This window comes from Homo sapiens, chromosome 2, assembly GCF_000001405.40.
Source record: "Homo sapiens chromosome 2, GRCh38.p14 Primary Assembly".
Classification (NCBI taxonomy): domain Eukaryota; kingdom Metazoa; phylum Chordata; class Mammalia; order Primates; family Hominidae; genus Homo; species Homo sapiens.
In genome coordinates, this window is record NC_000002.12 from 186,690,596 (window position 1) to 186,834,774 (window position 144,179).

The window sequence follows — 144,179 nt, forward strand, 5'->3', positions numbered from 1 at the left end:
GGTCAGGAGTTCAAGACCAGTCTGGCCAACATGGCGAAACCCTGTCTCTACTAAAAATACAAAAATTAGCCAGGCGTGGTGGCATGCACCAGTAATCCCAGCTACTCAGGAGGCTGAGGCAGGAGAATCGCTTGAACCCAGGAGGTGGAGGTTGCAGTGAGCCAAGATTTTTCCATTGCACTCTAGCCTGGAAGACAAGAGCGAGACTCTGTTTCAAAAAATAAAATAAAATAAAATATAAGTTTAATACTAAGTATATGAGAAAATTCTACAAGCTTGGGAAAAAAATTGAACATAGAATGACTTGGCACTCTAATTGTGTGGCAAGGGTCTTTGAGAACTTCCACTTAAACTAAACCTGCAAATCATAGTGGTATATCATAACTGTGGTTTATGACTTCAAACTCTAGGATGTGGTTGAAATTCTTGGCCCTACATCAAAAGATTTGTGAACAAATATATATTTATTTATTCTAGGGTAAAATATGTGGCTTAAGATATATTTAGGATGTATTGACTTTGGTCTTTTGATGAACTTTTTTCATTTGCCAAGTACTATCCCCAATTGAATCGGATAATATGGCTTTTTTATATTGCACAGAAATTAAGCATGAACTACACGAATAATGAAGCACTTAAAAACTATTTAAATACTCTTGATTGACAACACTTACCTCTTAAAACAGTCCATAGTATTGAAAGATTTGAGGTCCACCCTCTACCAGGGTCCATGACCCAGTGGCTTTGCCTCCAGAAGGTCTGCTTCTACTATATTAAAAATAACTTGGCTACCCCAAGGCAGGATGACAGAAATCCTGGCTGCATTCCTTTCCTTCTGATCCACCAGTCAGGTTTTTGGAGCCATTTCCATTTTCTCCTTTCTTCTCTCCAGGAGCAGAGGTAACTTGGAAGAGATTGCCATAAAAACAGCTTGATGAAACTAATGGAAACTTGCTGCCTTCAGCTCTGGAGCCCCCTCCCCCAATGGCTCCTGCCTCACACAGACCAGGGAAAGAAAGTCCTGATGGAAGAATGATGTTTAGTGTGAGGGGCCTCACTTTAGTATCTATTTTCCCCAAAATTATGTGGTCCACATACCTTATTTTTGTTTTAAAATCACTAAAAAAGCAATACAAACTCATAGCAGAAGTCTCAAACGGTGCAGAAAGGTAAAGTCACACACTGTAAATGTAGCCTCTGGCAAGACATGGAGCCTCTCTGATCTCCAGTGTTTCCATTTGCTAAATAGGATAATGAGAGCTAATTTGTAGAGATGCTCTGAAGATATAATGAGATAATAGATGCAAAATACCTACTGTTATTTTATTTATGGTTATTGTGTCAGTCCATTTGCATTGCAGTAAACTTCGGGTGACATAAAGAAAAGCGGTTTACTTTAGGTCAGTTCTGCTGGCTGTACAACGCAAGTGTGGTGCTGGCATCTGCTCTGGTGAGACCTTAGAAAGCTTACAATCATGGTGGATGGTGAAAGGGAGACAGCGTGTCACATGACAGGAGAGGGAGCAAGCGAGAGAGAGAAGGGAGTTGCCACACTTTTAAACAACCAGATCTCTTGTGAGCTCAGAGCAAGAATTCAGTCATTACCATGAAGAGGGCACCAAGCCATTCATGAGGGATTCTCCTCTATGAACCAAAGACCTTCCACTAGGCCCCACCTCCAACATTGGAGGTCACATTTCAATATGAGATTTGGAAAGGACAAAACATCTAAACCATTAGTTATATATACACTATTTTCATTTGCTTAACCAAAAAATACTTTTCCAGTACTGAGAAGTTTGTTGTTTTCCAGCATATTGAAAACACTGGGAGGGACAAGGTAAGAATGATAAGGGTGGAAAAGGACAATGAACTACAATGGTAAATGGGGTGATGTCACAGCAGGTGACATTTATATTGCACTATGAGATGTCCCACAGTTACTCCAAATACAAAGAGACCACAACTGAACAAGGCAGGGCTCATTACTCTAGGCCAGTTAATGTTGATAAGGTCATAAGCAGCCACCTAAGATCTCAATTTGTCAATTTAGGTGTCACACTAGGCATATCTCCTCCTCTTCCAATTAACCGTATCTGTTTATTGTAGTCTTATATACTGTGTCTCCTACTCTTTTCTTCTCCTTTTCAGTTTCAATGACCTTTGGCATCTCCTATGGGTTTTGGCAAACACCTCTAAACTGGCATCTTCTCTTCCAATTTATCCCCCTTTAATCCATCTGCCATACTGAGAGCAAAGTGATCCTCCTAAAATGCACAACTGGTAGCAAGTTTCTTCCCTGATTAATTTCTTTCATTATCATCTACTGTGTGAATTTCAATTTCTGTATACAGCATCTAAGTTTATTACAGAAGTTAACAAATGTGAAGTACTTGAGCACACAGTAAGTACTATAGAAATGCTTGTTATTATTATTTTTTTAATGACCTGGTCTCCACTCTCCTTTTCAATCTAAAACACTGTCATTCCTCCATTAGAATAATTGCTCACACTTTTGCAAGCCCACTGTGCTTACACACATCTGGGCTTCACACACACACACACACACACACACACACACACACACACACTCTTCCACGTTCCTGATTTCTCCTGTGTGGAAGTCTTACTCTTTTTTATATTCTACCTCTCCTGGTGTTTCATAGCCCCTACATACACAAGATATTTTCTTCCAATTCTGAGACCTCTGGACTTGTATTGCTTTTCTGTTTGTAGCCACCACATTGGGTTCTAATTTGTTCCTGTGTTCCTCTCCCCTAATAGATGTTGAGCTCCTGGAATGCAGGGATTGTATTTTACTTATTCCAAGCACCTGAAGAAATGCTGGCACATGGTAAGCAACTAGTATTTAGTAAGATTTTTTTGAACAAATGAAAAGGATAGGCTAGAATTAGATAAAATGTAATTAAGAATATTTAATGATATGGAAAGAAATTCCCACTAGGGCAGAGAAAAGAAGTTTAGTCAAAATCTGGCGCGCTGCAGTTTAACTTCTAGCTAAGCAATGATGGCGGTGATGCAGCAAAGCCTATTTGTTTGAGATCCTGGCTTTTTGATCCGTTGGTGCCACCCACGCTATGTGCTGGATGGGGGTAATCAATATACCACCTTCTCTGCTACTTTGGGCTCAGGTGGAAGGAATTTTATTCCACTCTCTGCAAATCTTCCCGGTGCCTCAGTGGGAAGTGGACGCTGTGAGGGTCTACCAGCTCCCAGAAGGCCTCCCCTTTCTGTTTCCCCTAGGGCCCTCCACCCGGGCTGCAGCCCCAGCATCGCGTCCTCTCGGAGCAGCCTGGCCCCAGGTGGCTGCGGGGCGCGGGACCGCGGGCCCCGGCTCGCCCCTCCCCGCGCGTCACATGCGCGAGGATGCGAACTCCCCTTCCCTCCTCCTCCGCCCCCTCCGCCTCCCGGGCCTCTTCCTCCTGCCGGTGAGGGAGTGCTTGGCAGATTGCGCGAGGGGGAGCGAGCGAGCGGGCGCTGCCAGGAGCCCGCAGCCCTGGCGCCCGCCGCCGCCCGGAGCCCCGCAATATGCCGCCGCGGCCCTCTGGCTCTAGGCCATGGCGAGGCTCTGCCGGCGTGTCCCCTGCACCCTGCTTCTCGGCCTGGCCGTGGTGCTGCTGAAAGCGCGGCTGGTCCCCGCGGCCGCCAGAGCGGAACTCAGCCGCTCCGACCTCAGCCTCATCCAACAGCAGCAGCAGCAGCAGCAACAACAACAACAACAGCAAAAGCAGCTGGAGGAGGCTGAGGAGGAGAGGACAGAGGTGCCTGGGGCAACCTCCACCTTGACGGTTCCAGGTAGGTCCTGGCTGCCCAGCCCGGTCTTTCAGTCTCGGCCGGCGATCTCTTAGGGCCTCGCCGGCTTCCTCGCCCCTTCCCTATCCATTCCTATCCTCGTTCGTTCCTGTCACCATCCCTCCCGATCTCTCTCCCCAGACTGGCTGCCCAGCCTTTGGTCCCTTGATCTGGTGTCGGGAATCTGCCCTCCGGGTAATGAGCTTTCTGAGCAGCTCAGAGCACTGCGGTGGGTTGGAGAGGGGTCGGGAAGGCTGGGGGTGGGTGACTGCCTGGATTGATCTTTTTCTTTTCCCTCCCTTCTTCCTGAATTCTACCCTCTGCCCTGGGAATGACTGTAACACACACACACACACACACACACACACACACACACACACACACACCGTTCTTAAATCCCTTAAACATTTTGTTCTCTATCCTTTTCTCTCCTAGAGACTGAGAAATCTTGCCATGGACACCCACACACCCCTTTTCACCATTTCTCCATGCCTGCTATATTTAAATTTAGCCATGAAGAGAGAAATCTTTATATATTTTATTATTTATTTCTCTTTCTCTTTACCCCAGGAAGGGTTTAAGGGTTCATCTTATTGCAAAGAACTCTTTTAGTACAATAAGATGAAGCAAAACAAAACAGGAGTTTGTAATTGAAGGAAAGGGAAAAGGAGAGGGGGACACATAAGGTGAAGTCTGGAGTGGTGTTAGAACAGCAAAAGCCTATCCCTAGAGAGAGAAATCTCCTTACTTGTTAGTAGAACTTAAATGAGGCAGATTCTTGACACTGTTCAGTGAAGGTGTAGAAATACGGCTGTAGTATAGGTGGCTGTAACAGTTCCGCAGTTCCTCCCTCTTTCCCCCCATTAAAGCTCCATCGGTAAGCAAATAGCTAGATTATCCATGTATATTGCATCTCCCTACCCCGCAACCCACTTCGCTTCATGGCTGTAGATTCTTGTCTGCTATTTGGAAAGAAAAAAAGCCTCCAATTTTCTGGCACGAGGGCTTAGGTTTTGTGAAACCAAAGTGAATTTTATTATGACGTTTGTTTTTGTTTTAAAATCCTGCCTGGTAACACTATATGAGTGCTGAAAATGAGATTTGAAAGAGTGGAATCAGCATCACATTTTGTATTGCTTGCTCATCGTCAAAAAGCAGTACACAGGCATGCCAGCTGCGATTCATGACACAGCCAGGATGATTTAATTTATCAGAGTGCTCTGAGCATAGGATGAAATCACCAAAGTGTGCAGGAAAGCATGTGTTTCTGACACCCTCTTAAACCAATTAATAACACTCAAGTGTGGCTAAAAGTCTTGAAAGGTATACAGTGTATGGTGGTTTTCCTACCCAGCTTTTAATAACTGAAAGTGATAATATGGTTTGGGTGAGGCTGCTGTTAGACATACTGTTCGCTAAAGTTAAGGAAATTGGATATATCAGATTGATTGGCCTCATTAATAGAGATATTTCATAAATTCACTATGAAGCCGAAGTCTGGGAGAGTGTTGGTGGGTTTTATGGTTTGCAGTATATTTTTATTTCAATGGACCTTTCAGGAATATTAAATGAATTTTGACTACTGTAATATATATATATATGTTGTGATTAGGGTTATGAACTACTGCAATAATATGAAACCTGAATCCAGCATGCAAATTAAAATGTTTGCTTTCTGATATTTGTGAGGGAATATTCTGAAAAAGCTGATTGTCTGGGAAATTAGCAGTTTTTGTTTTATTTACCTATTAGATTGAGATAAAGGAACCACACTCTTCGATAGATCAAACTAGAACCTGAGAAGTAACCTATGATGATTCTTCTTCCTCAAAAACTCTAATTACCCAAGCCAGTGGCAAACAAGGGAGTAATTCAATTGATTGCTGTTTTAGTTATTGGAATATTGAGTCTTATAATGCAACACAGCTTATAGACAAATGAAGTTAAAATATTCCTTTGAATGCATTGTGATCTCTCCATTGAACTGGTCTTCCTGTTTCAACCTTTGTTTCCCTACTGTCTGTTCTCCTCACACAGCTAGCGATCTTTAAAAAAAAAAAAAACATTAAATAGGATCATTTCTGCCCACACTCCTCCAATGGCTTCCCGTCTCTCTCATACTAGATGCCCAGATCGTGAAAATGGCCTACCAAGGTCTAGATCCTTTGTATCCTCCTTTTCCTCCCGTCTCCTTTAGCCCTTACCCTAACTCTCTCCACTGTAGCCACACTAGCTCTATTTTCTTTAGCTTGCAAGTGGACCCAAGTGTTTGGCCTTTGCACTTGCCATTTTCTCTGCCTGGAATTCTGGAACTTCACATTTTTCAGGTTTGCTCAAGTGTCTCAGTAACTGACAGACCTTTTCCTGACCAGGTGTTTAAAATAGTAATCTGCACATCCTTTTTGCTCTTACCCAGATTCATTCTCCTCCATGGTACTCATTATTCTCAGCTGTTCTAATAAGCCTGTTTTTCCCTTGATAGAACATAAGCTCTGTGAAAACATGGACTTTGTTTTGTTCACTGCTATATTTCTAGTATCTCGAAGAGCACCTGGTTGGTACCCATAGACATTCAACCATTTGTTGAATGGATGGACGGATGGATGGATGGATGGATGGATGGATGGATGGATGAATGAATGAATGAATTCACTTTCTCAGCATTTGTTCGTCTTCATTGGATAAATTCTCCATTGGAGTTTAGCAGGGGATTTATAAAGATAAACGTTATGTAGGAAAGTTTGTAAGTAGAAGTTATAAAGTATGTAAATTTTGGATCTTTAATTTTAGTTAATTTCAGTGTTTATCTTATGCTGACTACAGAAAACTGATTGATACCTATACTTGGGCCTACTTATTGGGTTTTGTGAAGAATTTGGGGTTTTTTTTGAGACAGGGTTGAGTGCAGTGGCGTGATCATGGCTCAAGTCAGTCTCAACCTCCTGGGCACAGCCTCCTGAATAGCTGAACTACAGATGCGTGCCGCTGGGCCCAGCTAATTTTTAATTTTTTTCTTTTTGTAGAGATAGGGTCCTGCTTTGTTGCTCAGGCTAGCCTCAAACTCTGGAACTCTGGGCTCAAGCAATCCTCCCATCTCAGCCTCCCAAAATGTTGGTTTACAAGCATGAACCATAATTCTTTACCTGAGTATACTTAATCTTCTTATGACCTAGGAGGATTTTAACATATATACCTTTAAATAGCTGTGATTGAGCTTGCATTCATTCTTTACCGCTGTATGATGCTTCTGATTCTTTGGACATGCCACATGAAAAACTGTAGGACTTTTCTCAGGCAAAATTTAGAAAACAAATATGACACATTCAATGACTGATATATGACTAAGCCTTATCAGTCCATAGTAGAGAAACTCACCATTGCCTTTGCTTAGTATTCTCTGGATTTTATTATTCTAAAAATTTATGTCTCTTTGTATTGCTGAGAAACAAGAAAGCAAGATTAAAAAAAAACTTGAATGTGAACATTTTTTAAAAATCAGGATTTAAAAAAGTACATTTCCATTTTCTCATTAACTTATAAAAACTCCATCTTCAGAGAGCAGTGAAAATAAAGACTAAGGTTGGTATCCATCAAATCAATTGTTTTCTCCAGTGTATACAACAGCTCTTATTTCTCCATCTGTACCAGTATTTGTTAGAAATATTTGAGGGTCCTGAGAAGAATTAATCTGGGAGCTAGTGGTAGTTGGGACAACCATATTATATTAATTCTGATGGCCCATTAGATGGGAGGCATGCTGGGGTTGGGGGAGAGAGGAGCTGGAGAAAAATAATGAGCTCCATTTAAAATTCTCCATGTGAAGCAGAGACACAGGGGATCTCCAGGGATCATAGAAATGTCTTTTCAGTACAGAGAAAGCTTCTTGAGAGGTATATTTTCATGGTGTGAAAATTTTTGATTGCATATTTCAGTGATATCTATTTTTAAACTTTTTATTTCGCAAGATGTTAAATATATAGAAAGTAAACAGGATAGTGTAATAAAAGCCTATACCTGTCACCTAGCTTTAACAATGGTCAAAATTCTGCCATTGTTTTTTCACCCATACTTCTACCTGTTTCCACTACGTGGGATTTGTTTTTAATTTTTAATTTTTATGGGAACACAGTAGGTGTATATATTTATGGGCTACATGAGATATTTTGATACAGGCATAAAATGTATAATTATCACATCAGGGTAAACATTTATCATTTGTGTTACAAACATTCCAGTTATACTTTCAGTTATGTTAAAATGTACAATAAGTTATTGTTTACTATATTTACCCTGTTGTGCTATCAAGTAGTAGATCTTATTCGTTCTACCTGACTATATTTTTATACTCATTGACCATCCCCACTTCTTCCCCACTCCCAATACCCTTCCCAGACTCTGGTAACCATCATTCTAATCTCTATCTCCGTGAGTTTAATGGTTTTACATTTTAGTTCCCACAAATGAGTGAGAATATGCAAAGTTTGTCTGTGCCTGGCTTATTTTACTTAATGTCCTCCTGTTCCATTCATGTTGTTGCAAATGAGAGGATCTGATCCTTGTTAATGGTTGAATAGTACTCCATTGTGTATATGTATCACATTTGCTTTATCCACTATCTGTTAATGGACACTTAGGTTGCTTCCAAATATTGGCGATTGTGAATAGTGCTGCAATAAACATGGCAGTACAGATATCCCTTCAATATACTGATTTACTTTCTTTTGGGTATATACCTAACAGCTGTATTGCTGGATCATATGGTACCTCTATTTTTAGTTTTTTGAGGAACCTCCTACTGTTCTCCATAGTGGTTGTACTAATTTACATTCCCACCAGTGGTGTACAAGGGTTTCTTTTTCTCCACATCCTCATCAGCATTTCTTATTGCCTGTCTTTGGATAAAAGCCATTTTAACTGGGATGAGATGAGATCTCATTGTAGTTTTGATTTGCATTTCTCTGATGATCAGTGATGTTGAGACCTTTTCATATACCTGTTTGCCATTTGTGTGTTTTCTTTTGAGAAATATCTATGCAGATCTTTTGCCTACTTTTAAATAGGATTATTGGGTTTTTTTGCCTATTGAATTGTTTGAGTTCCTTATATATTCTGGTTATTAATCCCTTGTCAGATGGATAGTTGGCAGATACTTTCTCCCATTCTATGGGTTATCTCTTCACTTTGTTGATTGTTTCCTTTGCTCTGCAGATGCTTTTGATGTGATCCCATTTAACCATTTTTGCTTTGGTTGCCTGTGCTTGTAGGGTATTACTCAATAAATCTTTGTGCAGACCAATGTCCTGGAAAATTTCCCCAGTGTTTTTTTGTGGTAGTTTCATAGTTTGAGGTCTTAGATTTAAATCTTTAATCCATTTTGATTTGATTTTTGTATATGGTGAGGGATAGGGGTCTAGTTTTATTCTTCTGCATAAGGATATCCAGTTTTCCCAGCACTATTTATTGAATAGACTGTCCTTCCCCTAATGTATGTTCTTGGCAACTTGGTTGAAAATGAGTTCACTGTAGATGAATAGATTTATTTTTGGGTTCTCTATTCTGTTCCATTGGTCTCTTTGTCTGTTTTTATGCCAGTTACAATGCTGTTTTGGTTACTATGGCTCTGCAGTATAATGTCAAGTCAGGTAATTTGATTTCTCCAATTTTGTTGTTTTTTTTTTAGCTCAGGGTGGCTTTGGCTATTTGGAGCCTTTTGTGGTTCCATGTAAATTTTAGGTTATTTTTTTCTATTTCTGTGAAGTATGCCATTGGTATTTTGATAGAGATTCCATTGAATCTGTAAACTGCTTCGGGTAGTATGGACTGAGTTTTGTTTTTTTTTTCTTAATAGGTCCTTTTAGAGGTAAAATGTACATATGTGAAATGTACATATTTTAGTGTACACTCTTGACAAAAAGATATACCCATATAAACATCACCCTATTGAGATATAGATGTTTATATCACCTTAGAAAGTTTCTTCATAGCCCCTTCCCAGGCAATTCCTGTCCCTCACCTGGAGACATCTGATGTGTTGATTTCATTTTCATCATAGATTAATTTTGCATTTTATAGAACTTCACAAAATGGAATCCATGGCGTGTGTCCAGCTTCTTCAGCTTAGTATAATTTCCACAGATTTTATTCATTTTGTAGCACATTTAGTAGTTTATTCCTTTTTATTGCTGAATAAATTGTATGAATTACCACAGATCAGTTTATTGATTCTTCTGTTGAGGGGTATTTGGGTTGTTTCCAGTTTTAGCTATTCTGAATGAAGCTGCTATATTCTTATACAAATCTTTGTGTGAATATGTTTTCATATCTGTTGGATAAATGCCTAGGAGTGGAATTGCTTGGCCAACTGATACACTTTTGCGGTGAAAAATGTTTTTGTTCCCCAATATTCTATGTAGCAGGAACTTACCTCTCTTAAGATGATTACTTTAAAAATAATGAAATTTAATGTGTAGTATTACTGTATACTTTTTCTTAAAATAATTTAAACTTCTCTTTAACTTTTTTTTTTCATACGGACTCTTGCTCTGTTGCCCAGACTGGAGTGTAGTGGCACAATCTCAGCACTCTGCAACCTCTGCGTCCCAGGCTCAAGTGATTCTCCTGCCTTAATCTCCTAAGTAGCTGGGATTACAAGTGCCTGCCACCATGCCTGGCTAAGTTTTGTATTTTTTTTTAGTAGAGACGGGGTTTCACCATGTTGACCAAGCTGTTCTCAAACTCCTGACCTCAGGTGATCTGCCCACCTCAGCCTCCCAAAATGCTAGGATTACAGATGTGAGCTACTGCACCTGGCTAACTTTATTTTTAAATTGTACATATTATATTATAACAACATGATATTTTAATAGGCTTATACATAGTGAAATAGTTAACTATAGTCAAACAAATTAACATATCCATCCTCTTATGTAGTTACCTTTTTTGGTGTGGTAACAACACCAAAACCTACTCTCACCAAATTTCCAGTATACAGTACAATATTCTAACTATAGTCCTCATGCTGTACCTTAGGTCTTTAGACTTACTCATCTTACATATCTGCTACTTTGTACTTTTTGTCCTACATCTCACCATTTTCTCTTGCCCTTTGTAGCCACTTAAATCTCCCATCCATGAAAGCACTTATTTACTTACTTTTTTCTGTTCAAGGAATTTGAAAAATCAATAGGAAAAGTGGGATTTGAAATTAACCAAGTAATCATGCCTCAAAGGCCATATTCCCAGATGGGGTAATTATGATTTCTTTCCAGGATTTTAATAACCAAAAGGAGTTATTTCTTGGTATTGATAACAGGTTGAAAAACATATGCCATTGTGTTGAATTTGAGTCCAGTTTGTTTTAGTAGCAGTTTTATAGTGTTCTTAATGTGAGTAAGTAGAAACTGTACCAATTATTTTTCTGAAACAAAGCTCTTCCCCCAAGTATATAAATATTGAACTTGATTCTCTTTCAATGTTCTGTCTGACTAGGTTAGCTCTGGTATTGTTGTCATTCATTTACTTGGCTTAGTGTAATGTTTCTTAATTTCCTTTTGTCCAAGTTGCCTTAGCTAGGAAATGGATACACTATTTTGTATGTGCTATTGGTAAAGTTTGCTTTGAAATACTTACCTGGAAGAGTCTAAAACCATGAAAGCTATGTGTGGTCATGAAATGCAGTCCTGCATTATTGAACAACAAGGACATTTTCTGAGAAATGCGTCATTAGGTGATTTTGTCATTCTGTGAACATCATAGAGTGTACTTACACAAGCCTAAATGGTACAGCTGACTACACGCCTATTCTGTATAGCATAGCCTATCACTCCTAGGCAACAAATCTGTACAGCATGTGACTATACTGAATACTGTAGGCACTTGTAACACAATTTTAAGTACTTGTGTATCTAAACATAGAAAAGGCAAAGTAAAAATGGTATTATACTCTTATGAGACCACCATTGTCATATATGTGGTCTGTTGACCAAAACATTAATTGCTATATAACTGTGTGAGCGTAAGAAAACAGCTCTGTTTGCTTTGAAGATTCTGTTTGGAGATGCCTCTTTAATTGGCGTTTTGCATCAGCACAATTCACATGTCCAAGACATATCAGATTCTGTGCCATTTAATTTTTTTTCTTTTATGATTGTTCGTGTCACAATGACTAGGCTGTATTTTTACATACTTGTTAATAATGTCTGTGAATATAAGGCCAGTTTATTTGGGCCTAAAATGAGTGAGTGATTCAGAGTGCCATTTCAGGTAGGGCAGCGAGTGTCAGGGAAATGGTAATCACTTTCCATCATTATTAATGTGTCAAATATGCCTCAGGGACCTAGTGAACCAGAACTGTAACATGCCTCAGTAATGTATTACTCTTCAAACCTTGAGTTAATAATGCCAAAGTTCTCCATATTAAGGTTCTATATCTTACACCAAAAGTAAGATTTAAAATTAATTTCATTTATATGTGACATTTCAACTTCTATTTAATATGCTTTTTCTTCCTCAAGCAGATTTCTATATCATCATAATTTAGGGAATAATTTAAAATTTAAGTAAATATTTCATTTGCCAGTATAATCACTTCTTGTTCAGTTTTGTTCCTGTTCAGTAAAGAAATATCATTTATAAATTATATAATATGTGTGTGTGTATATATATATATACACACACACACACACACACACACAAAAGATCTCACTCTGTCCCCCAGGCTGGAGTGCAGTGGTGCAGTCTCAGCTCACTGCAACCTCTGCCTCCTGGGTTCAAGCGATTCTCATGCCTCAGCCTCCCAAGTAGCTGGGATTACAGGCGTGAGCCACTGTGCCTGGACAAATTATGTATTTTTAATTCACTTGTTAGCTCTGCTGAGATGTAGAACGTTTACTTGGCTGAACCAACAGCAATTCGTATGTGTGGATCCAAATGCTAGCTGGGCTTTATGTGAGCAGTTGACCAGTCAACCAGTAGAAATGTTCACTTTCAACTCATAGCTCATGCTGTGAGGACCCTGAGCTCCGAACACATTATAAAATTCCATATCCTTTGTCCTTTCTGAAATAAAATAAAACCAGTGTTCATGCTTTTATTCCCACTGACCGATTCCTCTGCTTTTTAATAATAGGAACATGACACAAACAGAAACAGGATGGGTAGGTAGGTGATTTGTTTTTCCTAATGGATTAGCTATAACCAGGAGTTAGCGACAGCAGATGTCCTGGAGTTTGTGACCCATTCCACTCTTGCCTCCTTTCCTGTGTTTTGGGAAAGGGTAAAAATTAAGATGTCAAATTATGGCTCAGTATAATTAAATGAATTATGTTTCTTTAAAACTTGAAACATGCTGCTAATGTTCTTTGACATTTGCATGAGTAGGGTTTTTTTTTTAATAAATGTCTGGGTGACTGAAACAAGATTACCAGAAAAATATCCATTTACTGTAAGAATGAAATAGATGAAGAACATGCTTTTGTGTAAGGGGAAAAAATATCACCAAAATAATGGGCATAGTAGAATTTATTTAACTATTTAAGTAAAACGAACCATTCATGGAGCAATGATAAGGGTGTGTCATGCAAGGGATTATGGTTAATTCGGTTTGTATACCTGAAGTTAAAAAACCCATTTACTTATTTATATTTAAATGAACTGGTACTTTCAAAGTATTTGTATTTAAAGACAAATAACTTCTCTTCATAAAATAAGTACTTCCTGAAGTATATTTTTCAATATATTTGTGCTGTTTGATTCTGGAGGTTTAGCAGAAAACCTATGACTTAATACTTCTAAAAATTTCACTTTCTTTATATTAATCAGATTTTGACTATAAACATTATTTTTATAGTATTGTATGAAACAACTAATCTGATCTAATGCTATTTACAATAAAGCAATGCCTAATGTTGATTAAAATATGTAATAATTTTTTTAAAAAAACAGAAGTATTCCCTTCCCGGGTTATACTAATATCTATGCTTTATAATAAACTTTCTTGGAATCATAGGCTCTTAGAACTAGAAGGAGGTAAAAATGACCTTCTCTTATGTTCTTTGCACTGGCAGTGTTTGAAAAGTGTAAGACACGAGCTAGAAACTCTTAAAAGACATTCTTTTAAGGTAGACACCCTTAAAAGAAATTTTTCATTTTTCATTCCAGTGTGGTAACACTGGAAATTACAAAGTCTCATAAAACTGTTAGTTAAAGATAATTTGCTGATTTCCTTCATAGCAAGTTTGATAAGGGTTGAGCTTGTTCATAATCTAAAACTTTCACTACCAACTGCTTCAAGTTTGTGAATCAGAGGAGTCAAAAGAATGTGTATTTTAAAATTGCTTCTGTACCATAGTATAATATTTCAAATAGGAGAGAAGTCTATGCATCGATAAAGCTTGGCAAATGTAGGATGTAAAGATGTTGGAAGTGAAGATTTGGAGGCTCAAGAGAAGAGAGAGGGAGTCAGGTAAGTCAACAGTCTGTGGAGGAGGAAGGACCTCCCAAGTAGTGAATCTTTTTGCCCCCATGTATATGTAAGGGACTCTCATTCCTTTATACTTTATTGATGCAGAACAGGCGAGCCCCAAAGTGGGGCTTAGCCTGTGAAGGTTCTTGGCTTCGCCCAGGAAGGAATTCAATGGTGAGTCAGTGGTAGAGTAGAAGACAGCAGCTTGATTAAACCATCAGTGTTACAGCTCCTATGGTGTTATAACTTCGTGACTGCTCCTGCAGCACAGGGCTACCCCATAGGCAGAGAGTAGCAGCTCTGGGCAGTTTTGCAGTCATATTTATACTTACTTTTAACTACATATACATTAAAGGATGGTTTATGCAGATATTTCTAGGGAAGAGGTAGTAGCTTTTGGGTTGTTGGGTCTTTGCCATGGAAAGGGGTGGTAACTCCAGGCTGTTGCCATGGCACACTGGTGGACATGTCTTATGGAAAGCTGCTTCTGCCCTGTCCCTGTTTTAGCTAGTCCTCTGTTTGGTCTGTTGTCTGAGTCCTGCCTCCTACCTCATGGCAACGCAGAGGTTCAAGGGAGCCAATAGAAGGGTGTAGGGGGTTCCTGGGAACCCTGAAACTAATTAGACAATCTGCAATTATCTAACGTTCAATGTGCTTTGAGATTTTCAAAGGCATCTCTGACCCCTGAAAGGGGTCAGAAAACCTACCATGGTTAATTAAGCCTTTGTAAGTGGACTCAGTAAGAGAACAAAGATAACATTCAGACTCAAATAACATTTAGACTCAAAAAACATTGTGTTTTCTTAACCTGTGAAGGTTTTTTGTTGTTGTTATTGTGCAGATATGATGGGTAAAATTAGCAAGCATGACAGCCATATAACCAATCCAACCAGAAGGCTCTAAACCCTTAAAAGATGTGATTGCTTAGAACGCATGTATCTCCGTCACTTCTTTCAGCATTAGTTTCTCCATTCTGTTGGTGGAATGGTTGCCAATATGTAATAAATATCTTCTGATAAATCGCATGACTTGAAATTGATTCATATCTAGGTTTTGTTATGTAATAAACGGGTGGGATACCTTATACCTGAAAAAACCCTTTGTTCAGAATTCATTGGCAGTCAATCCAGAAACTCTCTGCATTTTGGCTCATGGCTGTTCCACTGAAAGATAGTCACTGAGATTGAGTTAATCTTAATATGGGCTCTGATGATTTTCCAGTCATCTAATCCCTCCAGGCCTGATTATAAACCTCAATCAGTTTTAGCAGATGAGGGCTTACTCTGGTTGTTAGTAATTCCCAAAGAAGGCATTTATAAAAACCTAAACCTTTTCCTCTCTCCTGAGATAAGTATTAATCTTTGGTCTCTAAGCTGTTTTGGGGTCAAAATAGTAATTTCAGTCTACAGTGATTTAAATCTGTAATTTAACTTGCTATTTTTATCACCAATGCTGTTCCAGGCTTTTGGAATTAATATCATCTCTAAACTCAGTGAAACCCATATTTTTCTTTTTTTGATTCACACTTCTCATGATATCATTAATAACTGATTACACTGGAAATGCAAGAGACTATGAAGAGTGAATGGCAGGGAGAATTTCTGTACTTTGAGCACTAGCTCTATCTTAACAGAATTTATCTTTCACTTGGAAATCCAAAAGGAGAAATTTGTATCTCGGCACATTCTGGTGTTCCAAAGATAAATAATAGCATGTGTTGAGTTTGGAAAGCTGCAGCTTTAGAGAACAAGCTAGGGCATAGAAATAAAGGTGAAAAAGATATAGACACCCCTGACAAATCCCAGTCCTGTTGTGGTGATTGTGCTTTCTGTTTATAAGGAGTGGCTTAAAGATCAGGATGCTATGCAGCGACTGTACATGTTCCTATCATGGCTCTAACAACCTTGGCCCAATTTACTCCCCTTTCTTCTTTATCAATACTCCTTATCAATAGTACAGTAGAAAGTCTATAACTCAAATAATTTGTTCTCTAATAATTACATTATATTGAAAATTATATATTAATATTATAATCATAACATTTGAAACTAATATACAGATCATTAAAATATCCTTACATTCTAAAACATGAAAGTGGAAACAAAATTTATTTTTCTGTTTAACATTCTGTGACTGTCTTCTCAGCCTCCTCTCCCCGAGGTGGTCATATCCACTCCAGTTGCTTTAAATATCATCTATATTCTAAGACTCCCCAGAGCTCACTTCTGAATATATCTACCAATTATTTTGATATCTTTATGTGGATATATCACAGGTATCACAGTTTAATAATAAAACTAGACTTTTGATTTCCTAGCATGCCAGCCAAAATAAATATTTCCTTCCTAATTGTTACTAAAAACCAATAAAGTGCTCCAGCAGCCAGTGAGTGAGTGTAGTTGATGCTGTGCTTGCTACTAGCTCTACACTCCTCTTCATCTATCAGCAAACTCCGTTTAGGAGTCTACTTTCTAAATATATTCCTCATCTGTTAATTTTTCCCCATCTTTACTGCCTCTGCTCTGGCTCAGGTTACTCTTAGCACTAGCTCATATTAGCACATCAACCGGCCTCCTTATGTCCATTCTTGATGCTCTGAAATCCAAATTTCCTATTGAAGCCTTGGGGATCGTTCCCAACCCTGCCCTTCTATGCTGATTACTATGCTGATTATTTTTAAGTACACATTAGTTACATTGAGAACCAAGTCAAAAATCGTAATGTGACCTGTAAGGCTTTGCATGATTCATTACTGCAGTCTCAACTCCAGCTTCTTTCCTACTTCATCATTGCTTCAGTTCTCTGTACCTCGGGAGTGACAGGTTTTGTGCCTCAGTGCCTTAACACAGGTTGCTTCTCTGTTTTTAACACTACCCACATCCAACACAGGCAGTGCCCATCCTCCACCCCAATCACCTGGATAATTACATTCAAACTTCAGATATTAGCTTAAATACCACTTTTTTTTTTTAAAAAAAAAAAAAGGTTTTTCATTGACTTTCCTGTCTGAGCTAGGTTCCTCTGTTATGCACTCTCAGAGGCATCTCCTACTTGTGAAAGGTCTGTAATTAATTGGTGGCTAGGCATCTGTTCCATATTTCCATATTTATCTTTTCCTTTAGTTTGGAAGCCAGATCAGGCCAGGTACAATAATTGCTTTGCTTGGGGCTATATCCCTGTATAAATATTTATTGAATGAATAAATGAAGGTCTCGGTATAGATAATTATTTGGGTAATTGAATATGTTCTTTCATTCACATGCTTGAGCTGGCTTCTCCAGAGTATATAACAAAAGGATCTTATGTAGGGAAAAGGCTGTAGGACCTTGGGACTGAAGTGGTCAAAGTATACAGGTTTTGGATGAAGAGCAATACCTGCTTCGAAAAGCAAAATTTGGCATTTATGCAAATTTAACACATCATATGCCAGTTTATCCATAGGGTTGGTGAGAATATACAAGATTCCTACAAGACTGATTTCACTATTTTTTTTTCTTTTTAAACAAAACTCATTGAATGTCTATGTGCCAGATACCATGCATGGTGCCAAATATATAGAAATAAAATACATCATCATTGCTTGCAGAGAACACTCAGTTGAGACATAGATAAAAAGACCACACATAATAATAGTGTGATAAGTATATTTGAGGTGTGTATAGCTACTGTGGAAACAGGTATGGGGGAAAGTAATTTGGCCTGAGTTTCCCAGAAGAAAGCACACTTAAAGTGAGTCTAGAAATTATGTAGAAAGGAAGAAAAAGGAAATTATTTTAATTTTTGACTGAGATCTATTTTATCTTTCTGTGGCAATAATAAAGTGGCAGACTTAAGCTCTGACATATTAACAATTATATTAAGTATGAGTGATCCAAATGCAGCACTTAAATTACAGATTGGAAGAATGGACAAAAACCAACCAACCAAAAGAAATGTAACCCAGCAATACGTTGTCTAAAGGAAACTACTTCAAATATCACGATATACTTAGGTTGAAAGTAAAAGGATGGAAAAAGATACACCATGTATATTAAGCCATTCTTGCACTGCTATAAATACCTGAGACTTGGTAATTTTTAAGAAAGGAGGTTTAATTGGCTTATGGTTCTACAGGCTGTACAGGAAATATAGCAGCATCTGCTTCTGAGGAGGCCTCAGGGAGCTTCCAGTCATAGTAGAAGGCAAAGAGGGAGCAGGCTCATCACACAGAGAAAGAAGGACCGAGAGAGAGAGAGTGGGAGGTGCCGCTTTTAAACGACCAGATCTTGTGAGTACTGACTATTGCAAGGACAGCACCCAGGGCATGGTGCTACATGAGAAATCTGCCCCCATGATCCAGTCACCTCCCACCAGGCCCCATCTCCGACACTGAGGATTACATTTCAACAAGAGATTTGGGCAGGGACATACATCCAAACTTCATCCAGTAGTCTCTAGAATTTTACATTTTATTTCCTATTTTTAGGGCTTATCATTCCCTATTAGAAAAGAAAAATAAATATAGCTTCTTCCATAGTGCCCACATTTCTTGAAGAAACCAGACTGGTAATGCATCTTCCTTTCTTAAATAAGGAAACTGAATTCAGAATTCAAACATAAGCCCCATTTCTATCAATTTATTGGGATCTACTATGAGCTAGCAATTGGTACTTTTTGCCTTTACACTGATATATAATAGAAATACTTTCCCCTGCCACAAAAACAGTGGGAGTGTCACCATCTTGACCAGATTGTGCTGTTTTCTGAACATGTCAATCCTCCACACGAATACAACACAGACCAGTTGTGTGTTGATGTCTCCTATAACCTCTCTTTCCCACCTGCACCAGCCTCCTGGCCATTTCCCCTAATGTATCATGAAACGACTTCTCTTCTTTCCCCTTCAGTGACCTCAAATTTCATTTCCACACCCCACCACAAGGCAGTGAGTGATTTAAAATATATTCTGTTAATTATTGTGGTTGCAGTATCTAAATTGAGACTTTTAAAAAATGTAATTGCACATAGCAGTTGCCTGGGCTTCTGTTAAATTGGAAAGTTCATGAAAACTAATAAATATCAAGAATTTTAAATATTCATGAAATTTTCTTTTTTTCGGGTTAGCCTAGAGATTCACTCATAGCAAGAGGCCACTTAGCTGGAAATTACTGAAGCAGAAGAAAGGGCATCACATTTATTTTAAGCTATATGCATTGATGTATTTTGTGGATACAACTGAAGTTTGTTCTTATCACATAAAGCACCTGTCATGCAGTTTTTGCATTTTTAAAAATCCCTGAAATTCTGTAACTGTTCCAGGCTGGGGGAACTGAGACACTGAGACAGGTGGCTTAAGAGGAGAAGCATATGGGCTGACTATGGCTGTTCTCCCTCGGGCTCTAGCCCAGTGTTCTCAGGGTACTTGTGTGGTGTGTTGTCTTTTTGGGCTTTTAGAGACTAAGCGGGAGATTATGCCACTTGCACCACCATTCAGAGGGTGAATTGTGAAGAGGCAATGTATAAATCTGTTTAACGAAAGATACTGTCTTAACCCAACAGATTTGCTTCCTCTTTAGACCTTATTTATTTCCACCACTTCTATACTCATCCAACTTGGAGGGCATGGAATCTTCATTGATTCTGTCTTCTCCCTCTTTTTTAAGTGTCCAATGACAGTGTTTTTAGTATCTGTTCCTGCTGTTTGATTTTTATGGCCACTTTCCCTGTCTAGGCCCCAACACCGTCTGTTTGGATGATTACACTGTTAGGGCTCCTCATTTTTTCTTCCCTGTAACTCAAACCATACCCTTGCTGCATCATCTTGCTGAAACATTGTTGTCTTTCCTAAATTTTCATTTTATTGTCATTTAAATTTGAAGTTTCCATGAGGCTTCTATCTGCCTCCAATTGTTTATAATGAATACTTGGAAATACACTGAAACATTGGAATTGGGTAATGAATATCCATACACCCTCCACCAAGATAAAACAGTTGTTAAAATTTCATATTTGCTTTATCTCTATTACTGTCTTTACACACACACACACACATACACACAATATTGCAGAACCAACTGAAGCTTACTTATATACACAGGGAGTTTTCATCTCTAAAAGCTTCAGGATGCCTTCCTTAAGATCTGGATAATTTTCAGTGTACAAGTCATACTTTTTAAAAAAAATGGTAATGGTAAAACAATTACTAAAAACTTTTAAATAAGTGATGTAAAAATGAGGAAAAAGTATAGAATTTCAAGTAATGAATAAATGAATCTTATAGACTGGTCTGTGGCAAAAAGGTTTACTTTGGCCTGTTTTTATTTGTGCAAATAGCATACTTTACTTATATTAATATTATATGTAAGTCCAAGTGTTGTATGAAGGTAACAATTTAGCTACATACTCTCTTCCAGGCTTTCCATTTATTTTGTTGTTTGGTCATTTCCTACCAACCTGGGGTCATTTTCCACTGGTCAACTCTGCTCTTTGGCTGTAACTTTTATGGTGAATCTATACAGCATTGGCTGTCTGCTACTTCTTCCCAACTTTATTCTGGTTATACCACCATCATCCTTCCATATTTGATGATGGAAATGGCAAGATGTAAAAACTGGGAGTTGTCATCTGCCACAGTCCCCACCCTGAGGAGAAAACCAGCCAGGCTATTAATGGAAAGGATGAAGCCAGTACACAGAAATGGAGTTCCTGGTTCCAGTCATTCCCAAGATCTGGATGGATAGTTAACTTCCCCTGGCCTGCTTATATAACCCTTCCTTGTATTCCATGACTTAATAAATTATTATTTTTTTTTGCCTCAGCAAATTCTGGTTGGATTTCCATAACTTTAAACCAAAAGTCTTAACTAACTCTATATGTTATTTCTTACACTAAGCCCTAACTTCAAGCAAATTTTAAATCTGTTGACACTTTTTTCTCATTGACACTGCCCTGCCTCTTTTATAGTCCAAACTCCAGCAGAAACCAACTTAGCTGTACTTTCTCCATGAGGCTTTTTTGGTCCGTGATTATCTTTATCTAATTGTATCACTTATAATCTCTGTTTGGTGAGTCAATATTTGATAATAGGTCATTTTTAAATTAGTTTCTAATTGTTTCTGGTGTGTTTATCTTGTCTTTCTCTTGAGCTTATGAATTTCTTTAAGGCATAGGTACTGTATTCACCCATTTTATGTCGCAGAATGCCTTGTGCTCAGTAAGTGCTCTATAAAAGCATGTTGGTTCATAATATGTTATGAATATATATATTAAGGGAAGTATCCGAGGAATTAAGTATCTTTTGTTATTTATGTATTTGCTCCCAAAATGTTCAGGATAATTTAAACAATATTTACTTGACTTGTTATTATCTTCTTTTTTTTGCTAATTTTCCTAGAGTTTTATAATGTTTAATTATCTAAGTGCATTGCTATGAAACATAATCTCTCATTCTGCCTTTTTCTTTGTGCCCATAGTATGTCCCAACATATGTTTAAATGGGACTAATGGATAGTTGTCTGTCTCCTTGTGAGAGTAAGCTCCATGGACTGTATCTCTTTGTTCTTCTGCTGTGTCCTCATGCCTCTCACAGTGCTAGACACATAATAGGTATTCCAACATTCTTTTTCATTAAAAAATATTTAAGATATATGAGTTTGGGGTAAATGCTGATGGTGTTCAAATGAATAGGAAGATGATGACTTGAGTAATACCATAAGATGCTTTGAGTTGGAGAACTGTCAGTCGATCATATTAATATACTGAAGTACAATTCTTAAACCTGGGGCACTTTTCAGAGTCACTTTCTTTCCCTGTTCTGTACTTTTGTTTCTTTCCATTTCTGCCTTTATTTTTGTCTCTTATTAGCACTGAGTTTTGTCACTTTTTGGTCCATGATGATAATCTTATGCCTTCTCACTCCTGCTCACATTCTTTTTCTCACTTTCGTTTATTTGTTCACTTCGCAGTACTAATTTAAATGTCCTTGGATTCTGTCTTCCCAACATGAATCCTTCTTTTTCCTCCTCAAAATACTGCCCAAGGGCCTCTGACTTATAAAAACACATTTCTAAATCTATATTGCAAACAAGTACATTTAATTATTCAGTCTTCAATAATTATCAAATGAAAGTTCTATTTTTCACAAATAGCATAACAAATGAGGGCAATCAATCAACTGCTTTTTGGTACTTAAAAAAACTGGGTGACCATCTAAACCTCAGTTCATGGTTGTGATGTTGGACAAGAAAGACCTTGGTGAGTCTGAGACTTGAAGGAAGGCCTGTGCGGCTGCCCTGGAGAGCATGAAGTGAGAGGGTGGTGGTCTGAGGGGTGGTTAAGGGAGGCGGGACTCAGGGATGGTCAGGGTTCTGTGTACTCACACGGGCATCTGCCTTTCATGTAACCAGTAAGACTCATTCTAGGGCTGCATGGTTTGGTGGCTAGAGCATGGACTTTAGTGTGATGGCAACTGTAATTTAAAATCTATTCTTCCCCTTCTGGGGGGTGATCTTGGGGAAACTCATTAAACTTCCTCTGGGATAGAATTACACCCTTTAGAGTTATTGTAAGTATTAGAGATAATATGTGTAAAATACCTAATTCAACAGATACTTATCAATAATTATTAGAGATTACTTTTAGTAAATTAAATCAGAAGTACAAACCTTTTATTTCATTGATTTATATACTATGAGTAAGGGTTGAATAGGTAGGGCGAGAGAAAAAGTATATACCCATTTTATAACTTTCTAATAAATGAGGCCAGATTTGTTTTTTAATGAAAACAAATTGTGCTTCCTGTAAATTCACTTTAAAAAGTACATATGTTTCTGTAGTAAGAAGTATTAAAGCATATTGTGCAATAAAATTACTGTTTTTCTTTTAAAACAACCTAGAAACAATATTGTCTTTGGAACATTACCTAAAGCAAGAAAGCAAGAAAAATATATTTGAAAGCCAAAAATCAGTGAGGTATTCATCTGAGCTTTGACTTTTCACTATCTTTGATGCTTTTTGTTTTGAATTCAAACAACAGTTTTTATTCTTCTGTTCAGAAAATCTTAACATGAGCTAGAATATTCCCAGCATACTAATAAGCCAACAAATACTGGCTGTGGTCCTGTGGAAAACTTTTTATTGAAAAGATAATGTTCTTCTTTATGCGAAAAACAAGAATATTTTACAGCTCTCTTTTTCCTTTGCTAGCCTTGGCATTGTGTTGGACAGTGTGACTTTGAACAGTCTTTTTAGAATTCTGCTGTCAGCAGATGAAATTTTTTTTTTTTTAATACTTACCTCAAAGGAGTAGTAAATTATGTTTGTCTCTAGTATTGCAGTTACCACTCCACAACAGAGAAGGGCATTAACATTATAATGGAGGCAGCGGATTGATTAATATATTGATTAGATCTGGAAGATTGTGTTCTGTGAAATTTGAGGCTGGTTGAGTTCTCAAATTGGTAGGGCATTTCCATCTAAATAGCTAAAAAATTTTCTGATGTTAACAATATTCACAAGTAAAACAACACTTTACGTGACTTTTGTTAAAAGATGAGATGAAAGAAACTACACATTAAGAGAAAAGTGTCTGGAAATTATTTACTATTTATTCTCTGTCTACAAGCAGGAAGCAGAAGAAAGTCATGAATTATAAAGGCCAAACAGGATCCATCAGGAGTTTACTAAAAATTCCTAGTCATGATATAAATTGTGTCCAAATTAAAGTAATACATCAAATGAAAGTTTAGAATTGGTGGGACAAAAATAAATCAGAGTGTTATATAGGAATTATTTTTAGTCCACTTTGGTTGTAACTGAAAATAAAAGATTCAGTCACATTAAAATGATCTTTTTTCTCTGTGCTTTCCGAGCCTAGCTAATGGCAGGAAGGCATCACCCCTGGACTTGTATTGAGTTCACAGTAATTGCTTCCTGAATAGTTAGGCCAATGGATAAATGTTTGCTTCTTGATCAGTTAGGTGGAACTGATTGACAAGTGTGGCAAAGGCTAATAAGGCAGCCGTGTCTAGATAGCCAGCTAAATAAAAGATTTGAAGATTGCTCAGTTCTTAACCCAAAGCAGTTTGTGTTATTCTCTCAGGCTTTGTCAGAAGAGCAAGAATTAGAAAAATTTACTTCAGAGGTGGTAATTCCTTAAAGTCTATAACATCCAATAATTTAAAAAATATGATATGCTGAACTGCAAAATGGAAAATTATTCAATAGTCAAATAGAGAGATGGGCATAGAATACAACTCTCACATTCAGTACAACAAGGGCAGGTAAACATTTACTACGCCCAGAATCTCTTTGGCTTGCTTTTTGAAGGAACTGAGGGGTTTTGTGTGTGTGTGTGTGTTTTGTTTGTTTTGAGACTTGAGTTTTGCTCTGTCAACCAGGTTGAAGTGTAAGTGGCACAATCACAGCTCACTGCAGCCTCGACCTCCTGCACTCAAGCCATCCTCTCACCTCAGCTTCCCAGGTAGCTGGGACTACAGGCACACGCCACCATGCCTGGCTAATTTTTAAATTTTTTGTAGAGACAGGGACTCATTATGTTGCCTAGGCTGGTCTTGAACTCCTGGGCTCAAGCAATCCTCAGGCCTCCCCCTCACAGAATGCTAGGATTACAAGCATGAGCCACCACACCTAGCTGGGACTAATTTGGTTTCAAGGTACTGTTTATAGGCAGAGAGGACATAAACATAAAAATATAAGGCAGGATGTCATAATATGCTCTGTTAACATTTAAAAGTGCTGTGGGAACTCAGGGAAGGAGAGACAAACTTTCAATTATAAAGGGACTGATTTCCCAACAATTTACTATGTAATTACCTGCTTTTTGATTACCGTATTTTGATTGCCTACATAACAGAGGGTGGCTGGAAAGTAATAGAAATTTTCTTTGCTATTTGTCTCTAGATAGAGGTGTAGCTAGTAGAGTTTAAGCAGGAAATAGGAACTAAGATTGGGTTTGTATTTTTATATTTACATGTTCAGCATAGTAATGAATTCTTCCACTTCTATTTTGTTTTTATTTTTAAATCTTTAAGATTTCAAACATAGAAACAAAGTCGATATGTAATGGGTACCCATGTGCTCACCACTGAGATTAATCAAATATTAGCTTTTTGCTCTGTTTGCTTCACATTTGTCTCTCCCTCTTTTTAAAATCAGAAGTTTATATTTAAATTGTTTTTTAGAGATAGTCTCGATCTGTCTCTCAGGTTGGAGGGCTCACTGCAGCCTCAAACTCCTGGGATCAAGGGATCTTCCCACCTCAGCATCCTCAGTAGCTGGGACTATAGGTGTGCACCACCACACCCAGCTGATTTTTAAATTGTTTTGTAGAGATAGGGTCTCACTGTATTGCCCAGGCTGGTCTTGAACTCCTGGCTTTAAGTGATCATCCTGCCTCAGCCTCCCAAAGCACTGGGATTACAGGTGTAAGCCACCTTGCCTGGCCTCTCTCTCTTTTAAGAAATAAAAATCAGAGATAGAATCAAGCCTCATTTTCATCCCTTTTCCTTCCTTACCCAGAATTAATCACTGTCTTGAATTGGTGTCAGTCATTTTCTGTTTAAAATACTGTAATAGATGTATATACATATTATACATATCCTATTGCAGTTTTCTTCACTTAACATCATGTTTGAAGGACTTTCCTTATTGATATATTTGCATCTCATTAACTTACTATGATTACTGCATAATATTGCATTGTATATATAAGCCACACTGATTGTCAGGTAGGCTTTATCTTTGGCTTTGTAGTATGCTGGGTGCAATGATCTGTTTAGTAGGTATGTCGTTTTAGAGGCATATAACAATTTATATAGGGTTCAGACAAAGAAATGGAATTGCTGAATTATATGGTATGTACATTTTCAACATTTCTAGGTCTGTTTAAGTTCCCCTCAAAAGCAGTTGTACAGTTTGCATTTTCATAGTTAATAGTGCAATATTTTTCATGTTTTTCCTCTTCTATTTTTCTTTTCTGGGAGTTTGTGGTTGTTGTTGTACTTACTGTAGTAATACTTCAGGACCAGTTACTGTTCTAAGCACATTGAGTATATTATTTTATGCAATCCTCTGATAACCCTGTGAGGTATATCTGTTAGGCAGGTGCTGTCATTGTCCTCATTTCATAGAATGAAATTCAGGCAGACAGGTAGTGTAACTTGCCACGATGATGTGGGTAGTGAGAAATGGAGCCGGGATTAGAACCCTGTCTGTTTGGCTCTTAAAATAGACTATACAGCCTCTCTGGGAAAAGGGCCCATCCTTACTCATGAAGTCAGAGCACATTTTTGAAAATAGCAGTGGTAACTGAAACAATTACTCTTCTTTTAAAAAATGTGAAGAAGAGAGCATGATTAAAAATAAATAAAATAAAAGTAAATATTTAAAACCTTAGTTTATGGGAATCTCTGAGCCCAAAGAAATTGCATGAAGAATTTTTGTGTATTTATGAGTGCATGCTTTTCTTTGTTGGGGGCGCAGTTGAGATGGGAGTGAGGAGAGATCCATACATAAATAAGATTCTCAAAGGGATTAAAGAATTACTGTTCTGGTATTAAGAGGAGAGATCTTTTACATGGAGTTGCATCACTGAATCACCAAGATGGACTGACTTTAAAAGTTCATTTATGTTTCCTTCCAGGAGGACGGTAGATGAGTCTACTGTAATGGATGCTTCTGATCAGATGCCCCTCCCACTTCTCTGTCTCCTTCTCTCTTGTATTCCATGCTCTAGTCAGGCTTTCCTCTCTGCAGTTTCTGCCAGCTGCTACCTTAGGCCTCAGTATTTTTTCTCTCTCTGCCTGGAAGTCTCTTCTCTCTGGACAGCTTCTGCTTGCTAAGGTGAAGAGAGACTTTCTGGTGTCACCTTTCACTTCTATCAGGAATCTTTCTGGACTTTCCCAGTCTGGGCTTTGTGTCTTGCTGTGTGTTTCCAAAGCACATGACTTATTAATGCAAGCTTTCTTCATGCTTAGTTGTAATGACATACGGATTTGTCTGCAACCTCCTGCTAGACTTTCCAGTCCTATGGAGTATGGTCCATTGCTATTTTGCTGTTTGGCTGATGGTCAGTGCCTATCACCTTGATTGACAATTATTAGGTGCTCAATAAATGTTATTATAAATAAATGAATATTATTTATGTTTACCTGGTTATTGAAACTCAAAAATCTCAGTATCATTTAAAAATTTCCCCATCTCAATATTGTGTCATTTGCCAGATCCGAAATGCTTTTGCTTCTGATCCTCCTTTGTCATTGCCTCTGCTCTAATTTTGGTTTTCTTTTCTTGCTCCTAAACTATTTCAATAGCTAATCCAGTTTCTGACTGTCTAAGGCCATTTTACAAATTGCTCCCAGAGAGGTCTTTCTGTACCAAAAAGGTCTTGTCACACACGGCTCAACCTTCCTTACATCAGCAGCGGAATGAAATCCAGTCATTTCCATTGTTCCCAGGCTTTTTTCTTGCTACAGCTGACTGTCATTCCCTTAACATGGCATTTATTTTTCTAAAACTTTTGTGCTTTTTCTCACGCTATTCCTTCTTTCTGATGTACCCTTGACTCAACTCTAGGTTTTCAAATCTACTCTTTCAAATTCAGTCTCAATTATTTCCTACTTGAAAATATCCCATATTCCCTCATTTAGAATTCATATTTCCCTCTTCTCTATCCCTGTAATACTTTGTTTGTATAATTTTGTATGCCTTTCCCATTAGATTTTGAATTAATTCAGGTTGAAATTGGGGAATATTAAATATACTTACATACACATCTAACATAGCTAGCTACTAACTCAAAGAAGGTGTTGAATAAATAGAAGCTGTTATGCCGTATACTCCTACTGGACCTGGCATTTTACTTAATTCCTGGTCAGTATTCATGTTTACTGAGGCAAATTTAATTGATATCTTAATTTTTAAAAAATATTGAGATGCTACCTACGGACTTTTCTTTTGTACGAAATGTGTATTGCACATGTGTTGTGTCATATCTGCTTTTTCCTTTAAGATATTTCAATTTAATATTTTTCTTATTTTGCTTAAAACTTCCAGGCCTTCCTGGCAATATAGTTGCTGTCTGCTAATGCTGTAGACTGTGTCTCATTCATGCTCTGCTATTCATGCTGTGCTATTCGTGCTGTGCTATTCTTTAAGGCACTCAATGTTCTCATAGCACCTGAATTTGTATTTACCGGTCAGTATTCCTTTCAGATGTTAAATTACAGGGAAAACCGTACAATTTACTAAGGTGTCAGAGAAACATTGGAGAAAATGCTCCATCTAATTCTGTTTAAATCTAACCACTTTCCCCACTCTCCCAGCATGGTGTGTCTCATCTACTTAAATGAAATGCTGACAGAAGGTTTCAAACCCTTTCTAAAAGACATGCCGAAGCTTGTATCTTGCAGTTTCTGAGTTCCATTTTTTTCTTCATTGATCTAAACATACTTTGCGCATTGATAGAACAAGGAGAGAAAGGCTTCTGTAAAAGGGAAAAATGGATATTTCATTAAGTTTTCCCCACTTTATTTCACTGTAAATAAATTATGTGAGTTTACCAATGGAATCCCAAAACAACAAAATAGTATATGGACTGTTGTTGCTCTCTATCAGGCTATTGTTTGTGTGTTTAGTTTTCTTTATAAGAAGCTCTCTTAATCTATCAAGAGACTGTTGTGAGAAAAAAACAAATAAAACAACAATCTTGGGAATGAAAGCTAAGTTAACGGAAAATATAATTATTTCAAAGCATACTGAGCATTAATTTCCCTGTTAACTCCCTGCGGAGACAGGAGCAGTCACATTGATATATTGACTACAGTAAAATAACATAGGAATACTCTCCTGTTTACATTATAAATTGGCATCACATTCTGGAAAGCATTTTAGCAATGCACATCAAGAAGCTATGAACAGTTCACAGCTTTGACCTATTATTTCTCCTCCCCAGGAAACAATTGTAAATTTAGACAAAGGTATATGAAAATATATTTTGATTAAAGCATTGTTTCCAAATGTGAAAAATTAGGTCTAAACATACAGTAATAAGAAAATAGTTAATAATAACCCATAGAATTTTCTTAAATAAGAAACAAGATAATTTTAGAAATATTTAGTACCATGGTTGTGTGTTTGCAGTATAATCTTAACTGAAAAACACAGCATATAATATTCTTTTTTCTGTTGAGACGGAGTCTCGCTCTGTCGCCCAGGCTGGAATGCAATGGCGCTATCTCAGCTCACTGTAACCTCCACCTCCTGGGTTCGAGTGATTCTCCTGCCTCAGCCTCCTGAGTAGCTGGGATTACAGGCACCCACCACTATACCTGGCTAATCTTTGTATTTTTAGAAGAGATGGGGTTTCACCATGTTGGCCAGGCTGATCTCGAACTTCTGACCTCAGGTGATCTGCCCACCTTGGCCTCCCAAAGTGCTGGGATTACAGACGTGAGCCACCACACCTGGCCATAATATTATTTATTGGCTAATTTTCTTTTTCCCCTCCTACTTAATACATGCTCACTGTAGTTGTCATGTCATACATTTTGGTGAGTCACATAGTATCCCCTCTCCAGAATGGCTCCTACTGATACAGTCAATATTAACAATTTGGTGAGTTTCTTGAATACATTACCGTGCTTATACAAATGTAGACACAAGTAATCACAGGGACACAATATGATCTGAATTTTGTAGGTCTGCTTTTTTCAGTGTGCTTTTAAAAGTGCTGGATGGAAATCAAGTTAACTCTGAAAAATGGGATTAGGAAATATTTTTATTTTTCTCTATAGTTTTTTGTATTTTCCAAATTTTCTGTGTAGATCATGTACAAAAAAAAAAAAAAAAGAAAAGAAAACAAAACAAAACAAAAACTCTCTAATTAAACGTATTAAATGTACCCAAACCCTGAGTTAACCAGACATTTCTAATACGGGAAGGACACAGAAATAAATGAGCAGAAAATTGAAGATAACAGTAATTTGTTTAAAATAATAATAGTAACTATCAGCAGATCTGGTAGCCATCAAAGGTCAGCTTTCATTTTTGTCAGTATCTTACCTCTCTGATTCTCTGGGGTGCTTGTGCCTCTAGGGGTATGCATCAGGATTTGGGAGTAAGCCATAAAATATCAATGATATTGAAGATAAGCAATTTCAATTCTTACTGTTTTAGTAAGAGAAACAGAACAATTAAATATGAACCGAAGAAGATGGCTTTAGGTCATATCCCTATCCCTTCAGGATATTACCTATTTATCATTTTAGGTCAGTGGTTCTCAATCTTGGCTGTGCACTAGAATCATCTGGAACCTTTCAAAAATATGCTTCTCTGGACTCCATCCATCTGCAGTGATTTTGACTTAATTGGGGCTGGGGTGGGGCCTGGGAATGTGGCAAAAGGTTAGTCTCCTAGGTAAGTCTAATGTGTAGCCAGGGTTGAGAATTGCTGTTCTGAGCCAAGAGAGTTAAGCATTCTAGAGAAGGTTAACAATAGTAACACATTATGAAAATTGATAATCTTGAGGTTATATAAGATTCTCATTCAACATTTCATTTATTCAAGCAATCAGTCATGCATTCAGAAAATAAACGTGTATTTAGAATACTAAATGTTTTTTTCAAAGAAAACACGTTTTCTAGAATGTTCTTACTAAGACAATAAAGTGAACAAGCACCTTTTAGATATACACTAAGAGTTCATAAATGACTGATTTCTTGCTTAACATTGTTAGCCAGAATAATTTAATTATACAATTCTCTAAACTCTCACTTTACCTGTAATTTTCTTGGTACTATCACTCTCTCCTTCTGACTTGTAAACATATTAAAGGCTACTAATTTATTTGTGTCTCTCTCAGTGCCTAGTACAGATCTTGCATATAGTAGGTGCTTAATAAAGTATGTAGCATTAAGACTGCACAAAACAAAGGCTCTAAAACTTTCTTGGTTCACAGTCCCCTCAGTGTCTCAGTAGTATTTTGGTAACAAGACAACTTGATGTCTAACTTAGTAGTCATTTGAAAAAAAAAAAAACCATATTTGCTAATTGCTTAATGGGGTATGTGTGCACAACTTTGCCAACGTTGGAATAAGATTGAACATTTCCACCTTCATTTTCTGCTCAAATTTATTTTCATGAAGTATTTACTTTCTATCAGAGCAGTTACTGAAAACACAGCTTTACAAAGAACAATGTCATTTAATTGAACATAGTATGATCTAATGCTGAAATTGTAAACTCCCTGGAGTTTATGATGTCTAACAGATGTTAGTATTATTGTGCTTGCATGGAAAATTTAAAATGTCTTCTGGCACCCCTGTGAGTTTGTTATATCACCTTTGGTAGCTTTGAGCATAGTTTGGGACCTGCCCCAAATCTCAGGCTTTTGATGATTTTCTGTTCTAGGTATGACACAGAGTTTATTTACTAAGTTTTTGTCCATTATGTTGTTCATTTTAGATGTTCAACTGACAAGCCTGTATACATTCTAAGAAAAGATTGATCACACTGTTTCTTTTCGGCATTAAAGATATGGAACCACTAAAAATAGGTACTTAAAAAAAAGGGACTTAACTAGATTCAAGGCACTGTGCTCATATGTGCTTTACAGTACCATTTTTTTATTCTGTGATCAACTGTTTCACATTTTAATGTTTTTGAAACTTGAATGCATGATACAGTGATCAAGTTTTGAATGCATGAAACACCATGCATTCATGTAGTAAATGAATGTTTATCATGCAGTAAAGAAAACTTCTCTGCTGCAGGATAGAGAGGACTGGGTTGTCCGGTGGCATAGGGCATAGATAGAGATGATGGCCTTTGGGCTGTACTAAACAGTTCTCTTGGCAGGAGGTGGAGGTCACTGGCCATCCCAGTTGGTACAGACAGTTAACCCTATCTTAAAGCTCATTCTATTGAAAAGTGTTAACATGGACTCCAATCATGAGTTCAGTCTTACCCCATTTCCCCTGGCTTGGAGTTGTGCAGCTCAAAATAGTAATCACACTTTACAATTATTTGGTGTTGAGGATATTGCATCCTTTTTAGGAACTTTGGGGGAATATTTTTTTGTGGGCATTTTCAGTTTTGGACGATAAATCCTTTTCAGGGTATTAATTATATAAATAGTAATAGCTTGATTCTCCTTTTGGCCTGGAGATGATATAGTCGTCTCCAGACTTCATTCATCAATTATACTAAATTGGGAATACTTAGGGGCATTGAGTCATTAAGTTGCAAAGGAGGCTAGGGTACTCTGTATCCAATTCAAGTAATTCACACTTAATTCATCCCCAAGGGGGTATTGTACCCTAGCAAATGGATCTAACCAGATTTCCACTGTTACATTCATGAGAGGGAACATTCAGTAATTGTTGATTCCCCAAAGGTCCTTTTGTCTCTCTCATATAGTTTTATCAATAATTTGAAACACCTGGAGGATGAACAATACTGTTAAAAGATTCCCAACAAATGACTCTTTTAAATAGTAATTTATTAGAAATAGTCTGTGTGAAATAGATTTGGTAATTCTATATTCAAAAATTTGTTTTCTCAAATGAGACTTTCCCCCTTATGTCTTTTTTTTATTATTATTTTCAACTGTATTATTTATTCTCATTTTTATTGCCAACTTCAAATTTGGTTCTAGTATTTTTCCAATTAATTACTTAAAATTGGGTAACAGATAAATGATGAATTTAATCTTCATATGTTTGTTTTTCTAAGGCAAAGCAACAATGTTGGTCCTAATCTTGCATTTTAAATCCTTTTTTAACCTCAAAAGAATTAGTATATTTACTGAAGAAGTTGCTGAAGGAAGAAATGTTAAAGAATTAAAGAATTTGTACTTTGCTTAAAGTATAAAACTTACAAATGTTCTGTGCCAGAAATGATTGCTTACCCATCTTCTTGTCCCACCCTCTACTTCAAGGCCGTCTACCTCATTTCACACATTTGCATCTCTCCTTGCAATTATTAAGTGGTTTTGAGCCAGTAGTCCCATCTATTGGTATAAAAGTAAGGATTAATTCTTTCATTAATTCAAATATTCGTTCATTCAGAAATAAGTATTGGTATTTGAGGATACAGTAAATAAAATGAGAATGTCCATGACCTTATAGAGTTAACATTCTAGTTGGGGAAACAGAAAATGAACCTAATGAGTAAGTTATATATGTGTTAAGAAGGTAGTATGGAAAAATATTATGGAAAAAATAGATCAAAGTTGAGAAGTGGGTTAGCACAGCAAGTTTGGTTGCTCTATCCTTGCTTGTCATGAAGCCTGGAGCTATGATTGTCCTTGGCCGGCTTCTGGGAATGTGGCCCTCAGAGTGTTCTTTATTTTACTGATTGATGATGATATTTTATATATCTGGAGCAACGGGGTATGCTGTTCCAGCTTGTCAAGACTTCTTAGGATCATTTAGCAGGATCATGATATACACACGATTTATGCTGGGGGTCCTGTGTTTTTGCTGCCCTGGCTAGTTATGTTACAGGAATGTGTCCACATGACCAATGCCTTGACAGCTTTGGACCCTAAGACTCAATTGGCCTTCCCTATGTAGAGACACTTTGCCTGTGTCCCTGCAGCTCACAGCTAGAAGAAATATGTTTTTCGTGTTGTTTTACTCTTCATCCTTTACTATAATAAAGCATAATTGTGAGTATAACCTATCAAAGGACATTTGATTCCTTTTGGTGAATCACCAGGCTTAAGGTGGTCTTGGGACCCCTGAAACACGGGAAAGTCAGATTGGGAGGACAGGAGTCATGAGAAGTGTCATTTTGACAAAGACTTTTAGAAAGTGAGGGAGTATGCCATTTGGATTTCAGAGAGAAGACAATTCTAGGAGGAAGGAATTACCTATGCAAAGACCTGGAGGTGAGAGCGTGCCTGGAGTGTTCAAGGAAGTGTAAGAAGGCCATTGTGGATCAGAATGGATGAAGATGAAGGAGGGGAAATGAGCTCAGAGATGCAGTGGGCTCAGAAAAGGACATTGAGTGCAGAGGATGATGTCAGTTAGCACATGCTTGCTGAATGAATTGCTAAATTCTCGTCTTTCCTCTAAGGAGGAATATCTTCTTATGTTTCATCAGCTTATGTATTTCTATTTTTGGCAGAGCCTTTACATATTCTTCTTAACCTCTTTGTTCTTTCCTCAGTTTTTAAGAATTTTTGCTGAGTAGGCCAGGCGCGATGGCTCACGCCTGTAATCCCATCACTTTGGGAGGCCGAGGCAGGCAGATCACGAGGTCAGGAGATTGAGACCATCTTGGCTAACACGGTGAAACCCTGTCTCTACTAAAAATACAAAAAATTAGCCGGGCGTGGTGGCAGGCACCTGTAGTCCCAGCTACTTGGGAGGCTGAAGCAGGAGAATGGTGTTAACCCGGGAGGCGGAGCTTGCAGTGAGCCGAGACCACGCCACTGCACTCCAACCTGGGCGACAGAGCGAGACTCTGTCTCAAAAAAAAAAAAAAAGAATTTTACTTTCTCTGTCTTCTTTTCATCTGTTACGCCAAACATGACCCTGATCTTAGGTGATAACTCAGTTTGTGCTGTTTCGATTCAAAGGACGGGGAAATCAGTCATACCATGCCTCAGCGCAGAGGGGATATCTGAGCTGAGTCTCAAGGATAAGTATCTGTGATTGAATTCCCAGGTTCAGGGAGCTGTGCTATTCACTCCTTCCCCTCACACCCCATTTTCAAAACTCAATTCTGATTTTGTCTTCACAGAGGAGCGCTCTCACATTAGTCTGAGTTAGGTGCTCAGTACTTACATGGCAGTGGTGACCAGTGTTTTTTCAAACACTTAAAATTATCTTGAGCTTTCCTCACTGGGCTGAAGGCTCTTCTGTCTCTCTCTACCTAGTGCCATCACATGAAGTATCCTTAATAAATGTTGAATAAGTGTCTGAGTGAGTGAATAAATGCTTGTGATTCTAAGGAAGGATGAAAAATTGGGAAGAAAAAACAAGTCAGGATGACAAATGCCTGTGGAGTGAGCTTGGACAATCTGTTTTAGGAGCTTGGGACAGTTGATTGATTTCCATTGAGGAAAATGGTCCTTTAGGTAGGCAAGAAGGACCGGAGTCCAAATAGTAATGGCTCAGCTCTCTCATTTGTTCTCTGTTGAGTTGTCTATTGTGTGCTAGTTCTTAAGTTGTAAAGGCTCTTTTTATGTTATCCATTTCATTAGCTTTGGTGAATCACACTTATTTAAGCCTTCAGTCCTAATGGATAAAAAGTATATTTTATTTGCTCCATAACATTTTATACCTTTGGAGATCATGTCTTTATTCTCTCTCATTAATTTCTTCTTAGAATTGACATTTTCTCTGTAATAAATATTAGTTTACTGCAAGTAAATTTGTTTTTTATTCAAACACGCACATATTTTTTTCTTTTTCTTTTAAACCTCAAAGCCAATAAGAGTTTGGATCCAATCTGGGGCTTAAGCAATGAAAAGGAGGCTTTTCTATTTTACTGATTTTTTTTAATTCAGCACCCTTTTGTTTCTTTAAAAGAAGGAGGCTTGTGTGTCCATATTTGAAATGCTGCAGAGAGTAAACTGATTAAACCCTTTCCACCCCACTTTTCAGAATGCATAATAATATGGTCCTTTTTCTTTATAACCTCCTTCGTTGTCCTCTACTCTTTTCTGAACTTTCAGCCCTCATTCCAATTAAATAGGGAAATCGTGCTAGTACCCTGGGAGAAAGACTCGTAAAACTACTTTGATGATTTTTTTATAGTAGTAAAAATAAAATTTTTAATTTACTCTTTGCCAGGATACATTTGCCTTATATTTATTTAGGAAGTTTTTCTACTCCCTAGTATCATTCTTTAGTCAAAACTGTTTTTTCTAGTCAAAATTTCCAGGTTAAATATTCTTATGAAAAAAATTAGTATTAATTTGTGAAAGGAAGAGGAATCTTATTATTTACTTCTTGCTGTAATTATTATAGTAATGTAAAATATTTTTCAATGTCAACTGTGGGATTAAGCTTAAAATTTTTTACCCAATACTGGGGCTGGAGAGCTGGCTGTAATTTCTGGTGGCCCCTGCCGAAATCCTGCAATTATCATTCCTTTTATCAGGTGCTTGGCCACTTCTGATCTCTTTCTCCTTTTTCTACCTCTCTCCCTTTATTCCTTCTCTCTCTGCAACGCCTCCTCTTCCCTCTCTCCCCCCACCCCCTTCATTTAGTAAGTATCCACATGCTAACTCTTATTTAGCTCAAGCTTTAGCATGACTCATGGCTGAGTTGGAAATAATAGGGGCTGTCAAGAACCTGACTTTTGCAGAGAGAAGATGCACAGAAAAGGAAAACATACCGGAATATATCATGTATCATTAATCTGGTCAGTACAGAAGAGGAGATCCCATTTGGTTGGGCTAAGGGGACATTTATTTGAAAAGGGGGCATTTGACCATACTTTGAAGGATAGGTTAGGATTTTGACAGGTAGAGATTTTTAAAAGGGCATTTCAGATGGAAGAAAGAGATGAATAATTATGTTGTAGCAGGCAAATGGGTTGTCTTGGTTAGTGACCAATGACCCATTTATGAGACAGTGTAGAACAGGGTTCTGCAAACTTTTTCTGTAGAGTGCCAGATAGCATTGTAGCAAACTTTGCCATTGTAGCAAGTGTAGCCATAGGTAATGTATAAATGAATTAGCATGACTGCGTTCCAGTAAAAGTTTATTTACAAAATCAGAGTGGGTCAGAGTTGGCAGGCAGACTATAATTTGCCCATATCTGATATGAGTATGATGAGTGGGGAAAAACGACTGGAAAGGGAGGTGACGGTCAGATCTCAGAGGATTTTGAATGCTAGCCTAAAACGTTAGAAAACAATTGATATTATGTTTAGTGAAACCATGATGGTTATGTTTCTACTAATGGTTTAAATACATGGACATTTAAATTTGGAATTAAATTTGGAACCAGATTTCTTCAGATATTTATATATGTAGTTATATGTATCTATATTATATTTATATAGATATAGTTTACAGGTATACCTACCTCTAAACTAAGATTTCTTGGTAGCTGAATATTTTGTGTGAAAATGGTGGGTAGAGAGCAAACTAGGCCTCTGAATAGACCCCAAAGAAGCCTGATTTGGGAGATAAGCAGAAGCCTGGTATCTTTTGGGTTCCTACCACAACATCTCCACAGAAAAGTCAGATCATGAAAAATAGGTGAGAATTCATGGGCAGGCCCTCAGATGATCTGGACTCAAAATGTTGACATTCTTTCTGTTAAAAAAATGATAGTGTAAACTGATAGCAAAGTAGATATTAGTGTCATTTTTTGATACTTAGAGGAATTTTTATACATATTCTAAATTAATTTCTACATAATTTCTAGAAAATTGTGTTAGATACTATAGGAAGTTCTCTTGTCTGTTTCAATATTGCTTTTCTACCTCCTTTATTGTAATATCAGAAATTCTGTATTTTTCTTCACGTGTTGTTTCCTCTCAGAATTATACATCAAGGAAAGTCTGTTTTCTATTGCTGTCTGTATCCCCAATCCCCATCTCGTGCAGATCTGAGGAAAAGTAGGTAATCAGTAAACATTTGTTGAATGGATTCATGTAAATGAACATTTCTATTGTTTCCAACCAACTATTTTATTCCACTATATTTTTGTGTTCTTCATTTTTCCTAGTTCTCAGGATACATAAAACTCAATAAAAATTTTGAATTTATCCCATTAAAATATTGTTTTAAAAATTTGACCTATAGTCTGTTTATAAAATCTTTTTATTTTAGCAATGTATTCCTATAGGAGATTAAGTTGTAGCATATGAAATGAAATTATTATAGATACTTGCTTTTGAAACATAATGGAAACGAAGTAGGTGAGTTTTTGTACTGGATAAATCTGAAAATGAGGTGGCTTCTCCATGTGTATAGTTGTAACCTACATAATGGTGACAACATAATAGGATGATGTCAGAGTCTCTTGAAAAGAAGTGGGATTGTGATATTTTCAGCCCACCTACATAAAGACGTAAATGTCACCCAAATATATATAGTTAGCAGTATTTTTAAAGCCCTTTTGGACTTTTAGTTACCTATTTGTATTCCATAGGAAAACCATAATATAGTATTGGTTTTAATATTTTTTTCTAGAATATTCCTTTATACCTATTTATTATTATTTGAATTTTAGTGATTCTCACTACTTAACGATGCTTGTAACCATCTGCTAAATAGTTAAATCTTCTCCAGCAACCTCAGGACCTAGCTCACTGATACGTATTTTATTTTTACTTGGTTTTTCTCAACATTTAGATTATATGTTTTCTAAGGGTGCAGTTGAATCATTTAATACTGAACCATTTTAAAACGAATAGTGATATGTTGAAAAGATGATTATGTGGGCAAGACATAATGATTATAATTAAGTGACAGAGAAAATAAATATGCTCATTGAAAGCTAAAAAAATACACTGGAGAAGGGTAGGTAGACAAAAGCACCTCCGGCTGAAAATCAGATATTTAATCATGGAATCTGCCCTGTCTAAATGCCAAAGTATTTTTTTTTTTCTGGAGGAGAGAACTGGTAGAGGATTATTAGGGATATATATTGCTTCTGGCTGACTGTGCTGCTTGCTTGATCAAGCTGTTGACACCATGGAAATCAGAAGCATCCCGTTTAAGTCATAAGCAGCTAATTCTTTATAACTTTTCCTTTTACTTGAAATAGAAAAGAGTTGTTCATACCTCATTAATTACTTTGACCAGGCTTTCAGCTGAGGTTTTTTTTGTTTTGTTTTGTTTTGTTTTTTAAATGCTGCTTTTGCTGTGGCTTGTGCTAGGGTGAGAGACAAACCAAGTTTGAGGATGGGGAGAAGAGGCTCAGAGAGTCAGTGAATGAGAATTTCCTTCTGAGCATTGGTTGTGAGAAAATAAGTTAGTAAATATGATGAAAACCAAATCCCTAATGCTTTTCAATAAGAGTTAATGTGGTACATGGGACTTGGTGTCAGAGGGACTTGCCTGTGAATCCTGGCTATAACCTTATTAGCTGTGCAGTTTTTCGTTTTTTGTTTTTTGTTTTGTCTTGTTTGTTTTTGAGACAGAGTCTCTCTCTCTCACTCTAGCCAGGCTGGAGTACAGTGGCACGATCTCACCTCACTGCAACCTCCGCCTCTGGGTTCAAGCAATTCCCCCGCCTCAGCCTCCTGAGTAGCTGGGACTACAGGCACGTGCCACCACACCTAGCTAATTTTTGTATTTTTAATAGAGACAGGGTTTTACCATGTTGGCCAGGATGGTCTCAATCTCTTGACCTCGTGATCCACCTGCCTTGGCCTCCCAGAGTGCTGGGATTACAGGCGTGAGCCACCACACCTGGCCAGCTGTGCAGTTTTAATCTCAATTTCCTTGCCTTAAAATTGGGAAATGTCTTACAGGTGTGTATTAGGATGAAATTGGACAATATGTGTAAAGTTTCCAGCACTGGGCTGTATATGTGTGTGTGTCACACAAGTAAACATGTATGTATGTATGTATAAAACCTGTAATTTATTATGTCAGCTCTAACTGAGTGGCATTAAGGAGGAAACAACTGCAAGTCAGTTGTTTCCATTTTGAGCTAGAGAGGACCCTGTTAGTCAGGCCTGTATTATGCACTAAGTCTACTAAGCACTTTAAGATATAGATATAGGTGATCTCATCAGAGAGGGAGATTATGATTTGGATCATCAAGACTTGACCTTTGCAAATCTATTTTTTTCTAAATATGATATTTTCTTATCAGATTTATATTAACATTATTGCATGTGAAAAAAATAAAATCATCCATTCTGGATTAGAAAACGTTTTAGAAAACATTTTATAAATCAAATCCAGCTTCAGAATGTCAGGAGGGTTTTTAGTGTGTCTTATTTTGGCAACTGTACTTTTACAAGGATGAAACAGATGGAATATGCAGTTTTTTTTTTCTTTTGCGAATTTAGCTTAAGATCTTACCACACATTGAGATTTATCTGTAAATCCAAAGGCTCTGAGAATCTCTGAAATTGAACTTTGAAACAAATGAATTAATAAAAATTCCCTATTGAATATGCTGTTGAAGGAGCCATTGTAGGTACATTTGGTTTGAATAAGATCTGTTATTGAATTGGAATAGAGATCCTAATTCCCTTATGAGTTAGTTATGTTCAGTTTGTCTCTCATGCGGTTTATCATGTTTTTGGTACTCAACATTATCCTTAATTCCTTCACATTCTGTAACAGGTATCAATGTCTATAAAATAGTGGCCTAGTAAATAGTATCCTTTATTTACAGTTGTACATATTTAATGTGCTTACTTAAGGAGCAAGCAACAGAAACAAACTCTGGCTACAAGAAATGAAAGGGCTTTCTAGGAAAGATTATTATGTAGTTCACAGATCAGCTGGAAGGGCTGCACAACCCAGCTTCTGGAAGGAGAGGGACTAGGGAAGCACTAGAAAGCACAATGGTAAGGCCTCATAGACTTTCCAAGGTAATTCAGTTCCAGCAACCATTAGCATCTCTGTAACTGTATTCACATTTTGAGGTCCTGATAGAATCTATCTGGCTTATATTAGTTGGGTGCTTTATGCTAGTGGCTCGGTAAATTTTGACTGAAGGATTAGGGGCTGGGTGGCTGAGAGAATTATTTCAAATTGAGCAGCAGCTACTTTTTCTCTACACTTATAGTTTTTTATACTATCCAACTACTTATCCAAGAAAGCCCATCATGTCATATATATCGGGTCTGAAACCCCTGGGACACAGACAGATACAGATACTGAGACCTATCGGGAACTGGGCCTCACAGCAGAATGTGAGCGGCGGGTGAGTCAGTGAAGCTTCATCTATGTTTACAGCCATTCCCCATCACTCACATTATGGCCTGGGCTCCACCTCTTGTCAGATCAGTGGCAGCATTAGTTTCTCATAGGAGCATGAACCCTATTTTGAACTGAGCATGTGAGGGATCTAGGTTGCATGCTCCTTATGAAAATCTAATTCCTGATGATCTGTCACTCTCTCCCATCACCCTGAGATGGGACCATCTAGATGCAAGAAAACAAGCTCAGGGCTCCCGCTGAGGGGAGTTGTATAATTATTGCATTATATATTACAATGTAATAATAATAAAGTACACAATAAATGTAATGCATTTGAATCATCCTGAAACTATCCCCTAATGTGGTCCATGAAAAAATTGTCTTCTCTGAAACCAGAGTCTGGTGCCAAAAAGGTTGGGAGGCACTGATATATCTTACTATTATAACTTTTTTTTGTTGTTTTTTAAACCCAAGTGTTATATTTTCCATTTGAGTTTGAGGACATGGTTTGGCATGAGTATGTGTGTATATGGCCAGGGGGTGCTTTTTCTTTTTAATTGATGTTTTATAAGAATTTAAGTTCTCAATGATGATTGCAATCATATATTACTTGAGTTAATTTAGTAGTGTCACCCCAAGCCCCACTGTTCCATAGTTCCAAGATGGCTTTGGAGTCCTTCGTGGTGTTGGCAGTGGTGAATCCACATGGGTCTGCAGCCACCTCAGTTCTTGCCTTCCTAGAAGAAAGAATTCAACTGACGGGTGTAAGGCAGAGAGACACCAAGGCAAGTTTTAGAGCAGGCATGAAAGTTTATTAAAAGGTTTTAGAGCAGGAACAAAAGTAAAGTGCATGTGGAAGAGGGTCAAGCAGGCAACTTGAGATTCAAATGCACGGTTTGATTTTTGACTTGGGGTCTTATGTGTTGGCAGCTTCCAGGGTTGCTTTACTTCTGTGATTCTTCCTGCGGAGTGGGCTGTCTGCATGTGCAGTGGCCTGCTAGCACTTGGGAGCGGCTGCATGTGCAGTGTGTTTATTGAAGTTGTACACATGCTCACTTGAGGCATTTTCCCTTACCAGTTAAGTGTTCCTAGAGGAAGGTCATATTTCAGTTAAACTCTGCTATTTTACCTTTTAGTGCACATGCTTGGGCCCACTCACCCAACTCCTGAGATCTCATCAGGAAGCTGCTGATCACCAGTTTCAGATTTTCTATCTATTGAGAGACAGCCCTTCCCTGGTGCTGGTTGTGACCAATTATTATTATAGAGAGACAGTTTAACAACTGCCTGAACATTGCCTGATGTTTGCCTGACATTCCTGGTGAGGGTGGGTCCTCTCCTGCCTTGCTCATATCTGATTACCGACTGTAACAGTGCGTGTATTTGAAGGCTGACATGGCCTCTTACCATCTGTGAGACTTTGGTCAATTTTCATGACCTATCTGAATCTTCGTTTTTTGAAATCAATAAAATGGATTTGATGTTACAAATTTTACAAAGGTATATTGAGATTTTTGTGATCTATACATAGAATACTTGGGATATAACTGACCAATGGGTTCTTCTTGCCTACTTCCCAGTTAGAGCCAATTTATCAAGGCAGGGGAATTGCAATGAAGAAAGAGTTTAGTTCACACAGAGCCAGCTGAACAGAAGATCAGTTTATTTATTACTCAAATCAGTCTCCCCCAAGAATTTGGAGGTTTTTCAAAGATCATTTTGTCACAGGAGCCTTGGGGTGTCACTTTGCCAGCCAGAAACCTTTGTGGCTGGTGGCTCCTTTGCCCAAGTTTTGCTCAGGCCCACTGGGCTTGTTCTTCCCACTTGGCCCAGGAGGCTGCATTCAGCTCACACTACTGGCCTGGATCCCATGCCTGCCAAGGGTGAGCCAGGCACAGAACATTGAGGGGTGCATGAGTGAGTGAGTGTGGGTGAGTGGGGGGTGTGTGAATGAGTGAACAGCCACTGCACACAGCCAGACATACCAACTGTGACAGGGCAGGCAGCTCCAGGCACTGGCATGGGTGCTAACTCCCTGCAAGGCTGTGGCTGGAACAGGTGTACCTCAAGTGGCTTCCGCTACAGGCACTGGGGAACGCAGTGGCACCCGGGAGCTTGGAGATTCCAGGAACCACAGAACCTCAAAGAGGGTATCTCAGTCTTGGCTCAGGGAGCTCCTAGGTCTGGGCTCCCTGAAGGACTGCAGCTCTTCTCTTTCCTTCTTGTCACCAGCAATGTGGTGAGTAGAGGGGCATATTTCAGCCCTGTATGTGTTACAGCTCTTTCAGTCCCACCATTCAATGGGGACTGAGCTTTTATCCCACATCCAGGAAAAATGAAATACACAGACAACTGGAGGGTGAGCAAGGTGAAGAGTGCATTATTGAGTGAAAGTAGAGCTCTCAGGAGACTGTAGGATGGGTGTTATCAGTGTAGGTATAAATGATACCCCGAAGTGGGTAGCTCCTTCCCACAAGCAGGTCATCCCAATGAGTACAGCCCTCAGCAGAGAGGAGACCTAGAGTGGGTAGCTCCTATCCAGAGGCAGGTTGTCTCAATGTCTGTAGCCCTCAGCAGAGAGGAGACCCAGAGCGGGTAGGTAGCTCTTATCCACAGGCAGGTCATCCCGATGAGTACAGCTCTCAGCCTAGAGGAGGACTGGGGTGGGTAGCTTCTATCTGCTGGTAGGTCGTCTCAAAGAGCGTGCAGCCCTCAATGGAGAGAGGATACCTGGAGTGGGTAGCTCCTATCCATAAGCAGGTCATCACAACATCTCTGTGGCCCTCAGGTGAGAGGCGATCCAGAGTGGGTAGCTCCTATCCGCAGGCAGGTCATCCTGTCCTCTGCCTGAGTCTGGCTGAGTCCAGGGTTTTTATGGGCTTCAGATGGGCGGAAGTACATGCTGATTGGTCCATGAGTGGGCCAGGAAGATGCACCAGAAGTTCTCATTCTGGTCTGTGGAACTGGCAACCTGGCCCCCGTGCTTCAGGCCATACCTGAGGGGTGCTGAGGGGTACCCGCAATCCTGTGTGGAGCCACCCTCAGCCTCTGCTGTTTCCCACCTGTGGCCATGAGTGCCCAAAGTCCGGAAGGGGCCTAGGCGACAGGGGGCTGGCCTATCATTGCTGCCCCCAAGTGTGTGCACATCCAGCTGGGTTGCAAAAGTGCCTGTTCTTGACCACAACTTTGCTTTGCCCCAGGGCTGGCACCGGGAGCAGGGAAAGGCCAGACAGTGGAAGCAGGCACTTTCAAGCCTGTGAGGGAAGGGAGCTTCCTGGGCCCCTGAGAGCAGAGGGATGCTGGGGTCTGCAGCTGCAGCTGACAGGCTGCAGCTGTGCCCAGGAGTGTGGGCTCCTGCCCCACCAACTCGGTAGGGGCAGGGCTCCCTCTGGCCTTGTGGATTGTGCAGCCCCAGCTGTGCCTCCCCTGCTGCAGCTGGCATCCTCACAGTGGCTGCTCCACACGGGCTGTCACTGCCATCAGTTTGGGGGAAGCAGGGGACAGGGTGGCAGTGGCTAGGCAATGGGTGCTTTCTGCTGATTGGTTGGGTTGGAGATGAAATCATAGGGAGTCAAAGCTGTCCTCTTGAGCTGAGTTGCTTCTGGGTGCTGCCACTGGAGTGGTGGAGCCATCAATTCAGACATTAAAAAACCTGAAAAGACATCTCAAATGGCCAATCCTTAGGTTCTACAATAGTGATGTTATTTGCAGGAGTAATTGGGGAAATTGCATATCTTGTGACCTCCAGAAGAATGGCTGGCAATCTACACCTTAGAATTCAGGCTCCTCACATCCTCCTAACCCGATGATCTCATTAGCTTTATAAAGGCAGTTACATTTTGAGGAAGGGCTATTATTATTTAAACTATAAACTAAATGTCTCTCAATGCTAGCCCAGCCTTAGCCCAGGAATAATTAAGGCAGCTTGAAGGCAACAGGCAAGAGGAAGGGGGTTGGCCAGATCAGATCTCACTAACTGTTATAATTGTGTTATAATTTTCATAAAGGCAATCTCAGGCACATTTATTTATTCTTTACCTTCATCTTTTGATTTTAAATTGTTACAACCATATTTATTTTATAACAAAATACTATTAATGGGCTGAATTTATGATACGATGGAAAAATAGTTTGAGGAACAGCTTAAGACTCAAAGCTTATTTGGCCTTTTATTACTGAATGTTCTTCAATTTATCTCTTAAAAGTAGTGATACTAATGACTACTCAAAGTAATTTGACCTCTCACAAGGTTTTCTATTATCATTAAAGATGCAAAGCAGATGTGTGGATAAACTTTACTTATCTCTGTATCACCTTGGAATCTCTTCCTCATATTTACATTTGAATATATATGAGATTGTTGTTCAGGAAATTCAGTGTTTCAGACAGACTAATGGAACCTCATTTTAAGGTATGATTTGATATAATCTTCTCTTTGCTTTTCTCAATCAATTCTTCCCATCTTCACACTCTAAACTGAGATGATAATTGCTTTTAAGAGAGTAACCAGGCAGATGTAGGGCAATGGTTTACAAGCATAAACATTGATGAGAGATGTCCTGAGTTTATGTCCTGTTTCCTCCATTTACTGAGGGTTAGCCATGGTTCACTTTCAAACCTCTGCAACTCTCAGTTACCAATATGTATAAAATAAAGAAAACAACATTATCTCTTCCATGAGGTTTTTTTTGAAGAGTAAGTAGAATAACGCACTTAAAAACTAACACAACGCATGGCTTATTACCCTCAGCACATTTTAGTTCTTATTATGGTTAAAATTTTTATAAGAGGAGGTATACTGAAATATGTTTGTGGCTGTGTGTGTGTGTGTGTGTGTGTGTGTGGGAGAGAGAGAGAGAGAGAGAGAATGAGAATAGTGTTTGGATAACATTTAACGTTTTAGACTCTGGAAGGGATCAGAGCTTTTTTTTTTTTTTTTTTTTTTTTTTAGTTTGGTGGATTGAACCTTCCCTAGGACTGGGTGATTATTACAAAGGTTATATTTGTATTTGAAATGTCTTTGTTATGATCCAGAAGCAATTTAAGGTCCAGTTTAACAAAGAACGGACAAGGTATAACAATATTTTGATAGCAATATTGAGGCTCAGTCAACATTGACAAGAATTTTTTATCTGATTTGCTGTTCTTGATACAAATTTTGGGTAAAAATAGGTTTATGCAAATGTATTGCAGCATAATCTTTATATTTCTTATCAGTGTACTCTAATTTTTGTGAAGTGCTCTCTTATAGTGGAATAATAATTTTTATTACCAATCACATTAAGTGATACACAAGCTCTGTACTGGACACATTATTTCATTTTATTATCTCAAAGTAGCTAACTATTTTCCTGATTTTACATATGACCAAATGGACTTTGAGAGCTAACTTGCCCAAGGTCACATGTCTAGGGAATGGCAGAGGTGGATGGTGACTGACTCCAGAACCCGTTTACAGGGGAAGAGAAAGCATCTTTCACAGAGATGTGATACATGCTTACAAAGGCACTTTCATGGTGGTACAAGCTCTTTCTTAGGCAGACGTTATCAAGATCTGTACTTAAGGAGTAAGACCAGAGGTTAAAGTAAAAACAGGCTTTAGTTTTCATTTTCCTCAACATATGTTAGTTTCTTTTCTTTCTCTTTTTTTAGGAGACAGGGTCATGCTGTGTTGCCCAGGCTGGAGTGCAGTGGTGTGATCATGGCTCACTGCAGCCTTGACCTCCTGGGCTAAATCATCCTTCCTTCTCACCCTCCCAAGCAGCTGGCATGTGCCAGTACACCCAGCTAATTTCAAGTTTTTTGTAGAGACAGGGTCTATGTTGCCTAGGCTGGTCTTGAACTCCTGGCCTCAAGCAATCCTCCTGCCTCAGCCTTTTAAAGTGCTGGGATTACAGGCATGAGCCATCAAGCTCAGCCTTGTTTTCTTATATACCTAATGGATAAGGCTTTTTGATATTTTAGAGAAGGATTTTTGATATTTTGTATATTTGGCACTGAAAAACATCTTCTGCTTTCCAGACAACAGAAAAAAATAAAAGAGCTAGCCATGCAGTAGTGGCATTTTATTCTAAGAACTTTGACTACATTTGGAATGTGTTAAATCTATGTAACTTGAAAGTGTTACAAGATTTCCTACAGTGCTGCTTTGACAACCAGAAATCTCTGCAGCTGCCTCCGTCTGGGTGTTGCACAGCCCAGCAGGCTGTGCTCGGCTCGCGCCTGCTCAGATCCCACACCCGCTGTGGCTCCACGCTCAGCCTGTGGCTGGACTGGGCATGCCACAAGCGGCTTCTGTGTTGGGTGCTGGCATCTAGACTAGGGGAACATGGTGATCCATGTTTAGAGATGCCAGTGATCACGGAGCCCCAAGGGATGTTACAGCTCTTGCTTGGGGAGTCCTGAGGTCTGAGCTTCCAGAAATTTTGCAGCTTTCCACTCCCATAGCTTGGAGAGTGGGAGCATATTGCAGCTATTTTATTCCCACCGTCCACAGCCCACGGGGCAGAAGTTAGGGTTACAGCTTGTTTGTTTCTGCTGCCCGCAGTTTGGTGAGTTCCAGGTTCTTGTCCCATGCCCAAGAAGAATAAGGTACACAGACACTGGAGAATATGTAGGGCAGAGAAGAATTTTATTGAGCAACAAAAGGAAGGCTCTCGGTGGAGAGGGGACCCTGAAAGCAGGGTAGCCATCTGTGAGGCTGAGTCTGGAGTTTTTGTGGGCTTAGAATGGGGGAGTGCATGCAGAATAGTCCATGGGTCTTCTTGGAAAAAGAACCGTTCAGTTGGTTAAAAGGCATCATCCAAAAGGAACCAATCAAGAGACAGAGGGTAAGACAAAGATAGAAGTTCTCACTCTGGTCGTGGACTCTGTCCAGAACTGGCAGTTCAGTTTTTAGGTTTCAGGCTTTCTTTGGCTTGAAGGTTGGCACTGAAAGGGAACCCATTTTTGACTGTCTAGGAATTTGTCTGTCTCCTGTTGCTATTGATAGCATTAGAGTTAGTGAAACACAATAAAAATGTATTTTCCTTAAGAGAGAACCTCAGTCTTCACATTATTCACTGCTGTCCTTTCTTCTTTTTTAATTGATAGGAAAAAATGGAGTAATATTGTGCCTTAATAACAAATACAGCCATGTGTAACTTAACAATGACAATACACTATGAGAAATGCATTGTTAGGTGATTTTATTGTTTTGTGAACATCATAATGTACCTATACAAACCTAGATGGTATAGCCTACTGCACACCTAGGTTATATGGTATAGGCTATTGCTCCTAAGCTGCAAGTCTGTACAGCATATTACTGTACTGGATACTGCAGGCAATTGTAACACAATTTTAAGTGTCAGTGCATCTAAACTGACACTTATCTAAGCGTACAAAAGGCACAACAGAAAGACCATACAAAAGATTTTTTTTTAAAATAGTACACTTGTAAAGGGCACTTACCATGCATACAGCTTGCAGGACTGGAAGTTGCTATGGGTGTGTGAATGTGAAGCCCTAGGACATTACCGTATACTACTGTAGACTCTGCAAACACTCCATGGTGGTATACTTAGGTTATATTAAATTTAGAAAAAAATATTTTTCTTTCTTCAATAAGTTAACCTTAGCTTACTATAAGTTCATAAACTTACTGAAACTTAAACTTTTTGATTCTTTTGTAATAACACTTAGCTTAAAAGAAACACATTGTACAACTGTACAAATTTTTTTCTATCCTTATTTGATAAGCTTTTTTCTATTTTAAAAATTTTTTACTTTTTACTTTTTAAACTTTTTTTGTTAAAAACTAAGACACAAATATAAACATTAGCCCAGGCCTACACAGGGCAGGATCATCAATATTATTGTCTTCCACCTCCACATCTTGTCCTACTGGAAGGTCTTCAGGGGCAGCAGCATGCATGGAAGTGTCATCTCCCAAGATAACAATGCCTTTATTTTTTTTGGAATACCTCCTGAAGGACCTGCCTGAGTCTTTTTTACAATTAACTTTTATTTTTGTATGTAGAAGGACTGCATTGTAAAATAATGATTAAAAAGTATAGTAAATTCATAAACCAGTAACGTAATCTATTATCAAGTTTTATATGCTGTACCTAATTATATATGCTATACTTTCATACAACTGGCAGCACAGGTTTGTTTACACCAGTATTACCATTAACACGTGAGTAACACATTGCACTGCAACACTATGATGGCCATGACGTCACTAGGCAATGGGAATTTTTTAGTGCCATCATAATCTTCTGGAAGATTATATATGTGGTCCATCATTGACTGAAATGTTGCTATGGAGCACTTAACTGTATTGAAATTTATTTCGTTTTACAAAGAATAATGAATTCTTCATTATTATATGTATTTATGTGTAGTTCCTAAGTTTAACAACAGTTTTGTACTGTTATTTAGATATGTTGAATGACATTTAAAGACTATGACATATGCATTCTAGGATACGACATGCTGCAATTTCTACCTTTTTCTCTCCAGTGTCTGTATTTATGTTGAAAGTCCAGGTGAATGACATCATCAGTCGTCAGTACCTGAGCCAAGCAGTTGTAGAAGTGTTTGTAAACTACACGAAGACAAATTCCACAGTAACTAAAAGCAATGGAGCAGTGCTGATAAAAGTACCCTACAAATTAGGACTTAGTTTAACTATTATTGCTTACAAAGATGGCTACGTGTTGACCCCTCTGCCTTGGAAAACCAGAAGAATGCCAAGTAAGCACTTAAACAGTTTTTTTTTGTTTGTTTTTGCTAAATGTAAATGAATTATTTTCTCTGTTTGGGGGATATCTTGTTCTGGTAAGCTGAAAATGAAAATGCTTAAGTCAACATAAGGAGGTTACAAGGGAGTGCTACTTTGAAGAAAACATTGTCTTAGTCTTTTCAGGCTGCTATAATGAAATACCCTGAGCCGGGTAGCTTGTAAACAAGAGAAATTTATTTCTTGCAGTTCTGGAGTCTGGGAAGTCTAAGATCAAGGTGCCAGCAGATTCTGTGTCTGGTGAGGGCATTTTTGTTTATAGATGACATCTTCTGTGTCCTCACATGGTAGAATGGGCAAACAAGTTCTCTTGGGCCTGTTTTAGTTCTGAGAAGCTGCTTGCAAGCAAGGGTCTTGTGTCCCAACAGGTAAACTATCTGAAACCTCCCTAACATATTATTATAGATTTATTTTTAAGAATTGGCAAAAATAATCTTTAAAGAATAAATGTGTAAAGATACATGGGAATCTTTTAAAAATACATCTCCTAGGGGCAATTTGCCATTACAGACAACTAACATATTATATATCTACAAAATTAAGAGTGAGTGATATTATGCTATAAGTTGTATTATGGTACAAATTGGACACTTAGTATTTATAAAATGTTATCTATGATAAGATGCCATTAGAAATCATTGAGAAAAGGTTGAATAGTCATTAAATGATAGATATATTTTGGTTAACTATTTGGAATAAATTAATTGGATCCATATGTGAAAATATATTGCTTAGAGAGATCAAATGTGGAAAATAATTATATTAAATATAAGAAAATAAACTATCTGACCTTTCAGTTAGGATGGTCTGTTTAAACTTAAAAGCAATAAAAGATGCCATAAGCTATATATGAACATATTATTTTAATAAAGTCCTGTATGTCATAAACATAAAAAGCAACTGAGGTTGGAAAAATATTTGAAACAGTAAGGCATAAAGTCCTTAATATGTAAAGAATTCATACAAATCAATAAGAAAATGCCAAGACCCTAACTAAATAAGGTAAATGGACAAAATCATGGCCTATCAATTTTCAAAACAGGAAATACAAATGGTTAGTACATATGACAACATGCTTTAATAATCTAAGATTAGTACACCAAAGAAATACACACTTAGATTTTTTTACCTTAAAAAAGTTGTTAAATGATTATCTTTAATATTGTCAAACAAGATAGGATCAGATTCTCAAACATTCTTGGTAGAAGTACAAACTGGCAAAATTACCTCGGTAACAATTTTTGAAATGTATGTGTCAAAGTCTTCAAAATCTTCATAAACTTTGACCCAGTATTCACTTTATGAATCTGCACAAATAAACGTATGTTAAAATATTAAATACAGTGGACAGGCGTTCATGCACCAGGAAGCTGATGCAATATTTTTGTAATAATAGTGAAATGGAAGCATTCCAAATCTATTGGATTAATGCAGTAAATAAGTAAATCTTGATACCTTAATAAATGAAATATGTGGGTTAAAAATGTTATGAAAAGTATCTTTTGAGAGAAATACTTATGTTATTAAATGAAAAAGGCAGGGTAACAGTATTCTGTAACAATATCATAATTCACTATTTTAAAAAATCACAGGAATACCCAACAAAGAGCTATAATAAAATATTATTAATGATTGTTCCTATGGTGGTGTTGCAGTGATCATCACTTTCATCTTATTTTCTGTGTTCAAGTTTTTCACCATGGGTATTACATCCCATTTATAATAGGAAACAATTTTCACGTGAAAAGAAATCTGAATGTGTTTGAAGTTCAGAAAGATTCTCCTCATGTTTAACAGAGGTGTGACTGAGAAAGTATCCAAATATGGAATAATGCCTTACTTATAATCACCTTGAGGTTCAAACTGTGACCCTCCCACCTCTCCAATTTAATCCATTAATCAGTCTAAATGTTAATATATTCTGAAATTGAAATTACATTTTTATTTGGTAGTTCTCTTTTCCTATGGAAGGAGAAAAGTATATTTCCTTTTACTTCCACCCATCATTGTATACTTTTTGTATTTTACTTTTTTCCATATTTTCTTTAAATTCTTTGAAATATCTCAAAATAATAAAAGTATTTCCATGCAACTGTGTTTTCTCTTAAGAGATTTGAGGATGCCATGCTATTTCTATTAATTTTAAATACACAGCATAGAGGAAAGATATCAAACGAGAACTCGTGCTTTGGGAGCTCCTCAAAACTGATTTTTCTTTTGGAGGATTGAGAACTCCTCAAAACTGATTTTTCTTTTGAAGGATTGATAAGTTTGATTTGATCTTGCTTATAAAATGGTCTTTTGTCCCAGCTTCTTGCTCCAATCTTGAAATAATATCTTTCAGGTAATCTGCATTTAACTCATCCCAACAGGTAGTTCAGCTGCCTATGCTTGTAGGCAGGTTCATCTCCATCCTGCATTACTACTAAAGGTTGCCTTTGAATCATTTTGTGCATTAAATTGTTTCCTTCTCTGCCAACTCAGGATCCTTTTGGCAAACCACACTGTTTGCAGAAGAGCATTGTGCTCTTATGTGGGAAGGTAAAAGTGAAAAGTGGATATAGTTTATATCTAGAGAAGCTTGAATCATGGAGCCAAGAAAAAAAATTTTTAAATCTTAATAAGTAAAAATTAGAGAAAATATATCAGGGAGTTATTCAAGCATTTAACTTGATCATTTATATCTGGGGTTACAGAACATCATTCATCACCTTGGTATAGACTACTACCATCAAATAGAAAAGATTAGTAAAATAAATAGTGATAACCAATGTTTTCTTCTCACTTTATTGTGACCTTTTTTCCTCCATCATATTTTACATTCATTCTTCCTTTGTTTTGAATTGCTCTTCCCATCAAGCATTTGTTCCCCCCCACAACACACTTTTTGAGACTTGCTGTTACAGAACTATATTTGTCCTAGTTTTTTTCCCCTCACATTAAGTAAAATATTCTAATTGTGCTATATTTCACAGTATATTCATCAGTTACACTTTCACTGTTCCCGCAAAGCCAAGCAAATATATGGCTATTTGAAGACACTGTTTTAATTACTGGAAAATTAGCTGGTAAGTACCATACTTCTTACTAAGTAAACACTTAAAGTTATTGTCGTATAACTGTACTTCTTCACTAAGAATCAGTGTGAATTATAACTTGAGAAAAATCTAAATTGATCAGTATGATTAGCACTGACTATAAGTTGATCTGAACTGATATTTTACTGTCAAATGAATGGTGTGGGCTTTTTTGTATAGCAGGAGTCATTTTTTCCTTTACTATTTTAGCCCCTCAAACAGGCACACTGTAGAGAACTTCTGTTCTTCTTTCCAAATCACATTTCTTACTGGGGCTTCCATGGTGGGAGAAATTGAGGAAAGGGCAGGACACATATTGCTCAGGCCTTTGGGGCTAATTTACAGATTGCCTCCTTCCTGCCTCCAGCATTAAATTTGTCGCTTTTTGGGAGATGCCTAAGACTTGGTAGTTAAGTATCTGCTCTGTAGACGTGATTTGCCTCACTTGTGTATCCCAAGGAGAAGAGTGCAGAAATCATGTTTTGGGTACTGATTCAAACTGTGTCCTCCAATTCTGCTTTACCAACCATGAAGATGATTGTTTCATCCTAACTCCCCGCACGCCTTAGAAACCTCAGAATTCTGTGACTCTTTTATTGCATATTTTAGGAAACCTCTATAAATGACAACAATTTGCTTGTTTGTTTTGTATTGGTAAATTCATATTTAGGTCTAAAGTATAACAGGAATGACTGATAAAGTGAGAAAGCCCTCAAGGTGGAGTCCAGTAAGAGCGTCATGGTAAAAAGAACTCTCTGTGAAAGTTCTTTTCATTTTTAGATGCTGCCTTATCTATTCCTAAAATATTCAACCAGAAAATTTACTATTATTTGGGAAAAAAATAAACTAGGGCTTGATGAATCTTGAAGCAATTTACTGAGTGAGGCTGTAGAATCTCTTACTTATGAAATACCAAGACATTTGAAATACCAAGATATTTGCCAGATTTTTTTTATCTTTGAGACAGAGTTTCGCTCTTGTTGCCCAGGCTGGAGTACAATGGCACAATCTCAGCTCACTGCAACCTCTGCCTCCCGGGTTCAAGTGATTTTCTTGCCTCAGCCTCCCAAGTAGCTGGGATTAAAGGCATGTGCCACCACACCCAGCTAGTTTTGTATTTTTAGTAGAGATGGGGTTTCTCCATATTGGTCAGGGTGGTCTTGAACTCCTGACCTCTGGTGATCCACTCGCCTCAGCCTCCCAAAGTGCTAGGATTACAGGCATGAGCCACCGTGCCTGACCAGCATTTTTTTTTTTTTTTTTTGAGACAGTGTCTGGCTCTGTCACCCAGGTTGGAGTGCAGTGGTGCAATCTCGGCTCACTGCAACTTCTACCTCCTGGACTCAAGTGATCCTTCCACCTCAGCCTCCCAAGTAGCTGAGACCACAGGCGTGTACCACCACGCCTGGCTAATTTCTTATTTTTCGTAGAGATGGGGTTTCACCATGTTGGCCAGGCTGGTCTCAAACTCCTGACCTCAAGCGATCCGCCCATCTCAGCCTCCCAAAGTGCTGGGAGCTGCCATGACTGGCCTTGCCAGAATTTTGAGCTAGTGATTTTTGCTGTGTATGGCAGAATGGTGGATGTGGAGCTGTGTGTGAAAGAATGGAAAGTAAATAAGAATTACAAGTATACAGAGAGGCTCTGTTTAATGCTATTGGGGCCTTAATGAAATTAGCTTCTTCACAGTCCCTCTTCAGTGTTTGTTTTGATGCATCTCTGCCCCTCACTGGCATCTTCAAACCCCATTAACAATCATAGTTTCTGCTGGAATACATGAAATGGATCTGTGTGACCATGTCCCGTACCAATCCTTTGCCACTGTACCAAGCAGTGGTAAGCACTCATTTGTCTGGAAAGTACTGGCCATGCCTTGGCAGGTTTCCGTGAGAACACTGTGAGTCCTCTTGAATTCTCAGATCACTTCCTTTTACTGTCTCATTTTCCTAAAAGGTGACCCATTTGTAAGGCCAGGCAGGAAAGTATGAATGTTTCATAATGATGTTAAATCTTTCTGTAAAAAATACATATCCTTACTGCTGAACTTCCATAACATGTTTCATTAGGTTTGTACAGTGGAAATTAAGCCTGTGTGTTTATGTATTTATGGCAAAAGGAGAAACTAGAAAATTTAGGAATGTACAAAACCTTACAGAAGCTCAGCTAGACATTTTGTTTAGTGTGCATGTGTTCAGTTGTAAGAAATGTGGTCTTCAAAATAATTAAGCCACGTATTTTAAAAGAGCAAGTCATAGGTAGTACCTGTGAGTGATCAGAAGGCTTTAGATTGTATCCTCAACAACCAAACAGCATATAATTATGTTACTTTTCTTAACTGTTTTCCAGGTATTATTTTTCTAGCTTCACACACACAAAAACTATAAACTGAGAAGTCTTACATTGTTTCATTTATCATTTATTGTCATGTAGCTCTTTAAAAACTGATGTCTTTTCTATTCTAATAATTTAATTGATTGCTTCTGTCTTCATCAGTGACCTTACTAAAGTTCAAAGCAAAAGCTGATGTTTCTGATAATTTTCAGGTGTAAGAGTTGATCTTTGAATTATTAAATTCAAAATCTGTTGATTACAGAAATATCAATATTGTCACTGAATTATCACTTGATAAATAATGTTAGAAGATACTGAGATATTTATACTTAGGAAAAATTCAGTTACTGAGATATTTATAAATTGAGTACCTGGCATTTGAAAGGCTTTTAATGCATGGTTAGTTAACTGATAGAGAAACTTACCCACTTAAGTATGTGGCTGAATATCATCAGAGACACTTTTCTGTTGCAAGTTACTGAAAACCCAGTCCTAATCTGGCTTAAGCCCAAAATAAGCATTTATTTATTTCTCTTATAGATGTTAAGTGTAGGAATAGGACGAACTTTAGACATGGCTCGATCACGACTTCAGTAGAAATAATTGAAAACTGGTTCTCTATTACTCAACTCTCCACTATTTGAATGCTGCCTCGATTTTTAAACAAGCTTTCATTTTTGATTGCAAGATGGCTGTTACAACTCCTGGATGTATACCTGCTCACATTAAATCCAGTCCAAGCAAAACACACATTGTATCTCATTAACTGTGCTTGGGACAGGGCCCATCATTGAACAAATCACTGTGGCCAAGAGAATGAGATGCTTTTAATTGGTTTCAGCCCATTCTGGCATGCACCATCAACTCCACTACCGTTACAGAAATGAGACCCCAAATGAAACACATGGGCTAAAAATGGTCAGTTTGGGGTTCCCCAGAGTGGAAAGAAAAGGGTGAGGAAATTCTGGGCAGCAGAATCAATCAGTACAAAGGTGCCTTGTGTCATCTAAAGAAATGAAAATTTCTTAGTTCTGCATTTAAAATAATTACATGAGAAGATGCTAATGATGTTTAGCAATAATTATAATTGCTTCTTTTAAAGTAAGACATCCTGACCAATGCTGCTATGCTTAACATGCCTTTATCTCTTTGTTAATGAGGTTTCCTTTTTTCCAGATGCCAAGTCTCAACCAAGTGTTCAGTTTTCAAAAGCCTTAATTAAACTTCCTGACAACCATCATATTAGCAACGTTACTGGCTATCTTACAGTTCTACAACAGTTTTTGAAAGTGGACAATTTTCTGCATACAACTGGAATTACTCTCAATAAACCAGGTATTATCTACTTTTTGTATAATATAGTTATAAGAAACATTAGTACACAAATCTTTCATCAAATATTTAGCTATCTATAATAGCTTATAATATATAAGCTATGGATAATACACATCATTTGAGACATAAATCTAGTTATTAAAATGTATATAATAAAAAATTCCCTTTAATGAAATATATCTTATTCAATGAAAGAAAAATTCAGCATACATTATTTCAAATGCATGGAAATTTTGATTTCTTTTAAATTTATTAAATTTTATTTGATCCAAAGCAGGTAAGGTATAGAAAATAGTTATGATTATTGTATAGCTTTGAAAATTTAATACATTCAAAAATTAAAATTCAGTTTGTATTTTTTTCATAATTTGATGTATTCATTTTTATCCAACTGATGAGAAGTGTCAATAATTGAGATAGAAAAAAGTTTATAGATTGGAGTAAGCTATTGTAAATATTTGCTATTCTCTGTGTAAAATATAAATATTGAAAATATATGTATTCTAGAGTCAACAGCACTCATATATTTCTATAAGGCTGTCATAATATAATTTCTATAAGGCTGTCATAATATAAAAGTTAGTGGAACAATGGAATTTTACATTTAAAAATACATTCATAAATAAACCCTTTACAAACATCATTTCCCTCTGTACATCCACACTTGTTCCACCATTTTTTTTTTCTTTTGAGACAGGGTCTTGCTCTGTTTCCCAAGCTGGAGTGCAGTGGCATGATTTTGGTTCACTGCAGCCTTAACCACCAAGGTTCGAGTGATCTTCCTACCTAAGCCTCCCAAGTAGCTGGGACTACAGGCATGCACCACCACACCCAGCTAATCTTTTTTATTTTTTGTAGGGATGGGGTTTCGCCATGTTGCCTAGGCTGGTCTTTAACTCCTGTGCTCAACAATCCGCCCACCTCAGCCTCCCAAGGTGCTGGGATTACAGGCATGAGCCACCTCGCCAGGCCTGTTCTACCATTTTTACCACTCATTGTAACCTAACTGAAAATCCACTGTTTAAAATCACCTCAAACAGTCTATAATTCTGATAGTTTCTTTTTTTTTTTTTTCAGATATTTTGTTCATTTCATTTGAGGAACAGCCAGCAATGAGTGATAACAGGAAATAAGTATTTTGGTTAGATAGAGTTTTGTTTTGCCTGTTGGAGTTGATGCTATCAGTGCCCCAGCCAGATGACACTTATTATTCTGTTACAAACCTGCTTTTCCTACTGCACACATCTGTGACTGCCTGAGGGCATTCCTTGGTTCCAAGAAGCAGACTTGGCCATCACATGGGGCAAGCTGTCAACCAATGACAGACAAAAGTTGGTGTGGCTAGGACAACTCTGAGCCAGTGTATGTCCCCAGTGGAACTGAGCTGGAGTTACCACAGTGATAACCTGCTTGTTAACACATCCTGTACTGGCTCCCTTCCTTCCTGCTGAATTACGCTTCTGTTAGTGATAGGTGCTTCCTGGGATTACTTACCAAATAAACTATTTGCCCTCAAATTATTATCTCAGGGTCTGCTGCTTGAGGAAGCCAAACTAAGACATCAGCCAAGATTTTCCAGATGTAACCTACAGGATGGTGTAAATAAAAGCATTTACTAGAATGGTATCTGTACACACTATCACAAATGAAGCTCATGGCGCTGGAGGATGTTCATGGACAAGACTCACTAGATTCAGTGGGAAAGGGTCAGAATGAACTGTTTCCCAACACTCTATTACCTGCTTTTGAGAGTATTCATTAATAGTTTTGATTATCCTGAGAATGCTGCTATCATTTAAAAAGTTCTAGAGCAGTGCTGCCAAATGGAAATATTCTTCTCTGTCCAACATGTGGCTGTTGTGCTCTTGAAACATGACCAGTGCACTGAGGAAGTTAAATAGCCACATGCAGTTAGTGGTCACTTTATTAGATTACACAGTTCTAGAGTTCCATGAGGATAAAAATGTCCTTTCATAAAAGTTCTGTTCTCCTTCTCATTGTTTTTTTCAGTCTTTTTTCCCTTGCACCATTCTTTTCTCCTCTGACTTGACTTTATCTTAAATGCTGGTGTGTCAGTTTCAACAGTTTGTAAAGCCACTGACTGCACGGAGCTGAGGGGTGAGGTTGAAGCAGGTACTTCAGAAAGCCAGCCAACTGGTTTTACTGAGTAGTTTGATGTAGTTACTTAACAATTTATATAACATTTGATTTGTGCTTGCAGTGGATGGCTTACAAGCATGCCAGCCTATAAAATATGTATGGCACTGCTTTGCTCATTTAATATTTGTCTTTCAGGTAATTTAGTACAGTTAATTCTTATATTTAATTGAAAATTTTCAGTAAGCCACTACTTGGCCTGTTTGACGGCTGAAGCCATTCCAGATGATAAGCAGTCATGATAATGAGGACTCTTTCTGTGGCTGCCAAGACCCTCCACTCTTGCCTGTCTCCCCTGCTGCCCTCTAGCCCTGTGGCCACCTTTCTTTCCTGCACCTGCCAAGATCACTTCTAATTTGGAGGCTTTGGACTTGTTTATTCTGCCTGGAAAGTTCTTGAAGGTTCTTCCCATTTGGCTGCAGCTCAGATGTGCCCTCCTCAGAGAGGAGGCCTTTCTTGACCGCCTAATTATGTGCCTTTTCTAGATTATCATGCACTTACATTTGGGTGGGGGAAAAAACTGATGAGGAGTAAATACATGGGGGCAAAAAAGGATATTTGATAGGAATTATTATGAAAAAATATTGCAGACAATATCAGAAATATATTTACTGTGTCTTTGGGGCCCATATGAGTACATGGTGCTGGTAGGGACTTTGTAAATATTTGTTAAATGAATGAACAAATTTCTAGTTTTGAAGCCAAAGATTCAAAAGTGTAGACCAAAAGCAAATAGATAAAAAGTATACTTTCTCCCATCTATTTGTAGAAATACTGTAATTTTAACATCTGTAATAGTTTTATTCTTCATAAATATTCTGGTATATATTATAACTTTGTTTGGCATTGCTAATATTTCAAAAGCAAAAGAAAGGCACTTTCTGCTCCCTCTCTCCGCCCAGAGTAACAGACATCTATAGATAGTTCCTGATATTTAAGAAAGCGTACTGTAAATTGTATTAGTAAATCTTTAAAACCTTAGGCAAAACAATATAACCAATTCTGTTATCTCCCTTTCTCCTGCTTTTCAAGCTTTGAAGTCTAGTATTATATTTAAAATCTAAGTTTATATTCTTTCAGTTGTATGAATAATCAAGTATATTAACACAATTTTTATCAAGTAATATTACAGTGATTTTGTTTCATGTTTAATTGCCAAACCTATCCATTAAAAATTGTACTTTTAATCTGAATGCTTTTTATGTAAGAAGTGCAACTTTTAATCTGAATGCTTTTTATGTAAGAAGTGCAACTTTTAATCTGAATGCTTTTTATGTAAGAAGTGCAGCTAGATCTGTGGGTTCTAGCACTCCTTGAAACAGATGGTCTTGGAAAAGAGAGGGTGAGATATTTCAAATCTACATCTGCATTGATGGTGTATGATAGAGCCTTTATGGAATATGGTACTATAGTGAGATGGGGTTTTTTTGGTTGTTGCTTTTTAGATTTATAAAAAATATTGAATTGGATTCTAGTGCCCCTTACATCAGATGACTTAGATAACTTAGGCTCATATTGATTTGTCAGTGTTACATTGCATAGCCTATATTTAGACAATATTTTAAAATTACATTTAAAAAATCCTTAATGTGTATTCAGTATCTATTTGATATTAAAATAGATAACCCTTGGTGAAATAGAGGAACTATTTATTTTAGACCTATAATAATTAGGTAACTACCACCTCTGTTTACATATGATTTTAATAAACTGTCTTCTTTTATAGGTTTTGAAAACATTGAATTGACTCCTCTTGCTGCAATATGTGTGAAAATATATTCTGGAGGAAAAGAACTAAAGGTCAATGGCTCTATTCAAGTTTCTCTTCCTCTTCTACGTCTGAATGATATAAGTGCAGGGGATCGCATACCTGCTTGGACATTTGATATGAACACAGGTATGTGAGCTAGGTTAAAATAGTCTGAATATTTTACATATTTGTCAATTGACTAGCTGGATGTTTTATCTTAGAACTTGATACAGCTCTAGTTTTTTAGTAACATCACAAATGTATTTGTTAGTGACCAAAATTGACTTCACTTTGATTAATATAATACAACCATTGGGCAAATGATGGGAATACACATGTCAAAAAAATAGCATTATTTATTCATTCCCTTACCTTTTTGTAGCACCACCATTTTGAGGTAGAAATAATTTTTTAAAATTATCTCTCTTCTTAGAAGTTTGTTTTTGTTTTGATAAGCTCATAATACCTATCTAAAAGCGTGGTTTAAGGCCATAGGGAAATGTATGCTAGTTTCATGAAAATAAGTAACATTATGTTATTAAGAGATAGAAAAAGTAATTGTTTTTCCAAAGAAACCCCTTAGATACTAGTTTTGTTTTCTGGGTTTCGCCTCCTAAATAGCAGCTGGAAATATATGTATATTTTCATCCTCAGCTTCCCTTTGTTTTTGTTCATGGGTTCCCATGTAAATAAGGTAGGAGTGTAAGTTACCAAAAAAAGACAGAAAAAGGAAAATGATCAGCCCACAACTGAAAAGTTTACAGGTAGGACTTCCTTGGGTGAGTCATGCTACAGTCTAGATAGTTTCACAGGGCTTGGGCTTGGTTTCTCTCCTCCTTCACTCTCATCTGTTTGCTCTGTATTAGCACCTTTCTAGGATGGGATTTCCCTTCAGACTGACAAGAAGGCTGTAGGTGCTCTAACGTTATACTTTGCCAGGTTGAAGGCCAGTAGAGATTTTCTTAGGAGCTATATATAGCAGAAGCCCTTGGACTCACTGTAGTTGTAGAGTGGAGTTTGCATGCCCATCTTAGAACCTGTCTTTGTGACCTGCAAATTGAATGCACAGATTTATTTAGACTTTAGGTCACATGTTGAAGCTGGATGGGACCCTAAACTGATCATGTTGGCTGAGAATAGGGCGCAATAGATCCTCAAAACTTGAAATGGGATTTCCTGTTAGGTAATAAGGCCCCCAAAACACATACGTTTTCACTATAGAGAATATAAGCAGTAATATATCTATGTTTTAAAGAAAGAGTGGAAACTATATAACCACGGTAGTATGCTACTGAAATCATTAGATTAAGAACTCTAAGATTTGGAATCTAGTCTGTTTACCAGCAGTACTACTTGGAATAAGTCATTTAACTTATTTGGGCCTCAATTTCCTGATTTGTTGAATGAGGAAGTCGTGTTAAGGCACTTAAAAAAAGAATATCTGCTGTTTGAGTCCTAGTTGCTGATTGTTCTTTCTGGCCAAGGCATCTATCTCTAATGTACCTTTCAGTGACAACATTTTTTGAATTGATTTATCACTGATGTAACACTTGTGGACTATTTAAAAGCAATAGATTAAATTATTCTCATTTTCCAGTTTCTCTACCTTATTAAAATACTTTTTTACATGTTATAGATAATTCACTATAATAAATCAATAAACCATAATACAAATATACACCAAACTCAAATAGCTTTGTTATGCTATTTATAAATAAAACTTCATAAAAGGTACAGGTTTTACTGAATTCTTTTTTCTTTTGACAGCAAATTTTACTGGATGAGGTAACATTTATTGAAAGTTTAGAAGATCTAGTTCTATAAGAACAATACCAACAGTACTAGACCGAGACAATATTTAGTAAAAAATTAAGGCCATAAAACAGTATATTTAATCAGAATATCAGATAAGAGCTATCTTAATATCCACAGTTTAAATAGAATCTGGAGAGTCATGATTTTTCTAAGTATGTCTGTGTCCTTAGTTTATTTTATTATTATTTTTTTTCAAGACAGAGTCTTGCCCTGTCACCCAGGCTGGAGTGCAGTGGCGCACTCTCAGCTCACTGCAACCTCCACCTCCCAGGCTCAAGCGATTCTCCTGCCTCAGCCTCCTGAGTATGTGGGATTACAGGCATGTGCTACCACGCCTGGCTAATTTTTGTGTTTTTAATAACTATTTTGTTTTAATATAAAATGACAACTTTTTTGGAATGACAATTCTTAATTAGTATGCCAAAAACATGTATTAATATCAAGAAATGTGAAAATTTAGTACTTTTTAATTTTAAAACTCACAAAATTAATAGATAAGTTTTTCATGAATTCCATGATTAAGGCTTTGTGATCCACTTATTTGAAGGTCTGATTCTAAGGTGAGTTTATTTCAGTACCTATTACAATAATAGGTGTCATAATTGATAATTTTTGTGTTTTTAATAGAGACGGGGTTTCACCATGTTGGCCAGACTGGTCTTGAACACCTGATCTTGTGATCCGCCTGCCTTGGCCTCCCAAAGTGCTGGGATTACCAGCTTGAGCCACCGCACCTGGCCATCCTTAGTTTATTTACAGTGTTTTTTGGTCACAACAAATCATTCTAATTATTCTATTACAGTATATACTATATTATAATATGATGTGATATATATTAGCCTATGATTATATATTGCCACAGTTTTCATAATCTTTGAAAAAGTCCCATAATGTATTCTGTGCATGACCATCAGTTCTTAAGATATAACTGTAACAAGTATTTTTTACATACCTTTTTAGGTGCTTGGGTAAATCATGGTCGGGGAATGGTCAAGGAACATAACAATCATTTAATCTGGACATATGATGCACCACATTTGGGGTACTGGATAGCAGCTCCACTTCCAGGAACTAGAGGTATTGTAAAAAATGAAAGTAATTAAAACATGTAATTCAAATAGTCTTGCTGGAACGGATAGCAGCAGACCTCAGTTTTATTCTAAGCACTGCCACTTACCAGCTATATGACAATGGGAAAGGAACTTGATCTCAGCTTATTTTTTTTTCATGTGTATCAGATTAAGCGCCATGAACTCTAAGGTCTCTTATAGTTATATCTGATGAATCTGTGAAGAATGAAGTTTGTTCAAATCAAGTATTTTCTTAGTTTACTTCTTTTTATGAATAAATTCTGCCCAAATCAGTTAGAGCTTTTGGTTGCAAGCAACAGAAAAAGATTTTGACTAATTTAAAAATATGCTATATTAGAAGGATGTAGGGAGTTCATAGGATCCTAGGAAAGGCTGAAGAACCAGATGCTGAAAGGCAGGACTCCTTGCCGTGCCAGATGGCCTAGTTAGCAGGCCTGCTTGACTACCTTTGCCAGGTTGCTGCTGTGTGGTGGCTGACTCTAACCCTTTCCAGTATTTTCCTTGTACTGTTCCTGATCATTCTAGAGCTGAAGAATGATCATCCTATTGGCCCACTTTTGGGTCTCAAGCACACATGTTACTTGGTGGGGATTGAGGAGGAGAGGAAGGGCTCTTGGAAGTCTGCAGACACTATCATTCAAGAAAAGACTGAGGATGTATTAAATCAAGCTTGTCCAACCCCCAGTCCACAGGCTGTATGCAACCTAAGACAGCTTTGAATGAGACCCAACACAAATTTGTAAATTTCCTAAAAACATTGAGTTTTTTAAATGATTTTTTTTAAGTTCATGAGCTATCAATGTATTTTATGTGTGGCCCAAGGCAGCCAAAAGATTGGACACCCCTGTACTAAATGAAAATTGGTCTGACATTTTGAACAGAAGGAAGATGGAGGCTGGGGAGCAAAACCATGAATTGTCCACTAGGGAAGATCTGTTCATAGTCTAGGAAAAATGAGCATTTTATTTCCTTATATTTAACATGTTGTCAAATTATCTAGATAATTTGTACCTCAGGAAACCCTACATTGATCTCAAGTTGTGTACATTCCTCAAAATATTCAAACATTGCATATTTTAGCCATTAAATTTTGAAAAAAGAAAAATTCTCTAACCTGCGGTAGTCTAGACCGGTTGCACTGTCAGCCTGCTACCACTTCCTGGGCCTTTTCAGTATGTGTTGGCATAAAATCAAATTGCTTCTTGGCTTTCCCTACCACCAGCCTTGGTGAGTCAATTATGATAGCTTATTTTCCTTTATTCTTGTAGGTTTGTGTTTTTACAGAATAAAAACAAAGCAAAACATTTAGTGTTATTTTAGTGAAGATTTTAGAGTAAAAGTTGAATGCATGTATATCATCATCTTCAGTCATTTTTCAGAGATAATTCTTTTGGTTTATCAAGTGTTTTGGCTCACAGCTGAGGGGTAGTTGCTACCTGGGTATTTCATACTGATTAGGAATAGTCCTAGTACTTACCCTGATCCAGAACATGGATGACATTTTACATATGTTTATCTGCAGCATTTTGTCATCTAACATTATTATGACTGTCTGTTATTTTGAAGGCTATCAGTTTTCTCTAGTTTTTAAAATCAAGTTTGATTTTTATTTTCATTCTGTGTTGGCAAGTTTCAATTTTCTTTTTTGATTGGGTCTTGCTATGTTGCCTGCTCAGGCTGGGCTCAAACTCTGGATCCTCCCACCTCAGCCTCTTAAGAAGCTGGGACTAATTAGCCATATATGATCAAGAGAAATGTTATTTTTATTTCTATTTGAACTTAGTGCTTACAGGATTATTTATTCAGAAATCAGAGGGTGGTTACTTTTGCTTTTCATGATGCAAAATATCATACAATCTTGCCAGCTGTCTGGCTTTATCCCATTCTATATTTGCAACTATAATGAAATATTGATGAAAAACAATATTTAATTTCATACAACTCACTTCATTTTTAATAAAAATAACCTAAGGAGCATTTGAGTTTTATAGAGAAATGTACTTACACTAAAAATATATCTAAAATAACTGAATTATATAAGATAGCTTTATGAATTACAAAAGCCAAAATTATTTTCTAAAACCACATGGAAGTTCTGTTCCAGATTATTTGTTGGAAAAGATGTTGTTTGGATGAGTACTAAAATAAAAGTATGGGATTCTTGTTTAGTTTGAATTAGAGACCTTCTATAGTGATGCTTTTGAAGAATTTATTCTGCAAGCCTATCAGTCAAAGCAATACTACATTAGAAGTATGGATAACTTGATGATAGCCCTTACTTTGTAATTAACTGAGTAAGCTTGAAATAGGTACTTACCCAACTGAACATTAGTTTTCTTGTTTTTAAATTGGGAGAGTTGGATATTGTGTTAGTCTGCTCAGGCAGCCATAACAAAATAACTGCAGAGTAGTAACTGGCTATTAACAGAAATTTACGTTTTCACAGTCTGGAGGCTACTGTCCAAGGTCAAGGTGCTGTCAGGGTTGGTGAGGCCTCTTCCTGGCTTCTAGATGGCCACTTTCTCAAGATGTCTCCACATGGCCTTTCCAGACACCAACCAGTTCTCCAATTTTCAGTGGACGTTGATTATATCCTATAATTCAATTCAATCCTGACATTATCTACCTACAGTTTGCGTCAGACCCCTCAGGTTAAGGGTTTAATCCCATAGGACTGCCCCCATTTCAGGTGCCCATTGCAAGCAGCAGGTTCTCAGTTTACCCATACCATCTGATTTGGCTTCAAATGGGGGGTTTGCACAATTCTCTCCTCAGGTTTGATAATTTGCTATGATGGCTCACAGAAATCAGGGGAACACTTACTTACACTTACCAGCTTGTAATAAAGGATACAGATAAAGAGCAGATGAAGAGGTACATAGGGCAAGGTCTGTAAAGGTCCTGTGTACAGGAGCTTTTTCCCCCATAGAGTTGGGGTATATCACCCTTCTGGCCCATGGATGTGTTCATCAACCTGGAGGCTTTACAAACCCTATACTTGAGGAATGTTGATGGAGGCTTCCTCGTGCAGGCATGATCAATTATTAACTTAATCTCCAGCCATTCTCCTTCCTGGAGTATGAGGGGTGGTGCTGAAAGCTACAGGCTTCTAAGCATGGCTTGTTGGTCACCAGCCCCCAAGCATGAGCCTGCCCAGAGTCAAGTTAGAACAAAAGATAATCCCAACACCCAGAAAATTCCAAGGGATTTAGGAGCTCTATGTTAGGAAACAGGATCAAAGACCACATAATAGAACAAAAGACACTCCTAGACTCCCTGTTGCTCAGGAAATTCCAAGTGTTTTAGAAGCTCTGTGCCAGTAACTAGGGACAGAGACCAAATATATATATATATATGTTGATTATGACACAATCCCTAATGTCCCTAAATATTTTAGGATGTATTACTATAAAATCAAAATTGTTCCTATGATCAGCTAGTGTTTGCAGAGCTGCTTTAGTTACAAATATGGTTAATTTGTTTTTTAAAGTTTAAATAGAATTCTAGAATTCCTTGGAAAAAATATTAAGTGCAAGAGATTAATTTTTCAGATTGCTGTAGGAGAGTAGGTGGTTGAGTACAGAGTTTAATAAACAAGTGTTTTAAATGTGCATTTTAAATATACTTCAATGAAAAGAATGCTTTTCTACCTAACTCCTTCTAGACATGCATGCACACACATGCACACGGATACAGATACACTCTCTTGCTACTGCCATACATATAGGATTTGGGGCAAACTCAATATGTCAACATCCTGTTTCCAAATGTGAGTTTTGTTGGATTCCTGTGGAGTGAACATTGTTAGCATTACTCCATTCTGGAAGCAAACTCATTTATGCCTAGTTATAATCAAACCAATCCTCCATACAGATCTACAGCTAGCAGAAAGTTACTCTCATTTCTTTTTTGTTTGACAAAACTTCATATTGTACAGTGCTGTGCTTGTTTGTCTATTAAATAAGAGAACAGTCACCATCTGTGAAATCATGGCCAATATTAGAGTGCCCATTTTAATATAACCTTAAAGCTTCATTCAACAATAGTGTGGTATAGCGAAAACTGAGTGCTTATCGTGAGCCAAGGACTGGTGTCAGTGTTTCACAAGTATTTACTCATTTAATCGTCAGCAGCTCACATGGGTTAGATATAACTGTTACTGCTCTGCAGATAAGGGAACTAGATACAAAAGAAATGAAACTTTCCCAAGACTACATAAAAATAAATGGTGAGGTGAGAGTTCCAATTCAGGCACTTTGGCTGTAAAGTCTACATGCATAACTGCAATACTGTTTCTCCAAATCTTTTATCAAATTAGTGCAAAATTTGAAAGATAAAATTAAAGAACTGGTGGTCCCTCAATTTCTTCAGTGTCCTCAGTGCAGGTGGGAGCCTTATGCTGGATGTTTTCTCATGGTAAAGATGACCAGAAACCAGCTGCCCCACCACTCACTCTTCTTACCCTATCTCCCTGAATACATATTAGAATGTAATTGATACTGATAAGTAGATTTATTATATAGCTTTTTGAGCACAATGAAGTCTTTGTGATATTGAAACAGATTACCTCAAGATTAGCTGCCCAATAGCATTCACTTTTATCATGTTTTTAAATTTTTTATCTTTATGGGTACATGATTGATAGGTGTTTATATTTCTGGGGTACATGAGCTATTTTGATACAGGCATACAGTGCATAATAATCATGCATAATAATCACATCAACATAAATGGGGTATTACCTCAAGCATTGTTATAAATGTTTTAATCATACTCTTTATTTTTAAATGTACAATTAGTACATTGTCTGTGTTCACTCTGTTGTACTATGAAAATACTAGATCTTATTCATTCTAACTAACTAACCATGCCTACTCTCCCCCAACCCCACACTACCCTTCCCAGCCTCTGGTAAACCATCATTCTACCCTCAATTTCCAGCTGTTTCAATGTTTAGCTCCCACAAAGGAATGAGAACATGCAAAGTCTGTTTTTCTATGCCTGGCTTATTTCATTTAACACAATGTCCTCAACTCCCATTCATGTTGTTGCAGATGACGGGATCACATCCTTTTTTATGGTTGAATAGTACTCCATTATGTACATATATCACATTTTGTTTATCCATTCATCTGTTGATAGACACTTAGATCACTTTCAAATCTTGGCTATTGTGAACCGTGCTGCAATGAACATGGGCATGCAGATATCTCTTTGATATTCCTCTAGCGCTGCTGGGTTAGGGTCTTCCCGACTGAGCTGGTCTCAGCAACTGAGTTCCTTTCTTTTGGGTATATATCTAGCAGTGGGGTTGATGGGTCATATGGTAGCTCTGTTCTTTTGAGGAACATCCTAATTGTTCTCCATAGTGACTATGTTAATTTACATTCTCACCAACAGTGTATGAGGGTTCCCTTTTCTCTACATCCTCACCAGCATTCATTATTGACTGTCTTTTGGATAAAAGTCATGTGAACGGGGATAAGATGATCTTATAGTAGTTTTGACTTGCAGTTCTCTGATCAAATATGTTGAGCCTCTTTTCATATTCCTGTTTGCCATTTGTTTGTCTTTTTTTGAGAAATGTTCTATTCAAGTCTTTTGCTCATTTTTTAATGGGATTATTAGAATTTTTCCTCTGGAGTTGAGTTCCTTATATATTCTGGTTATTTTCTCCCATTCTGTGGGTTGTCTCTTCCCTTTGTTGATTGTTTGCTTTGCTCTACAGAAGCTTTTGATGTTATCCCATTTTTGCTTTGGTTGCCTGTGCTTGCAGGGTATTACTCAATAAATCTTTGCCAAGATTTATTGGAGAGTTTCCTCAATGTTTTCTTTCAGTGATTTCATAGTTTGAGGTCTTAGATTTAAGTCTTTAATCTATTTTGATTTGATTTTTGTATATGGTGAGAGATAAGAGTGTAGTTTCATTCTTCTGCATAAGGATATCCAGTTTTCCCAGCACTATGTATTGAAGAGACTGTCCTTTCCCCAATATATGTTCTTGGCACCTTTGTTGAAAATGAATTCACTGTAGATGTATGGATTTATTTATAGGTTCTCTGTTCTGTTCCATTGGTCTATATGTATGTTTTTACCAGTAGCATTCATTTTTATGTTGAAATCATCCTAGTCAGCTTTTACTGCAGTAAAGCTTATCACAATGGCATTCGTATACGTATGTTCTCATAGCAGGAGGATAGTTGGTCAGTTGTGCTCTGTTCACTCTAGAGCCCAGGTAGAAGGAGCTGCAACTCTTAATGCTTCAAGTTTTAGAATTTTTGTATTCTATTTCTTTAGACCCCTGCTTAATTTGGTAAATCCTTTTTTTGAATTTGTCTTTAAAATATTTAAAGATTAAATATCTAGATAAAAAATAAATGCAGCTGATAATCAACATTCTATCTTAAAATCTCTTTGCACAAAGCTCAAGTTAGTTAAAAATATTTTCGCCCAGTTTATTTTACCAATTTTTTTGTTACTTGGGTCACCAGTTTTACGGCCTCTTGAAACAGTTTTCTCACTGCCTGGCCTAGAAGCCAATGTCATATGTTTTAAGCTTTCTATAGCAGCATCTCAGCATCTTCTGTCATATCCATTGCTGCAGTAACAAACAACCCTGCTGTCTCGGTGGCTAACAGTATCAAACGCTTATTTGCTACTTAACATTTCATGAGTGTTTCAGGATTGTCTGCTGCGCTGTTGGACTTGGCTTCATTCAGTTCAACAGATATTCTCATTCTAGACCCCAGGTTGAAGGAATAACAACTCTCTGGGCTATGCTATTCACATATTAGAAGTCTTGAGCAAGAGGGCAGAGCCACACCATGCAAACTCATTTAATATGCTCACATTTCATTGGTTAAAGCGAGTCAGTCAATTAAGCCAAAGGATAGGGAAGGTTTACTTCACCCATAGGGAAATCTGTCATAGGAGGGGGGCAAACAAATAAAAGTATGTACACTTATTCAATTTGCCTCACCCAGGATGTGACATAGTTGAGAATTTGATCTAAAATAACATTTTCTCTTTGTTTATATTGAACCATGTAGGTTCAGGTATAAATGAAGATTCCAAGGACATAACTGCCTACCACACAGTGTTTCTTACAGCCATATTAGGAGGAACAATAGTCATTGTCATTGGATTTTTTGCTGTACTACTTTGTTATTGCAGGTAAGAAAATGGCTATAAACACAGAAAACTATCAAGTTATGGTATCATTTCAGTATATTCTGTACATTGAAAAGTTTATTTGTAGAAATAAATTTAATCTTATAATATATCCTTTTTTATTTTTAATCTACATATCTCACAATAGCATTGCATGTATGATATGTAGATTGGGAGTGATTTTTAATAAATGAACCATTTGTGTCATAACTTTTAAATATTTTTTGCCTTCTCTTCTACTCTAGGGACAAGTGTGGTACTCCACAGAAAAGAGAAAGAAATATCACTAAACTTGAGGTCCTCAAGAGAGACCAGACAACTTCAACAACACACATAAATCATATCAGTACAGTTAAAGTTGCATTAAAAGCTGAGGACAAGTCGCAGTTATTCAATGCCAAAAACTCCTCATATAGTCCTCAGAAAAAGGAACCATCAAAGGCAGAAACAGAAGAAAGAGTTTCCATGGTAAAAACTCGGGACGATTTTAAAATCTACAATGAAGATGTTTCATTTCTATCAGTCAATCAAAATAATTACTCAAGAAACCCAACACAGTCTTTGGAGCCCAATGTAGGGTCCAAACAACCTAAACATATTAACAACAATCTATCTTCATCTCTAGGTGATGCTCAAGATGAAAAGAGGTATCTCACAGGTAATGAGGAGGCGTATGGGCGTTCCCATATTCCTGAACAGCTTATGCATATTTACAGCCAACCCATTGCCATCCTTCAAACATCTGACCTTTTCTCCACACCGGAACAATTACATACTGCTAAGTCAGCTACTTTGCCAAGAAAGGGACAGTTAGTCTATGGCCAATTGATGGAACCAGTAAATCGAGAGAACTTTACGCAGACCTTGCCCAAAATGCCAATTCATTCTCATGCACAGCCCCCAGATGCCAGGGAAGAGGATATCATACTTGAAGGTCAACAGAGCCTGCCATCCCAGGCTTCAGATTGGAGCCGATACTCAAGCAGCTTACTGGAATCCGTCTCTGTTCCTGGAACACTAAATGAGGCTGTTGTAATGACTCCATTTTCATCGGAACTTCAAGGAATTTCAGAACAGACCCTCCTGGAGCTGTCCAAAGGAAAGCCCTCCCCGCATCCCAGAGCCTGGTTTGTGTCTCTTGATGGAAAGCCAGTTGCACAAGTGAGGCACTCCTTTATAGACCTGAAAAAGGGCAAGAGAACCCAGAGCAATGACACCAGTCTGGACTCTGGGGTGGACATGAATGAGCTTCACTCAAGTAGAAAGCTCGAGAGGGAGAAAACATTCATCAAAAGCATGCATCAGCCCAAGATCCTTTACTTAGAAGATTTAGACCTAAGCAGCAGTGAGAGTGGAACCACCGTCTGTTCCCCTGAGGACCCAGCTTTAAGGCACATCCTAGATGGAGGGAGTGGAGTGATCATGGAGCACCCTGGAGAAGAGTCGCCAGGAAGGAAAAGCACTGTTGAAGATTTTGAAGCTAATACATCCCCCACTAAAAGAAGGGGCAGACCACCACTAGCCAAAAGAGATAGCAAGACTAACATCTGGAAGAAGCGAGAGGAACGCCCACTGATTCCCATAAATTAACTCCAATGGGGATTGTGTGTCTGCTGTCTCGTGCTGTTTATTCTTGCTTCTTGTTGTAAATTGCAGTACGAACTTAAGAAAATGAGACTGAGCAATCTCATGGTTCTTGGACATGTCTCAAGCAGAGTAAATGGTAATTCAGTAATCAGAGAGAAAGATACCAAGGAATGCTTTTTCTGGCCTATTCATTTATTTTTGGGTGATGAATTTACAGTATCTAAGTTTTCAAAATGTAAAATAGCTTCAAGATGTTAGTTATCTGAAAATGTTGCTCAGCCAGCCAGTTTGGCCTTGACTCTCTTAAGAATAACAGTGAAATATATACTCCTCAAGTTGCCTCCAAAAATGTTGCCTCTACCATGGTGACTACCCCATGGAACATTTAGAAACAAAACTGACTTCAGGCATCATATTATTTTAAATGTTACTATTACGTCTTCTTCTGCCTATACTTAAAAATAACTTGATAAATGACTTGGACTGATGTTACTCTGGAGTTATCACAAAGAAAATGTTGTTTGGTCTTTAAAGAGCATGTGTATTGTATCATCCCAAACGTAAATCCTACATTTATATAAGATGGGCAAGAAGCTACTTGGTCATTAGAGAGGGAGACACCAGCTCTTTGGTTGTTTTTGGATATAACTTTACAAAATAAGTAAGATGTTAATTTAGAAATTTGAGAAATTAATGCTCTAATACTGAGTTTTTATTTAAAAATTATTTTTTCTTCCCCTCAACAATGAAGCAAGCTTAGCTGTCAAGGGAAACTTTTTACAAATCTGAAAAAAACAATCTATGACTTTGGTTTAAGGCTCACTGATACTTTTAGGCTAAATTGGTTTTAATATATTTCTTCTATTCTAAAAACCTGAACTCAGTCACTTAAAGGCTATGAAATTTAAAAAAAAAGTCGATGTGAAAGTTTCTTTTGAACACTAAAATAAAATATGTGCAGATAAAATATACATTGATTTGTTTTTCTTAAATGTTGATGAGAAGAAAAAGAGATGCCATTTTCCTGAGGCTCAAAAATACCTTCAGGATAGTTGTATATCCAGTTATTGATTTTCTTAAAAGATGTGTAAGGAAAACAGTTTCAATTTCAGGGGAAAAGTAAAAGTTTTTCCCTAAGTCACTTAAAGCCTTTGCAACTTCTTTTTTCAGTTTTGTAAGTAATATATCTATGTTCTTTTCATTATAGCAAGCATTCAATGTGAACAACTTTTTAATTAACTCTGAATTACCATTCATACATCCTAAAAATAAAAGCTCGTTATTCATTAAAATCAACTGATCCCATTTTTCTTAAAATTTCCCTGAAGGCAAATGTCTGAAGCACCTTTCCCTTGTGGGGGTAAAAATCCTAAATTGCTTTATTTTTCATTCCCTCCTATTCAACATGGGAGCAGCATAGAGACCCAAACCATGTAAACAAGTTCAGTGAACCAAAACAGCCACATTAGCTTCAGTAAAATTATAGCTAGATGTGCAATTTTTTCCTCCAACTTCTAACGTGTCAAATAACCTTCCTACTGTTCTGTGTTAACTGAAAGAACATAAAGACCCTAGGCAAATATTTGCTATATATTACCCCAATCCATAGAAGAAATAATGTTTTGGGTAATACCTAGGCTTCCTTTTTTTTTTTTTTTTTTTTTTTTTAGTGATAAGGCTCATAACAATTAATTAGAGAAGGCTTCTTATTGGTCTTACACAGAAAGATACATCAAAAGCAGCATGACTCAAAATGATTTGGAAAAGGTTAAAGTTAGTGCTCTGCTGAAGTGCCTTTGATATAGACTTGCATTATTAGAAGGATATAACATCTTTTTTAAGTGTGCATTTTCTTTCAGTTAACCAAATTAAACAGATGTGCAGTTTTATTAAAAATATAGACCTAGTGTTTCATGTTGGAACAATAAATATTGCATGTGAGTAGTATTTCTTGTTTTTTGAATACAGTATATATTGATAAATTGTTTATGTTGGAATGAAGTTAGAAACTATATAGCAAAACATTATATTTTAAGTGTTTATTTTTCCCACCTTTAAATAAAAATGTTTCATCTCAGCTTGGTAATGAAATACACATATTGGTATAAGGGTATACCATTCAGGTATGCCACTTATTTTATTCATTTTTGTGTAAGGGAAATGAGATGATGTATCCCAAGGGCTTTTCTAGAACTACTTGTTTGCTTTCAGAATAAAACCTTATTATTTTTTACACTGCACATGCTGTTCTCAATTGGTAATTATAGGCAATTTATCTTTTCTAATGATCAAAAGAGTGTGACTTCTCATTTGTGAGTAGTTCACAAATTTCCTGTTAAAAAGCTGAAACCATCTACTTTTTCTTAACCCAAGTGATAATAAACAATATTCACAACTTTCTTAAATTTTTAAATTGAAAACCAAGGTTTTTTCAAATATAAACCTAGATGATTTTGGTCACAAATTGTTAACATTTGTCGATCCTTTGTATATACTTTGGATATATATTAAAGGCAAAACTATCTCTTGACTAACTGATGGATTCATTTACTAAAGCACAGCTGTATGTATTTTTGAATACATATTATGATCTTGAGACTTTATAAATCAATTTTTATGACTTTATGCAGTTGTATAGGGATTATGCCCTTTCAGTTCTATAGGGATTATGCCCTTTTATAATACATAATATACCACAGAGATTACAAATGTTGAGGAATGAAAGCACTTCTTTGCTTTGGCAATCATTTTCAGACCACTATGTGTTTGAATCCTCTGGTATCAATACGTATTATAGGGTTTTAGAGATCTGTGGGTCAAATGATGTCCCTCAAAACTTCCTAAAAAGGTGAAGCTCAAAGTCACACATTCTTATAAGGCGCATGAGTTTCTCATTTTCCCATGTACGAGCATTGTAAAGGAATTCAGCTGTATTAATTTCTATTTCAGATCTAGAATTGACATTTTGCCTTCTTGTTTCCAGGTGTTTCTATTTTTTGTATTCTTTCAGAGAAATCTCATATTTCGGTGTATTTATTGCTGTTACTACTATATTTACTGCTGAAAACTGTAACAACCTGAAGATTTGTAAAATGTTAAACATAGTTCATTAAAAATAATAAAATAAATCTAAAATGTACTTGGAGCATTGTTTAATTTTTGGTGAACTAGAAAACATTCCTCCCTACATTGCCATTTAATCTAGTAAATATTCAATTATTACTTTTTACTTATTACATCTCCTACAGTAAAATAAACCCTTTTATTTATATAATGAACTCGATATTTCTTTATATTTCATGTCTACAAAGTCCCAATTTTTACTATTAGAGCTGAGTGTGGACAAATTGTTTTCCATCCACTGAGGAGATTTAAGACAATCTGATTGAATCTAAAATAAATTACAAATCCCAAAACACCTAAGTGAGAAAATGATACAGTAAACCCTCAACCCCCTTTTAAAATATTCTTTGAACTCTAAACCTGAGTCTAAATGATAACACAAAGGCTATTTATACTTAAAAGAGTTAGCTCTTCAATAACCTTTCTGCTTAATCAATTGAACAATATTTAAGTTCATGCAGTTTGTATTAGGGGACTTTAGAATACTTTCTAGAATTATCTTGACTGCCATGTTTTTAGACATGTAACTTTTATACATTAATAAGGTACTAAAAATAGCTTTGGTCAGTTCTAATAGGAATTGGACTCTGAATCCACTCACCAGTAGACATTGTAATTCCCAGCACTGGCTGTATGATAAATACTTCCACTTGGATCCCTGCATGTGCCAGCCAAGCTATGGCTACCTTTGTTAGGGAGCCTGGTCTCCATCCAAGAGAGTCTTAGTCTTACCAGAAATTATATGGCCCCTGGAGGAGCCATAGGGGACGCTAACTCACATGGTACTGGTTTGTAACAAAACTATTCATCAATCAGAAACAGCTGGCAAACATGATGGTCATGAACTGATCATCACATTCTCATCTCAGAAGAGAAACTAATATGGGAAGACTGAGATGTAAGAACTGTAAGAAAAGTAGTTGGATATAATTAAGAGACATTTTAATCAGTTTATCAAAAGTGATTCACCTTTTGGTACTTAATAACTGGCAGATAATCAGGGATCCTTTCCTTGAAGTAAATGTTGGAAAAATATTTAAACTACACCACAGTGTTTGTTTACCTAGACCCCATGAAATCACCCTGTGGACCTCTTTTTATAGGTGGATTTCTTGACAGATGGATACACAGTGAGACAGCTTACTTATATCGGTAAGCTCTCTCTAAATCAACTAGAGGGCTAATTTCTTCTAGGAAAAATTGCCTTATTTTCTTAGTTTTGAATTTGTTTGCTCCATCAAAATAAATATTCTTTCTTTGACTTGTCTTTATCTTTTCATTTTGAGCTTCAGTTTATTTGGGGACTAGATTTCTGCCTATTAAGATTTTTAAAACATAACATCTTCAGAGTTTGACTAGAAGAAAATAGTCTAGAAGTCAACCATAATTTGCCATATTAAATGCTGAAAGCTAATAATCTCAATGACAAATGATGGAAAAACATTTTCATCAAGTATATAATGGTACGTGCCTTAGAAAAAAATAACTATTTTCTTTCCAAAATAGCTAAGCTTAAAGATTACATTTTAAAACTACCTGTGATGTTTGTTAAAATATTGCAATAACACGTTCCTGCACTTTGTTAGCTATAGTAGATGAATAGCTTCCTATTTCTTTTGGGAAAGTTTACATGATGATGTAAACCCACAGATTATTTTTAAAAAAGAAAGTTCACATCTTTAGAAGCATATGCTATTTTATCCCCCTAGGTAACAAAACCTTTCTTAGTTGAAACCTATTATTTCCTGGTTTTCAAGCCTACCTCTGCTATGGTTCTGAATGGTATTCCACAGTCTTGCAAGAGTACCAGATTTTCCCCATGGATTGATTTTTTTTCTGTTCTTCAGGTTGACTGGGGGTTTCATAATTCATATGTTGACTAGTTCTAATCCTTGTAGACCTTATTAAAACACTAGACTAACTGCAGACAGTCTGATTCAAAACAAATAAGACAATTACATTCCCAAGAGTCTCTGGACTTATTACACTTGAACAGCTTAGTTAGAAACTTTTTCTAAATGGGGGCTATCCGGAAAGGGTAATAGTGGCTATTAAGCAATGTAGAGTAAATATCTCAGAATTTTTATTTTACATATTTCCATATTTCAATCCAATAATGTAGATTCTTTTGTTTTTCATAGAAAAATACTTTAAAAAATTCAGCTTAAAAAATTAGCTTATCAGTATCCAAAATTTTATAATAAAGACTATTTCAAAACCCTGATTTCTGATTTAGATAATTTCTGAAAGGTTTGTGTCCATAAAATACAAAAAAGGATAATTATTAACATACTTTTGCAGATATTTTCTCATTGTTACTTTTAAAAATTTAGTATTTCTGATTTTTAAAAGAGTTGCTTGTCATTATTCCATGTATTATTTAACAAAACACTATTGATGTGAATATTGACCATTGAAGAGGTTGTTAATGACAAGTAGATGAGATCTATAATTAAGGAGTTTACCAATTATTTCTAAGGAGTGCTTATACTTATAAAAGGAAGGGAAAAATTATTTCTCTGAATAAGTTTTTTTCCTTAATGTTTAAATAAAATGACAAGAAAAGAATCTTGAAAGTGAATTTCATGCTAACAATCTTTAACACATACCTGTTTTCTGAAACTCTGGTTTCTCAAAAAGTAATGCTTGCCACTGTTCTATTATTTTCTTTTTTCACAATGAGACATAAGAGCAAGCTGTAATGAATCAGTGATAAGAGAATTGTACTTACTCTTCTTGAAATTGGGACCTGTCTTTCCTGCCTTTTTTTTTTTTAAGTGAAGATGAGATTTGATACTATTAAAATTAGCCTTAGTAAGAAATTAATCTGAATCAGGAAATTTTGAAAATTCCATCTGCCCCAAGATGAGCTCATTTCACTTCTAAAGAAAATACTGCCTGATTGCATGTACAAAATTGTTATGTTGATATCTTATGTTTGTCTTCTTAGACCATAAGATCCTTATGGACAGAAACCATGCTTTACAATTCCTCCAATTCTTAACAGTACAGTATGTATTCAATAAATATTGATTAATGGAGTTATGAATTAGATGAATGATAATGGATTTTGTTCAATGGAATAATTGGAAATGTTTTGAGAAGAGGAGAGAGTGACATCAGCAAGATGGTAAAATAGGAGCTCCCCTGCTTGTATCCTCTCAAGCAACAAAGGCAAAAGTGGCTTTGTGGGAGCTCTGGAATTCAGATAGGAGTTTGTGAAAACCTCCTGGAGCTCAAGACCTAGTAAGGCCATTCTAGAGGGTAGAACTATGCCCATGTAGAAAGCTCACAGGCTATGGTCCCAGTTCCAGACCTGGAAATGGCCCTGTCATCCTGAGGACTCAGTTGCAGCCATGTTTGGCCTTGATCCTGCTACCACAATCACCCACCAAGGAACCCAGGTAGAGTCACACCATTTATGCCTTCAGTGACAGGCCTGCTGACTTTGTTTCTTCCTGTGGACCCTGAAATGGCTAAGAGACTTGTCTTCAGCTCTGTCAGCTGCAGACTGCAAGCAGTCCTGCCCCATGAGGTCCCCAGGGGGAGACATACTTGTCTCTCAGTTCCTAGAGGCAGGCCTGTCAACCTTAGTCTCAGCTGTGGAACCTGAAGCAGCCCTGCAACTGTTTAAGTCCCTCACATCTGTGGGCTGGGGACAACACTGCCTGTCCAGAGAACTACTCAGTGACCCAGGGGGAGCCTTCCCAGAAACCCACATGAAGCCACACCAGTCTGTGCAGCTGGTGATAGGCTAGTTGTCTGAGCGAACTTGAAGACAGGTAAGTTGAAATTACCCAATTATAGAAAGAAAAAGAATGAAGGAAGCATAAGGGACTTATGGGACACCATCAAATACAAATATATTATTAATTATGGGAGTTTCTGAAACAAGAGAGAGAGAGAAAGCTAAAGAAAGCTTATTTCAAGAAATAGTAGCTGAAAATTTCTCAAATATTGAGAGGATCCAGATTCATGGAGCTCAGAAAACCCTAAGCAAGACTGACCCTGTATTAGGCTGTTCATACATTGCTATAAATACTTGAGACTGTGTAATTTATAAAGAAGAGACTTAATTGGCCAATGGTTCTGCAGGCTTTACAGGAAGCATGGCGCTGGCATCTGCTCAGCTTCCAGTGAAGCTCCTCAAGGAACTTTCAATCACGCCAGAAGGTGAAGGGGGAACAGGCCTGTCACATGGTGAAAGTAGGAGAAAGAAAGAAAGAGAGAGAAAATGGAGGCGATGCGGGGAGGGTGCGGGCGTGGGTGCCATATACTTTTAAGTGACCAGACCTTGTGAGAACACACTCACTCTCATAAAAACAGCACCAAGCCACAAGGGATTCACCTCCATGATCCAAACACCTCCCACCAGGCTAAGAATTACAATTCGACATGAGATTTAGGCAGGGACAAATATCCAAACTCTATCAGACCCAAAGAAGAATATTCTGAGACATATTATGATCAAATTGTCAAAAATCAAAGATAGAATCTTGACAGCACCAAGAGAAAAGTGCCTTATTACACACAAGGGAACCTTCATAAGACTATCAGCAGACTTTTCAACAAAACCCTTGCAAGCCAGGAGGAAGTAAGATAACATATTCAAAGTGCAAAACAAAAAAAACAAACTGTCAATAAGTAATACTATAACTGGCAAAGCTGTCCTTCACATATGAAGGACAGAGAGACATTCCCTGACAAAGAAAACCTGAGAGACATCATCACCAGTAGACCTGCCTTACAAGAAATAATGAAGTTCTTAGAGTTGAAACAAAAGGATGCTAAATAGCAACATGAAAACATATGAAAGTACAAATGTTTCTCAACTTATAATGGGGAAACATCCTGATAAACCCATCATAAAGTCACAAAATTATAAGTCAAACCAATGTAAGTTGGGGACCATCTGTACAAAATTCACTGGTAAAGGTAAATATTTAGTGAAATCCAGTATACTCTAATACTGTAATAATGGTGTGTAAATGACTTTTAATTCTAGTACAAAAGTTAAAAGACCAAAGTATTAAAAATAACTGTAACTACAATTTGCTGATAAATAAACAAAATAGAAAGATGTAAAATATAACATCAATAGCCTAAAATGTGGTGAGGAGCGAAATAGAAGTGTGGGTTTTGTATGCTATTGAACTTAAGCTTTTAGTTCAAAATAGAATGTTATAACAATAAGATGTTTCGTAAAAGTCCTGTGGTGAACACAAAGAAAAAATAAACCTCTAGTGAATACACAAAGATAACAACAAAAAAAAACCAAAGCATGCACTTCAAAAATCTAACAAATTACAAAGGAGGAAGAAAAGAATGGTATAATGGAAAAAAGGAATGATGAAACAATTAGTAAACAACAAAATGGCAAAAGTTCTTACATATTGATTATTACTTTACATGCAAATGAATATATTTTCCAATCAAAAGACACAGTGTTTAAATGGATTAAAAAATATGATCTCAGTTGGAAAAAAAATGGCAGATAGGAGACAGGACTAACTTCAGCTCCCACTCAGAGCAGTGTGTGGAGGCTCACACTGTGAACTTTTGCTCCAAGGATTAGTGCAGTAACATACCAAGAAAGCCAGAGACTCCACAAGCCCTTTGAAGGAAGCGGCTTGCTGTTGCAGGTTCTGTGAGACAGCCAAAAGAATGTGAGTATTCAAAGTGTAAAAGAGGGAACATCCACCCCCAAACACACATCCTCACTGGGAAACCTAAAGGTTCAGATCACAGGAGAAGAATTTGACCTTACCTGGCGCTGAGACAAATTTAGAGAGCTGAGAAAAATATGGGGGTAGAAGAAGCACAGGGAAGAGTCCTGTGGGCACTCTCAGTCCCCAGGGAAGCCATTTCTGACTTTATTTCATAGGGGTCCTTGGGGAGGGCTGGCAGTGGAACTGGGGAAAGATGAAAGATTCAGGAAACATTCAGCTGAACTTTGTAACAATTTCAACTCAAGGTGAAGGTTCCTGGACAGAAACTGGGGGAGGGAGTGACCTGGAGTACAAATATGAACACAGAAGCTGCAGAAGGTAGGGAGGCATGAAACCTGAAAGCCCTGTTTACTTTCTCAGCAGGGAGGCTTGTAGCCTGGGGCAAGTTCTCAGCCCTGCTCACTGGCTGCCTGGAAATAAACTCAGTGTGGTTAGGGGGACACAGTGGGAGTGAGACTAGCCTTTCCAGCTGCATGGGAGCTGTGTGAGTCCTGTCACTGCTGGCTTTCCTGCACTTCTCTGGTGACCTGTATGATATGACAGAGGCAGCCATAATCTCCCTGGGAATGTAACTTCATCAGCCTGAGAACCACACTCCAATCCTCCACAACAGCCTAAGCATGCCCTGCCCAAGGAGAGTCTGAGCTCAGACACACCAGACCCTGCTCCCACCTGATGGTCTTTCTCTACCCGCTCTGGTAGCTGAAGACAAAGGACATAATTTCTTGGAAGCTCTGTGGCCCCACCCACCACCTGAGACACCCAAATACTTACCCAGGTGACCTTAGGGCAAGCTTGTATACTCCCTGTAATACTGCAGCTGATACTCTCTTGAAAGCACCACCTCCTTGCTGGAGGCCAACCAACACAAAACCAGTGCACTAAGCAAAAATACAACCAAGGACTCTCACAGAGTCCACTTCACTCCCCTGCTACATGCGCTGGAACAGGTTCTGGTATCCACGACTGAGAGACCTGAAGATGGATCACATCACATGACTCTTTGCAGACACTCCACAGAACCAGCCCAGAGCCCACTAGCTCTGCTGTGTGGCTGGATCCAGAAGAGAAACAACAATCACTATAGTTGAGCTCTCAGAAACCCCCATCCCCAGGGGAATGGGGAGAGTACCACATCCCCATAAGACAAAAGAATTCAAACAGCAGCTCTTGAGCACCGTATCTTCCTTCTGACATAGTCTACCCAAATGAGAAGAAACCAGAAAAACAATTCTGGTAATATGAAAAAACAAGGTTATTTAACACCCCCAAAAGATCACAATAACTCAGTAGCAATGGATCCAAACTGAAAAGAAATCTCTGAATTGCTAGAAGAATTCAGAAGGTTGATTTTTAAGCTACTCAAGAAGGCACCAGAGAAAGGTGAATACAAACTTAAAGAAATTTTAAAAATGTCACAGGATATGAATAGAAAAATAGATAAACAGCATAAATAAAAAATAATCACAACTTCTGGAAATGAAGGACATACTTAGAGAAATGCAAAATCCACTGGAAAGTCTCAGCAATAGAATTGAACAAGCAGAAAAAAGAACATCAGAGCTTGAAGACAAGGCTTTTGAATTAACCCAACCCAATAAAGACAAAGAAAAAAATTAAAACGGAGCAAAACCTTCAGGAAGTTTGGGATTATGTTAAAAGACCAAACCTAAGAATAATTGGTGTTCTTGAGGAGGAGAAATCTAAACATATTTGAGGGAATAATCATTCCACTATGGAAAACAGTGTGGAGATTGCTTAAAGAACTAAAAGTAGAACTACCATTTGATCCAGCAATCCCACTCCTGGGTGTCTACCCAGAGGAAAAGAAGGTATTATACAAAACATATACTTGCATATGCATGTGTATAGCAGCACAATTCACAATTGCAAAAATATGAAACTAGCCTAAATGCTCATCAATGAGTGGATAAATTGTGGTGTATATATGCATTAGTCCCTTTTCACGCTGCTGATAAAAACACACTGAGACTGGACGATTCACAAAAGAAAGAGATTTAATGGACTTACAGTTCCACATGGCTGGGGAGGCCTCACAATCATGGTGGAAGGCAAAGAGGAGCAAGTCATATCTTACATGGATGGCAGCAGGCAAAGAAAGAGAGCTTGTGCAGGAAACCTCTCATTTTTTAAAATCATCAGATCTTGTGAAACTTATTCACTATCACAAGAATGGCATGGGAAAACCTGCTCTCCATGATTCAATTACCTTCCACCGGGTCCCTCCCACAACACGTGGGAATTCAAGATAAGATTTGGGTGGAGACACAGCCAAATCATATCAATATATACCATGGAATGCTACTCAGCCATAAAAAGGAATGAAATAATGGCATTTGCAGAAATCTAGATGGAACTGGAGACCATTATTCTAAGTGAAGCAACTCAGGAATGGAAAAGGAAACATTTTATGTTCTCAATCATAAGTGGGAACTAAGCTATGAGGATGCAAAGGTGTGGAAATGGGACTTTCGGGACCTAAGGAAAGGATGGGAGCAGGGAGAGGGGTAAAAGACTACACATTGGTACAGTGTACATTGCTTGGATGTTTTGGTTTACCAAAATCTCAGAAATCATCACTGAAGAAGTTATTCATATAACCAAACACCACCTGCTCTCCAAAAACCTATTGAAATAAAAAAATTAATAAGTCAAAAAATATGATCCAATAATATTCTATGTACAAAATACTCACTTTAGGCTTGAGGACACATAGAAAGTACATGAATGAAAAAAGATATTCTATGCAAGTTATAACCAAAGAGAGCAGGGGTGCCTATACTTATAAAAGAAAAAAACAGACTAAGTCAAAAACTGTAAAGCTGTAAAATTCTAGTGTAGTAGTAAATGCCTGCATTAGACAAAAGTGTTAATATATAATAAAGATGTCAATTTATCAAGAGGTTATAACAATTGTAAATATATAGGCACCCACCATCAGATCATCTGAATATAACAGGCAGATATTAACACAAAGGAGAAATACACAGCAATGTAACAGTGGCGGACTTTAATATTCCACTTTCAACAATGGATATATTATCCATACCAAAAAGGAAAAAAGTCAATAAGGATGAAGTGGACTTGAATGATAAACCAAAGGAACCTAGCAGACATATAGAGAGAGCATTCCATCTAACAGCAGCAGAATACATATCCTTCTCAAATACACATGAAACATTCTCCAGGATTGATCATATGTTGTGTCATAAAACAAAACAAATTTAAGAAGATTGAAATCATCTCAAATATCTCTTCTGACCACAATAATATGAAACTAAAAAGCAATGATAGGAAGATTGAAAAATTCATAAATATGTGGAAATTAAGCAATAGGTTTCTGATCAACTAATGGATCAAAAAAGAAATTAAGGCCGGACGCGGTGGCTCATGCCTGTAATCCCAGAACTTTGGGAGGCTGAGGTGGGCAGATCATGAGATCAGGAGATCGAGACCTTCCTGGCTAACATGGGGAAACCCCGTCTCTGCTAAAAATACAAAAAATTAGCTGGACGTGGTGGCAGGCACCTGTAGTCCCAGCTACTCGGGAGGCTGAGGCAGGAGAATGACATTAACCTGGAAGGCGGAGCTTGCAGTGAGCCAAGATTGTGCCACTGCACTCCAGCCTGGGTGACAGAGCGAGACTCCATCTCAAAAAAAAAAAATAAATAAATAAAATAAAAAAGAAATTAAACTAGAAATTAAAAAATATATTAATACAAAAGAAAATGGAAACAAAACATATGAAAGCTTGTGGAATGCAGCGAAAGCAGTAAATGCCTACATTATAAAGGAAAAAAATCCAAATATGCAAGCTAACATTACACCAAAAGGGTCTGAAAAAAGAAGAACAAACCAAGAAAAAGTTTGTATAAGGAAGCTAATAAAGATCAGGCCAGGAAAAAATAGAAATTAGGAAAACAATGGAAGAGATTAATAAACCTAAGAGTTGTTATATTTTAAAAGATAAGTTGATATACCTTTCACTAGAAAAAAACAGAAGACTCAAAATCAGAAATAAAAGAGGAGCTATTACAACTAAAGACACAGAAATAAAAAGGTTAATAAAAAGACTATTACCAATTATACACCAACAAATTGGATAACCTAGAAGGAATGGATAAATTTCTAGATACACATAACCTACTAAGACTGAATTATGAAGTAGAAAATCTGAGCAGATCAATAACAAGCAAGGAGATTGAATTAATAATTTTAAAAAAATCACTCACCAAAAAAAGCCCAGGATCCGATGGCTTCACTGCTGAATTCTATGAAACATTTAAAGAAGAACTAATACCAATCCTTCTGAAAGTCCTCCAAAAATCAAAGAAAAAGAAATAACTTTCAAGTGAATTATATGAGGCCCTGATACCAAAGCCAGACAATACCATTACAAGAAAATTACAATCCAATATCTCTGATGCACACAGATGCAAAAATCCTCATCAAAACACTAGTGAACCAAACTTAACAGCACATTAAAATGATTATTCACTGTGATAAAGTGGGATTTATTAATGGGATGTAAGGATGGTTCAATATATGCAAATCAATAAATTGATATGCCACATTAACAGAATATAGGACAAAAATCATATTATCAATGCATCAAGAAAAATTATCTAACAAAATTCAACATCCTTTCATGATAAAAACTACCAATAAATTAGTTACAGAAGGAATGCACCTCAACATCATAAAAGCCGTATGTGACAAGCCCACAGCTTACATCATACTCAATGATGAAAAGTTGAAAGCGTTTCCTTTAAGATCTGGAACAATATTCACTCTCACAACTTCTATTCAAGTAGTACTGGAAGCCCTAACTAGAGCAATTACGCAAGAGAAAAAAAAAAGTATTAAAATCACAAAGGAAGTAAATTGTCTCTGCAGATGACATAATCTTATATATTAAAAGCTTTAAAGGCTTCAAAGAACTTTTAGAACTAATAAATGAATTCAATAAAGTTGCAGGATACAAAATCAATGTACAAAAATGAGTTGCCTTTCTAAACACTAACAATGAATTATCTGAAAAAGAAATCAAGAAAACAATCCCAATTACAGTAGCTACAAAGAAAATAAAATGCTTAGAATTAAATTTAACCAAGGAGGTAAAAGATCTGTACACTGAAAACTATGTAAGATAATGAAAAAAGAAGACACAAATGGAAAGATATCTATGTACAGGGATTCGGAAAATATTGTTATAATGTCTATATCACCCAAAGAAATCTACAAATTCAATACAATCCTTATCAAAATTCCAATAACATTTTTTACCAAAATTTTAAAAATTCTAAAATTTGTAAAGAAGCACAAAAGACCCTGAATAGCCAAAGCAATTCTGAGCAAAAACAAAGCTGAAGCCACATACTACCCAACTTCAAAATATACTGCAAAGCTGTGGTAATCAATAGAGCATGGTGCCAGCATAAATACACAGACAAATGGAAAAAAAATGAAAAGTTCAGAGATAAATCCAATATTTACAGTCAACTGATTTTTTACAAAGGCACCAAGAATAAACAGTGAGGAAAGACAGTTTCTTCAGTAAGTGGTGTTGGGACTACTGGATAGAAACATGCAGAAGAATAAAATTAGATGCTATTTTATATCAGAAAAAATTAACTCAAGATTAATTAAAGACTTAAATGTAAGATCTGCAACTGTAAAATTACTAGAGGAAAATATAGGAGAAAAACTCTATGACATTGGTCTTGGCAATGATTTTTTGGATGACTCCAAAAGCACAGGCATCAATAGCAAAAATAGACAAATGGGATTGCATCAAACTAAAAGGCTTCTAACAGTAAGCAATCAACACAGTAAAGAAATAACTTATGTTAATGGGGAAAATATTTGCAAACCACACATCTTACAAGGGGTTAATATCTAAATACATAAGGGATACAAAGAACTCAATAGTGAGTAAACAAATAACCAGATTTGAAAACTGGGCAAATGACCTGAAGAGAAGTTTTTCTCAAGAAGACATACAATTGCCAAAAGGTATATAAAAATACTCAGCATAAATAATCATCAGAGAAATGCAAATTGAAATTACATTGAGATATTACCTCAAACCTGTTAGAATGGCTGTTATCAAAAAGATGAAAGATAAATGTTAGAGAGGATGTGGGGAAAAGAGAAGCCTTGCACATTGTTGGAAGGAACGTAAATTGGTAAGCTATTATGTAAACCAGTATGGAGTTTCCTCAAATTAATAATAGAACTATCATATAATCCACCAAGTATTATTCTGAGTTTATAATCAAAAGAAATGAGTACATTGAAGAGATATCTGCACTCCCATGCTCATTGCAGCATTATGCACAGTAGCCAAATTATAAAGTCATCCTAAGTGTTCATCGGTGGATGAATGGATTAAAAAATATGGTATATATACAAAATAAACACTATTCATCCTTAAAAAAAAAAAAGGAAATCCTGCCATTTGTGACAACATAGATGAATCTGGAGGACATTTTGCTAAGTGAAAAAAGTCTGGCACAGAAAGACAAATACTGTGAGACCTCACTTATACATGGACTCTAAAATGAAACTCATAGAAATAAAGAGTAGATGGTGGTTATTAAGGGCTGGAGAGTGGGAGTGGGGATTGGGACATGTTGGTCAAGGTACAAAATGGGAGTGACATCAGCAAGATGGCTGACTGGAGATGGTTGGTGCTCATTCCCCCTGCAAGAAAAGATCAAGACAATAGAAATACAGCTAAGAATTGACTTGGGTGTTGAAGGGAGAACACTGGAGTGCAGCAGGGGAGTGGAGATGTATCTATGGTGATTGAAGCTCAGGAAGGCGGTATGGAGGCACCCGGCCTCCGAAGTCCTGTCTCCCCCACCCAGATCAGACTGGTCCAGACAAGAGGGACTTCCCCTTGTAGGGGCAGAAGAGGTGAGGGAGAAAGGTAAGCAGAATAATCCCATCAGCCCCTACTGCCACCGTAAATACCTGAAGTTCTTAGTACAGGAGTATCACAAGTTCTCTCAAAGCCCTGTGCCCAAATGAAAGAGCTGTTAGGGCTTCACATAGGTGCATTGCTCCAGATTAGGAGCACAAGATGTGTATTCCCTACCCTACACCCAGTCAAGCTGCTGCAGCACTGTGCCATCTTGAGACCAGGGCCACCTCTGGAGTGTGCCTTCCTCTGGGGGCAAGTAGCCACTGCACTTCTGATGCACTAGGGCTCCATTTTCATTGCATCAAGCCCACACTGGGTGGTGGTGGTGGGTGGGGGGCACTGACCACCACAAACCCAGCTATGTAGAGCTTGGGCCTAGGATCAGCTGTGACTCCAGTCCTGCAAAGCAGGGAAACAAACCAACCACCACCACCTTTACTTCCAGTTAGAAAAAAGTCTTGCAGACTCACCCAGGGTGAACTTACTCTTGAGCCAGCAGACTGCTGTGTGCCTCACTCCTTATCCCCGCAAAGGTCCCCCACTGAGCAGGTGCCATAGCCCTAGGCTGGCAGAGTGGCTACATGTTCATGCCCAGTGCTTGAGAAACAGCCCTAAGGCATGCCTAACCCCCATAGAAATGCCCCTGCCCTGGCTTGCCCAAAAACTCTGCCTGCAATTCACACCTGAGAAACAGCCCCTGGCAGAAATGTCCTCAAGTTGACCAGTGAGCTATGCACCTGTGTTCTGGGCCTGAAAAACAGCTCCACATGCCACCCCTGACAGACATGCACTCAAGCCAGTTGAGTAGCTGTGCACTGACATCTTGGGCTTGAGAAACAGTCCTGAGGGCCACCCCCAAAACACACACCATTCAGGCCAGCTAAGCAGCTGGGTGGTCATGTCCCAGGCTTGAGAAACAAACACATAGGCTACACCTGACAGACATGTCCCCAGGCTGGCTAAGCAACTGCATGCTTATGCCCCAGCCAGAGTAACAGACCCTCAACCCCAGTAAGCCAGACCCCTTGGCTGACCCATCATGTGCCCTGACCTGAGAAACAGCCCGGCAAGCCTATTTCTGGCAAAGCTGCACTGCTACCACTATGTTTCTCAGCTTAAGCCACAGACACACTTGCAAACATTACTAATATAGATTATAGCTGAAGAAACTATATAGAGCCTACACTACTGTGTCCAACTAGAACCGAAGCCAACACACCTCACCAAACCAATAGCCCAATAACCGTCTAAATGAATAAGTCTTTTCTACAACATCTACTTCATAAACTGGAAAAGGTGACCTTTCTGCCAGATGCATAGAAATCAATGGAAGGACACATAAAACATGAAAAAGTAAGGAAACATGACACCTTTGAGGGACCACAATAATTCTCCAGTAACAGATCCCAATCATAAGGAAATATGCAAAATGTCACAAAAATTCAGAATAATAATCTTAAGGAAATTTAGTGAAGATACAAAATAATACAGATAGACAATTCGATAAAATCAGAAAAACAATTCATGAATTGAATGAGAAATTCAACAACAAAGTAGATATTGGATAAAAAGATACAAGTATGAATTCCACAACTGAAGAACTCAATGAGATGAAAAATATAATCGAGAGCTTCAAAAACAGACTAGATCAAGCAGAAGAATAAAGTCTCTGAACTAGAAGACAGTTATTTTGAAATAACAGAGAGACCAAAGAAAAAGAGATAAAGAAAAAAGAATGATGAAAGCCTACAAATTTATGTATAGGACACCATTAAACAAACAAATATTCACATTGTGGGCATTCCAGAAGGAGAAGAGGAGGGAAAAGGTAAAGAAAACGTATTTAATAAAATAATAAATTAGAAAGAATTTGAGTTCCAAATTGCTGTGCTAGCTGAAGCACTGCCTACCCTCTCTCTCTCCCAACCAACAGAAAAACAAAAATACGTATATGCAGCACTGAGATTATCACCAGAAATATCCCAGAACTCAAATATGAAGATGAGACAGTTTCTGGAACCATAATAAAGTGAAAAAACTGAGCAATTCATTAAGAGAATTGAATTTCCACATCTATCATGCCCCTCCCGCAATTTTGCTGGTTGTCTACCTGATTCTCACTTTTTCCAAGTATGCAGAAAATTTTTTCCCAACTGTGGTTTCTAAATTGGAAAAAGTGAGATTGAGGTAGACAACCAGCTTCCCCATCATCTTGGGTTTCCTGGCAGGAGACCTGCCTTGTCTTAACTCACAGGAAGCATCAAGGGAAAAATACCCCTGAGGACAGAGACAAGGGGAAGCAGGAATATCATCCCCAGCCTTGGAAACTCTGCCCTATAACTCAGCCAAAGAAGCTGTGAAATCGGAGTGGCTGTTCAGCAGCACTATGAAAGTTCATCCCACAGTTTCTCTGGGCACAAACCCCTAGCCAACCTTCTCATACTGCTAGGATATCAGGGACCTCCCTCATTCAGGAGGGGCAGAGCTCCACCTGAGGCAAACCTTAGCCTAAGATGCCACCTAGAGCCAAAAAGGAGTCAGAGACCTAGTGGTAAAGTATGTCTAAGTAAATACATCGAATAAAAACCAACACAAACTAGAGATGACTGGAATAAATAATGAATCATTCAATGTGAAGACATAGGCATACAAGCATAAGAAACAACAGCAAACAGGGAATCACAATCGTTCCAAATTAACAAAGTAAGGAACCAGTAATTGACCCTAACAAGATGAGTTTGTTTTTTGATTTTTTTTTTTTTTTAACGCTCATCAGCTATCGCTAGTGTTTGTGTATTTTATGTGTGGCCCAAGACAATTCTTCTTTCAATGTGGCCAGGGAAGCCAAAAGACTGAATACCCCTGGTCAAAAGTCAAAGATAGGCTGGGCGTAGTAGCTCACACCTGTAATCCCAGCACTGTGGGAGGCTGAGGTAGGCAGATCAAGAGATTGAGACCATCCTGGCCAACATGGTGAAACTCCGTCTCTATAAAAGTACAAAAATTAGCTGGGCATGGTGGCATGCGCCTGTAGTCCCAGCTACACGGGAGACTGAGGCAGGAAAATCGCTTGAACCCGGGAGGTGGAGATTTCAGTGAGCTGAGATCACGCCACTGTACTCCAGCCTGGCAACAGAGCAAGACTCCGTCTCAAAAAAAAAAAAAAAAAAAAAAGAAAAAAAAAGTCAAAGATAAATGTTTGGTGTACTGATATGAAGATGAGACAGTTTCTGGAACCACAGCAAAGTGAAAAAATGGAGCAACTCATAAGAGAATTAGATTTCCACATCCATCATGCCCCTTCATCAATTTTGCTGATTATCCACCTAATTCTCACTTTATCTAAGTATGCAGAAAAATTGTCCCCAACTTATCGTTTCTAAACTGGAAAAAGTGAGATTGAGGTAGACAACCAGCTTCCCCATCATCTTGAATTCCCTGGCAGGAGGGAATTGACCACATGTGAGAACACAAAACAAGTCTCAAAAAATTTTAAAAACTGAAATCATATCAAAAATCTTATCTGACCACAGTGGAATAAAACTAGAAATCAATACCAAAAGGGACATTCGAAATCATACAAATACATGGAAATTAAACAACATGCTCCTGAACAATCCATGAGTAAGAAGAAATTAAGAAACAAATTTTAAAATTCCTTGAAAGAAATGAAAATAGAACACAACATACCGAATCCTACGGGATACAGCAAAAGCAGTATTAAGAGGTAAGTCTAGGCCAGGCGCGGTGGCTCACATCTGTAATCCCAGCACTTTGGGAGGCCGAGGCGGGTGGATCACGAGGTCAGGAAATTGAGACCATCCTGGCTAACATGGTGAAACCCTGTCTACTAAAAATACAAAAAATTAGCCTGGCATGGTGGTGGGCGACTGTAGTCCCAGCTACTTGGGAGGCTGAGGCAGGAGAATGGCATGAACCTGGGAGGCGGAGCCTGCAGTGAGCTAAGATTGTGTCACTGCACTCCAGCCTGGGTGACAGAGCAAGACTCTGGCTCAAAAAAAAAAAAAAAAAAGGTAAGTCTATAGCAATAAATGCCTATATCAGAAAACTAAAAAGATTTCAAATAAACAACTTAATAATGCATCTCAATGAGCTAAAAAAGCAAAAAAAAAAATCAGTATATTTGACAAATATTAATAAAAGAAATTAAGACCAGAGAAAAAATGAACAAAATTGATAAAAAAATACAAAAGATCAATGAAACAAAAAGTTAGTTTTTGAAAAAGATAAACAAAATTGACAAACCATTAGCTAGACTAAAAAAAAAACCAGAGAGAAGATCCAAATAAGGAAAGTTAGAAATGAACAAGCAGATTTCACAACTGATACCACAGAAATACAAAGGACCATTAGAGAGTATTACAAACTATATGCCAATAAATTTGAAAGCCTAGAGGAAATGAATAAATCTTTGACACACTCAACCTACCAAGATTAAACCAAGAAGAAATAGAAAAGTTGAATAGACCAATAACAAGTAATGAGGTTGAATTAGTAATTAAAAGTCTTCCAATAATAAAAAGTTCAGGACCAGGACCAGATGGCTTCACCACTGAATTCTACCAAACTTTTAAAGAAGAATTAACACCATTTCTTCTCAAACTATTCCAAAAATTGAAGTAAAGGGAATGCTTTCTAATTCATTCTATGAGGCCAGCATAACTCTGATACCAAAACAGATAAAGACACAACAAAAAAGAAAACTACAGGTTGATATTCCTGATGAACATAGACACAAAAATCCTAAGACAATATAGCAAACTAAATCCAACAACACATCAAAAAGATACACCATGATAAAGTGGGATTTATCTCAGGAATGCAAGGATGGTTCAACATACAGAAATCAATGAACATCCTCATTACATAAACAGAATGAAGAATAAAAATCATATGATCATCTCAATAGAATAAGTGTTTTATAAAACCCAATATCATTTATGATATAAACTGTCAATAAATTAGATATACAAGGAAATTAGATATACAATGTCAATAAATTAGATATATAATAAAGGCCATATATGAAAACCCTACAGCTAACAGCATACTGAATGGAGGAAAGCTGAAAGCTCTTTCTCTAAAAACTAGAAAACAAGGATGTCCACTCATACCACTCTTATTCAAGATAGTACTGGAAGTCCTAGTCAGAGCAACTAGGCAGGAGGAAGAAACCTAAATATATCTAAATTGGGAAAGACAGAAATCAGATTGTTCCTGTTTGAACAATCTGTACATACAATAGTATGTACATGTTATAGTGCTGTACATACAATAGTATGGTCTTATATATAGAAAAACCTAAAGGCTCTCTCAAAAATTCTTCAAATTAATTAATAAATACAGTGAAGTTACAGGCTACAAAATCAACATACAAAAATCAGTAGTGTTTCAATACATGAATAATGAACTAGTTGAAAAAGAAATAAAAAAGGCAATCCCATTTACAATAGTTACCAAAAAAAAACCCTAAAATACCTAGAAATAAATTTAACCAAAGAGGTGAAGGACCTATACAATGAAAACTACAGAAATAGAAAAATAATCTTAAAGTTTGTGTGGAACCGCACATTTTTAATTGGCACATAATATACATATTTATGGGGTACATAGTGATGTCTTGAGACATATAATGTATAGTAATCAGGTTAGGGTAATTAACATATTTATCATCTCAAACATTTGTTATGTCTTTGTGTTAAGGACATTCAATATCCTTCTAGCCATTTGAAACTATATATGTTATATATATGTTATATTAACTATATATGTTTTCTATATAAGTTATTATTTATATATATGGTATTAACTATAGTCATCTTATAGTGCTATTAATCCCAGCACTTTGGGAGACCAAGGCAGGTGGATCACGAGGTCAGGTGATTGAGACCATCCTGGCTAACACAATGAAACCCCATCTCTACTAAAAATACAAAAAAAAAAAGTTAGCCAGGCATGGTGGCAGGCACCTCTTAGTCCCAGTTACTCGGGAGGCTAAGGCAGGAGAATGGCATGAACCTGGAAGGAGGAGCTTGCAGTGAGCCAAGATAGTGCCACTGCACTCCAGCCTGGGTGACAGAGCAAGATTCCGTCTCAAAAAAAAAAAGAAGAAGAAAATAATTAAGGTGATAAAATGTGCTTAGATCACTCTGACAGTAGTGTCAAGAATGCATGGGAGGGAAGGGAAGATCCAGATTTTGTCTAGCAGAGAACCAACTTATACAATTTTAGGGGTTCTTTTTAAATAAACAACATTCCAAATGTAGATATAAAATATAGGATGACAGAAGGTGGTCAACTAGAAGCAGCTGCAGTCTGCAGCTCTCATGAAGAAAAATGAAAACAGTAAGTGAATTCCACATCTACGACCGAAATTTCCAGGTTCTCACATTGGGACTGACTAGGCAGATGGCTCAACCCACGGAGACTGGCAAGAAGCAAGGTGGAGTGATGGCCCACCTGGGAGCAGCAAGGAGCCAAAGGAACCCCCACTGCCAGCCAAGAAAAGTGGTGAGTAATTGTGTGGCTCCACCTGGGAAACCATGCTTCTCCCATGGATCTTTTCAATCCATGGATCAGGAGATTCCCTTGTGAGCCCACACCACCAGGGCCTTGGGTCTGACACACAGAGCTGTACAGAGTTGTGGCAGAACTGCCGTTCAAGCTCATATAGAAACCCAGGAGTTTTACACACTCTGGCCCCAAGAATCCTGGCAAGGTGGGAGATCTATTCATATACTCCCCTAGGAAGAGGGCTTAATCCAGAAGCCAAGCAGCAATGTTCTGTGGGCCCCACTTCCATGGCACCTCATGAGTTAAGACCTACTGGCCTGGAATTCCAGACAGCCAGTGCAACAGGATGGAAACTGCGTGAGATGGATGAGTTCTCAGGGGAAGGATGGCCATCGTTTCTAAGGTTAGGTCAATTCAGCCATTCTAGCTTGCTGGCTCTGGGGAGTCCAGGCAGTCTGGATGAGAAGGGATCCCCTACAGTGCAGCACAGCTACTGTGCCAGATTGTGGCCAGACTGCTTTTTTTTAAGTGGGACCCCATTTGATTTCTCCTCACTGGGCAGGGCCTCCCTGTGGGAATTTTAGCAACTCCAGTTAGGGTTATATAGACAGAACTCTGATCTCTCCCTTGGAAGAAGCCTGCAGGGAGAGGGCCAGCTGACATCTCCATGGTTTAGTCAACTCAGCCTTTCCAGTTTGCTGGCTGTGAAGATTCAGGTGGTCCAGATGAGGAAGGGTTCTCCCAATGCAGCACACCTGCTCTACCAAAAAGCAGCCAGACTGCTTCTTTAAGCAGGTCCTTGATCCCATTCTTCCTGACTGGGTGAGAATTCCTAACAGAGGTCTCCAGGCAACTCCTACAGGAGCATGTGGGCCAGCAACAGGTCAGTACTCCACCTGGGATGGAGCTCCCAGAGAAAGGAGCAGGCTGCCATCTTTGCTGTTTTGCAGGCTTCACTGGTGATACCTCCAAGTAAGGGAAAAACCAAGGCAAGTAGTGTTTGAAGCCACCCACCAGCAAATCACAGTGGCCGTACAGAAATGGGGCCTGACTGTTAAAAGAAAAACAAACAGAAAGCAACAACAACAACAATAACATCAACAAAAAAAGACCCTGCAAAACCCTCAAAGGTTAGCAACCTCAAAAATCGAAGGTAAATAAGCCCACAAATATGAGAAAGAATCAATGCAAAAATGCAGAAAACTCAAAAAGCCAGAGTGCTTCTTCTCCTCCGAATGACCACAACACCTCTCCAGCAAGGGCAAAGAACTTGGCTGAGGCTGAGATGGCTGAACTGACAGAAGTAGGCTTCAGAAAGTGGGTAATAATGAACTTCACTGAGCCAAAGGAGCATGTTCTAACCCAATGCAAAGAAGCTAAGAATCATGGTAAAACATTACAGGAGCTAATAACCAGAATAGCCAGTTTAAAGAGGAATATAAGTAACCTGATGGAGGTGTAAAACACAATACAAGAACTTCACAATGCAATCACAAGTATCAATAGCAAAACAGACTAACAGGAGGGAAGAATCTCAGAGCATGAAGACTATCTTTCTGAAATAAGACCAACAAAAATAGAGAAAAAAGAATGAAAAGAAATGAACAAATTCTCTGAGAAATATGAGACTATGTATAAAGTCTGAATCTACAACTGATTGGGGTACCTAAAATAGACAGGGAGAATGGAACCAAGTTGGAAAACATACTTCAGGATATCATCAAGAAGAATTTCCCCAACCTAGCAAGACAGGCCAACATTCAAATTCAGGAAATCCAGGGAACCTCAGTAAGATACTCCATAAGAAATTCAACCCCAAGACACATAATCATTAGATTTGCTAAGGTTGAAATGAAAGAAAAAATGTTAAGGGCAGCCAGAGAGAAAGACCAGATTACCTACAAAGGGAAACCCATAAGACTAACAGTGGATCTCTGTGGAAATCCTACAAGCCAGAAGAGACTGATTTCAAGTCTCTTCTTAGGTGAATATTCAAGATTCTTAAAGAAAATAATTTCTAACCCAAAATTTCATATGTAGCCAAACTAAGCTTCATAAATGAAGGACAAAGAAGATCTTTTTCAGACAAGCAAATGCTGAGAGAATTCATCACTACCAGACCTGCTTTGCAAGAGGTCCTGAAGGAAGCACTAAATATGAAAAGAAACCTTATGAGCCACTACAAAAGCACACTGAAGTACACAGACCAATGACACCATGAAGCAAGCACATAAACAAGTCTTCAAAATAACCAGCTAGTATCATGATGACAGGATCAAATCCACACATATCAATATTAAACTTAAATGTAAATGGGCTAAATGCCCCAATTAAAAGACACCGAATGGCAAGCTGGATAGAGTCTAGACTCATCAGTATGCTGTCTTCAAGAGACCCATCTCATGCACAAAGACACACAAGCTCAAAATAAAGGGATGGAGGAACACTTACCAAGCAAATGGAAAACGAAAAGAAGAGGGGTCACAACCTTAGTTTCTGACAAAACAGACTTTAAACCAACAAAGATCAAAAAGACAAAGAAGAGTATACATAATAGTAAAGGGTTTAATTCAACAAGAAGACCTAACTATACTAAATATATATGCACCCAATACAGGAGCACCCAGATTTATATAGCAAGTTCTTAGAGACAGGCAAAGAGACTTAGACTTCCACAAAATAATAGTGGGAGACTTTAACAACCCACTGACAATATTAGATCATTGAGACAGAAAATTAACAAAGATATTCAGGATGTGAACTCAACTCTGGATCAAGTGGATCTGATAGATATCTACAGAACTCCCCTCACCAAAGCAACAGAATATACATTCTTATCACCACATGGCACTTACTCTAAATTTGATCACATAATTGAAAATAAAACACACCTCAGCAAATGCAAAGGAAATGAAATCATAACAAACAGTCTCTCAGACCACAGTGCAATCAAACTAGAACTCAAGACTATGAAATTCACTGAAAACCACACAACTACATGGAAATTGAATGACCTGCTCTTGAATGACTCCTGGGTAAATAATGAAATTAAGGCAGAAATCAAGAAGTTCTTTGAAACGAATGAAAGCAAAGGAACAATGAACCAGAATCTCTCAGATATGGCTAAAGTAGTGTTAAGAGGGAAATTTATGGCAGTAAATTCCCAAATCAAAAAGCTAGAAAGATATCAAATTAACAACCTAACATCACGACTAAAAGAACCAGAGAACAAGATCAAACAAACCCCAAAGCTAGAAGGCAAGAAATAACCTAGATCAGAGCAAAACTGAAGGAGATAGAAACACAAAAATGCTTCAAAAAAATCAATGAATCCAGGAGCTAGGTTTAAAAAAAATCAATTAATAGACTACTAGCTACATTAATAAAGAAAAGAGAGAAAAATCAAATAGACACAATCAGAAATGATAAGGGGGATATCACCACTGACCTCAGAGAAATACAACCAACCATCAAAGAATACTAAAAACACCTCTATGCACATAAACTAAAAAATCTAGAAGAAATGGATAAATTCTTGGACACATACACCGGGAAGAAACTGAATTCCTGAATAGACCAATAATGAGTTCTAAAATTAAGGCAGTAACAAATAGCCTACCAACAAAAAAAACCCAGGACCAGATGGATTTACAGCTGAATTCCACCACAGGTACAAAGAAGAGGTGGTACCATTTATTTCTTTTTGTTTTTTGAAAAATTTTACTTTAAGTTCTGGGATACAAGGGCAGAATGTGATAGTACCATTTTTGCTGAAATTATTCCAAACAATTGAAAAGGAGGGACTCCTTCCTAACTCATTTCATGAGGCCAGCATCATCCTAAGACCAAAACCTGGCACAGTTACAACAAAAAAAAACTTCAGGCCAATATCCCTGATGAACATTATGCAAAAATCCTCCAAAAATACTGGCAAATGAAATCCAGCAGCACATCAAAAAGCTTATCCACTACAATCAAGTTGGCTTCATCCCCGGGATGCAAGGTTGGTTCAACATATGCAAATTAATAAATGTGATTCATCACATGAACAGAATTAAAGACAAAAGCCACATGATTATCTCAATAGATGCAGAAAAGGCCTTCATGTTAAAAACTCTCAGTAACTAGGTATTGAAGGAACATACCTCAAAATAATAAGGTCATATATGGCAAACCCATAGCCAATATTATGCTAAAGGCAAAAGCTGGAAGCATTCCCCTTGAAAACCAGCGCAAGGCAAAGATGTCCTCTCTTACCACTCCTATTTAACATAGTATTGGAAGTCCTGGCCAGGGCAATTAGGCAAGAGAAAGAATTAAAGGGTATTTAAATAGGGAGAAAGGAATTCAAATTATCTTTGTTTGTGGATGGCATGGTCCTATATCTAGAAAAAAATCCCATCATCTCAGCCCAAAAACTTCTTAAGCTGATAAGCAACTTCAGCAAAGTCTCACGATAAAAAATTAAATGTGCAAAGATCACTAGCATTCCTATACACCAACAACAGGCAAGCAGAGAGCCAAATTGTGAATAACCTCCCATTTACAATTGCTATAAAAAGAATAAAACATCTAGGAATACAGCTAATAAGGGAAGTGAAGAACCTCTTCAAACAGAACTACAAATCACTGCTCAAGGAAATCAAACAGAAATACAAATCACTGCTCAAGGAGAGGACACAAATGAAAAAACATTCTATGCTCACAGATAGAAAGAATCAACATTGTAAAAATGGCCATACTGCCCAAAGTAATTTATAGATTCAATTCTATTCCTATTAAACTACCATTGAAATTCTTCACAGAATTAGAAAAAACTATTTTAAAATTCATATGGAACAAAAAAAGAGCTCAAATAGCTAAGGCAATCCTAAGCAAAAAGAACAAAGCTGAAGGCGTTACACTACCTGACTTCAATCTATACTACAAGGCTACAGTTATCAAAACAGCATGGTACAGACACACAGACATTGGAACAGAATAGAGAACTCAGAAATAAGATCACACACCTACAACCATCTGATCTTCAATAAACCTGACAAAAAATAGCAATGGGAAAAGGATTCTCTATTTAATAAATGGTGCTGGGAGAACTGGCTAGCCAAATGCAGAAAATTGAAACTGGACTCCTTCCTTACGCCTTATAAAAAAATTAACTGAAGAGGAATTAAACACTTAAATGTAAAACCCCAAACTATAAAAACCCTAAAAGAAAATCTAGCAGTACCATTCAGGACACAGGCACGGGAAAAGATTTCATGATGAAAATGCCGAAAGTAATTGTGCCAAAAATCAAAATTGACAAATGAATTATAGTTAAACTAAAGAGCTACTGCACAGCGAAAGAAACTATCATTAGAGTGAACAAAAAAATCTACAGAATGGGAGAAAAATTTTGCAATCTGTTCATCTGACAAAGGTCTAATATCCAGGTTTTACAAGAAATTTAAATTTATAAGAAAAAACCCCATTAAAAAGTGGGCAAAGGAATAAATAGACCCTTCTCAAAAGAAGACATTCGTGTGGCCAATAAACAGATGAAAAAAAGCTAAACATCACTGATCATTAGAAAAATGCAAATCAAAACCACAATGAGATACCATCACACGCCAGTCAGAATGGTGATTATTAAAAAGTCTAGAAACAATAGATGCTGGTGATGTTGTGGAGAAAAACTAACACTTTTACGCTGTTGGTGGGAGTGTAAATTAGTTCAACTGTTAGGGAAGACAGTGTGGTGATTCCTCAGAGATCTAGAGGCAGAAATACCATTTGACCTAGCAATTCCATTACTGGGTATATATGCAAAGGAATATAAATTATTCCATTATAAATACACATGCATGTAAATGTTCATTATAGCACTGTTCACAATGGCAAACACATGGAATCAACCCAAACACCCATCAATGATAGACTGGATAAAGAAAATGTGGCACATATATACCAAGGAATATTATGCAGCCATAAAAAGGAGCAGGATCATGTTCTTTGCAGGGATATGGATGGAGCTGGAAGGCATTATCCTCAGCAAACTAACACAGGAACAGAAAACCAAACGCTGCATGCTCTCACTTGTAAGTGGGAGCTGAATGATGAGAACACATGAATGCCTGGTGGGAAACAACACACGCTGGGACCTGTCAGGGGGAGGGGTGGGGGAAGGGAAAGCATCAGGAAGAATAACTAATGGATGCTGGGCTTACTATCAAAGTGATGGGTTGATCTGTGCAGCAAACCACCATGGCACAAGTTTACCTATGTAACAAACCTGCACATCCTGCACATGTATCCTGGAACTCAAATGTTGAAGAAGAAAAAAAAAAAGAATGAGAAAGGAAATCACAATATATTACAAAATTTAAAATCTAACACATAACACAAACATCACAAGTTCCAGAAAAACAATATTAAATTCCTGACCACATACACTCTCTACCCCTCTATATTTTTTCCCTTGGCCACACCACACAAGTGTTGGTTTTTTGTGTTTGTTTTGTTTTGTTTTTTTCAGAATTTTCCAAGTATCTTTTTCATGTCTATTTTTAAAACATTGCTGGGTGTGGTGGCTCATGCCTATAATCCCAGCACTTTGGGAGGCTGAGGTGGGCGGATCACAAGGTCAGGAGATCGAGACCATCCTGGCTAACATGGTGAAACCCCATCTCTACTAAAAATACAAAAATTAGCTGGGTGTGGTGGCACGTGCTTGTAATTCCAGCTACTTGGGAGGCTGAGGCAAGAGAATCACTTGAACCCGGGAGGCAGAGATTGCAGTGAGCCTAGATCACACCACTGCACTTTAGTCTGGTGACAGAGGAAGACTCCCTCTCAAAAAAAAAAAAAAAAAAAAAAAAAAAAAAGAAAAAGAAAAAGAAAAAAAAAGGAATCCATGCACAGTGGCTCACGCCTGTAATCCCAGCACTTTGGGAGGCTGAGGCAGGCAGATCACGAGGTCAGGAGTTTGAGACCAGCCTGACCAACATGGTGAAACCCCATCTCTACTAAAAATACAAAAATTAGCCAGGCATGGTGGTGCATGCCTGCAATCCCAGCTACTTGGAAGGCTGAGGCAGGAGAACTGCTTGAACCCAGGAGGCGGAGGTTGCAGTGAGCCAAGATTGCACCACTGCACTCCAGCCTGGGTGACAGAGTGAGATTCCATCTAAAAAAAAATTTAGTAATGTTTTATTTATGCCAACAGACTCAAAATATTACCATTTCAGCATACAATCGATATAACAATTATGAGTTATTTTACATTCTTTTTTCTTGTGTACTATATTTTCAATACTTGATGTGAATTTTACACTTATAGCTCATCTTGATTTGACCTGGTGACATTTCAAATGTTCAACAACCATTGGTGGCAAGTGACTTCTATAGTGCACATTGCTGCTCCAGAGCATGGCCTACTGGGCCAGCTGGTCTCCCCATAAATATAATCAAGTGTTTTATGTTTTAAAAACTGTACTGCTGAACAACAATAACCACAAAAACTACTGCCCCCACTGAAAAAAAAAAAGCAGACAACCAAATAAAAAACAAATAAAGATGCATTGCTGGCAAGATGGCCAAACAGGAAGAGCTCTGGTCTGCAGCTCTCAGCAAGAGCAACACAGAAGGCAGGTGATTTCTGCATTTCCAACTGAGGGACCCAGTTCATCTCATACGGACTAGCTGGACAGTAGGTGCAGCCCATGGTGGGCGAGCCGAAGCAGGGTGGGGTGTCGCCTCACCTGGGAAGTACAAAGGGTCAGGGAATTCCCTGCCCTAGCCAAAGGAAGCTGTGAGGGACTGTGAACGGTGCACTCCAGCCCAGATAGTTTACTGTCCCCATGGTCTCCACAACCTGCAGACTAGAAGATTCTCTCCAGTGCCTATGCCACCAGAGCCCTGGGTTTCAAACACAAAACTGGGCAGCCATTTGGGCAGACACTGAGCTAGCTGCAGGAGTTTTTCATGCCTCAGTGGCACCTCAAACACCAGTGAGACAGAACTGTTCGCTCCCCTGGAAAGGGGGCTGAAGCCAGGAAGCCAAGTGGTCTGGCTCAGCAGGTCCCACCCCCACAGAGCCCAGCAAGCTAAGATCCACTGGCTTGAAATTCTTGCTGCCAGCACAGCAGTCTGAAGTCTACCTGGGACACTTGAGTTTGGTGGGGGGAGGGGCGTCTGCCATTGCTGAGGCTTGAGTAGGTGGTTTTACTCTCACGGTGTACACAAAGCCTCTGGGAAGTTTGAACTGGGTGGAGCCCACCACAGCTCAGCAAGGCTGCTGTGGCCAGACTGCCTCTCTAGATTCCTCCTCTCTGGGCAGGGCATCTCTGAAAAAAAGGCAGCAGCTCCAGTCAGGAGCTTATAGGTAAAACCCCCATCTCCCTGAGAAAGAGCACCTGGGAGAAGGGACGGCTGTGGGCACAGCTTCAGCAGAATTAAATGTCCCTGCCTGACAGCTATGAAGAGAGCAGCAGATCTCTCAGGACAGTGTTTGAGCTCTGCTAAGGGTCAGACTACCTCAAGTGGGTCCCTGACCCCCATGTCTCCTGACTGGGAGACACCTCCCAGTAGGGGCTGACGGACACCTCATACAGGAGAGCTTTGGCTGGCATCTGGCAGGTGCCCCTCTGGGATGAAGCTTCCAGAGGAAGAAACAGGAAACAATTTTTGCTGTTCTACATCCTCAGGGAAACAGGGTCTGGTGTGGACCTCCAGCAAACTCCAGCAGATCTGCAGCAGAGGGGACCTGACTGTTAGAAGGAAAACTAACAAACAGAAAGGAAGCATCAACATCAATAAAAAGGACATCCACTCAGAGACCTTATCCAAAGTTCACCAAGAAAAATCCAGAGTTCATCAAGAAAAATCCATGAAATGGGGAGAAACCAGCTCAAAAAGGCTCAAAATTCCAAAAACCAGAACACCTTTTCTCCTCCAAAGGATCACAACTCCTCACTAACAAGGGAACAAAACTGCATGGGGAATGAGTTTGATGAATTGACAGAAGTAGGCTTCAGAAGGTGGGTAATAACAAACTCCTCCGAGCTAAAGGAGCATGTTCTAACCAAACGCGAGGAAGCTAAGAACGTTGAAAAAAAGTGAGATGAATTGCTAACTAGATTAACCAGTTTAGAAAAGAACATAAATGACCAGATGGAGCTGAAACAGCATGAGAACTTTGTGAAGGATACACAGGTATCAATAGCCAAATCGATCAAGCAGAAGAAAGGATATCAGATATTGAAGGTCAACTTAATTAAATAAAGCAAGAAGACCAGATTAGAGAAAAAAGAATAAAAAGGAATGAACAAAGCCTCTAAGAAATATAAGACTATGTGAAAACACCAAATCTACATTTGATTGGTGTATCTGAAAGAGATGGGGAGGATAGAACCGAGTTGGAAAACATTCTTCAGGAGATTATCCAGGATAATTTCCCCAACTTACCAAGACAGGCCAACATTCAAATTTAGGAAATACAGAGAACACCACAAAGATAATCCTCGAGAAGAGCAACCCCAAGACACATAATTGTCAGATTCACCAAGGCTGGAATGAAGAAAAAAATGTTAAAGGCAGCCAGAGAGAAAAGTCAGGTTACGCACAAAGAGAAGCCCATGAGACTAACAGCAGATCTCCCTGCAGAAACCTACATGCCAGAAGAGAGTGGGGGCCAATATTCAACATTCTTAAAGAAAAGAATTTTCAACCCAGAATTTCATATCCAGCCATACTAAACTTTATAAGTGAAGGAGAAATAAAATCCTTTACAGATAAGCAAATGCGGAGAGATTTTGTCACCACCAGGCCTGCCTTACAAGAACTCCTGAAGAAAGCACTCAACGTGGAAAGGAACAACTGGTACTACCCACTGCAAAAGCATACCAAATTGTAAAGGCCATTGACACTATGAAGAAACTGCATCAAGTAACAGGCAAAATAACCAGCTAGCATCATAATGACAGGATCAAATTCACACATAACAATATTAACCTTAAATTTAAACAGGCTAAATGCCCCAAGAAAAAGACACAGACTGGAAAGTTAGATAAAGGGTCAAGACCCATCAGTGTGCTGTATTCAGGAGACCCATCTCACATGCAAAAACACACATAGGCTCAAAATAAAGGGTTGGAGGAAGATCTACCAAGGAAATGGAAAGCAAAAAAAGCAGGGGTTGCAATTCTAGTCTCCGATAAAACAAAATTTAAACCAACAAAGATCAAAAAAGACAAAGAAGGGAATGGTAAGGGATCAATGAAACATGAGCTAACTATCCTAAATATATATGCACCCAATACAGGAGCACTTAGATTCATAAAGCAAGTTCTTACAGACCTAGAAAGAGACTTAGACTCCTACACAATAGTGGGAGACTTTAACACTCCACTGTCAATATTAGACAGATCAACGAGACAGAAAATTGACAAGGATATTCAGGACTTGAACTCAGTTCTGGACGAAGTGCACCTAACAGAAATCTACAGAGCTCTCCACCCCAAATCAACAGACTATTCATTCTTCTCAGTACCACATCACACTTATTCTAAAATTGACCATATCATTGGAAGTAAAACACTCCTCAGCAAATGCAAAAGAATGGAAATCATAACAAAGCCTCTCAGACCACAGTGCAATCATATTAAAACTCAGAATTAAGAAACTCACTCAAAATCACACAACTACATGGAAACTGAACAACCTGCTCCTGAATGACTACTGGGTAAATAACAAAATTAAAGCAGAAACAAAGATATTCTTTGAAACCAATGAGAACAAAGACACAACATACCACAATGTCTCTGGGACACATTTAAAGCAGTGTTTAGAGGGAAATTTATACCACTAAATGCCCATAAGAGTAAGCAGAAAAGATCAAAAATCAGCACCCTTATATCGCAATTAAAAGAACTGGAGAAGCAAGAGCAAACAAATTCAAAACCCAGCAGAAGACAAGAAATAACTAAGATCAGAGGAGAATTGAAGGAGATAGAGACACGAAAAACCCTTTTAAAAATTATTGAATACAGGAGCTGGTTTTTTGAAAAGATCAACAAAATAGATATACCACTAGCCAGACTAATAAAGAAGAAAAGAGAGAAGAATCCTAATAGACACAATAAAAAATGATAAAGGGAATCTTACCACTGATCCCACAGAAATACAAATTACCATCAGAGAATACTGTAAACACCTCTACACAAATAAACTACAAAATCTAGAAGAAATGGATAAATTCCTGGACACATACACCCTCCGAAGTCTAAACCAGGAAGAAGTCGAATCCCTGAATAGACCAATAACAAATTCTGAAATTAAGGCAGTAATTAATAGTCTACCAACCAGAAAAAAGTCCAGGACCAGACAGACTCACAGCTGAATTCTACCAGAGGTATAAAGAGGAGCTGGTACCATTCCTTCTGAAATTATTCCAAACAATAGAAAAAGAGGGAATCCTCTCTAACTGATTTTATGAGGTCAGCATCATCCTGATAACAAAACCTGGCAGAGATGAAACAAAAAAAGAAAATTTCAGGCCAATATCCCTATGAACATTGGGGCAAAAATTCTCAATAAAATACTGGCAAACTGAATCCAGCCGCACATCAAAAAGCTTATCCACTCCATCAAGTCGACTTCATCCCTGGGATGCAAGCCTGGTTCAACATATACTAATCAATAAATGTAATCCATCACATAAACAGAACCAATGACAAAAATGACATAATTATCTCAATAGATGCAGAAAAGGCCTCCAGCAAAATTCAACAGCCCTTCATGTTAAAAACTCTCAATAAACTAGGTATTGATGGAATGTATCTCAAAATAATAGGAGCTATTTATGACAAACCCACAGCCAATATTATACTGTGGGCAAAAACTGGAAGCATTCCCTTTGAAAACCCGCACAAGACAAGGATGCCCTTGCTCACCACTCCTATTCAACATAGTATTAGAAGTTCTGGCCAGGGCAATCAGGCAAGGGAAAGAAATAAAAGGTATTTAAATAGGAAGAGAGGAAGTCAAATTGTCTCTGTTTGCAGATGACATGACTGCATACTTAGAAAACCCCATCATCTCAGCCCCAAATCTCCTTAAGCTGATAAGCAACTTCAGTGAAGTCTCAGGATACAAAATCAATGTGTAAAAATCACAAGCATTCCTATACACCAATAACAGACAAACAGCCAAATCATGAGTGAACTCCCATTCACAACTGCTACAAAGAGAATAAAATACATAGGCATATAACTTACAAGCAATATGAAGGACCTCTTCAAGCAGAACTACAAACCACTGCTCAAGGAAATAAGAGAGGACACAAATAAATGGAAAAACATTCCATGCTCATGGACAGGAAAAATCAGTACATGAAAACGGCCATACTCTTCAAAGTAATTTACAGATTCAATGATGTCCCCATTAAGCTAACATTGACTTTCTTCACAGAATTAGAAAAAACTACTTTAAACTTCATACAGAATGAAAAAAGAGCCCACATATCCAAGAAAATCCTACGAAAAAAGAACAATGGTGGAGGCATCATGCTACCTGACTTCAAACTATACTACAAGGCTGCAGTAACCGAAACAGCATGGTACTGGTACCAAAACAGATATATAGACTGATGGAACAGAACAGAGGCCTCAGAAATAACACCACACATCTACAACCATCTGATCTTTGATAAACCTGACAAAAACAAGCAATGGGGAAAGGATCCCCTATTTAATAAATAATGTTGGGAAAACTGGCTAGCCATATGCAGAAAACTGAAACTGGCCCCTTCCTTACACCTTATACAAAAATTAACTCAATATGGATTAAATACTTAAACATAAGACCTAAAACCATAAAAACCCTAGAAGAAAACTTAGGCAACACCATTCAGGACATAGGCATGAGCAAAGACTTCATGACTAAAACACCAAAGCAATGGCAACAAAAGCCAAAATTAACAAATGGAATCTAATTAAACTAAAGAGCTTCTGCACAGCAAAAGATACCATCAACAGAGTGAACAGGCAGCCTACAGAATGGGAGAAAATTTTTGCAATCTATCCATTTGACAAAGGGCTAATATCCAGAATCTACAAAGAACTTAATTAAATTTACAACAAAAAAAACCAAACCACATCAAAAAGTGGGCAAATGATATGAACAGGCACTTCTCAAAAGAAGACGTTTATACAGCTAACAAATATATGAAAAAAAGCTCATCATCACTGGCCATTAGAGAAATGCAAATCAAAACCACAATGAGATACCGTCTCACACCAGTTAGAATGGTGATCATTAAAAAGTCAGGAAACAACAGATGCTGGAGAGGATGTGGAGACAGGAAAGCTTTTACACTGTTGGTGGGACTGTAAATTAATTCAACCATTGTGGAAGACCGTGTGGCAATTCCTCAAAGATCTAGAACCAGGTATACCATTTGAACTAGCCATCCCATTATCAGGTATATACACAAAGTATTATAAATCATTTTACTATAAAGACACATACACACATGTTTACTGTGGCACTATTCACAATAGCAAAGACTTGGAACCAACCCAAATGCCCATCCATGATAGACTGGATAAAGAAAATGTGGCACATGGAATACTATGCAGCCATAAAAAGGATGAGTTCATGTCCTTTTCAGGGATGTGGATGGGGCTGGAAACCATCATTCTCAGCAAACTAACACAAGAACAGAAAACCAAACACTGTATGTTCTCACTCATGGGTGGGAGCTGAAGAGTGAGAACACGTGGACACAGGGAGGGAAACATCACACACCAGGGCCTTTCAGGGGGCAGGGGGCTAGGGGAAGGATAGCATTAGGAGAAATACCTAATGTAATGACAGTTTGATAGTTGCAGCAAGCCACAATAGCACATGTATACCTATGTAACAAACCTGCACATTCTGCCCATGTACCCCAGAACTTAAAGTATATATATAATTATATATATAATAATATATATAATTATTTTAATTATATATTATATATTTATTATATTATTTATTATATATATTAATTATATATAATATTAATTATATATAATATTAATTATATATATATATATATAAAGGCAGAGTGTGTCAGGCCAGATTGTGTGAGTCTAGGGACACATCAGCTAGCCCAGAAGGAAGTAACCACAGCAGGTGCCTAAATGAGGTAGGACAGGCTGGGAGCAGGTGCCAACGCCAGTGAGAACCCGGGCCCTGAGCCAGGCAGGAAAAAAACAAAAACAAAAAACAAAAGACAAGCAAACAAACCAACAAAAAGTAATACAGTTGGCTTGATTTTCACCAAACTTGAATTCAGTACAATGGGGCCCAGAGGTGGGCCTTGATGATAATGGCAATCTTCACAAAAGCTTTAGTAAGGATTTTGTGACTAACTGCACTAACCAGTTTAACTCTCTGTGTATGCTCCAGGTTAACAAGAGCAATGCACTAATTTATTGCTGGTTAGAATTCCAGTAAGTGCGGTAGGAAAAGCCAGTTAGTGTTTTCATATACCAGCAGCCACATAGATCCCTCACAGTGGGACAGACAAGTGGAAGAAGAGCTAATTAATTTTATTTTATTTATTAAATTAACCTTTAGTTTCAGGGTACATGCACAAGTGTGTTCTACAATAAATTGCGTGTCATGGGGGTTTGGCGTACATATTATTTCATCACTCAGGTAATTACATAGTATTCAATAGGTAGTTTTTCACTCTTCACCCTTCTCCCATCCTCTACCCTCAAGTAAGCCCTGGTGTCTATTGTTTCCTTCTTTGTGCATATGTGTACTCAATGTTTACCTCTGACTTATAAGTGAACATGTGGTGCTTGTTCTTCTGTTTCTGCATTAGTTTTCTTAGGAGAGTGGTCTCTAGCTCCATCCATGTTGCTGCAAAAAACATTATCTCATTCCTTTCTATGGATGCATAGTATTCCATAGTGTATATGTACCACATTTTCTTTCTCCATTTTACTGTTGATGGGCATTTAGGTTGATTTCATGTCTTTATTATGTCAGTAGTGCTGCAATAAACATATGTATGCATGTGTCTTCACAGTGGAACAATTAAGATTCCTTTGAGTATACACCCAATGATGGGACTCCTGAGTCTAATGTTAGGTCTGTTTTAAGTTTTTTGATAAATCACTAAACTGAGTTCTGTAGTGCTTGAATGAATTTACATTTCCACCAGCAATGTATAAGGATTCTCTTTTATCTGTAGACTTGCCAGTATCTGTTTTTTTTGTGACTTTTAATAATAGCCATTTTGCCTGGTGTGAGATGATGTCTCATTGTGGTTTTGATTTGCATTTCTCTAATGATTAGTGATGATAAACATTTTTTTCATATGCTTTTAGGTCACATGTATATCTTCTTTGAAAAGTGTCTGTTCATATACTTTGCCCCCTTTTTAATATTTTTTTTTGCTTAAGTTCCTTATAGATTCTGGATATTAGACTTTTGTCAGATGCATGGTTTGCAAATACTTTCTCTAATTCTGTGGATTGTCTGTTTAGTCTGTTGATAGTTTCTTTTGCTGTGCTGAAGCTCTTTAGCTTAATTAGGTTCCATTTGTCAACTTTTTTTTGTAGCAATTGCTTTTGGAGTTTTTGCAACAAAATCTTTGCCAGGGCCTATGTCTAGAATAATATTTCCTAGGCTTTCTTCAAGGATTTTTAAAGTTTTAGGTTTTACATTTAAGTCTTCAATTCATCTTGAGTTGATTTTTGTATATGGTATAAAGAATGGGTCCAGTTTCAATCTTGTGCATATGGCTAGCCAGTTATCCCAGCACCATTTGTTGAATAGGAAGTCCTTTCCCAATTGTTTGTTTTTTTTTGTCTACTTTTCAAAAATCACAAAGTTGTAGCTGTGTAGCTTTATTTCTGGCTCTCCATTCTGTTCCATTTGTCTATGTGTCTATTTTTGTGCCACTACCATGCCGTTTGGTTACTGTATCCTTGTAGTATAAAGTCAGGTAATGTAATGCCTCTAGCTTTGTTCTTTTTGCTTAGGATTGTTTTGGTTGTTTGGGCTCTTTTATTGGTTTCATATGAAATTTTAGAATAGTGTTTTTCTAATTCTGTGAAGAATGTCATTGGTAGTTTGATAGAAATAGCATTGGGTCTGTACGTTGCTTTGGGCAGCATGGCCATTTTAATGATGTCAATTATTCCTATCCATGAACATGAAATGTTTTTCCAATTGTGTCATCTCTGCTTTCTTTCAGCAGTGTTTTGTAATTCTTGTTGTGGAGGTCTTTCACTTGCCTGGTTGTATTTCTAGGTATTTTATTTTTTGTGTGTGGCTATTTTGGATTTTATTGTATTCTTTATTTGGCACTCTGCTTGGGTGCTATTGGTATATAGAAATGCTACTGATTTTCATGCACTGATGTTGTATACAGAAACTTTGCTGAAGTTATCAGATCTAAGAGTATTTGGGCTGAGATTATGGGTTTTTCTAGGTACAAAATCACATCATCTGCAAACAAATAATTTGACTTCCTCTCTTCCTATTTGGATTCCTTTTATTTCTTTCTCTTTCCTGATTGCCTTGACTAGGACTTCCAGTACTATGTTAAATAGGAATGGTGAGAGTGGCCATTCTTATCTTGTGCCAGTTTTCAAGAGGAATCCTTCCAGCTTTTGTCTATTAAGTATGATGTTGGTTATGGGTTTGTCATAGATGGCTCTTATTATTTTGAGGTATGTTCCTTCAATTCCCGGTTTGTTGAGGGTTTTTAGCATGAAGGGATGCTGAATTTTATTGAAAGCTTTGTCTGCATCTATTGAGATAATCATGTGCTTTTTGTTTTTAGTTTTGTTTATATGATGAATCACATTTATTGATTTACATACGTTGAACCAACATTGCATCCCAGAAATAAAGCCTGCTTGATTGTGGTGGATTAACTTTTTGATGTGCTATTGTATATTTGCTAGTATTTTGTTGAGGATTGTTGTATCTATATTCATCAAGGATATTGGCCTAAAGTTTTCTTTTTTTGTTTTTGCTGTGTGTATCTTTACCCAGTTTTGGTATCAGAATGATGTTGGCCTCATAAAATCAAAGAGCAAGGAATCCCTCCTCCTTCATTTTTTGGAATAGTTTCAGTAGGAATTGTACCAGCTCTTCTTTATATGCCTCGTAAAATTTGACTGTGAATCTGTCTGCTCCTGGGCTTTTTTCTGGTTGGCAGGCTTTTCATTACTGATTCAATTTCAGAACTCATTACTGGTATGTTTGGGGTATAAATTTCTTCCTGTTTCAGTCTTGGGAGGTTGTATGTTTCCAGAAATTTGTCCATTTTTTGTAGGTTTTCTAGTTTGTGTGCATAGAGGTGTTCATCATAGTCTCTGAGGGTTTTTTATATTTATGTGCATTGGTAGTAATGTACCCTTTTTCATTTCTGATGTTTACCTGGATCTTCTTTTTTTTTAATTAGTCTAGCTAGTGGTATCTTATTCTTTTAAAAAAAATTCTGGTTTTATTCATCTTTTTTATGTTTTTTTTCATGTCTTAATTTCATTCATTTTGGCTTTGATTTTGGTTATTCTTTTTTTTTTTTTTTTTTTTTTTTTTTGAGATGGAGTCTCGCTCTATTGCCCAGGCTGGAGTGCAGTGGCACAATCTCAGCTCACTGCAAGCTCCGCCTCCTGGGTTCATGCCATTCTCCTGCCTCAGCCTCCTGAGTAGCTGGGACTACAGGTGCCCACCACCACGCCTGGCTAATTTTTTTGTATTTTTAGTATAGACAGGGTTTCACCATGTTAGCCAGGATGGTCTTGGTCTCCTGACCTCATGATCTGCCCGCCTCAGCCTCCCAAAGTGCTGGGATTACCGGAGTGAGCCACCATGCCCAGCCGGTTATTTCTTCTCTTATTCTAGCTTTGGGGTTGATTTTCTCTTGTTTTATCCTAGTTCCTCAAGGTGTGATGGTAGGCTGTTAATTTGAGATCTAAATTTTTGATATGAGCACTTACGACTATAAACTTTTCTCTCAATATGGTTTTAGCTGTGTCCCAGACATTCTGGTATGTTGTATCTTTGTTCACATTAGTTCTATTTTTTTTTTAAATTTCTACCTTAATTTCATTATTTACCCAAAAGCCATTCAGGAGCAGGTTGTTTAATTTCCTTGCAGTTGTATGGTTTTGAGTGATCTTCTTGTCATTGATTTCTGATTTTATTGCACTGTGGTCTGAGAGTGTGATTGGTATGATTTTTTTCAATTTGCTGAGAATTATTTTATGCCTGATTGTATAGTCAATTTTAGAGTATGTGCCATGTGCAGATGAGAAGGATGTATATTCTATTGTTTATGGGTAGAGAGTTCTGTAGATGTCTGTTAGATCTATTTGGGCAAATGTAGAGTTTAGATGTCAAATATCTTTGTTTTCTGCCTCGATGATCTAATATTGTCAGTGGGGTGTTGGAAATCTCCCATTATTATCATAAAGTTATCTAAGTCTCTTCATAGGTCTCTAAGAACTTGTTTTATGAACGTGGGTGCTTCTGTGTTTGGTGCATATATATTTAGCATAGTTAGGTTATCTTGCTGAACTGAACCCTTTACCGCTATATAATACTCTTGTCTTATTTGAGCGTTTTGGTTTAAAGTCTGTCTTGTCTGAAATTAGAATAGCAACCTGTTCCCATGTTTTTTTTTTTTTTTTCCTTCTGTTTGCTTTGTAGATTTTTCTTTGGTATTATTGCATGTGAGATGGGTCTCTTGAAGACAGCATACAGTTGGGTCTTGCTTCTTTATCCAACCTGGCACTGTGTGCCTTTTAATTGGGGGCATTTAGTCTGTTTGCATTCAAGGTTAACATTGATATGTACAGATTTGATCCTATCATCATGTTGTTAGCTGGTTATTATGCAGACTTGGTTGTGTAGTTGCTTTATGGTGTCAATGGTCTATACATTTAAGTGTGTTTTTGTAGTGGCTGCTAAGGTTTTTCCTTTCCATAATTAGCACTCCTTTAAGGACCTCTTGTAAGGCAGGTCTGTTGGTAATGAATTCCCTTAAGCATTTGCTTATCTGAAAAGAATCTTATTTCTCTTTTGCTTATGAAACTTAGTTTGGCTGGATATGAGATTATTGGGGTTTCTTTTCTTTAAGAATGCTGAGTATAGACCTCCAATCTCTTCTGGTTTGTAGGATTTCTGCTGAAAGGTCCAGTGTTAGCCTGATGGGGTTCCCTTTGTAGGTGATCTGTCCCTTCTCTACAACTGCCTTTAATATTTTTTTCTTTCATATTGACCTTGGAGAATCTGATGAATGTGTGTCTTGGGCATGGTCATCTTGTATGGTATCTCACTGGGGTTCTCTGCATTTCCTAAATTTGAATGTTGACCCCGCTAGCGAGGTTGGGGAAATTTTTGTGGATGATAACCTCAAATATGTTTTCCAAATTGCTTGTTTTCTCTCCTCTTTCAGGGATGCTAATGAGTCATAGATATGGTCTCTTTACATAATCCCATGTTTCTCAGAGGTTTTGTTCATTCTGTTTTACTGATTTTCTTTATTTTTGTCTGAGTTAGTGCAGAGCACCAGTTTTTGAGCTCTGAGTTTCTTTCCTCAGAATCTTTTGTGCTCAGAGTCTATTCTGCTGTTAATTCTTGTGATTGTATTATGAAATTCTTGTAGTATGCTTTTCAGCTCTATCAGTTTGGTTCCTTCTTAAAATGGCCATTTGGTATTTCAGTCCCTGTACTGTTTATTGCAATGCTTAGATTCTTTGGATTGGGTTTTCACTTTCTCTTGAATCTCAATGATCTTTGTTCCTATTTGTATTCTGAATTCTATGTCATTTCAGCCTGGTTAAGAACCATTCCTGGGGAACTAGTAGGGCTGGAGGAAAGACGACACTCTTGCTTTTTGAGTTGCCAGAGTTCTTGCACTAGTTCTTTCTCATTTGTATGGGCTGATGTTCCTTTAACTGTCGTGTCATTTGAGTAAAGTCAGTTGGGCTCATTTCTGGATGTTTTCAGGGAGCCAAGGCTTGGTGCAGGGTCTTTATTTGTAGCTGAATTCTTGTCCTTGGTTTCAAGGGGTTGTATATTAGCAAAGTATTTTTGGCATTTAAGTTTGGGCTGTGATCCAGTATGTGGCACTTAAGTGTAATCACTGGTAGATAGGCTCTTGCTCAGCTGTGATTCTTTTCTATTTCCTAGAATTTGCAATTGTGCTCCTTCTCAGTGCTCTGAGACTGTGGGCTCCTCTCCCACTTCAGTGCTGGTTGCACTCTTGGACTGCACACTGCATCCCTGGGGTGAGCTCAGGCTTGTTACCTCCACAGAGGCAGGGACCTTAGCAGTGGCAATGGCAGAAGGCCTTTCACTTGTCTCTTGGAACTCCACCCCAGAGAAATGCTGAGCCGCTACCAAATGGAGTGACCAGCATAGGGTGGGGGCTGCTGTGTTGTGGACCCAGGCTGGAGGGCCCTGCCTGTTGATGAGCAGGGGGATTGTAGGGGGTTTGCAGGGAAGACAGACTGGTCTCTTCTCCTTGGGGTGGCTGCAGTGTGCTAGAGGTATGAATAAAGCACTCAGGGTCTTTGTTCCTTCCCCAGTCTAAGGGCAGCAAGGACAGAACCACTACAATGGCAGAGGGGCTGTCAGTTGCCTCTGGGAGCTCCATCCTAGGGAAACACAGAGCCACTACCAGTGGCTATGGTCAGTGGGAGGTGGGACAGCTGCCTGCAGTCCCCAGCCAGGGGCCCTATCTGGTGAAGGGTAGGGGGTGGGCACTCACAGGAAAATGAGACTGGATTCCTCTCTATATGGTGGCTGCAGTGTGCTGGAGGTGCCAGAAATGCAACCAGGCCCTTGTTCCTTCCCTAGCGGAAAGGCAGTAACAGTGGTACCACTGCAGCTGCACTGGGAGAGGTACTGTGGGTTGTCTCTGAGATATCCTTCCTAGGGAAATGCAGAGCTGCCTCTGGACTCAAGTGTTCAGGCAAGGGCAGAGTGGTTGTGCTGGGGGCCCAAGTCAAGAGGCCCTGCCCTGTGAGGAGTAACAGGGGCAGGTAACTGTGGAAAAGTCTGGCTGCTTTTCTGTAAGGCAGCTAGCTGCACTGTGCTGGGGGCCTGTGTTAGTCCTTAATCACATTTCTCCCTCCTGAATCTGAGGGCAGCAGGGGCAGAAGCCGCAGGGCAGCAAAATGGTGGGCCTGCCTGCTACCACTGGGAGCTCCGTCTCAGGGAAGTGCAGAACTGCTACCAGCTAGAGAGCTCAAGTAGGGCTGGGGTGGCCATGCTAGGGTCCCAGGCCAGCTGGCCTCCTACTGAAATGCAGGGGAGGTGAAGACTGCAGTCCGTCCACTCCTCAGCCCTGTCATTTCAGCCCTTATCCTGGGATGTGTGAGGGAGTCTGGCCTCCCCTGTTGCTGCAGCTGCAGTCGCTGGTGCCTAGGGGTCCAAGGCCCCTGGGATTTCACATGTACCTGAGTGGTGGTTGTGCCCAGACTCCACATAGCTCTCCATGGCAGTCTGGAGGTCCTGGTTGGAGGGGAGTTCACACAAGATCTCCTGAGCTCAGGGTTGCAAAGGTCCATGGCAGAACTGTAGGTCCCTGGGGGCTCTCATTCATTCATCATTTCCCCATGCTGGGGAGCCTCCACTGGCTCCACGCCAATCCCTGGTGGGCAGCTGTCCTGTCTTGCTTGTCTCTGATCTCCATGGGTTGTATTGCTTTCTTGATGAATCCCATTATGTTCATCTGGATAATCTAGTTCAAGAGCTAGTGTTTACTCACCACTCCTTCTCCTCTCCATGAAAGCAGCACACACTAGCTGCTTCTAGGCAGCCATCTTGGCCAGGAAATCCACTCTATATTTTTTTTCTTAATTTTAGCTGTGCTTTTCCTATGAAAATTTTGTAATACATTCTACAGATAGAATAGGAAGATAATCCAGTGTTTCTTCTAGTATGACTGCTCAAAATTTATTAGTGGTAATTGTGATTCATAAAGCATGATTTCAAACACATGTTCTCACACTTTGTATTACTGATACTGAGTTATATTCTATCAACACATGCATTCCATTAAACATTATTGTTGTCTGCTAATCCACTCTCACCCAAAAGTAATGTGTTTATAAATGTATGTGATGTATTTTTGAATATATTACTGAGAGGACACCTTCTGACTAGCCATTGTTTAGTACAGAATCCTCTGCTTACAATTATATATGGCTCAAAATTGGGGGAATTTTCCACAGAATAGCTTTTTGGCTTAGTATGTTTAAATTCTTTTGTTTCTTCCTCTAAACAGGCCCTTCTGAGATGAGGCACAGAACAACAGATTCAGACCATGCTATCACCTCTGGATATGAAATTTGATGTCACAAACTTGGGTGAGTCAGCACTGGGGTGGCTGGCAATACAACTCAACCTCCACTTACCTGGATCCCAAAAGTACCTTCAGCCAACTCCAGTGCCTCTGACGCTGGATTAAGTATGAAGAGTGAAAGTCAGAGTGGAGATAGTAGTCTTATCACACTCAAAATATTTTTGCAACTTTTCTAAAATCTATTACTATGTGAACAGAACAGTGCCCTCCACAATGTTGGAAGTGGTTTCTGCAAATGGAGGGCCCTGAACCTATATATCATTTGCTTCACAACAAACACCCCTGAGGAGGGAAGGGATCAGGGAAGCAAGTCAAGACCATTTAGGAATCTCCTGAAATAACCTAAGAAGTGATGCTAGGTTCCTAAAGGAATGTCAGTGACAATGGCAAAGGTATATCAATTAAAATTTCTTCAGGGAGCTCCAACTTTCAGGACTGGATGTATTTTATGAAGTTAGTAGAGACAGGAGTCACAGATGACTTCCATTTTGTCCCTGAGGGTAACTGGGTGAATGGGGAAGGAGCTGATTGACTGTGGGGGAGAGCTTTCACTTTCTTTTGAATATTTCAAGTTAAAAGTAGCAGTGGGGATTCTAGGAAATTTTCTCTGAATCTCTGAATCAATCTTGAGTTTAGATGTTATGTGTGATGCAGGCAATAGAAATTTGGGAAATTCCAGGCAGTTCTTGAAGTTACAGGTAAAGAGTATGTAAGTGATAAAATATTTCTGTTGATATCATTATTTGTTAATAACTTAAAATATTACTAAAATAGCAATTCTATTTAAGAGTATTGAGTTTTACAAACTGATATGTATTTGAGTTGAAAAAAAGTGACTTCACTGTCTCCTTTTAAATTTCATAAATATGACCATTTCACCTTACATCTCAAGTTCAATTTTTTTAAGTAGACTCTTACCTAAAAATAAGTGGTAAATAATTTTTATGTTAATTTCTCCCCTCATTATTCGTTACTCAATTTTGATTTTTTTCTATATTGCATTTTCACAGCTTTAGCACAGTGTAGAGCTTCAATAAATATTTGACAAACAGGGGAGCAAGTTAGGAGATCTTAGTCTAAGTTGTGGTACTTCATCTCTCTAGTAAACCTCAGTTTCCGCCTCTGCTATATGGGTTTGACATTGGTCATGATAGTAACACCTCCCTTATGTGGCTGATGTGATACATAAGATGGTACAAAAAAAAAAAAAAGCATGGGCTACATAAATATTAGTGATTGTTCTATAATACTAAACTTGCTTACATTACAAGGAGTCACTCATATGATTCAACATTATTAACCAATGGGGAAATCTTCAATGAAGATCTAATTATCGTTATTGCTATCAAACATCTATATCAGTGATAGTTATCAGAGTGTAGGCTTCAGATGCCAGATCATTCCTCACAGCCTCTTATGTTACACTTTTTAATCAGAAATGAGAACTATTAAAAATATTTAGAGGATTTATCAGGATTGAGATAAGTGTTGCTTAGCTGCTCTCATGCATAGTTTGTCTCCCCCCGCTCACATTACGTGTCATATAACAACAACTGCATGGTTTTCTAATGATTTAGCAGCAACTGTATAAGAAGCATAAAGAAGAGGGTTTTTACACCCTGTTATCAATGGCTCATAAATCAAATGAACTGGAGTTATCCTTAAATCATGCCCCTGTAGCAGTTTTGCTCTAAATTTTAAAAATTGAAAGTTTTAAAATTATACAATTTTTTTTAGGAAAAAAAAAATGTTTCCAGAAAACTTTTCTTAATTTCTTCACTGATACTTTGGATGTAATAAAAAACTTGTAAGAGAGCAGACCAAAACATGAGTAGGAGCTTTCCTGTTATCTTGGAGACTCAAGTCCATGGAAGAAAAGTCTAGAGAACCTTCAATTATCAGGACAGCCACCTCCTCAAAAAGTTTGCGGAGAGGTGCCTTTTCAGCAGAATTGGTGCTAATCACTCACAGCACCCCAACCCCATTAATGTAAGAGGGGGACTGGGAAGCAGATGATGTGCCCTCTGGAGAGGGGGTGTTGATGGAGGAAAGCTATCACCTCCCCTCACTTCCCAGGTGGTAAGTGAAGAATGAGCTTTATGGGTATCACCTAGAAAGTTGTTACAATTATAGACTCTTAACTGCTGCGCCAGACATATTTAATTCATGTTTGCATTTTAGCAAGTTCCCCTAGGTGATTTGTAAGCACAGTACGGTTTGAGACGCACAACTCTAACAGTCCATCTCTGCTAAGCAATATCTTTTAGGATCTCAACTACATGCTATGGGAACTCGATTAATTATCTAGAAAAGGAATTGACTTTCCACGTGAGCTCCACGGTCCTTTCTCTCCTTGGCCCATGAGAAAACCTTTCTTTCTACCACTGTTTCCTTCACTGGAACATTATTCTAGGCTCACAGTTTTTTCTGATCCTTGAAACTTCCAAGACTTTTCTAGCCTTGAGATGTTGCTTTTTTTGTGTGTGCTTCCCTTTCTTGCCATGCTCCTGTTTCCGGTCTTTGTTATTTAGATCTTTGTTGAGTTCCTGAGACCTTCTCTCACCCCATCTAAATTGGTTTCTGATCCTCAATCCTTAGGTACTTCCTAACATATTATGTCCTTATTTTTTTCTGTTTTCTTTCACTATCTGAAATTAGCTTGTCTATTTTTCACCCTTCCTCACTGGTAAGGTCCTTGAGGATAAGGATACTTTCTGTCCCTTGGAATAGAGGTTCAATGATATGGTAGACAGCAAATTTGTCTCCTGAACATTTGTATCTTCTTATTCCTGTAGTTACTTATTTACTTCTTTAATACTTTCTTGAGAACGCAAGGAAAAGTTTCAAAATATATGTGTATACACACACAGTCTCTTGAATTAAAAGTGTAAGAAGCATGGAACCTCAGTGTAATATACTCAATGAAAATTATTTCAGAAAAGAAATAGTTCTTATTTTTTCCAAGAAAAAAAGGACATGTCTTCAATGGAATAATATTCATAGAAATGAACTACTATGTAAACTTTCTGGAAATTTATAATAGGCCTCCATCCACAACAAAGATGTTGTAAAATTTAAACTAAAATAACTTCATACAACCCATTTTGTAATTAAAATAATCCTTTGAAATCTTGTATAAAGAGAAAGTTAATCTTCAGTGCATTGTATGGAAAGCTACTAGGAATCATACAGCTAAATTACCATACAGTACATTAGAGGTATGTTCCTTCATATTCCTTTGGTCACTTTTCCTCCAGAAAACACTTTTAAAAAATTAAATTATATAATTGTCATTGAAATGTAGGACTCTCTGGCTCCTGGTTAATCAGGTACTGTCAGTTTTATATTATCCTTTAAAATGATGAAGATATTTGGATAGCTAGAGAATAAATGTAGATATGATGAATTTCAGATTTTATATATACATATACACACATATATACACACATATTCATATATACACCTATGTAGAAATACACACATATATACACATACACACACACACACACACACACACACACACACACACACACACATTTTAATTTGTAGAGATGTGATCTTGCTGTGTTTCCTAGGATGGTCTCAAACTCCTGGCTTCAAAGGACCTACCTGCTTCAGATTCCCAAAGTGTTGGGATTAGAGGCGTAAGTTACCATACCCGGCCAAGATTTAATTTTAAAACATGTTAAACATCAGATAAAAGACCACTTATCCAGAAGAAATTTGGGTGAATTTTACACTGTTTATAACATAAGTAATATAATTTAAATTTTCCTATTGTCAAAATAATCAATTGAAGGTAAAAAAAATTACAGTTGAGAATTATCACTATCATATTCATACACCTTATTTTTTTGCTTACAATTTCTTAGCACTCTACAGTCTACAATAAAATCAGGAAGTAGAATGTTTTTAATTATGATTTTGAAAGGAGTTTTTTGCAAAAAATTATTATAAATCAGTGTTGGTGTCATATTTTCAAAATTCATGCCACATTTACAATGGTTTATTTTATTTGAAAGTAACTACATAATTACCTTGATCCAGATTATTTCAATAGATTTTGAGTGCTGTTTTAATAATTTACATTTTTTAAAAAATAATTTGTTTTATGAAATTTCACATTTGAGAACCATGACCGTTAGATTCTTATTCTATTTCTTCTGTAATGGACCTTTAAAATTTTAGCATCTTCTAAATCATTAGTTTTGTTATCCATATATTGAGAAAAAACTCATAAGACTCAAGCTGTGAAGACGTCCAAATAGGAACAGCTCTGGTCTGCAGCTCCCAGCAAGATCAATGCAGAAGGCAGGTGATTCCTGCATTTCCAACTGAGGTACCCGGTTCATCTCACTGGGACTGGCTAGACAGTGGGTGCAGCCCATGGAGGGTGAGCTGAAGCAGGGCGGTTGCATCACCTCACCCGGGAAGTGCAAGGGGTTGGGAAACTCCCTCCCCTAGCCGAGGGAAGCCATGAGGGACTGTGCCATGAGGAATGGTGCACCCAGGCCCAGATACTATGCTTTTCCCAAGGTCTTCACAACCCACAGACCAGGAGATTCCCTAGGATGCCTACACCACCAGGGCCCTGGGTTTCAAGCACAAAACTGGGCAGCCGTTTAGGCAAACACTGAGCTAGCTGCAGGAGTTTGTTTGTTTGTTTGTTTTTTTTTTATCATATCCCAGTAGTGCCTGGAATGCCAGCGAGACAGAACCGTTCACTCCCCTGGAAAGGGGGCTAAAGCCAGGGAGCCAAGTGGTCTAGCTCAGCAGATCCCATGTCCACAGAGCCCAGCAAGCTAATATCCACTGGCTTGAAATTCTTGCTACCAGCACAGCAGTCTGAAGTTGACCTGGGACGCTGGAGCTTGGTTAGGAGAGGGGCGTCTGCCATTACTGAGGCTTGAGTAGGCGGTTTTACCCTCACAGTGAAAACAAAGCCACTCAACTGGGCAGAGCCCTCCACAACTTAGCAAAGCCACTGTAGCCACTGTAGCCTCTCTAGATTCCTCCTCGCTGGGCAGGGAATCTCTGAAAAGAAAAGGCACCAGCACCAGTCAGGGACTTATAGATAAAACTCAGGAAAGCTCCAGGTGGCATCTGGTGGGTGCCCCTCTGGGACAAAACTTCCAGAGGAAGGAACAGGCAGCAATCTTTGCTGTTCTGCAGCCTCCCCTGGTGACACCCAGGCAAACAGGGTCTGGAGTGGACCTCCAGCAAACTCCAGCAGACCTGCAGCAGAGGGACCTACTAGAAGGAGAGCTAACAAACAGAAAGCCATAGCATGAACATCAACAAAAAGGACGTCCACACAGAACCCCATCTGAAGGTCACCAACATCAAAGACCAAAGGTAGATAAATTCACAAAGATGGGGAGAAACCAGCACAAAAAGGCTGAAAATTCCAAAAACCAGAATGCCTCTTTCTCTTCCAAAGAGTCACAACTCCTCGCCAGCAAGGGAACAAAACTAGACAGAGAATGAGTTAGACGAATTGAAAGAAGTAGGCTTCGGATGGTGGGTAATAACAAACTCCGCTGAGCTAAAGGAGCATGTTCTAACCTAGTGCAAGGAAGCTAAGAACATTGAAAAAAGGTTAGACGAATTGCTAACTAGAATAACAAGTTTAGAGAAGAACATAAATGACCTGATGGAGCTGAAAAACACAGCATGAGAACTATCGTGAAGGATACAGAAGTATCAATAGCCGAATTGATCAAGCAGAAGAAAGGATATCAGAGATTGAAGATCAACTTAATGAAATAAGGTGTGAAGACAAGATTAGAGAAAAAAGAATGAAAAAGAATGAACAAAAACTCCAAGAAATATAGGACTATGTGGAAAGACCAAACCTACATTTTATTGGTGTACCTGAAAGTGACAGGGAGAATGAAACCAAGTTGGAAAACACTCTTCAGGATATTATCCAGGAGAACTTCCCCAACATAGCAAGACAGGGAACATTCAAATTCAGGAAATACAGAAAACACCACAAAGATACTCCGCGAGAAGGGCAACCCAAAGACACATAATTGTCAGATTCGCCAGGGTTGAAATGAAGGAAAAAATGTTAAGGGCAGCCAGAGAGAAAGGTTGGGTTATGCACAAAGGGAAGCCCATCAGACTAACAGCAGAACCCTCTGCAGAAACCCTACAAGCCAGAAGAGAGTGGGGGCCAATACTGTATATTCTTAAAGAATTTTCAACCCAGAGTTTCATATCCAGCCAAACTAAGCTTCAAAAGTGAAGGAGAAATAAAATCCTTTACAGATAAGCAAATGCTGAGAGATTTGCTCACCACCAGACCTGCCTTACAAGAGCTCCTGAAGGAAGCACTAAACATGGAAAGGAACAACTGGTACCAGCCACTGCAGAAACATACCAAACTGTGAAGAACATTGACACTATAAAGAAACTGCATCAACTAATGGACAAAATAACCAGCTAGCATCATAATGTCGGATGAAATTCACACGTAACAATATTAACCTTAAATGTAAACAGGTTAAATGCCCCCAATTAAAAGACACAGATGGGCAAATTGGATAGTCAAGACCCGTTGGTGTGTTGTACTCAGAAGACCCATCTCACGTGCAAAGACACACATAGACTCAAAACAAAGGGATGCAGGAATATTTACCAAGCACATGGAAAGCAAAAAAAGCAGGAGTTGCAATCCTAGTCTCTGCTAAAACAGAATTTAAAACAACAAAGATCAAAAAAGAGAAAGGGCATTACATAATGGTAAAGGGATCAATGCAACAAGAAGAGCTAACTATCCTAAATATGTATGCACCCAATACAGGAGCACTGAAATTCATAATGCAAGTTATTAGAGACCTACAAAGAGACTTAGACTTCCACACAATAATAGTGGCAGACTTTAACACCCAACTGTCAATATTAGATCAATGAGACAGAAAATCAATAAGAATATTCAGGAATTGAACTCAGCTCTGGACCAAGCGGTCCTGATAGACATCTACGGGATTCTCCACCCCAAATCAACAGAATATACATTCTTCTCAGAATCACATCACACTCATTCTAAAATTGACCACATCATTGGAAGTAAAACACTCCTGAGCAAATGCAAAAGAGCAGTAATCATAACAAATAGTCTCTCAGACCACAGTGCAATCAAATTAGAACTCAGAATCAAGAAACTCACCCCAAACTGCACAACTATATGGAAACTGAACAAGCTGCACCTGCTCCGTTATTTACTGGGTAAATAACGAAAATAAGGCAGAAATAAATAAGTTCTTTGAAACCGATGAGAACAAAGACACAACATACTAGAATCTCTGGGGCACAGCTAAAGCAGTGTTAGGAGGAAATTTATGTCACTAAATGCCCACAAGAGAAAGCAGAAAAGATCTAAAATCAACACCCTAACATCACAATTAAAAGAACTAGAGAAGCAAGAGCAAACAAATTCAAAAGCTAGGAGAAGACAAGAAATAACTAAGATCAGAGCAGAACTGAAGGAGATAGAGATATGAAAAACCCTTCTAAAAATCAATGAATCCAGGAGCGGTTTTTCTTTTTAAAGATCAACAAAATACATAGGCCACTAGCCAGACTAATAAAGAAGAAAAGAGAGAAGAATCAAATAGATGCAATCAAAAATGATAAAGGGGATATCACCACTGACCTCACAGAAATGCAAATTACCATCAGAGAATACTATAAACACCTCTATGCAAATAAACTAGAAAATCTAGAAGAAATTGATAAATTCTTGGAAACATACACCCTCTCAAGTCTAAACCAGGAAGACAAGTTCTGAAATTGAGGCAGTAATAGCCTACCAGCAAAAAAAGTCCAGGACCAGACATATTCACAGCCGAATTCTACCAGAAGTACAAAGAGGAGTTGGTACCATTCCTTCTGAAACTATTCCAAACAATAGAAAAAGAGGGAATCCTCCCTAACTCATTTTATGAGGCCAGCATCATCCTGATAACAAAACCTGGCAGAGACACAACAAAAAAAGAAAATTTCAGGCCAATATCCCTGATGAACAATTGATGCAATAATATTCAATAAAATACTGGCAAATTGAATCCAGCAGCACATCAAAAAGCTTATCTACTACAATCAAGATGGCTTCATCCCTGGGATGCAAGGCTGGTTCAATATATGCAAATCAGTAAATGTAATCCATCACATAAACAGAACCAATGACAAAAACCAGATGCTTATCTCAATAGATGCAGAAAAGGCTCTTGACAAAATTCAACAGTGCTTTATGCTAAAAACTCTCAATAAACTAGATATTGATGGAATGTATCTCAAAATAATAAGAGCTATTTATGACAAACCCACAGCCAATATCATACTGAATGGGCAAAAACTGGAGGCATTACCTTTGAAAACCTGCACAAGACAAGGATGCCCTCTCCTCACCACTCCTATTCAACACAGTATTGGAAGTTCTGGCCAGGGCAATCAGGCAAGAGAAAGAAATAAAAGGTATTCACATAGGAAGAGAGGAAGTCAAATTGTCTCTGTTTGCAGGTGACATGATTGTATATTTAGAAAACCCATTATCTCAACCCAAAATCTCCTTAAGCTGATGAGCAACTTCAGCATTCTCAGGATACAAAATCAATGTGCAAAAATCACAAGCATTCCTATACGCCAATAACAGACAAACAGCCAAATCATGAGTGAACTCCCATTCACAATTGCTACAAAGAGAATATAATACTAGGAACACAATTTACAAGTGATGTGAAGGACCTCTTCAAGGAGAACTACAAACCACTGCTCAAGGAAATAAGACAGGACAGAAATAAATGGAAAAACATTCCATGCTCATGGACAGGAAGAATCAGTACGTGAAAATGGCCATACTGCCCAAACTAATTTACAGATTCAATGCTATCCCCATCAAGCTACCATTGACTTTCTTCACAGAATTAGAAAAAACTACTTTAAATTTCATATGGAACCAAAAAAGAGCCCACACAGCCAAGAAAATCCTAAGCAAAAAGTACAAAGCTGGAGGCATCACACTGACTTCAAACTATACTACAAGGCTACAGTAACCAAAACGGTATGGTACTGGTACCAAAACAGATATATAGACCAATGGAACAGAACAGAGGTCTCAGAAATAGCACCACACACCTACAACCATCTGATCTTTGACAAACCTGACAAAAACAAGCAATAGGGAAAGGATCCCCTATTTAATAAATGGTGTTGGGAAAACTGGCTAGCCATATGCAGAAAACTGAAACTAGACCCTTCCTTACACCTTATACAAAAATTAACTTGATATGGATTAAAGACTTAAACATAAGACATAAAACCATAGAAACTCTAGAAGAAATCCTGGCAATACCATTCAGGACATAGGCATGAGCAAAGGCTTCATGACTAAAACACCAAAAGCAATGGCAACAAAAGCCAAAATTGACAAATGGGATCTCATTAAACTAAAGAGCTTCTGCACAGCAAAAGATACTATCATCAGAGTGAACAGAATGGGAGAAAATTTTTGCAATCTATCCATCCGAGAAGGGGCTAATATCCAGAATCTACAAAGAACTTAAACAAATTTACAAGAGAAAAACAACCCATCAAAAAGTGGGCAAAGGATATGAACGGGCACTTCTCAAAAGAATACATTTATGGGCCAGGTGCGGTGGCTAACGCCTATAATCCCAGCACTTTGGGAGGCTGAGGTGGGTGGATCATGAGGTCAGGAGTTCCAGACCGGCGTGGCCTATATGATGAAACCTCGTCTCTACTAAAAATACCAAAATTAGCTGGGCATGGTGGTGTGTGCTGTAGTCCCAGCTGCTCAGGAGGCTGAGGCAGGGGAATTGCTTGAACTCAGGAGGCAGAGGTTGCAGTGAGCCAAGATTGTGCCACTGCACTCCAGCCTGTGTGACAGAGCAAGACTTGGTCTCCAAAAAAAAAAAAAAAAAAAAAAACACACACACATTTATGCAGCCAACAAACATGAAAAACAGGTCATCATCACTGGTCATTAGATAAATGCAAATCAAAACCACAATGAGATACCATCTCATGCCAGTTAGAATGGTGATCATTAAAAAGTCAGGAAACAACAGATGATGGAGAGGATGTGGAAAAATAGGAACACTTTTACACTGTTGGTGGGAGTGTAAATTAGTTCAACCATTGTGGAAGTCAGTGTGGTGATTCCTCAGAGATCTAGAATTAGAAATACCATTTGACCCAGCAATCCCATTACTGGGTATATAGCCAAAGGATTATAAATCATTCTGCTATAAAGACACATGCACACGTATGTTTATTGCGGCACTATTCACAATAGCAAAGACTTGGAACCAACCCAAATGCCATTAATGACAGACTGGATAAAGAAAATATGGCACATATACACCATGGAATACTATGCAGCCATAAAAAAGGACGAGTTCATGTCCTTTGCAGGGACATGGATGAATCTGGGAACCATCATTCTCAGCAAACTAAAACAAGAACAGAAAACCTAACACTGCATGTTCTCACTCATAAGTGCGAGTTGAACAATGAGAACACATGGACACAGGGAGGGGAACATCACACACTGGGGCCTGTGGTGGGCGGGTGAGGGGCTAGGGGAGAGATAGCATTAAGAGACATACCTAATGTAGATGACGAGTTGATGGGTGCAGCAAACCACCATACACGTGTATACCGATGTAACAAACCTGTATGTTCTGCACATGTACCCCAGAACTTAAAGTATAATAATAATAATAATAAAGAATCCAGTCATTGTTTTAAAGAATTAGTGTCATGGGAATGTACAATTTCAGGGAAATTATGTTTTAGTGGCTTTTTAACGTGTAAAAGGAACCTATTATTCCTAGCTTGCACATGTTTCTCCTAAAGTTATAACTCATTGTAAGGAAGGAAGTTTTGTCATTGTACCTTGATTATCTTCTTCAAATATATTTTAGAGACAGGATCTTGCTCTGTTACCCAAGCTGGAGTCCAGTGGTATGATCATTGTTCACTGTAGCCTTGAATTCCCAGGCTCAAGGATCCTCTCACCTCAGCCTCCCCAGTCCCTAGGACTACAGGCATGTGCCACCATGCCCAGATAATATTTTCTATTTGTTTGTGGAGACAGGGTCTTGCTATGTTGCCCAGGCTGGTCTTAAACTCCTGGCTGTAAGCGATCCTCCCATCCCAGCCTCCCAAAATGTTGGGATTACCGGCATGAGCCACAGTGTCAGGCCCAGATACTAAATTATCATTGAAACATACCTCTAGTCTATTATTGACAGTTTTCAAATAAAAGGAACTATTCAAAACTTTTCAATTTTCTTTGTCCTTTTGCTCCTTTATACTATAAGAAGAATGCACTAGCATAAAGGTACTATTAGAGCACCCAAGGCTCAAGTTGATCTTCAGTATTGTATCTTACTATGCTTTCTCAGTATTTTAAGTGTTTGAACCATACATCTTGGAAATGTGTTTTAATTATAAAATAGATGGCCACAAAACAGAAAAGTTTATTTACAAACTGAAACTAAACTTCAAAACATTGAACCTCTTTAGTGATTTAAACTTGTGTCATGCCAAACTGTCTTTTATGTGAATCAATGTTTCCTATTTTTAGCTTGAAAAATGCTCTCTCCACCCAAGAAAGACACCAATAACAACATTTTAATTTTAGAGGAATTGGTCAACTTCTTCAAAGAACACAATAAAAGTAGAACTTGTTTCACAGTAGTCACTTTCTTTTTTTTAAAAAACGGAATTCCATCAGCTTTAAATCCTCTGATTGCTTTTGAAAATGTTCCTACAAATATGTACCTCTAAATATTTCATTTAATGGTTTCTTTGAATAAAATTTATCATATGAATAAGCAACAAACATTATCTATGTAGTAATTAATCATATTAGTCATGGAGTATTTGCTAAGTATATTATTGATTAAATGTTAACTATACCTCATACTAAGAACAGTGTTTTGCTTTTATGAGCTTCAGAAAACATTCTCTAGCAAAATTATCAGCAAAAGATTAGTTTAAAATGGGGTGGTACAATATTCCCTCAATTAAAAAGCTGAAAGTCAGACTAGGAGCAAGGAAATATGATTTTTTCTGTAGTTTTGGCTCCTCACTTGTTGTGTGACCATAGATGAGACAGTAAAACACTTTAAACCTCATTTTCATCATAAAGATAACAGAATTATCTCCAAAATTGCTTTCAGCTCTTAAACCCCGTGATTCTGATGAAGGGCTAAGAGAAATTCAGGGAGCACCAGAAACGTATCTTAGTACCTCTGCCTAGATTCTTCCCCTCTCAGGGATGTTACCATATCAATCATCACACATATCAGCTGTGTCTTAATGACATTTAAAAATGTTGATCACAGCTTTAAAAAAATATCTGAAACAGACATTCCCACTTACAGCGATTGTTTTCTCTCTCCTCTCATTCATAATCCCCCTTCTTGAGTTATGTATACATCCTGCCTCACCTGCCATTCTCTCTTCAACCCAATCCAATCTGGCCTTTGCCACTTAAACTCTCCTAGTTACAATCACTAAAGCCTTCCTATTGCTAAAGCGAAACTGCATTCTTCACTCCCAAATTAAAACATTTCTCTTTCTCAACCTCCTTTGCTAGCATCTTCTCCTAAGTTTTAAATGTTGGGGTCTTCAGAGCTCTGTCTAATGTCTTGTATTTACTCAGTATGCACTCCTTGGTTGGTATCAGCAATTCACATAGCTTTTGTCTACATGCTTGTGACCCATAAATTTATATTTGCACCTAAACCTCTCTTCTGAGGTCACAACTTATATTTATAACTGCTTACCTCAAGGATGCAGGCTGATAAAGGCTCCATTATTTTGTTGATGTGCCATCTGTGATATGTGGCTCCCCAGTACGATGGCCGGGAAAGAGTGGCTGGATTGTGCAGCAGCTTCTCACCATCTCTGGCCGGAAGTAACGTTCTTCACTTTCTCCCACATTTCATTGGTCAGAGCGAGTCACAGTTCTCTGCGTAACTCCAACAGTGCTGGGAAGTATAGTTTCTTAGACACCCAGAAAGGAACTAGATAGTATTGGTGAGCACAAGTAGTATCTACCACAAAAAGAATTGTATTTGACTTCTTTTTTCCCTTTTCCCGTAACCATCACTTCCTAAATGTTTCTTTAGTATATCTAATTTTCTCTATCTCTACCTGTGGCAGGTGAGAGATGCACTGCCCAGATCAGCCTTCAAGAAAGGGCTTTTTGCCTCAGCTGCTGAAAATGCTTTCGGCAGACAGCCTGCAGCTGTCTGCTTTTTGAGGGTCTGTCTCAGCTGCATGGCCTCAGCTTGGGCACTATCTAGCCCAAGTGCACACCCTTCTTGAGATGGCCTACACCCCATGATTTATTTGTAGCAGAGTATGACTGGTGCTTTCCAACTCTCCTCCCTCTGTGAAATCTTGTTTTCTTTCTTCAGGGAAGGGATTAGGATGAGGAGAAATTAACAAAATACCAACATTTTAAATACAGATAAGATCAAGCCCCTTCTTTGCACATGTGTTAATGTTTAACACAGACACTGCATAACGAATTCTATTTAAGTATCTGTTTTTGGAAGAAACAACCTATGCAAGTTGATAATGAGAAAGGTCTGAGAAAGTTGCTGATAAGATAGGGTTTAGGAGCCAGACCACTTTCAGCATACTGCAGTGGGGACCCTCTCTCTGGTAAGTGGAACATAGACATCTCTGGGCATAAGGTGGGTGAATGCTCTGTTATTAAAACTCTCTAGATTAGTAAGTCATGAAGGTATGCCATTGGGGGTGGGGAGGGCACACACTAGCTGGTGTGAAGTATCAGAACTTTGAGAAGCACTGGGGAAATAGTTACCATAATGATAACAAGAACAGATGGCTATTGCTAAGCTCATTACAACCCAAGAAAAAAATAATGAAAAACTATGAGCAATTGAACACCAAACATGAAATCCAATGCATCTTTATGATAGCTTACGAAAACACTCTTGTGCTGCAAGAAGGCAGAGGAAGCTGAGGAGCAGGAGTGAATGGTGTAGTAGAGCTCCAGATAAGGTTAAATGCCCCATTGAGGCAGGTCAGTTATGACAATATCAAGGTACGGCTGGGAAAAATGGGACCCTGACACTTGAGAACATCTGGTTGTGAGTGTCCCTAGAAATTTTGAACCCCAGACTCTTCTGAATTCCAAAAATGCAGAAGTGGGCCACCCCTTCTTCATAAGGGCTGTCCACCCACCTTACTTGAAGGTTATGAAGAGCCCTCTCCCTCACAAAATAACATGTGCCTCCTGTTATGGCCACTAGGCATTAACACTAGCGTTAACTCATTGCATAACCCAGCCAAAAAATGTGCTAGTTCCAATAAGGCTTAGTTCCTTAAAGAAGCTGCAAGACCTAGCCATTGTGTATTGGCAGGTACTGCAGGGGAACCTGTGGGTTTGATTCCTGAGAGTACTTAATCAAGCAGGCCCAAAAATTAAATCAGGCAAGTAAGAGTTTATTGATATGGGAGCATTCTTGTGAAATAGGATTTAATGGTTTGGTAAGGACTCCAGGTGATGGTACATACAAGATGGCTTCTGGAACCATAGAAAAAGCAATGACCAATGCTATGTGAAGTTGCAATATAGACAATATTTGCAGACAGTAGATAAAAGGATTTAAAAACCCATGGAAGTGGGCACGCTGGAGTAAATATACTTTGCAAAGTCGGGAGCCCCACCTGATGGTAATGTCCTATGGGAAGGCCTATAAAAGACACCAATTACCAAGGTCATAAACAATGTGCTGGTGTGGGGCACTGACATCAGTAAAAGTTCAGTGGTGGCTCTCTTCTATAACCCAGGGTTGATGGTAGGAGAGGCTCTTACTATTAAGTTCACTGATAGCAGTGGGTTAAACACCTAATAAAGGCCAGGTGGTACCACTTAACTGCCAAAATCTAAGTGAATGCAATTACTGTAATAAGCGGCAGGGTCAGAGTAGCAGCCAGGAGGCCTGACCCACAGAGATGGAAATAGTTTATTAAACAAATTGTCACTAGGGGCAAAACAGATGGGACTACAACAAAGGTACTCCAGCTTGCGCTGTTGGAAGAAATCAAGGATGAATGACCAGGAGACCAAGGGCAACTGCACTGGTTAAGAGTCATAATCTAGTGCCAAGTTGCTGGACATGAGGTAGTTTTCAGACCCAAAACCCACTGACTGAGGAGGCCAAGACTCCAGCAGGAAGGAAATTGAAATACCATAGCAATATACTTAAAAATGCATTTCCCCCTCCTTCCACAAAAGTAATTTACTTGGATAATTTTTTGAATAATTGGCCATCCAGATTTGCCCAGAACTGAGGGGTGCCTTGGAACATGAGACTCTTGTCTTAAAATTAGAACTCTCCCAAGCAAACTGATTTGTTAGTCACCCTAGTGCCATACATTAAAAGGGGGACAGCCAAACATTTAAGGTTTGTTGGACACAGTCAGAAATGACAGTCATACTCAAGACCTGAAGCATCATTATGCCCCCTCTAGAGTGGGGCCATATAGAGACCAGGTAGTAAATGGAATCCTGGGAAACATCTGGCTTTTCTTGGGCCCACTGTTTCTTCAGATCTCTTAAGTGGTCATTTCCCTAGTCCCTGAAAGTATAATTGAGAATAACATACTAAATGCTACAAGCCTCACATTGGGTTATTGGCCTGTGGCATAAAGGCAATCATAGAAGAGGGGGAAAGTGTAAGTCTTTAAAATTGTTACACAAATTCAGCAAATATAATAAATCAAAACCAATGTCACTTCCCTAAGTGGATGGTGAAAATTAGTGCCATCCTCTTAAGAATCTAGAAGATGCAGAGTTGTTAGTCCTGATTAAATCTCCATCAAATTCACCAGCATGGCCCTTGCAAAAACTGGAAGGATTCTGAAAGATGAGAGCAGAATACTGCAAACTCAATGAAATAGTAATCCCAATTGTGGCAGCCATGCCAGATATGGTATTTTTGCTACGGGAGATCATTACATTCTCAGGTACATGATGTAAGTCCATTAATTTGGTGAATGTATTCTACTCTGCTAAGGTCAGAAAGGGCTCTTGTTCACACAGAATAGGCAATATTATATATTTGCAGTTTTGACCTAGGATTATGTCAACTCTCCTGTCCTCTAAACTATTTGAACATCTTGCAGAACAGTACATTGATTTACTGCATCAATGCTGTTACGTTAATTGGGCCAGACGGGCAAGAAGTTATCATAATCCTCGTTAAGACAAAAGTGCTCTACAGAATGGAAGATAAACCCTACAAAGATTCAGGGGCCTTCACATTATTAAAATTATAGGGTTCCTATGAACAGGGACATGCCAGGATATTCATTCCAAAATAAAAGACAACTGATCACATCTTGTACTTCTCACCACAAAAAAAGAAGCTCAACATCTTTGAGTTATATGAGTGGCAAATTTCACTATCCTACATGTGGGATTACTGCTGTGGCCCATATGCTGGATAATACCAATGGCTGTCAGATTTGGGGGGACCCAGAACAGGAAAAAACTCTGCTGCAAGTCTAGACAGTGGTATGAGCAGTTCTGCTACTTGGGCCATGCAACCTGGTAGACTCTATGGTATTAGAGGTATTGGTGGTAGGTAAAGATGAGTTTTGGAGCTTCTGGAAAGCCCAATATGGGGAATCACACGTATGTACCTGACGTTTTGGAACAAGGCCATGCAATATGCCTTTGAAAAACAACTCATGGCATGCCCTGGTGGAGATGGGACACCTGACCATGGGATACCAATTGATCATTTATCCGCAATTGCCCATCAGCAGCTGGGGTCTGTCAGATAGATCCATTGCATCACAGAGCTGGCAGCAATCCGTTATAATACAGAATTGGTAAGTCCAGATGTGAGCATGAACAATATCAGAAGATGCTTGAGCAGAGAGCCCAGACTCCCATGTTATCCACCAGTGTTGGACACTGCCCCTTCTTTGGCTCATATCTACAATAAGCTTACACAGAAGGAAAAGACTTGGGCTTGGTTTCTGGATGGGTCATCTGGGTATGTGCGTGCAATCTGAAAATGGATGGCAACTGCCATTGGTCAGAGCTAGTCCCAAAATCTGCCTAACTCCAATGATGCTGGAAAGTGTAGTTTCTCAAATGCCTGGAAAGGAGCCAGACAGTATTGGTGAGCACAAGTAATATCTAGCACAAAAAGCATTTTTAGACTTGTTTTTCTTCTTTTCCTTACTGATCACCTTTCTAAATGTTTCTTTAATTTGTCTAATTTTCTCTATCTCTCCTTATGGTAGATGGGAGATGCATTGCCCAGACTGACCTTAAAAGACAGTGGCGAGAAAATTTTTTTCCCATGGACAGAGCTTTTGGCAGTGCCTTCTCCCATATGTTCATCCACATGCCTTTACCCTAGACTTACTTGCGTACAATCTTTCAATTTCTCCTCTTCTAGGCCCTGACCAGCCTGTCATATTATTCACCACTACCCAGAAGTATGTTTTATGCTGATCTCAGTCCATTTCCTCTTCCTCAGAAATAAGGTAAACTTTATTCTTAGAAATCAGACAGGTTTTTTGCAATTTATTTTGTCTATTTAAAAAACTGAAAAATTGTTTAACTTCTCCTCGTTGAGTCACCTAATTTACATCCCCAACTCTGAGCAAAGCTTGCTTATGTAGTCAAGGAATCATTACTGTATTAGTTAATTTCTACTCTCTTTTTACAATCATGAATATTTGGTATATTGTATATTACTGCAATAATAAAATAAAAATTGCTGAATGATCATTAACCAGTTTGACTAGCGTGAGAATAGTATCCATATTATATCTTTCTCATAACTAAAAAATGAATTTTATGGCATTGTCTCAATTAGCATTCCAACTTTTTACCGTTGATAGCCCTATATATATATATTTTTTTTTTTCCTAAAACACTGTCTATCCTTTTTGAAGGGTTCTTTTAAAAAGAAGAGTGAAAAACAAGCAATGGGGAAAGGATTCCCTATCTAATAAGTGGGGCGGGGAGAACTAGATAGCAATATGCAAAAAATTGAAGCTGGACCCTTTCCTTACACCTTCTACAAAAATTAACTCTAGATGGATTAAAGACTTAAACATAAAACCTAAAACCATAAAAACCCTGGAAGAAAACCTAGGCAATACCATTCAGGACATAGGCACGGCCAAAGATTTAATAACAAAAACACTGCAACAAAAGCAAAAATTGACAAATGGGTTGTAATTAAACTAAAGAGCTTCTGCACAGAAAAATAAACTATCATCAGAGTGAACAGACAACCTATAGAATGGGAGAAAATTTTTGCAATCTACCTGACAAAGGTCTAATATCCAGAGTCTACAAGGAACTTAAACAAAATTACAAGAAAAAAAAAAAAAACAAACCATCCCATTAAAAAGTCGGCGAAGGACATGAACAGACACTTCACAAAAGAAGACATTCATGTGGCCAACACATATGAAAGAAAGCTTAACATCACTGATCATTAGAGAAATGCAAATCAAAACCACAATGAGATACCATCTCATGCCAGCCAGAATGATGATTATTAAAAAGTCAAGAAACAACAGATGCTGGTGAGGTTGTGGAGAAAAGGAAATGCTTTTACACTGTTGGGAGTGTAAATTAGTTCAACCATTGTGGAAGATACTGTGGCGATTCCTCAAAGATCTAGCAGCAAAAATACCATTTGACTCAGCAATTCCATTACTGGGTATATATGCAAAGGAATACAAGCCATTCTATTATAAAGATACATGCACATGAATGTTCATTGCAGCACTATTCACAATCGCAATTGGTTGATTTGGGAATCAACTCGAATGCCCATCAATGATAGACTGGATAAAGAAAATGTGGTACGTATACACCATAGAACACTATGCAGCCATAAAAAGGAATGAGATCATGTCCTTTGCAGGGACATGAATGGAGCCAGAAGCCATTATCCTCAGGAAATTAACACAGGAACAGAAAACCAAGCACTGCATGTTCTCATTTATAAGTGAGAGCTGAATGATGAGAAGACATGGACACCTGGTGGGGAACAACCCACACTGGGGCCTGTCTTGGGGGCAGAGGGAAGAAGAGCATCAGGAAGAATAGCTAATGGATGCTGGGCTTAATACCTAGGTGATAGGTTGATCTGTGTAGCAAACCACCACAACACTTGTTTACCTATGTAACAAACCTGCACATCCTGCACATGTACCCTGGTACTTAAAATTTACGTTCATGAAAAAGATTAAAAAATAAATAAGGAGAGTGAAATATCTATGGGAACATAAATAATATTTTATTAGTTGGAAAATTATTTTGCAGTTTCCTTAACTCTATCTTTCAAGACAAGTAGGCTAATAAAATTCTGAATTGCTGACAAATATATTTGGCCATCCATCTTTATGTCAGAAGCAAGACAAACTTTCATTCAATTTTCAAATGCAGCTCATATTATAATTAACTCTGTTACTGTTTCTGAACTACATTTTATTAATTACTTTCTGTTTGTGATTAACCTCAATTTAATCACTTATTTAAATGCAAATTCTCTTCAAAGAATTTTGCTTGATATCTTCAATATTTGTTTCATAGACCTATGTATTCCATTATTACCATGATAAAAAATATCATGTGATATTTTTTCCTTGTGACAGATAATAAAAATCAATATAGCATCAATAATTTTAAAAATATTTGAAAAGAAACTGAGCCATATAATTTAAAAATAAACAAAAATCTAAGGGTTACATTTTTTCAAATGAACATTTTGAAACAATAGTTACTTTGAAAATAGAGCAGATTTTAAATAACAGATTCTTCGATAATAGTGATTGTATCAAGAAATTTGGTAGTACTTATATAAGTTTCTTGAAAATAAAACATTAAGACCATTATAAATGTGACATAGCTGATAGTATTTCATTTTATTTTCATTTTATGTATAAGAAAACTCCTTTATGGAGTTTTTTAAGGTTTTTTTTTATAGGTTTGTGGTAATTACTAGTGCAAGAAAAATGCAAAAAATACAGAAGTACCGGGGAGTAATCCCTGCATGTTATGTGCTACCGTGAAAAATATTTGAAAACAGTGACTCAAAGTAGGAAAAATCTATTTCCTTAATTTAAGTAAAACATTTCTAAAATCAGAGTAAAATAAGATAAAGGCTCTAAAAATTATTCATTATTTATAACATCCTGAATATATTCATGAAGACACCTAATGCTGTAAGTCATATAAGTAATAGAATCATTTCCTTTAAGTGTAGTGAGCTGTTTATAGGTAAGTAGGCAAATTCCAACAGAGAATTTTATATACATTTGTCAAGACTATGTGTGCTTTTTATGTTCTATATAAAACATTTTTTTATATTCAACATTCAAATATTTTCAGATAGTAAACTTTTTCACAATTGAACTCCTTCTATTATTAAAGATAGCTCAGTACTTTTTGTATTTACAGAGTGAGACACAGGCTGTCTTGATAGATGACTACATTTTCGTGTAATTTCCCCCATACAGTTACTATACCTTTTAGACAAACTAAGTTTAGCTGTGCTCCAATTGACAATAAGATTGAAATCCTCTGGAAGTAAAGTTGATCTCTTGTTGTCCTCTCTTATTTTAGTGGCAGGAGTCTTCTTTAGGTTGTGGTTATTACATTTACAGCCTTTGGTCATCCGGCTTAGACTAGTGTGAAATTTTCCACTGATGCATGGACTTTCCATTGCAGTGGGACACACAATATTCTTATGAACAATAGGAGGAAGCAGTGTTTGAGATGGTATTTTCCCAAATGACACAGTGGGTAAATCTTGAAGATACCTGGGAAAATGTTGGCTAATTTTATAATCATAGGTTAATTTTTTTGAATTTGAATTATCTAATTTGATAGAGCATAGATTATCTATTGTTGTATTTTCATAGGCATCTTTTGGGCTTTGAGGTGTATTCAATTCATCAAAATTACACTGAGGTATGCTAGGTAAAATTCCAAGTCTATTTTGTTTTAAGACTAATCCAGTACCAGGAATAAAAAGATCTGGTTCTTTCTGCTTTGATAGATGAATGATGTCTCTGTTTGAAACAGACTGATGTGCTTGTCCATTCACTGCTGAATTTTTCCAAGTTAAAGGGTTATATATAACTTGTCCATCAATAGGGCATGAATTGCACTTGTGGAATAACCAGTTGTCAATACACTTCCTGTGAAACTTTAAAAAAAAGGTAAGCTAATCAGAACTATACCAATCTTGTTTATAATATTATTCAAGTAAATTTCCCCCAGTTTCATAATTTTATGATTAAAAATATTTAGCAAAATTGAAAAATAATTATTTATCAAGTTTTATGAAAATATTTTGAAGAAGTTAACTTCTAAATATAACTATGTAGGGACTGATTTCCATTTTCGATATTAAAATGCAAAGACTTTTATGGATAGCATTTGTAATTTTGTTAAAAATTCTCTACTTAAAGTTATTCATTTCACTGCTACTTATTTCTAATGAAAATTATTTTAAAAGTCATAACCAACTGGGGTTGAAAATGGATCTGATAACAGTAAAATATAAAATAACAAATTAAGTTTTTGAAAATAAAACAATTAGCCATTTTAACTAAGGATGACTCTAAAGCTTTATTACTGAAGCTTTGTTTGTTTACTGAACCAACTTCATTTCAGAAAAAAAGTTGGTTATCAACCACTATATAGTTGCTTATCAATTATATAGTGATCAAGTAGTATTATGCTGATTCTAATGAGTTCATGTGAAATAATAATTATGTCAACTTAGGCATTTCTGTTTCATCTTAAGAATCATAAAAATACATAGCAAAATATTAGTATTCTATAACCTTTTTTCTTTTTACAGATAACTAAAGTAGATAAAGGAATCTAACTTAAAGTACCATTTTATCTTTCCTAGATAGTATATACAGAAATGAGTACTAATTAATATAAAGACATCCTCAGGGAGAAAGCTGCCTTCTCGATAGTCTCTGTGGTAGTTCTTTCTATATGTGCTGTGCAATGTGAACACCTCTGTACAGAGCACAACTCAAAAGTAAAAGGACAGACTTAAATTGTCACTTCATTTGTGAAAACTGACCCTACAGGGAAAGTAAAACTAAAATGATGTGACTTTTACCTTGTGAGTACATGGTAGCAATCTTGTATGTTGACCAAGATGAAATGCCTTCAAACAAAGTAGACACTGGTAGCCTGGAGCAAGCAGCTTACTATTCTTAGTAATCAGTTGGAGAGGCAGTGATCTTACAATGTGTTTTGGTGTGTAAACTTGGCTGAATGAGAATAAGCAGAGACATGAGTGTTTACATGTTATTATAGATCAGGAAGTGATCAATAGCACAGGTAAATAGTCTCTATATAAATAATGCAATCGAACCCTAGGTTTTCTTGAACTAAAGATAATAAATCTCATATATTATAAAGTTAAAAAAATCTATTTTATTGATCCTGAACAATATGGATCCAACTTCATAAAGAACAAAGTTTTTGGCTGAGCATGATGGCTCACGCCTGTAATCCCAGCACTTCTGGGAGACTGAGGTGGGTGGATTACCTGAGGTCAGGAGTTTGAGACCAGCCTGGCCAACATGGCAAAACCCCATCTCTAATAAAAATATAGAAAAATTAGCCGGGCATGGTGGCAGGTGCCTGTAATCACAGCTACTCAAGAGGCTGTGGCAGGAGTATCCCTTGGACCCAGGAGGTGGAGGTTGCAGTGAGCCGAGATCACGGCACTGTACTTCAGCCTGGACAACACAGTGAGACTTCACCTCAAAGAGAAAAAAAAGTTTTAAGTAGTCACATCAAATAAAAATGCTAACCTAAAATTTTTGAGTTTGAGTCGCACTTTAATGTCAATAAAATCAGACCATATACTCAAATTATAATATTTTAGTCTGAGCCAACAATTAGGCAAGTGTTTAGAAAAATACAACCCAATTTACTCTGTCTTCTGGTAGGAAGTGAAGGGTATGGTAAGCCACATTAAATATTCCAGGCTACTATGATAAATTGGTAGATCATAAGAGATAAGGAAATTTGTTTTCATCTGGGGTATATTCTTACCACTTCAATACTGTTAGACTATGTTAATAGTCTAACTCTAAAAGTACCAGCTCCATTTTTTTGTACCAAACATACTGACATAACTAAGATGGTATACTATGAATTAACTGCTATTTGATGCCACTCCAACTGGTAAAACAGAACAACAAATCTTTAAGAGAAAAAAAAGCTTGGTTAAAAGGTCAGATGCATTCCTATCATTCAAAAGTCATTCAGAACAAAGTTCAAATATATTCTTCAGAAAAGTTTGTACTTCTCATTACTCTACAGATATATCCTCACCATATTACAGAAATTGCTTTTACCAGGGTCCTCTAATTTCAATTAAAATGTATATTTTTAGTACTCTTTTAAGGTTGTTACCTACTGTTTCTTATCCTGAAATTCTCTTACTTATTCCATTTTCTCTGCCTAAAATGTCCTTCTTCTCCTAATGTTCTCCTTCTCAACTCCCTGTCCCCCAATATCTCCTAAGTCCAACCGTTAGTTATACAACTTAGCATTCTAACAGGATGAAGTATGATGCTTGTGCAGGGAAAATGGAGTTGCAAAGCCTTTGTATAGGCTCATTTTACGCCCCACAAGAGCTCTGGTTTCCAATGTGTGTGGAGTACCCATGGGCATGGGCTATATATCAACTGAAGTCTGGATACAAACTTACATATACATGTGTATGTATACGTGTGTGGGGGTACAGGTGTATTATAGGCATGTGTATAAATATATATTATATATATATATTTAATGAGAACAAGCACATTTTTTGTTTAGTTGATTCACTGAAATTATTACTTTTAGTTTCTATTTTATCCCATGCTTAAAAAGTCGTGACCCAGCCATCCCGTTACTGGGTATATACCCAAAGGATTATAAATCATGCTGCTATAAAGACACATGCACACGTATGTTTATTGCGGCACTATTCACAATAGCAAAGACTTGGAACCAACCCAAATGTCCAACAATGATAGACTGGATTAAGAAAATGTAGCACATATACACCATGGAATACTATGCAGCCATAAAAAATGATGAGCTCATGTCCTTTGTAGGGACACGGATGAAGCTGGAAACCATCATTCTCAGCAAACTATCGCAAGGACAAAAAACCAAACACCGCATGTTCTCACTCATAGGTGGGAATTGAACAATGGGAACACATGGACACAGGAAGGGGAACATCACACACCGAGGACTGTTGTGGGGTGGGGGAGGGGGAAGGGATAGCATTAGGAGTTATACCTAATGCTAAATGACGAGTTAATGGGTGCAGCACACCAACATGGCACATGTATACATATGTAACAAACCTGCACGTTGTGCACATGTACCCTACAACTTAAAGTATAATAATAAAAAAAAGTTGTCTCTTTTCTATGTGTTTCATAATGTACACAATCTTTTAACATTATACAACATGCTATATTTTCTTTTTTTCTTTCTTTTCTATTTTTTTTTTGAGATGGAGTCTCATTCTGTTGCCTCGGTTGGAGTACAGAATTGCCATTTTGGCTCACTGCAACCTCCGGCTTCCAGGTTCAAGCAATTCTCCTGCCTCAGCCTCCCGAGTAGCTGGGATTACAGGTATGTGCCACCACACCCCGCTAATTTTTTTTTGTTTTTTTTTTAGTAGAGGCATGGTTTCACCATGTTGGCCAGGCTGGTCTCGAACTTCTGACCTCAGGTGATCCACCTGCCTTGGTCTCCCAAAGTGCTAGGATTACAGGCGTGAGCCACAGCGCCCGGCCTAAATTTTCTGTAATTGAACAGGACTATTGCAAAAGGTCTGGAGACCTCTCCACTAATAATGTTCTTAATCAATGTTCTGAAATATAACCAATCTGCTAGGCACTCTTCTTCCAACAGGGTGAAGTAGAGGGTAGAGAGAGGGGGAATGAAGCAAAAAAGACTTTCTTCCCCCAAAGGCCAATTATTTCAAATGCAAATTTCAAATATCTTTGAATCTGTTTTTTATTTAAACATAACTGATGTCAGTTTCAATTTTACATTTATGTCGATGATTATTTGATTACTGAGGAAACTACTGTATCCCTCATATCTAGTATAGTTTCTGGTCAAATTAAAAATAATAGATAACATTATTTGAATATTTATTGTGTTTGTTAACTCATTTCATACTCACAAAATTCCTACAAGGTTGGTTTTAACAATTATTCCCATTTTAAAGATGAGGAAAATGTGGCAGATAGAAGTGAAGTAACTAGTCCACAAGCCACATAGCCAATGTGTAGTTGAACTATGATTGGATTCAAGCAGTCTTACTCTACAGCCCTGCTCTTCAACTGGATGGTACAATGCCACCTAGTATCTAAGTGCTTAATAATAATTAAATAATAAATAAAAGAATAAATAAAACTTATTCAAATTGAGAAGTTATTCAAAGATTCTGTCATACAACAAATATAAAATTTACTGGGAACCTCACCCTTGCTTTTCTTGAAAATGTGACATCTTTTCTTCAATCTCATTTTTAGTATCTATGTATTTTACAACTTCATCTGCTCTTTTTTCTAGTGATCTCCATTTTTGGTTTCTTTTCTGTAATAGGTAAAAGTAGATGTTACTTTGCAAAGTCGTGGATATTTTCATTTTGTGGAGAAAAATTAGTTGGTTGCGTATCAATAATGTGAACAATACACAATATTTTAAGCATATATATTATTTTTCAACATGTTAAAGTACTTACAAATTATTAGTCTCATATTGTATTGCATAGCTACTATAATGGCATTACTTTTTAAGGTAAAAAATAACAATAATTGTGTATGTTTTATTTTATCTTGTCTGGTAAGTAGAAGGTAGTGTTATTATTCAGCATCAGGAGATACTTTTTAAGTGTACGGTTTAAATTATCCCAGTAAAGTTCCATGTTTCATTATTGCTTATGTAAGAAAATTTAAGAGAAAATCATAAATGTTTTGGTTTTACGTTATAAGCCAATTTGTAATGTTGAGAGCTTTTTAAAAACTAATGTTCAAGTTTGATGGCTATAATTTCTGTTCTGAAAATTTATTCATAATGTCATCAGATGTTTCTTATAGTATTAGATTTTATAAATTACCAGTGTAAGAACTGGTTGCTTTGTGCATCCTTATGAAAAAGAGTTCTCCTAAAAATATGGCTTTAGGTTTGTATTAAAAACCAATCAGCTCTGTTCCACAGTGTTATGTATTCTTCTTATTCTTACACTGACTTAGCTCTACAACAGGACAAATAGAAACACTGTATTAGATTCAAGATGGATACTGTACCTCACGAAATGTAAACGTGTGGGAAAGATGGCAGCAGCTATCAAAACATTCCTGGCATAAGTGATATTCTATGCATTCGGTACACCTAAAAATACAAAACATCAAAACACGCAAGAAAAAAAAATCCAATTATTGTGATGGTTTTGGGTGAAAAATTCTGACCAAAACTTCCTGGGAACAATCCAAACATGACAAGGTTCACCTCAAGTCACACTGTGTATTAGTTTCCTGTTGCTGCTGTAAAAATTTACTACAAACTTAACTTAAACTGCACAAATGTATTATCTTACAGTTCCATTGGATAGAAGTCTGAGATGAGTTTCAATGTGTTAAAACCAAGGGGTTGGCAGGGCTGTGTTACTTTTAGGGGGCTCTAGGGGAGAATCTATTTCCTTGCTCTTTCCATCTTCTAGAGTAGGGGTCCCCAACCCCAGGCGCTGACCTGGTCTGTGGCCTGTTCAGAACCGGGACATACAGCAGGAGGTGAATTGTGGGAGAGCAAATCTCCTCCTTCTGTCAGATCAGCGGTGGCATCAGATTCTCATAGGAGTGTGAACCCTATTGTGAACTGCGCACATGAGAGATCTAGGTTGTGTGCTCCTTATGAGAATCTAATGCCTGATGATCTGAGGTGGAACAGTCTCATCCTGAAACCATCCCCCAATAACCCCCATGGAAAAATTGTCTTCCAAAAAACTGGTCGCTGGTGCCAAAATGTTTGAGGACTGCTGTTCTAGAGACTGCCTACATTTATTAGCTTGTGACCCTTTTCCTCCATTTTCAAAACAAACAACGTAGCATCTCTCTGCCTTTCTTCCACAGTCACATT

At 37.8% G+C, this 144,179-nt stretch overlaps 2 protein-coding genes across 4 annotated transcripts in view, besides 2 other annotated features; one reads left to right on the plus strand and one right to left on the minus strand.

Moving 5' to 3' along the window:
* Positions 3,269 to 3,628: a silencer, noted in NCBI's record as "silent region_12169". NCBI's record gives its function as "represses an Ori minimal core promoter by ATAC-STARR-seq in GM12878 lymphoblastoid cells {active_cell/tissue: GM12878}" and the evidence as "EXISTENCE:reporter gene assay evidence [ECO:0000049][PMID:35858748]".
* FAM171B (family with sequence similarity 171 member B) lies at positions 3,465 to 75,364 on the plus strand. The gene is made up of 8 exons (NM_177454.4): positions 3,465 to 3,816; positions 49,633 to 49,866; positions 52,888 to 52,980; positions 56,497 to 56,655; positions 60,539 to 60,709; positions 63,338 to 63,454; positions 70,518 to 70,641; positions 70,884 to 75,364. The coding sequence occupies exons 1-8, from the start codon at positions 3,579 to 3,581 to the stop codon at positions 72,226 to 72,228; spliced, it is 2,481 nt and encodes an 826-aa protein (NP_803237.3). The 5' UTR covers positions 3,465 to 3,578; the 3' UTR covers positions 72,229 to 75,364.
* Positions 43,682 to 44,438: an enhancer, noted in NCBI's record as "H3K27ac-H3K4me1 hESC enhancer chr2:187599004-187599760 (GRCh37/hg19 assembly coordinates)". NCBI's record gives its function as "activates a minimal SCP1, AML or CMV promoter by ChIP-STARR-seq in naive and primed H9 embryonic stem cells {active_cell/tissue: H9 hESC(naive and primed)}" and the evidence as "EXISTENCE:reporter gene assay evidence [ECO:0000049][PMID:30033119]".
* A 61,515-nt stretch (positions 75,365 to 136,879) lies between the features above and the next one.
* ZSWIM2 (zinc finger SWIM-type containing 2) overlaps positions 136,880 to 144,179 on the minus strand; it is a 21,696-nt gene continuing 14,396 nt past the window's right edge. Inside the window, exons 6-9 of one of the 3 annotated variants that reach the window (NM_182521.3) lie at positions 143,351 to 143,435; positions 142,525 to 142,637; positions 139,132 to 139,285; positions 136,880 to 138,195 (exon numbers count right to left, since the gene is read on the minus strand). In NM_182521.3, the coding sequence (NP_872327.2) occupies positions 137,389 to 138,195; positions 139,132 to 139,285; positions 142,525 to 142,637; positions 143,351 to 143,435 (1,159 nt within the window). In that variant the 3' untranslated portion in view covers positions 136,880 to 137,388. Of the gene's footprint in view, positions 138,196 to 139,131; positions 139,286 to 142,524; positions 142,638 to 143,350; positions 143,436 to 144,179 lie in introns of those variants that run through there. The other 2 variants (XM_047443495.1, XR_922871.2) reach the window with 2 other exon arrangements.

Coding starts and splice junctions, on each gene's coding strand:
- FAM171B (NM_177454.4), top strand. CDS start 3,579: ATGGCGAGGCTCTGCCGGCGTGTCCCCTGCACCCTGCTTCTCGGCCTG. Junction 60,710..63,337: donor GACATTTGATATGAACACAG/GTATGTGAGCTA, acceptor ATACCTTTTTAG/GTGCTTGGGTAAATCATGGT. Junction 63,455..70,517: donor TCCACTTCCAGGAACTAGAG/GTATTGTAAAAA, acceptor TGAACCATGTAG/GTTCAGGTATAAATGAAGAT.